This window comes from Acomys minous (genome assembly GCF_964271855.1).
Source record: "Acomys minous genome assembly, chromosome: 7".
Lineage (NCBI taxonomy): Eukaryota > Metazoa > Chordata > Mammalia > Rodentia > Muridae > Acomys > Acomys minous.
The window spans coordinates 74,564,577-74,705,359 of NC_140488.1; the positions used below are offsets into that span (position 1 = coordinate 74,564,577).

Genomic DNA, 140,783 nt, shown 5'->3' on the forward strand with positions numbered 1-140,783 from the left:
CAGGATACTTGACTTCACACTGCCTGGCAGCAGCCACTTCACTATTGCTGCCTCTGGAAGTCCCTGTCCGCTGTCCTCCCTCCTCTTCCTGCTCCCCAGGTCACTGCTAGAGGGAGAACCAGGCAGATAAATATAAATTCATGCTGTCCCGTTTCAAGTTGGCCCTTGCAGCTGCTCAGCAACCCTTTATTTGTCCCGTACATTCCCTGGCACTCTCCCGCAGGGCTGGTCAGACCATTCGTCTTCTTCTAAAACTACAAATTCCTTTCCTACTCCTACTTCAAAAGGCTCCATGCTGGATACTCTGATCAGATTAACTGTTCTGTCTATAACAAATTAGTATTATCTGTCTCCTTCCAGCCCTTTCTCTTGCCTATCTGGTTCCCTTCTTGGAAAACCAATCAACATTATTCCTCTCATATATTCTTCCTTAGCTATTTTATGACCCTATCAGTAAAACTATGGAAACAAGGGAATGTACACCGGTTGTTATACATGAGGAGAGAGAAAGGTATTCCAACAGAGGACTTACCCTGGACAAAGGCCCAGAGGGAGATACGATATTTTTAGAAAATGGGAGTAGTGAGTAGAGCAACCATCCCAGCTGCTGCCTCAACTGCTGCTTCTCCTTTTCCAGCTCTGACATTCAGCTTGAGTGTCCCTTGGCCTGGTTCACATACCAGCTCTGTGGAAATTGGACACTACGAGGCCCCTTGTGTATCCTACCTTCCCTGGACCTCTGTTACTATTTATTGAGCTTTGACCCCTAACCATCTGTTTCAGTCCTGGTAAAGTGGTCCGAGTTCCATTCTGAGTCACTCTCCAAGGCAGTGCACACTTTCCTATTTCCTTTGTCTCCACACTACTAAAAACAGGTCAACGAATACAAAAGATGCTTTTATAAAAATGTTAATTAAAATAGGTCAAAGCTAGGTGTAGTGGAGCACGCCTTAACTCCCAGCACTTGGGTGGCAGAGGCAGGTGGATCTCTATGAATTTGAGGCCAGCCTGGTCTACAGATAGGGTTCCAGGAAAGCCAGAGCTACTCAGAGAAACCCTGTCTCAAAAAAACAAGCAAACAAAACAAAAACAAAAAACAAAAAACAAAAAAACCAAACCCAAAGAGGTCAAAAGAACAAGTTAAACTTTACAACAGACAGGCAGTCAGTAAAACCCAGGCTTTAAAGCTACTGAGAAACTGTCCAACTTCTTCAGTAAAACCCTCATAAGGAAGATATATAATGATGCACACTTCTAACCCTAGCACTCATGAGAACGAGGCAGAAAGAGAACAAGCTCAAAGCCACCCTAGGCTAACAGTGAGTTCAAGTTTAGCCTGGGTTACACAGTAAGATTCTTAAAATGATTGCAAGAAAGGAAAGAAGGGAAGAATCTGCACTTTTAATTTAAGAATAGCATATATGGTGCTGTAAACCTAGTCAGAAGCTTATGGCTAGGGAGATCTTGGGCCCTGGCCCGAATATGGAACCTACTTACTACTGCTGCTGACTGGGGAATATATCTGTTGGAATGCCTTCTAAATATGTTTCCATGTTCATAGAGTAAGAATGCTGTCAGTTTGATTTGAGAACTTCTTTTTGCAGTGGTCAGCAGTGAATGACTGCGGAGACTCATAACTAGTCAAAGTGCTGAGGGAAAGTGACTGCTAGGTGACTCAGGGAACATTGGAGGAGACAGCAGCAGAAAGGACGAAAAGATGGAGAGAAGATGAAGGAATGCTCACCTCCAGACATGGTGTGGCTGTTGCCTCTTGTAACTCATAGCTGCTGTGATGACCTACATAAGTCTACCATCATCCTGTCATGGGAGGGAGGGCTTATGCATCTACCCATGCCCAAGGGTTTTTTTTTTTTAAACTCAGGTTTCTCTGTGTAGTCTTGGCTGTCCTGGAACTCTCTCTGTAGACCAGGCTGGCTTCGAACTCACAGAGATCCACCTGCCTCTGCCTCCCGAGTGCTGGGACTACAGGTGTGCGCCACTGCGCCAGGCTCCTGAAGATTTATATACATGTAACAGATGAAGGGAGAAGGAGAGACATGTCTTCAGTGAATTTGCCATTGATAAGGGGCTCATGCTCCAGTAATCAGTCTTAATGTAACTTACTGGATAACAAAAGTCGAATATATGAAAATAGAAAGGGGGCCAACTGAGGAGAGAAAGGGGATAAACAGGAGTGGAAGGGGATAGAAGTAATGGGTATGTGTGTAAATATGGCCAAACATAATATACAAATATGAAAATATAATGAAACTCATTATTGTATACAACTAATATATGCTAATAAAAACATTTAAAAAGAAAAAAAGAGAAGAAATGTCATATAATGCCTGCTCATCAATCACAAAGTTGGACTTTATTTGGATAGTGATTCAAACAAGCTATATTCTTACATTTATGAAACTTGCAAATATAGATACCAATTTGGTGTTGGTTGCCATTTATTTTATGTGCTAATGACATTACAATTAGGATTTTTATGTTTAGAGAAATATCCTGAAATCTTTAAGTATGGAATGATACACTGTCTCGGATTCTCTCCAAAATAATAAAGGAGGAAGGGATGAAAAGATACTTGAAACAAGATTGCCCAGAAATTGGTATTCCTTCCGAGTGCTTGGTAAATGATTCTTTATGCAATTCTGTCTGCTTTTGTCCATGCTATAAATTCTCTGCAAAAAAAAAAAAAGTTTTACAACAACGTTGTGGAATTCAAAGCATCTGATGAAAGTCTATATAGTAATCAGAAAGAGTAGAACAGAAAGAGGGGAATTAATATGGGGGTTGTCTGACCAGCCCTGCGGGAGAGTGCCAGGGAATGTACGAGACAAATAAAGGGTTGCTGAGCAGCTGCAAGGGCCAACTTGAAACGGGACAGCATGAATTTATATTTATCTGCCTGGTTCTCCCTCTAGCAGTGACCTGGGGAGCAGGAAGAGGAGGGAGGACAGCGGACAGGGACTTCCAGAGGCAGCAATAGTGAAGTGGCTGCTGCCAGGCAGTGTGAAGTCAAGTATCCTGGGAGTGTGTGTTGAGTTAGAGGAAGCAGGGGGTGCGGTGGCTGCGGTCCCGCTGAGGTCGTGGATCAGGCCCCCAGAGTGGTCAGAGTGCCTTAGAAAAGGCTCACATTGGTGTGCAATCTCACTGATGGAGAGGCTCCCTGGTCCCCAGTTAGGCTGGACAAAGGGACAGAGTGGGATGCTGGGGGTGTGGCCTTTTCTAACATCCCTGTCAGGGTCTCAGACTTTGCATGTTCTCAGATGGCACTAAGACAAGCTCTCAGGAGTGACTGAGGGTTTAATTAGTAGCCATGTGACCTGAAACAACCCATGCAATCCATTTCTTTCTTTCTTTTCCTTTTCCTTTCTTTTTGTCCAGACAACATTCCTCCATGTAACATCCCTGTCTGTCCTGGACTCACTCTGTACACCAGACTGGCCTCAAACTCACAAAGATCCACCTGTCTCTGCCTCCCTGAGTGCTGGGATTAAAAGTGTGTGCCACCACGCCCAGCTCATTTATTTCTTGTATCTTTTTGTTTGTATTCTTGTGATTGAACACGGGACCTTTGGCACACTTCTTTCTCTCTCTCTTTTTTTGAGTTTCATGCAGCCCAGGCTGGCTTAGTACTCTGTATATAGCCAAAGACCATTTTGTGTTCCTCATCTTCCTGCATCCAACCCCTGAGTGCTGGTATTATAGGTGTGTGCCACCATGCCAGGTTTATGTAGTGCTTGGGATAGATCTTAGGACCTCCCATGCTAGGCAAGTATTTTACCAATTGAGCCACATCTCCCATCCCATTTTCTTCTTTAAGCCTTGGTTTCTTCATCCTTAAGAAGTTGGGAAATGGGGTGATAATAAGCAAATGTAATTCTAATGCTCAGGATGAGGTAGAAGGCTCACAAGATAAAGATGGCCTATGCTACATAGTGAGATCTTGTGTCAAAAAAGAAAGAAAGAAACAGTTAAATTAAACAACAAAAAATGAGCTACTAACATGTAGGTCAGAACAGTTCTAAGGATTAGGTAAAATAATGTGAATAGACATGTACAGCACAGTGGATAAGCAAATGACAGCTGCCTTAATTGTGAGGCTCACACAAAGCTGCAGTAAAACTGTCATCACCTCACAGAAGAGTAAAAACCTTGGCTGCCCCCCTTTAGTGTTTTGAGATAAGGTATCACTGTGTAGCTTTTGCTGGCCTCAAACCTAAAGAGGTCCACAGGCCTCTGCCTCCCTAGTGCTGGTAATTAATGGGACGCACCATCATACCTGGTTCTCTCAGTTTTTTTTTTTTTTTGCTTTTGTTTTTGGGAATGTTTGTTTGAGAAATGGTCTGTTTTTATTTATTTATATTTATTTATTTGGCTTTTTGAGGCAGAGTTTCTCTGTGTAACAGCCGAGGCTGTCCTGGACTCACTTTGTAGACCAGGCTGGCCTTGAACTCACAGAGATCCACCTGCCTCTGTCTCCACCACACCCGGCTTAAGACAGGGTTTCTTTATGTAACAGATCTGGCTATGCTGGAATTCCCTTTGTAGACTAGGCTGGCCTCAAATTGACAGAGATCCCATCTCTGCCTCCTGAGTGCTGGGATTAAAGGCATACAGTACCATGCCCAGGATGAGTTTTTAAAACAGGATCTCATCTCACAGAGCCCAGCCTAGTCTCAAACTTACTCTGTCAGTGAGGATGACCTTGAATTTGTAATCTTCCTGCTTCCTTTTTATTCTTGGTTTTTCCAGACAGGGTTTCTCTGTGTAGCCTTGGCTGTCCTGGACTCACTTTCTAGACCAGGCTGGCCTCAAAGTCTCAGAGATCCACCTGCCTGGGCCTCCCCAGTAGAGTAATGGAATTACAGGCGTGTGCTACCACGCCCAGCTCTGCTTCCACTTCTAAGTACTGGGGTTACATTATTATGCTTCTATGTCCTGAGAAAAATCTTATTTCTCACTGAAACATAAAATTGGACTTTGGAAGGCTGGGCAAGGTGGTGCACACCTTTAATCCTAGCACTTGGGAGGCAGAGGCAGGTGGTGAGTTCGAGACCAACCTGGTCTACAAAGCGAGCCCAGGATAGTCTTGGCTCTTTTATACAAAGAAACCATGTCTTGAAAAAGGTTTAAAAAATAAAAAAAGACTTTGGGGTTACATCTCCCCTTCTCAGAAGAAAAATTCCTTCAATTTAACAGGCGGAAATAAAAGGGTATGATAAAATGCTGGGATGGTGGTCAATATCAGTAATTCCAGCACTTGGGAGGAGGGTTTCAAATCCGAGCCTAGCCTCAATCAAAATCAGGAAAAAAAATATTACTGAATAGAAAGGATAGATTGTTAAAGAGTAATAGTAAATAATTACATGACGCTTATTAGGTATCAACCACAAAGGAAGATGTAGTCAGAGATAAAAACGCAAGTGAATGCTCTGTATGTTCCAGGGCATAGGCAAACCGCATGCCCGGAGGAAGAGACACGTAAGAGAAACGCTAGGATTGAACAGCCATAGACAAAGAGAAGCTCAGGCTGGAGAGATGGCTCAGGTTAAGAACACTAACTGCAGCCGGGCGTGGTGGCGCACGCCCATAATCCCAGCACTCGGGAGGCAGAGGTAGGTGGATTGCTGTGAGTTCGAGGCCAGCCTGGTCTACAAAGTGGGTCCAGGACAGCCAAGGCTACACAGAAAGACCCTGTCTTGAAAAAACAAACAAACAAAAAAACCACTGACTGCTCTTCCAGGGGTCCTGAGTTCAATTCCCAGCAACTACATGGTGGCAAGTTCCAGGATATCCTCGGTGACATAGTTAGACTTTGTCTAAGAAGAATAAGTAATAAAATAAAGCCATCCCAGCACTGGGAAGGCAGGGTGGAGTGGATCCCTGAAGCCAGTCACACTAGCCAAATAATAGCAAACTATAGGTTCTGTGAGAGACTGTCTTTAAAAAAATTAAGATGAAGGCTGAGGCTGGGTGTGGGGGCGTACACCTTTAATCCCAGCACTTGGGAGGCAGAAGCAGGCGGATCTCTGTGAGTTCGAGGCTAGCCTGGTCTACAAAGTGAGTCCAGGACACAGAGAAAGCCTGCCTCGAAAACAAAAAACAAAAAACAAAACAAAACAAACAAACAAACAAAAAAGATGAGGGCTGGAGAGATGGCTCAGAGGTTAAGAGCACTGACTGCTCTTCCAGAGGACCTGAGTTCAATTCCCAGCAACCACATGGTGGCTCACAACCATCTATAATGAGATCTGGTGCCTTCTTCTGGTGTGCAGGTGCGCAGACAGAATACTGTATATGTAGCAAACAAATAAATAAATATTTTTTAAAAAATTAAGGTGAAGGATAATTGAGGAAGATACTTGATGTTGATCTCTGGCCTACACATACACACACACACACACACACACACCATTTATATTCATGTCCACATGTACACACACACACACTAGCATGTGGTCACTTTGGCTTTGGCTTTATGAAACAAACTACTACCATACTTTGTTACCATTAATTATTTGACATTTTATATATAAACTTTATATACAAGAATTACCTGGTTTTTTTTGAATCCTCACCTCCTTTCTCTTCAGGATATCAGGACAGTTGTTATCTTGTTTTCAGAAGATAGAAAAATATTTCAAAGTTAATATTAATGGATACTATACATCTTTCTATAGTCATTTTACCTCAAACTTTCTGTTTGTTTGAAAGTCTCCCTATGAAGGCAGACAGTGGTGGCTCACACCTTTAATCCTAGCACTCAGGAGGCAGAGGCAAGTGGATCTCTGTGAGTTCGAGGCCAGCCTGGTCTACAGAGTGAGTTCCAGGACAGCCAGGGCTACACAGAGAAACCCTGTCTCAAAAAGTCTGTGAAACCAACACTAGCCTTGAACTTATTATATAGACCATGGTGGCTTCAAAGTTGTCATGTAGCTCATCTTGGCCAGGAAGCTCATGATCTTTCTGCCACAGCATCCCAAGTACTGAGATTATAGGTATGTACTACCACATCCGGCTTGCAGGGGGTGGAGGGTGCTATTTGTCTTGATTTTTTATTATATAGCCTCTCAATGGCATAGAACTCACTGTGCAAACAGGTTAGCCTCAAACTCAAAGCAATCCGCCTGCCTCTTCCTCCCAAGTGCTGTGATTACAGGTGTGCACCACCACATCTAGCCCGTACTTGACTATTTAACTTCTAACTTTCCTTTTTGAGATGGGCTCTTGCTATGTAGCCTATACTAATATTGAACTCATATCGACATTGCTACCTCAGCCTCACGTGCTGGAATCAGAAAGAGACACGTGCCACCATGCCTGGCTGACACTTCTAACTTTTAAAAATATTAACTATGTCAACTCATCCCTAGAAAGATAGCATTAAGAGTAAATTGTGGGCAGGTAAAGGTAAGATGGCTCAGAGGGTAAAGGCAGTAGGTCCCAAACCTGAGTTCAATGCTAGAATCTACATGGTAAAAATAAAGAACTGACTGTCATAAAGTGTCCTCTGACCTCCACATCATTACATACATACCACACCATACATATATACACAAAATATTAAAATGTAATACAATTTTTAGCTTTGGTTTGTTTGTTTTTGTTTTTTAAGACAGGGTCTGACTATGTAGCTCTGGTTGGCTTAGAACTTGCTATGTAGACCAGTCTGGTCTTAAACTCAGAGATCCACCTGCCTCTGCCTCCTAAATGCTAACATTAAAGTCATGTGTCACCACATCCATCTTAAAAAATAAAAAGAATGCCGGGGCTGGGTTAAGAGAACTGTCTACTCTCCAGAGGTCCTGACTTCAATTCCCAGCAACCACATGGTGGCTCACAACCATCTATAAAGGAATCTGGTGCCCTCTTCTGGCGTGGAGGTGTACATACAGATAGAACACTCATATACATAAAAGAAATAAATCTTTGAAAAAAAAAAAGAAAGAAATCTTTAAAAAAAGAGTGTAATAAAAAAATTTAAGCCAGACATGGTGGTGCAAGCCTGTAATCCCAAGTTAGCACTCTGGGAGGCAGAGGCAGGTGGATCTCTGTGAATTCAAGGCCAGCCTGGTCTACATAGTGAATTCCATGTCATTGAGAGGCTATATATTAAAAAAATAAAGACCAGCCTGGACTACAAAGTGAGACCAGGACAACCAAGGCTACACAGAGAATCCCTATCTCAAAAAAACAAAAAAAAATTATTTTTTGAGTAGCCAGGTGGTGCTGGCGGCGACACCCACCTCTAATCACAGCCCTTGGGAAGCAGAGGCAGGTGGATCTCTATGAGTTTGAGGCCAACCTGATCTACAGAATGAGTTCCAGGACAGCCAAGGCCCTGTCTCGAAAAGCCAAGGAGGAGGAGGAGGAGGAAGGAGGAGGAGATGAAGGAGGAGAAGAAGGGGAGGAGGAGGAGGAGGAGGAGGAGGAGGAGGAGGAAGGAGGAGATGAAGGAGGAGAAGAAGGGGAGGAGGAGGAGGAGGAGGAGGAGGAGGAGGAGGAGGAAACTGTTTGGACTGACTATAGCAGCACACACCTTTGTGAACCCAGCACTCAGGGGCCAGTGAATCTCAGCCTAGTCTATCTTTTCCATTTCAGTTTTAGTTTAAGTGAAGTCACATAGTGAAACCCTGTTCCAGAAAAAGAAGGAAAGAAGGAAGGAAGGATGAGGGTGGGAGGAAGGAAGACAATACTCTTGAGGCTTTAGTTCAAAGGAGAAAGTTTATTTGCCCTACGAATCCACAGAATGGGAGCAGTGGGAATTGATACATAGCCTATAAACCCAGAAAGTCCTGTTACCTCTGATGAAAGTTCTCTCTGAGTGAAACTCACACCCTTTGAGACATTCCCTATTTCCCCTCAGCCTCCAAATCCTTATGTGTGCTACTGTCTGCACTTGTTCCATCGCTTCATCTCACTCCTGGATCCCAATCACATTCTAACATCCCTCAATCTGAACTGAAGAACTTGATGAAGTGTGGTGGCAGGAGCAGTAACACAAGTTCAAGGCTCACCTGGTCCACATAGTGAGTTCCAGGCCACTCAGGGCTATATAATGATAACCTGGAGAGAGAGAGAGAGAGAGAGAGGAGAGGAAGAGAGGGAGGAGAGAGAATGGAGGTGGGGAGCAATGGACCTGGGAGAAATAACAAACTTAAGATTGCCTGAGGTCTGAAGAGCGTCCTTGCTGGGTGTTTCTTGGAAATGTACTGTTATTGTATATATGCGCATTACACTGTGTGTGTGTGTGAGTGCAGGCACCTATGTGCAACAGCACATGTGTGAAGATCAGAGGACAACTTGGAGGATTTGGTTCTCTATCATAGGTTCCAGGTATGGAATGCAATCAGTTTTGTGTAGCAACTGCCTTTCCCTACCCTGAGCCATCTTTCTAGCCCTGTTTCTTCGAATTTGGTTTTCTCAGATTGTTGATCATTCTGCTAAGGGAGAATTAAAATAAATTGCAAGTCTACATTTTTTTAGCTAGGTATGGTGGCTCAATCCTATCACCCCAATATTCAGGAACCTAAGTAGGAGGATTATCCCAAGTTTGAGGTCAACCTGAGCTCTATCTAGTGAGTTCCAGGTCAACCTGGGCAATAGTGTGTGAGAGCCTCAATCACAAACCCCAAAAGATAAGAACAATAAAATAAAAATAAAAGCAAACAGAAAGGTCTCTACAGTCATTCCCTGTCCTTTAGTATCAGTAGGAGAGGAGATCCATCCAGGTACCTCCTGCCTGCACCAAGCTTGAAGATGCTCAAATCCTTTATATAAAAAGGCAGACTATTTGCACAAGACCTATACATATTCTCCTCAAACTATTCATCTCTAGACTATAGTACTAAGTAAATACTTTGTAAATGAGTGCTGCTCTATTATATAAGGAACACAAGAAAAACCTATAACCCTTCAGTACAAATTTTTCAAGTCACAATCGTTGAATCCATGAATGCAGAATGTGCAGAAACAGCAAGCTAAATATTTTTGAGGGTTTTTTGGTAACCTTTTTCATCACTCAATTGTGTAGTTTTTAAAAAGTTTTCCTTTTTTTGTTTTTGTTTTTTTGAGACAAGGTTTCTCTGTGTAACAGCCCTGGCTGTCGTGGACTCACTTTGTAGACCAGGCTGGCCTCGAACTCACAGAGATCTGCCTGCCTCTGCCTCCTGAGTGCTGGGATTAAAAGTGTGTGCCACCACGCCCAGCTTAAAAAGATTTTTGAAAAAATTTATGTCTGTGTGTGGATGTGCACGTAACTGCAAGTACCCACAGGGGTCACAAGGAGTCAAACTCAGCTCCTTTGCAAAAGCAGCACACATTCTTAGCTCCATATTGTCTCTTAAGTTCCCTTTTAGCAGGGGCTGTGGCTTAGTGGTAGAATGCCTGCTCATCACTGGGAGGTCCTGGGTTTAAGTATCCCCAGCACTACAAAACAACACAAACAAAAGCATCCCTACTATTTGGGTGTGAGCATGAGGACTCGCACCTGTAACTGCAGCAGAGAGGAGGCTGAGGCAAGAAGATGTTAAGATTGAGGCAAGCCTGGGTCATAATTTTAGGTTTTTTTTTTTTAGTTTAGCCACACCCCCCACTAACTTTTTTGTCTTCTCCTTTATATATACACTCTGATATGCAATAGGAATAAACAATATAAAAGCACTGTGGCCATCAAGAATCTCATTACGTCATCCAGGTTGGCCTGGACTTTCTATGGAGCTCAGGCTGATCTTGAACTTGCAATCCTCCTGCTTCGGCCTCCTGATTGCTAGAATTATAGGAATAAGCTACTCTACTTGGCTAGAAAGAATGACCTTGTTTATTTTGAGATCAATTTAGTCCAGGGTGGCATGGGATTCACTCTGTAGTCCAGGTTGGCCTTTTTTTCTACCTCGGTGCTGGGCTTACAGATGTGTTAGCCATTTGAGCCAGCTTAGAGTGTTGTTTCTTTGTTTTCTTTTTGTTCCTTTTCTTCAGACAAGTTTGGAAGCCAAGGTTTCACATAGCCTGGGCTGCCCTGCAATCCACTATGTAGGGCAAGATGAGCTAGAACTCCTGGCATCTGGCTTCACCTCCTTAGTGGTGGGGCTACAGGCATGCGCCATGCCCAGCTCATCTTTGTCTTGAGAGAAATGAACAAGCTTGTTTCTCAGCTATCTGGAAACCACCTAACATGGAACCGGACACATGGGAAGTACTCAGTAAGTGCCTGGTGAGGAACAGAGGGCACACATGAATGTGCTTGTTTCCAATTGTGTGTCAAACACACAGCCAAGTGGGGATGGGGCAGAGTGGGGCGGGGCGGGGCTGAATCCACTCTTCCATGAAGAGAGAGATGACACTTATGTGAAACTGCAGAATATAAGATTTATTTAGGGGAACAGCAGCACAGTTGGGACAGTTTTGTTTGTTTTCTCTTCCTTTAGCCTCCTGATACTCAATGATACCACACGGTCTCTGAGATTCTAAGGAGGTCACCCAGGGTCTACCTAGAAACGCAACTATCTACTGTTCCTATTCCCCCATAGCTTCTTCCTCCTCTTCCTCCTCCTCCTCTGTCCAGCTCAGGTCATCATCTGAATCCTCAGGCTCTTCCTCATCCATCTCTAGCAAAACCCCCGCCCTAGCCTTCTCAGCTAGTGAATCGGGGTGCTCCAGCTGGGCCCAGGATCCTGGGTCAGCCTTGACCAGGGAGATTTCAACCCGTGATGGCATCAAAGAGACAGAGCTCTGTTCCACGTTTATGACCTGAGGAGGAGGGAAAGACAGAAAGAATGAAGACATCACAGATTTGGGACTGGAGTGGTGATGAATAAGAACAGAAAAAGAAAGAGGCAGGCAGGAATGTGATGGGGAAGGGCTGAGGGAAGGGAGAGGAGAGGAAAGAGGGAAAACCAAAGCATTCCAGGAGAAATCCCTCTATGTTCCCATGGCAACTCTTTCAGCATACCTTCTATCAACTCAGTCTGGCCCTCCTTTTAGGCTATCCCCCTCCCTTGCCTCTGCCCGGTTCTCTCCACTTACCCCCCAGAGCTTCATTTGTGCTTGGAACACACGGTTACCGTCAAAGACAATGTGGGCATGAAGCTGGGAGGAAAGAATTAAGGGTTAGTATCAACCCCAGAAGGTCAGAAAACGTCATTACTGCAGAAGCAGGCGAGAGGCGAGCCCCAGAGGCCAGCCAGGCAACCCTGGTGTAATAACTCTCACTTCTCCCTGGGGACTGCGGAACCTAAAGAATGACACCTTTCAGCACCTCCCCCCATAAGACTGCACCTCCACCAGAGTTCACTAGGCCCCCGGCCTGCCTCCCATGGTCCCTCACCTCAGTTTGACTGGCTTTCACCCAGTTGAATGCAGGAAGTGGAATCTGGCCGTATACAGTCAGCACTACCAAGGAATCTGTCTGGTGCCAATCATGGCGGCAAGATGCTGGTAGCTGAAGAGAAATAAGATAAGGACAGTGAAAAGCAACAACTAACACAAGAGGAGTTTAGTTTCACGGGGGTATAAAGATACACGAAACCTCAGAAAAATTAACTACTTCACATTGCCAAGAGTCTGGGCTATAGAGGGATAAAGAGCAGAATCTTACTTGATTTGTATTAAAGGAAGAAGCTAGAGAGGCCAGCCATAAGGTACTAGGAGGAGAGTGTATCTCTGTAACTGGTCCTAGCCAAGTGTTTATTAGGAAAGGTGGAGCTGGGAGGCAGAGGCAGGCAGATCGCTGTGAGTTCGAGGCCAGCCTGGTCTACAAAGCGAGTCCAGGATAGCCACGGCTAACATAGAGAGACCCTGTCTCAGAAAACAACAACAACAACAACAACAACAACAACAAAAGGAAAGATGGAGCTTACCTGCTTTGCCCAATCATGTCTTCCAACTCTGCATCCAGGCTGTGCCAGGAATGCCCCAAAATCCAGAGTCTGGATACCACAACAGCTCCAAGACTTCATCCTGAGGGAGAAGCAGAATTTATTTGAATTCTACCCGCCCCCCAAACTCTTACTCTTATCCATATTGGGAGAAACCTGCCCAGTCCCTCCTTACCCCTCATGAAAGCGAGGTGCCCCTGGGTGGTAGGTACATGGCGTAGCATCACTCTCGGGGCCTTGGTAAACCTAACAAGGCCAAAGGAGAATCCGCTCATTCATTCAGATTCCTGCCTATACCCAGGCATCCCTCAGGTACCTCTCACCGCATGTTGGAGGCTCCCCCAAACCTCTCACTCACAGCATCACATCCTGGGTTCTGGCAGCTGGAACCAGTCCAGATCACACTACTGTCAAGTCCTGGGCAAAGGAAATAGTCAGGAACCTGTCTATTTCTCCCAGCCTGCCGCCACTTACAGCAAAGTCCAGTCTTTGAGATCTGTCCTATTAAAGACCTACCTACCTGCTCCAGGTCCCTGGTCTAGTTCCTTCTGCTCCAACGCCACTCCCAGGGCTTGAGATATAATAAGGGGTAGCAGTTTGGGAGGCATCTCTGACCTAGAGGTTTAAGCAGACATTTTGCTCTTATCCACTCATCACAATTAACAGCTCTAGCACCCCTACCCATAGTGGTAAAATCAAGTAAGTCTGGGGCAAGTGAGTCAGGGTCAGAAAAGTCAGGTAGCAACTCCTTTGGTCATTTTCATCTCTGTGGTCATGCATATTTGAGAAGCCTGGCAAAGCACCCAGGGCTTCCAGGTTGGTTGCTTCCACTCTTCCCACATTTCTCTGCAGAACTGTATCACTTCCTCTTCCTCTGACTGTGGACTTTCTTGTATTATTCCCTGTAGCTTCCTGCCTTGCTACTACTACTTCTCTCTGTGATATAAGATATAGCTATAAAAACCTAAAACATTGTTTTTGTTTTGAGACAGGGTTTCTCTGTGTAACATCCCTGGCTGTAGTGGACTCACTTTGTAGACCAGGCTGGCCTTGAACTCACAGAGATCCGCCTGCCTCTGCCTTCCTGAGTGCTGGGATTAAAGGTGTGTGCCACCATATTCCGCCAGACATAGCTTTTTAAAGGACTGGAGAGATGGCTGGAGGGGAGGCTAGTCAGGGGAAGCTTGTTGCTCTTGTAGAAGACCTGGGTTCAGTTCCCAGCACCTACAGCAGGTGGCTTACAACCACCTATAATCACACACACACACACATTTAAGAAAAAAATATATATGTATGATTTAGCTTTTTAAGTAAAGCATCTCAGCACTCACTCTCAAGGCCAAGCCAAGTAGATCTCTGTGAATTCCTAACCAGTTGGGGCTACCCCGCCTCAAAGAGAAATTGAAATAAATGCTGAGCATTTGATTTTATTATTCTAATAATAAATTTTAGTTTATTAATTTATTAATAAGTAATAAGCGTAGGGACATGCATACTATAGCACATGTGCGGTGCTCAGAGGACAACTTTGTAAATTCAGTTATCTCTTTCAGTCTTTATGTAGGGTTCAGGGATCAAACTCAGCTCATCAGGATTATGTAGGAATCACCTTAACTGTTGAGCTATACTACTGGCTCTTTTATTGTGTTTTGAGGCAGGGTTATCACTTGGTAACCATGACTGGCCTGAAGCTCATTGTAGAGAACAGAGCAGCCTCAGACCTGTGGTGACCTTGCTATTTCTGCCTCCTAAGTGTTGAGATGTATAAGCACAAACCAACATATCCAGCATTGTTTTTTCTGTAGCCCAGGCCAGCCCAATAGCCACAACAATCTTGCTGACTCAGCATTCTGAGTACTGGGATTACAGGAATGAGGCAACAAAACAAAAGGCTGTAAAATTTCTCTTCAAAGATGGGTGCAGTGGTTCATGCCTATAATATCAGCACTTGGGGAGGCGGGAACAGGCGGATCTCTGAATTCGAGGCCAGCCCGGTCTACAAAGCAAGTCCAGGGCAGCTAAGGCTACACCAAGGAGCCCTCTCTCAAAAAGCCAAAACCCAAACAATAGAGGTGTGTTGGTGGGGGCAATACATATTAAAATGTGAGAATGAGCCAGGCGTGGTGGCGCACACCTTTAATCCCAGCAGAGGCAGGCAGATCGCTGTGAGTAAGAGGCCAGCCTGGTCTACATAGTGGCTACACAGAGAAACCTTGTCTCAAACACCCCCCAAAAAGTGAGAATGAAACCCATTATTTTCTATCCTAATTAATAATCATTAAAAACAGAAAATGCACAACAAAAAATCTCACTCCATTCTCAAGTGTGGTAGTGCACACTTGTAATCTCAACATTCAGGAAGTTAGGGCAAGAGGATTGAGTTCAAGCCTGGCCTGACAGCCTAGCTCAACAAAATCAAAACACTATTCTGCCATATACTAAGTATGGACTTGAGGGGCTATCTAATCCCTAGAAGAAAGGTATCTATTCCGTCATCCTTACATTTATAGCAAAGGACTTTTCTTGACACGAATTTTCCCTACGCAAAAAATGCATTCCACAAACCAACACATGACCCTCCTCACATCGCTAACCCCCATTTTCCAAACCCCAGCGAGCCACTAATTCCTAGGAAGCTGCATGGATGTAGGCAAAAGCCCCCGGGGGACTCTTTACTTAGGCCTTTCACGGAGCAAGGTCTCTGCTGACTTAGGAATTGTATTCAGAGGTTTTTGCTCCTGAAGTGAACTTGTGGCAGGGCCATCAGGCTGAGGAGGGACCTCAGGAAGCTTCTCAGCACAGTGTGGTCCCACAGTACAGCCCTAGTACAGATAAGGAGATAAGGATTAGAGGTAGAATTCTTCTATAGGGAGCCAAATCCAAGGAAATAAAGGGTTTACCTTGATGTTTAAGAACTCAGAGAAATCTACAGTTCGCTTTTGGCAGCAGGACCAACCCTGATAACAAGAAACCCAGATCAGCTTAGATCTCCTGGCTATTTCATTGGGGAAATGTTCTTGCTATGCTCCCATCACCTATTCCTCACCTTAAGTGCATCATGAAAGATAGGGACCCCAGAATGATAGAGACAGGAATCTGTAGATACCAGCAGAAAAGTCAAGGCAGGGAAGAGAACTGTCAGATAGCATCCCTCACATTTTCTCCAGGCTCATGTTAATGGCACTTCATAGAATGTGGAAAGTAAACCACCAAATTGAAGATCACCCAGACCAATTATGCCCAGTTTTTGTTCTCCCTGTTCCCAATGGCCAGTCCCACAGCTGAACAACCCCTAACACCCATTCAACCCCTGAGGTCCATTATTTACTCACCAGGAAGATTGGTACCGGGGTCAAAGTGTTGGCCACAGCCTTTGTTATGGCAAAGCAGAGACATGGAGGTGTTGGTAGAGCTTACTCAAAGGGTATTTCAAGGAGTCTGGCTGCAGAGTGGGGAACACCTCTTAGTCTGGAGGCTTTTAGCTGCCTAGAAGGGCCAGCTGTTTCTATCTTTAGTTCAGGAGGCGTCCACCTCCAAACATGGGCAAGGGAACTTCAGTTGGTCTTTCCAGCCAATAGCATAGTGCTCCAGAGCATTTTAGCTCTGAGGCTCAGGAAAAAAAGGATCAGGAAGAAGAGCCCTTGGAACTTGGGTGAGGTCAGTTACTACAGCAGTTTTAAATGTTGCCAATTCCAAGCCTCTGACATGCCAGCAGCTGCTCAGAAACAAATACTAATTAAGATCCTCCGTCCCTACGTGGGTATGGGTACAGCCCCTCCACCTTCTGCCATTTGGAATAGCTTGCCTGCCGTTGCCATTACCTTGAAGTAGTGCCAATAGCATCCCAGCCACTCCACCCTGATCTCCCCACCCCATCCATGTTTGTTGTTTTAGTATTTCAATCAAAAGGTTGCAAAGATTACACCACTGTGTATACACCTCCCAAGGCAGAATTTCCTCCCCTCCCTTCTCCATCAAAAAACAGCACAGGAAATTAAAAGGCTTCAAATGTATTTTAATAAGGTGATGCTGCATTACTGCTCCATTTCTCAGAAAAATTTCAAATTGAATGTATCAGGAACAAATCATAGTACACCAATAAAAAAAAATGCACAGCATAACTACCTAAGATAGGCAAGGCTAAGAGCTACTGTCAGACCTTCAACACAGCAACCCTGTGGCCAAGACTGCACCAGGCCTATCGAGAAAAGCTGTGAACAGCAACATCATAGACACAAAAGGTCACTGATTCTTGGGTAGTCCTCATCCAAGAAAAAGATGGAGGCAAGTAACACAAGATTTTTTAAAGATACACTAAAATGAAAACCTCTAAAGAGAAAATGTCTTCCTTAGGACATGAAGGGGTCACATATGAGATATAACAACCGTGTGTATGCTGTAACCTCTGTGGACATTTGTCTGAATTCTCACCTGGAATTGGGCTAGGTCACTGGAAGATGTTTAGGTTTTGTGGCATATATATATGCCTCTGGGGTTGAAGGGAATACAAATGCAAAGTTATTTAAAATGTGATGGAGAAAGAAAGGAAGGAAGGTAATAGGAATGATCAAGATTAATGGAGTTCTGAGTCCATTTTCCTATGGTTCTCCAGGCCCTCCAACAATCAGTATACTTCAGGAATGCTACAGACAGACTTGATAAAGCAATATACCAGACTTTGATTTGTTAAAAATACCACCCCTCCCTTGCCCTCTGCCTCCAAGCATACTCCCTAGAGTGGTACAGGCAGGGAAAACCTATCTATTGGGAAGAATCCCTAACACTTTTCCAGGGTAGAATTCTGGCTAGTCCAAAAAGGGCTCTTCTTTTAAGGGTTGCGGGAAACTAGACACTGCAACTTTATTTAATAACGGCGGCGCTTATTTGGAGCAAATTCAGCTCCCGGAGCTGGACGGTTGAATGCAGGAGGAGTTCCACCAATTGCTCCAATTCCTTCCATTGTAGCAGCTTGGCCGAAACGTTCAGTTGTTGGAGGGGTCTTAAAAGAGAAAGAGAGTATTACAATAGAATCTGCTTCTGGCTCGTCTAAGGTCTTCCCACTAGGGCCCATGTCTACTTAATTATTCAAGACCCCTTCCTGACTGCTAGGGGCAGGCAACCAAGTCTGTTTAGACCTCTAGTAGAAAACCCTGGGAGGAAAGGGAAGGATGTGTCATGGCTCCTCCATTCAGTCATCTTTAGCTTTTTTCCATGTTTCCTAGTTTGAGCCAGGCGGTGGTGGCTCATGCATTTAATCCCAGCACTCAGGAGGCAGAGGCTGAGTTCAAGGCCAGCCTGGTCTACAGATTGAGTCTAGGACAGTCAAGGATACATAAAGAAACCATCTGGAAAAAACCAAAGAAGAAAAAAAAAATCCTAGTTTGGATAAGTTCTAACCAGCTCCTTTTTTTCTGAGCCAGGAAGAACATGTTACCATCCTCTAGCAACCTTAAGTCTGTTCAGTTTTGGCCTATTCAATCTGGGCTTTATTAACCATGAGGACACTGGTTTTACATGTTATACATAGTATTATCTAACTTTTTCTTGACTTCCCCCTCTAAAGAGCAACCTGCTAGCCAGACATGGTGGCACATGTATTTGGGAGGTAGAAGCAGGAGCACCTCTATGATCTGAGTTCAAGGCCAGCCTGGTCTACATAGTGAACTCCAGGACAACCAGTACTGCAGAAACTATCTCAAAAACCAAACAAAAAAGTAACTTGTTTACTAAGGATAGCAACTGTAACAGTTAATCAGTCTGGTAGTCAGACAGAGGATATTGTGAATAACATATGATAATGAATTTTCTCAAGATTAAAAACTAAAGGACCAGGAATATGAGATAGCAGAATACTTGCCTAGCATACATCAAATCCTGGGTTGGGTTATGCATACCACCCCTTCAAGATCTTACGTTACATTTTATGAATGCCAATAGCCCTGAAGATCGGCATCTACCAAAATCAAAGTAAACTCAGAGGTAGGAGATGCTGGGCAAATAGCTTAGTCAGGTAAAGTGCTTCTTCTGCAAGCTTGAGGATGTAAGTTTAATGCCTCAGCAGCCAATGTAAAAAGGCGGGAAGCAGGGTATGCGGGCTTGTATTTACAATCCTAGCACTGAGAAAGCAGAGATCAGAGGACTTTGGGGGGCACAAAGACCAGTCAGCCTAGCCTAATTGGCAAGTCCCAGGTCATGGATGGCCCCTGAGGAATGACACAAGCACTACACTTATATGTATATATATCTGCCCTCGCGCGCGCACGCACGCACGCACACACACACACACGACCCCAGAAATTGAGAAACTCTCCCTACCACTATTTACAATTACTATGAAGCCCTGTAATTTATTACCAATCCCAGGGTTCCATCTGGCATCATAGTGGCAGGTCCTGGAGGAGCTGGAGTACCAGTTGGCACAGGAGCAGGGGGCATGGCGCCTCTATTGTTCATACCCATAGCACCTAAAGCAGACAGTGTGATCACTATAGGGGAAAGAGTTATTAGCCTCTTCCCCTACCAAAAAGAACAAGTCAGAATGATCTATATATAGACTAAAATGTCAACAATCCCCCACTCCCAGCCTAAAAGTCCTATTGTTGCAAGAAATGTCAAGTCCTTTAAATGTGGATGAGGAGGAAGCCCCATAACTCATGAGAAATCAGATCTGAAAGAAAAGAAAAGAAAAAGAAGGTTCTGCAAATACAAGGAGCTGAGTTTAATCCTGGGTTCACACATTAAAAGCCAGGCGTGGTGGCACACACCTTTAATCCCAGTACTACATGGGAGGCAGAGGCTGGAGGATCTCAGTGAGTTTGACGACAGCCTGAGTGAGTTCAGGACAGCCAGGGCTGTTACACAGTTAAGAGCCTGTGTCAAAAGAACAAAAGAGAGCTGGGCAGGGCTAAACATGCTTGCTACCCCTTGTTTTATGGGGCAGAGACAAGCAGATCACAGTAAGTAGGCAGCCAACCTAAAAAACAAAAAACCAGGCAGGTGGTCCTTTGATTCCTGGATACCTGCTGCTCTTCTTCTGTAACTATTCTTTATCCTCCCCAAAGGACAACCAGAACTAATTAATTCTTAAGTCCTTACCTCCCATGGCCATTTGGCCCATCCTTATCTCTTGTTCTCTCTGAAAAACAATATATACTCAATACAGTTCAAGACAACAGGTACTCCATTACAACCCCCACTGATGACAACACAAAGGGAAGTAAACAGTGATGACATACTAATGCCCGCTTGCCATTTGTAGTGACTTTGGGTAACAAATTAGGATCTTCTATTAGGAACAAAAAGGTGACAGAGCAAGAAATAGCCAATTTCTTCTTAGGGCTGCAAACCATCTAAGTACATGGGTAGCAGTGGATTAGCCAAAGTCTGCTATAGGACTCAATTTCTCTCTCATCATTGGGTATGAATAAAAAACAATGTGCTTTTAAGGAAGAGCTTCCTTTCAATTCCTACCAACATTTTTTTTTCCTAAAAGAAATTTTTGTAGCATAGAAAAACTGGCCATAACCTGGTATCCCAACAGACATTTCATGGTAGGTCTGTCTTATCAAGACTGGCCTGGCATATCATAGGCATGGGAGATATACCGCATCAGGGAAGGTTCCCTTGAATCCTTCCTGCTGTCGTCGCATCATTTCTTCTTGTTGTCGCCGCATTTCTTCCTCACGGCGCCTGCGCTCCTCTTCCTGCCTAGAGAGTTATCAAGATATTTAAAAATAAAACGCATTCCAGAAAATGAGTAGAGCACTTGAATAGGAAGATTAAGACAAAGAGACAAGCCTACTAGAAGCCAGCATAGCTTGCCAAGAACAAGGGGATCAGCCAAAGAGACTAAGAGATCAGTGTTCCGCTCTTTTTAGTGAAGACCTAAGGCATTTCAACAAAAACCCAAAAACAAAAACCCCACGTACCCAACGGGAGAACCTGAAAAGCAACAAACACTTGGTGAGAAGTAAAGAAGCATGACTCTTTGGAGTTGTCAGAAAAAAAGACAAGGGGGGTACAAGGCTAGTGATGTGGTTCAGTGTGTAAAGGTGCATTCTCTCTAGGCCGATGACCAAGTTTAAGTCCTAGGACCATATAGAGAACATACATTGTGGCAATATGCCCAGGCCCCAAAGAAATATATATATAAATAAATAAATGTTTAATTAAAACTTACCTGAGCTCTAGCTGCTTTCGTTTCTGAACCTCTTGGTTATGCAGCTCCTCCATTCTCCGGAGCTCTTCTTGACGCCTCATCAAATCTAGCAACACATTGACACTTTTTGGTTCTTGTTACATATACACAATATTTTCCCATAAATACCCACAAAGCAAAGATGTCAACCAGACACAAGCTAAATAATCATTTTGGAAGAGGGAACCTCAGTTGAGAGTGGTCAGTGGACAAGCCTGTAGTACACTTTCTTGATTGGTGTGCAAGGGCTGAGCTCACGGTGGGTGAGCAGGCATGGTAGCACCTGCCTTTAAAACCAGCACTCAATGTTAGAGGCAGAGGCAGGCGGAGCTTGAGTTCAAGGCCAGTCTAGTGTATAGAACTAGTTCCAGGATAGCCAGGGCTACACAGAGAAACCATGCCACAAATAGACAAAACTTCCCCCCTCAAAAATCCCAAAACAAAACAAAAACGAAAGCATGCTAGATAAGGCATGGGAGCAACCTAATAAACAGCACCTCTACACAGTTCCTGCCTCCAGGTCTTTGCCCTACTTGAGTTCCTACCCTAGCCTCTCTCAATGATGTAGTTACTTGTGATTTTAAGACAAAATAAACCCTTTCCTCCTCAAGTTGCTTTTGGTCATGGTGTTTTATCACAGCAACAGAACCCTTAACTAAGACAGTACATAATGCCAGAATGACTATCCAAGTAAACTCAAACTTGATCAGCTCCTTCTTTATAGAATCCATCCAGTATTCTATACCAAATCTCTAAATCCATTTCCCAACCAGGATCAACAAAGTAGTTCAGGGAATAAAAGCAGAAATTTATGTCTTTTTCTACTGGGGAACAAAAAAATGATTGAAGAAAAAATGGCATTTGATATGTACTCTAGTTTTACAACTAAACTCACCCTGCCTCATTAGCATAACCTGGTGCTCGTGGCGTGCCGCCTCCATCTCCATTTCCAGCTTCTCACGAGCCTCCTTGATGTTACGGTCCACTTGATCCTGCTGTTGCTTCTCCATCTCAATGAGTGCCTTCCAGCGCATGGCATACTCATATTCAAATGACCCAGGCTGTGCAAATCTGGGTGGCTGTTCTCGCTCCCTGTAGACAATAAACAAGATTCCTTAGAATCACATTCTTTTTTAAGGGCCAAGTGAACATAAATATACAACAAAGACATGCTGCTTTTTTAGACACCCTTGTAAAGTGTCAAGATCAGGAAAATAACCAGGGGATGGAGATGTAGTCAAATATGTTAAGGCCCTGGGCTCAAGCTACCAGCACCATACATATAAACACACATCCCACCCCACCCCAGAAATGCATAAGAATCAATATATCTGGACCACACACTTGTGAAATTGCTGGTTTTTTATAACCAGCTTCTCTGGAAGTCCCTCTTCATCATCTAACTGGTCCATAGGCTCCACAGTCACAGGCCGAGGAAATCTGGGTAAAAGAAAGTTAGTATTAATGAAGTCACTCCCAATAAACATGCTCCCTATACCTTCAGAACTGGACAACTACAACACTTTTAAAAGAAATGAGAATTTGGCAAGGATTCATACTGTAAGCTAGGCTGGTCTCAGGTTAATGGCACCCCTTCTACTTCAGCCTTCCAAGAGCTGGGATTATAGATGTGAACCACCGCATCCAAACAGATTTCTGAAGAGGTTTTTATACCTAACTCCAAGTAACTAAGTCCTTCTTACTGGCATTATGGATAATAATTTGGGGTTAACAGCCCAGAAGGAGCCAAGTTTCAGATCTTTGAAATAGTCTCAAACTGTTAAAAGTCGAGTAGGTAGAGTTATCTAATATATTTGGTTAACTCCAGAAAACGAAGGAGGGAAAATGCCTAGATAAAATACATTCAACAAAACAATTACCAGAATTCTAAAACTTCACCTATCCCAGGCTAACTTCCAGTTTGGTTTTTGTTTGTTTGTTTGTTTTTGTTTTCTGAGACAGGGTTTCTCTGTGTAGCCTTGGCTGTCCTGGACTCACTTTGTAGACCAGGCTGGCCTCAAACTCAAAGCGATCTGCCTGCCTCTGCCTCCCGAGTGCTGGGATTAAAGGTATGTGCCACCATGCCCGGCTACTTCCAGCTTGTTGTAGAGATGGGGATGATGTTTACTCCAGAGCCTCATATCTCTCTGCCTTCCAAGTGATCACAGACAAGTTAGCTCCAGGTAACCTTGAGTTCATAGTTCTTTTGCCTCTGAAGCTGAAATGCTGTAACTACAGGCATGGGCTACTATGCCCAGAGAAAAGCTATTATTATTCCATGTGTACTAAGCAGGAATCGGATCCCTTAGAACTGAAGTTACAGATGGCTTTGAGCCAACATGTGGATGCTGAGAATCAATTACAGGTCCTCTGCAAGAGCAGCCAGCACTCTTAACCTCTGAGGCACTACTCCAGCCTGAAAAGTTATCTTTATACCACTTCCATTAATTTAAAATCCAGGGTCATTGATGGATAAAGGCATTTGCTCATGCAAGCTAGGCAACCTGAGCTTGGTCCTGGAACACATATAAAGGTGGAAGGAGAATACTGGCTCCTCAAAGTTATCCTGACTCCTCACATGCACACAGATACATTAACCATTTAGGATCCCATTGAAAACGATTAGAAATGCTGAGTTAGTATTAAGTCTTTAAATGAAAATAAAAACATGTTACTAGATGTTAACTCTGCATATAAAAGAAAGAGTAAGGACCTCAAAACCATTGTCTCAAAACTACTTACGTGGTTAGCAAGAAGGACCCTTCACTGCATCTGTCCAGAGCTTTCCGAGCAGCTGGCTTCCCTGAGAACTCAACAATGCCTTTCCCAGAGGGCCTTCCTCGGTCATCTACAATGACCACAGCCCTCTCCACCTGGCCAAACACGGAAAAGGCTTCTTCCAGCAGTTCGTTGGACACGTACTGAGGAAGGTTGCGGACTGTAAGGGATGCACTATGACAAGCAAAGCGCACGCGCAGCTGCTTTCCACGGAGTGGCATATTGTCCAGCTCCACTTTGGCAATTTCTGCTAGGGTTCGTGTTTCCTGGGGAAAACAAAAAAAATTAGAATTTATCAAATCAACTGAGCAGCCATCAACAAAATGTCCCTCAGAAAACCCTGGGTTATAGTGGCACATGCCTTTAATTCCAGCATTCAGGAGGTAGAAGCAGGCAGATCTCTAGGCTAGCCTAGTCTACAGAGTGAGCCCCACGGCAGTCACAGATGTATGCCTAACAATACAGCAGTCAGAATATTTTAATTTCCACAAACATACCAGAATTGCTTCTCTTCAAATAAAATTTTTCCCCAAAACAGGGCTTCTCTGTGTAGCCTTGGCTGTCCTGAACTCACTCTCTAGACCAGGCTGGCCTCAAACTCAGTGATCCATAAGCCTCTGCCTCCCAAGTGCTAGGATTAAAGGTGTGTGCCACCACGCCTGGCCAAATGGGAATATTTATGTGTATTCATGTTTTGACTTCATATATATTTATTTACAAGTGTGCCTGGTGCCCATAGAGGTCCAAAAAGGGCATCAAATCCCTGACCAAGCTTTAGAACCAGAAAACTTTGACAGGATGTCTCTTTGCTACTTCACAGAACTAAAGAAGTATTTAAGAAAATGACTTGCTTATGGGATTGCGTTAGTGGTAGGTAGGAATGAAAACTAAGTTCAACCATCATCTGGAGCTCTTGTCACACTTTGCTCCTCATTTATAGAGGTAAAATGCTTCTTTCTCAAATACTATTCCTAAATCAAACCAGATTTAAAAAATAAGATCAGCAGTTAGATTTGGTACAATTAGAAGTACTGCTGAGTGGTAGTACATTTACCTAATAAGTACAGAGTCTGCATTTGATCCCCAAGTGCCTTCCCCAGAAAGAAAATAGGAATCCATTTAATTTAGTTTTTTGAGACTTTTTTTTTGGTAGACCAGGCTGGCCTACAACTCAGTGATCAACCTGCCTCTGCTTCCCAAGTGCTGGGATTATACGAGTGGCACCATGCCCAGCCACTTAACTAATATTAAAAGATTTTGAAAAGATAAAAGTAGCTTGTCCCCTCAGGTCTTTGAAGAGCAAGACAACACTCATACAAGAACTTTGGAAGTAAATTATATAAGCCTCTATAATCACTAAAATAAACTTCACTTTCTCTTAAACCAAGCACGGTGGTGCATGTGTGTCATCCAGCACTTAGAAAGTAGAGGTAGAAGTCTGCAAGTTCAAGCACAGCCAGGGGTTACATAATGAGATCTCAAACCAAACATAATTCCAACCTACTTTAGCCCTTGTATTCTCGACAATCTATATTCGCCTTCAAGCCTGAAGGAAAAGCAATCTTTTTGTTTCGTTATCATTAACTATTAGCATAAAGGCCAGGCATTGGTGGTGCACACCTGTAAACCTAGCACTGCATAGACAGAGGCAGGCAGATCTTTTTGAGTTCAAGGCTAGCCTGGCCTACAGTGCTAGTTCCAGGACAGCTAGAACTCAGACAACCAAAAACAAACCAACAAAAAAACCACCAACTATTACCATATAGACAATAATTATTTTCACTGCTACTTTTTCCATATTCACTCCCCAGTCTTCCCTATTTTTCAAAGTATATGCCCCAAAGCTTATAGTTACTCACCAAGCGAATGAAGCCAAAGCCTTTATCCTTATGAATGAAAACTTCTCCTGCTTTCCCATACTTCTCAAAAAGTTTCCTCATTTCCTCCTCAGTAATGTCAGGGGGAAGATTGCCCACAAAGAGACGGCTACGTTGGGTGAAGGTCTTCTCTCCTGGTTTCCTAAAATTCTTTAGGTCAATAGTCAAGCCTTCATCTGAAAGAAGACAATCAAAAGACTGGGTAAAGAACTAATTATATCCTCAACATTGCTCCTATGACGGAAGACAAATACTACTTCCCAATACGACCTAGCCAACTCATCAGAAAATTGCATTTTAGAAGATGAAAGCAGGGCTAGAGATGGCTCAGGTTAGGAGCACTGACTGCTCTTCTAGAGGTCCTGAGATCAAGCCCCAGCAACCACCATCTATGATGTGACCTAATGCCCTCTTCTGGCCTGCAGGTATACATGCACATAGAACACTGTATACATAATAAATAAATCTTAAAACAAACAGGAAAGCAACTTGAAGGGACCAAAGAACTTAACATCCCTACTATGATCCAGAACATAAGCTAGCTAATCAGAGGCAAATGATCAAATGGTATAGCAACATGGCAGTAAATAAATAAATATACCAAGCCGACTTATGTCTGCTTAAAAAAAAAATCACTGTATTTTCTTAGCCAATTTTCAATCTTCACAATTGACAGGTTATATATAAAAAATGAGCAATAAATATTTTTGTAGTAAGCTTTGGTATTTAAAAAAAATTATCAGGTATGTATGATATATATATGGGCATGAACATGTGTGGAATACATGTGAAGGCCAGAGGACAACTTTTAGGAGTTGGGATTTTCTTTCCACAGTAGGTTCCAGAACTCAGGTCCTCAGGTTTATGCTTTTAAGAGTTGAGTCCCCCGCTGAGCCCCACTGTTTGTATGTGTGCCTGCCTGGATGAGTTTATATGCAGAAGGTCCCTCTGGAACTGTAGTTACAGGTAGTTGTGAGGCACCTGATATGAGTGTCCAGAATGGAACCTGGATCTTCTAACAGCAGCACAGGTTTTAACTACTAAGCCACCTCACCAGTCTCTACTTCTATTATCTCTAGCTTAAAAATGACTTAAGTGTATGTGTGTGAATGTGACTATGTGCCATGTGTACCATAGAGTCAGAAAAGGCTGCTGGATTCCCTAGAATAGGAGTTACAATTGGTAATAAGATGCCTTATGTAGGTGCTGGGAACCTAACTCAAGGCCTCTGGAAGAACAAGAAGTGCTCTTAAACACCAAACCATTTCTCTAGCTGCCCTCACCCCACCAGGTTTCTACTCTTATAGGTAAGCACTCAGCTTCCTAAAAGAAAGACAACATACAGCCGGGCGTGGTGGCATGCACCTTTAATCCCAGCACTTAGGAGGCAGAGGCAGGAGGATCGCTGTGAGTTCGAGGCCAGCCTGGTCTACAAAGTGAGTCCAGGACAGTCAAGGCTACACAGAGAAACCCTGTCTCAAAAAAACAAAAACAAAGAATGACAACATAAAAAACTTTCTACAGATTCAAGGTGGGCTGAGCACGGGCCACAAAGTCTTATATAGTTAACTCTCCATTAAGCCTTTAATTTTTCTCTTATATCCTTTGATTACTATTTCTAAAGACCCAAAGTACATACAGACTTTTGTTTGGGAACAAAATAAACCAATATGACAGAGTAATCTATACTCCATTGATCTCTGCTCCTTTGTCAGATATGAGCCCTCTTTTATAATAAAACACTGGCTCAGCAGTTAAAAGCACTTATTCATCTTTCAGAGGATGCAGGTTTGATTCCCAGCACCAACATGGCAGCTGACAACCATCTTAAAAAAAAAAAAAAGTTCCAGACCCAGAAGATCCAATGACCTCCATGAGCATGAGGAACACACATATAGCAGGCAAAACATTCATACACATAAAGTAAAATGTTTTATTAAACAAAACAAAACCAGTATAATGAAATATGACAGCACACAGATGCCCTTAAACCCTAACACTTAGGAGGGAATCATAGGGAAGTTCTAAACCAGCAGCCAGGGCTACAAGACAAGATCCTACCTGAAAAAAGCGGGGTGGTGGTACACGCCTTTAGTCTCAGCACTCAGGAGGCAGGGGCAGGTGGTTATCTGTGAGTTTGAGGCCAGCCTAGTCTACAAAGTGAGTTCAGGACAGTGCCAGGGCTACATGGAGAAACCCTATCTTGAACCTCCACCCTCCCAAAAAGTAAAAATATCAGAAGTATGCTATCAAAGGCCTGTTCACTTATAATCCCAAGAGATCAATCTAAAACCCACGAAACCATTCCCAAGAGAACCCATTTCTATCCCTCACTCAGCGTCTCCTTACTCTGGCTGCTGGCCTGCTGGCCGTTGGCAGGCATTGGAGGGGGCGGCTGCTGTTGTTGTTGCTGCGGCTGCGGCTGGTGCTGCTGATGGTGATGCTGATGGTGCTTCCTGGGAGTATGGTTCTGCTTCTCCAGGTTAAATGCCTTATTGCTCTGCATTTCTGCACCCTAAAGCAAAGTGTGCAATGTCATATTCCTGGATTACAGAGACCCTGTCTCCAATAAACAAACAAAATCAGTCTGGGAAAGAATGTCTAGGGCTGAAAACTTAGGTTTGAGCCAGGTATGGTAGCCCATACCTTTAATCCCAGCACTCAGGAAGGCAGAGGCAGGTGGATCTCTGTGAGTTCAAGGCCAGCCTGCTCTACAGAGTCCAGGATAGCTAGGGCTATAGAGAAACCCTGTCGCAAAAAAAATAAAAACCAAAAAGCCGGGCGTGGTGGCGCACGCCTTTAATCCCAGCACTTAGGAGGCAGAGGCAGGTGGATCACTGTGAGTTTGAGGCCAGCCTGGTCTACAAAGTGAGTCTAGGACAGCCAAGGCTACACAGAGAAACCCTGTCTCGGAAAAAAAAAACAACAACAACAAACAAAAAAAAAAAAAAAAAAGGAAAACTTAGGTTTGAATTACAGCCCTAATACTATACACTACATAGGAACACTATAGTTTCTTCTGCTGTTATAAGCAGACATCCAAGTTTCTGCTCCTTGATATGGCTATGAGGATTAACAAATAACTCATTACAGGCATATGCATGTCTATTGTAACAGGTGTATTGTGTGTCTTTCATTTGCATACATGTTTATGTAACAGGTGTATTGTGTGTCTTACATCCTTTGAGGCCTAGTAGAGGGCTCTGGAACTGGAGTTACAGTTGTAAGCTGCCATATAGTTGCTGGAAATCAAACTCAGGTATTCTGAAAAAGCAACAAGTACTCCTAATGACTCAGCCATCTTTCTAGTAAATTTTTTTTCGAGACAGGGTTTCTCAGTGTAGCTCTGGCTGTCCTGGAACTCAACTCTGTAGACCAGGCTGTTCTGCTTCTCAAGTACTGGGATTAAAGGCATGTGCCACTACTGCTGAGCCAGTAATTCTTAATCATGGTAGTAAAATGTATGATTACTTAAATAAAAGAACCAATATATCATAGGCACTTCCTTAAACTAGGGCTTGAGAAAACAGATTATGAACCAACCCAAGATGAGTGAACTGAAGTTAAATTTCTAGCAAAGTAAAAGAGAAACAAATATTAAAAAAAAAAAAAACTGTCCACTTCTGCCATTTGGAAATAGGCAGAATTCAGTTCCTAATAGCAACGTCAGATGGCTTCACAGCCTGATTTCCCTTTTTGTAGGGTGTGTGAAAGGGTGGAGGGGGTTTGGAGTTCGATGGGTAGAAAGGATCTAGGAGCTAGGGGAAGTGATCCAAATATACTGGCCAAAATTTTTTTCTATTTTAAAAGATACATACACACTCAGGCAAAACACCCACATATTTTCAAGTTATAAAATAATAATTAAATGTTAAAAAACAAAAACAGTAAAAAAAAAAAGTTTAAGGTGTGGCCATGAAAATATTCACTATAATGGCTTTTATGGAGATAGGCAATAAAAATGACTGATTACCAAAGATTAAAGTAGGTCATACTAAATTTTTCGGAACATTTACATGATAGGGATCATATGACACTTAAAATTGAGGGCTACATAGTCTGTGTACGTGAAACGGGAGAGAAAACTTTGATTGTTCAAAAGATAAAGGAATAGTATACAGACAAAAAATAATAATAGAAATACCTGTCTTGCTCATAGACTACTGATAATTTTTCATGTCACCGATCCGTTTAACATTCAGTGAGCCGGGCAGTGGTGGTGCACACCTTTAGTCCCAGCAATCGAAAGGCAGAGGCAGGCGGATCTCTGTGAGTTCAAGGCCAGCCTGGTCTACAAAGTGAGTCCAGGACAGCCAGGGCTACACAGAGAAACCCTGTCTCCAAAAAACAACCAACCAACAACAACAACAAAGCCCCAATCATTCTGACCCCTGAGCATGAGGGATGCAGGGGAAAGAATGTTCAGGAATGATCTACCCAGAGTGGGTTGTGGAAATTGTCCATCTCAAGTGAGTCCCAGGACAGCCAAAGCTACACAGAGAAACTCTGTCTTGAAAAACAACAACAACAAAACAAAAAAGCAAATATTAAATGAATGCCCATTTTTGCTGGGTGCTATTCTAGATGCACATATTTTGGCCTTTAAAGCCTCCTTTTTTTTGAATAACAAAATATATATAAGCGCTGGACGGTGGTGGCGCACGCCTTTAATCCCAGTACTTGGGAGGCAGAGGCAGGCGGATCGCTGTGAGTTCGAGGCCAGCCTGGTCTACAAAGTGAGTTTAGGACAGCCAAGGCTAACATAGAGAGACCCTGTCTTGAAAAAACCCCAACCCCCCCCCCAAAAAATATAGGCAAATCACAGAGGACTTAAGAGATTAAGTGCCAAGAAAATACAAAAACTGAGATAAGGAATACACTAGGTGCCAGGGGCTAAATATGATTGAGTTATCGCACTGAAAAGCTGACATTTAGGCTTAGACTTGATTCTCATAACATTTCTGGTTCATCTTTTTAGTTTATTGTTTTTGAGACGACAAGGTTTCTCCGTAGCCCTAGCTGCCCACAAACTCAGCCTGCCTCTGCCTCCTAAGCACAGGAATTAAAGACGTGTGCTATCATGCCACACGAATTCTCAGATTTCAATCACATTTCTCAACTATGTCACAAAGCACCAGAAACTGTAATAAGGTACTTATTAACAACCTGAGTTCAGGCTGGGCTTGGTGGTGCACACCTTTTAATCCCAGCGCTCTAGAGGGATAGGCAGGCAGATTGCTGTGAGTTCGAGGCCAGCCTGGTCTACAGAGTGAGGCTAGGACAGCCAAGGATACACAGAGAAACCCTGTCTTGAAAAACACAAAACAAACAAGAAAAACTTGAGTTCAACCCTGGGACCTTCATAGTTGTGAACTGACTCTCACAAGTTGTCCTCTTACCCAACATACATAGACATATTAATTTTTGTTGTTGAGACAGGGTTTCTCTATGTAGTTCTGGCTATAGTGGAGTTTATTGCATAGACCAGGCTAGCCTTGAACTTACCTATCTACCAGAGTGCTGGGATTAAAGGCACACATGCCTAGCTGTTTTAAGTTTGAGACAGGGTCCACGTAGACCCAGCTGGCCTGGAACCCATGCCTGGCCTTTGAATTAAAAAAAAAAAAATGAGGGCTGGAGAGATGGCTCAGTGGTTAAGGACACTGGCTGCTCTTCCAGACTAACTGAGTTAATTCTCAACAACCACATGGTGGCTCATAAACATCTGTAATGAGATCTGGTGCCTTCTTCTAGTGTGCAGGCGTACATGCAGGCAAAACATTATATGCAATAAATTTTTTAAAAATTGGTTATCTATAAAATTGAGGGGGGCTCAGTGGCATATGCTTTCAATCCCAGCACTTGGGAGACAGAGGCAGGCAAATCAATGTGAATTCGAGGCCAGCCTGGTCTACAAAGTGAGCCCAGGACAGCCAAGGCTACACAGGGAAATCCTGTCGGGGGGGGGGGGGGGGGGGGGGGGACACACGACAAATTAAGCCACAAACCCAGGCAGCCATTGTGTGGCACATGCCTATACTCCCAGCACTCTTAATAAGATGCTGAGACAGGAACTCATGAGTTCAGGGGCAACCTGGGCTACAGAGACCAGGAGGGAGAAGAGGAAAAAAAAAGCAATCCACTCCCAACACCCACATTGGACAATTTACAAATGCCTTTTTAACCCCAGCACTGGGGAATCTGCTACCTCTGGCTGTCTTGGGTACCTTCATGTGCAAATACCCACATACAGATATAAATTTTAAAAACCCACACTAGAGGCTGGAGAAATGGCTCAGAGGTTAAGGAAACTGATTACTCTTCCAGAGGTCCTGAGTTCAATTTCTAGCAACCACATGGTGGCTCACAGCCATCTATAATGTGATCTGGTGCCCTCTTCTGGCCTGCAGGGGTATATGCAATGCAAGAACACTGTATACACAAAAAATAAATCTTTTTGTTGTTGTTGTTGTTGTTGTTTTTTTTTTTTTGCTTTTCAACAGGGTTTCTCTGTGTAGCCTTGGCTGTCCTGGACTCGCTTTGTAGACCAGGCTGGCCTCAAATTCACAGCAATCCACTTGCCTCTGCCTCCTGAGTGGTGGGATTAAAGGCCGTAAAAAGCTTAAAAAAAAAAACACACAAAACCTCATGCCAAGTAAGAGCTACTGTTAACAGCCTTTGTGATGGCTATTCTTGGTTGTCAACTTGACTACATCTGGAATTAACTAAAACCCAAGAGGCTGGGTACACCTGTGAGGGATTTTCTTTTAATTAAATCATCTGAAGTGGGAAGACGTACTTTTAATTTTGGCCATACCTTCTGGTGACAACCTATATATAAAGGACATGGAAGAAGGAAGCTTGCTTTTTTTTTTCCCCCGAGACAGGATTTCTCTGTGTTAGCCTTGGCCATCCTAGACTCACTTTGTAGACCATGCTGGCCTCGAACTCACAGCGATCCGCCCGCCTCTGCCTCCCGAGTGCTGGGATTAAAGGCATGCGCCACCACGCCCGGCCTGAAGCTTGCTTTCTTTGCCGGCTTGCCCTCAATCTCAATGGCAAGTCCCTTCCTTGACTGGCATTAAGGTTTCCTTCAGCATTCCAGTGTATACTGAAGACCAACTGAGACATCCAGCCTAATGGACAGACAGAACTACTTTTCCATTGGTAGACAGCCATTGTCGAACTAGGACCACAGCCTATAAATCACTCTAATAGATACCCTTTATATTTATATGTAGATTCATTCTATTCATTCTGTTCCCCTAGTGAACCCTAATACAATCTTCTAGTCATTAATATAGATTTTTTTTTAAATTTCTCTTTTCCATTATGTGTTCGTGTGTCTGTGAGGTTCTGTGTATGCAAGTACAGTGCCTGAAGAGGGCATGGCAGCCCCTGGAGCTGGAGTTACAGGGCCTTGTAAAGCCATCTGACATAGTGGCTGAGAACTGAACTCAGGTCCTCTGTAAGAACAGTAGGTGCTCTTAACAGCTAAGCCATCTCTTCAGCTTCCACTGTTTTCTATTTGAAGTTGCACATTAAAGAAGCCAGTTGGTGGGAAGCTGAAGAGGTAGTTTAGAGAGGTTAACAACACTAGCTGCGCTCGCAGAGGACCCCAGTTAAATTCCCAGCATCCACATGCTGCATCACAACTACCTGTAACTCCAGTTCTTCTGACCTCCATGAACACATGTGGTACAGACATACAGCTGAGACACCCACACATTAAAAAAACGAACACATCTAATTTAAAATAGCTATTAAACAATATGCCAGGTAGTGGTGGCACATACCTTTTATCCCAGTACTGGGGAGGCAGAGACAGGTGGCTCTAAGTTTGAGGCCAGCCTGGTCTACAGAGCTAGTTTCCAGGTCAGCCATGGCTACACATAGAAACCGTCTCAAAACCAAACCAAATTAACCAACCAACCCAACCCAAAAAATTACAAAAAGAAACCAGTTTTGGGGTCTAGAGAAATGGCTCAGAGGTTAAGGAAACTGACTACCCTTCCAGGGTCTTGAGTTCAATTCCCATCAACCACATGGTGGCTCACAACCATCTATAAGGTGAACTAATACCCTCTTGTGGGATGCAGGTGAACATGCAGGGAGCGACTGTATACATAACAAATCTTAAAAAAGAAGTTTCTAGCCGGGCCCAGCACTCAGGAGGCAGAGGCAAGCAGATCTCTGTGAGTTCAAGGCCAGCCTGCTTTACAAATGGAGTCCAGGACAGCCAAGGCTACACAAAGAAACCTTGCTTCAAAAAAACAAAAAGAAGTTTCTAAACCTTCTTTATGATACATAGCAAGTTAGAGGACTGCCAGGGCTAATAGGGAGATCCTGTCTCTCCCTACCACCCATTAAAAACAATAAAGACTAACATGAATTGATAATATTCAGCTGTCAATCAAGCTCCAATTGTTTTGGACATTTTGGGTTCTTTCTAGCTTTCATTATTAAAATCAACACACATAGATATTATCTCTGGGCACATAGGCATTTATTTAAATAACCCTTTCACCACTTCCATCTCTACTTATTTCCTGAGGTGTTACTGTTTTAGTTGAAACAGCAACACACCTTTTGATGTTCAGCTTTTCCTCATTTCTGCAATGTCAATTTAATTGTAATTGCCTATATAAAGTACATCAGGATATACACTAATTAAACTACCATTGTAATTTAGATTGTTTTCAGTTTTTTTCCTATAATTTTAAATGTTATCAACAGATGTAGTGGTTTAATGGCAAATAAAACATCTTGACTTTTCTTTCATAAAAGGATTTTTTTTCTTTTCAAGACCAGGTTTCTCTGTGTAGCCCTGGGTTTCCTGGAACTCTAGACCAGGTTGGCCTCAAATTCAGAGATCTGCCTGCCTCTGCCTCCTCAGTGCTGTGGTGGCGCATGCCTTTAATCACAGCACTCAGGAGGCAGAGGCAGTGGAATCGCTGTGAGGCTATACAGAGACCCTGTCTGTCTTGAAAAACCAAAAAGGTATGTATCACCAAGCATGAATCAGGAAATGTTTGAAAAATTAAAAAAAAAAAACTTTAAGACTGAGTATTAATTCTAACCTGTTTGAAGTCAGTATGGGTTAGCTACAGTGTGAACCTGTCTTAAAAATGGAAAAAGACACAATGTGCTGATGTACACTTATAATTCAAGGTTGGATAAGACAGTTTCAGGAAAGCCCTGGCTATGCATCAAGACTCCCTCTCCCTCCTACAAAAAGATAAAAAAAAGAAAAGCCCAAACCACAAACAGTTGGAGATGGGGGAAGATATTAGAATAAAATCTTTTCATATTCAAAGTCTTCTATCCGGAAAGTAGTCAGTGGCTGATTTGCCATTTTCACAACTATTTGTCTCACTAAATCTTACCCTTCCTCAGGTTAGGATCCAAGAAACATTTTTCAGCCGGGCGAGGTGGCTCATGCCTTTAATCCTAATACTTGGGAGGCAGAGGCAGGTGGATGGCTCTGAGTTCGAGGCCAGCCTGGTCTACAAAGGGAGTCTAGGACAGCCAAGGCTACAGAGATCCCATCCCGAAAAACCAAAAGAAAAAAGAAACATTTTTCCTCCAACCTTTAATTATAACAAAAAGAAACATTTTTCCTCCAACCTTTAATTATAAATTGATGGCCCCAACCTCATAGTTTCTATCAAAGGACTCCACAACATGTATTTCCCCATTAATAGAAATCCTTATAGACGCAGAGCTTAGTAGTTCACAGGCCTAACCAGTTGACAGGTCTAAGACCTGAGGTAGGTCAACCCCAGATTTCATGCCAGCTTGGGCTACAGAGTCCCTGTCCCCCTAAAACAAACAAAAACTGGGCATCCTAGCTCACTTCTTTAATCACAGCACAGAGGTAGCAGGGGTAGGTGGATCTCTTGAGTTCCAGATCTAAGTTTTTCAGGTCAGCCACACTCACAATTTGATTCTTTTTGGTTTTTTTGTTGTTGTTGCTGTTATTTTTTGAGACAGGGTTTCCTCTATGTAGTCCTGGCTGTCCTGGACTCACTTTGTTGACTAGGCTGGCCTTGAACACAGAGATCCACCTGCCTCAGCCTCCCTGGGTGCTAGGAAGGTGTACACCTGGCAATGCCTTTCTTTTTCTTTTTTCTTTGGCAATGCCTTTTTTAAAAAAAGTTTTTTGAACTCAAGAGATTCGCCTGCCCTTGACAATGTCTTTTTATTTATTTATTTGAGACAGCGTTTTTCTGTGTAGCCTTGGCTGTCCTGAACTAACTTGTTGTCCAGGCTGACGTCGAACTCAAAAGAGATCCGCCTGCCTCTGCCCCCCCAAGTGCTGGGATTAAAGGTGTGCGCCACAACAGCCCAGCAAGGCAATGTCTTTTTACAAAAGAAAAAGAGAAAGAAAGAAAGAAAAAAAGAATATTCTAAACCATTTACTTCAAGGAAGGTTCTATTTTGGCTTTAGAAAGTCTATTCTAGCCAGGTGCTAGAGTTCGAGGCCAGCCTGGTCTACAAAGTGAGTGCAGGACAGCCAAGGCTACACAGAGAGACCATGTCTCAAAAAACAAAACAAAACAAAAACTAAAATAAAATCTAGGCAATGTGCTACATCTGCATTACTTCATTTAGTGCCCTCGGCTGTTAATTCTTTTAAATAAGGAAAACAAGCCTTAAAAAATACCCAACCAAAGCCACACCACTGTAAGGAATGGAACCCATATCTGTTGACCCCTAAAACAACCATCATGCTCCAAATGAGCCTTCTGTTCAATTTAAACTTACTGGCTGTGTCACCCAACTTCTGCAACCTGATAGGATGGAGATGGTGCAGGTGAATAACAGTTATTGAACTTACAAGTGAAGCAAGTAGGAATTTATCGGCATGGTGGCACACGCCTGTGATCGCAGCCCTGGGGAGGCAGAGGCAGGTGGATCGCTGTGAGTTCGAGGCCAGCCTGGTCTCCAAAATCGACTCCAGGACAGCCAAGGCTACACAGAGAAACCCTATCTCGAGAGAGAAAAAAAGTGCCAGGCATGGTGGCGCACGCCTTTAATCCCAGCACTCAGGGAGGCAGAGGCAGGCGGATCTCTGTGAGTTCCAGGCCAGCCTGGGGAGTCCAGCAAAGCCAAGGCTACACACAGAAAGCCTGTCTCGAAAAAGAAATAGGAATTTAAACTAATGTCATCCTTAAATTCTTCCTAAATTGTCGATTTCTGGACCCTCATAATAATAAAGGTGTGGACCAAGACACCCAACTAATGAATATCGTTTTTTTAGTCAGGGTCTTTCTACATAGCCCCGTCCTGGAGCTCAGGATGTAGACCAGGCTGGCCTCGAACTCACACCACTCAGTCACATTGTAGTTTTAGATTTTTTTAATCTGTTGGCTTAAATAACATGAAAAGTGTTGCCTATGTGAATTCTGTATTCAACTAAGCATCCTTAGTTTACCTGGTAACCCTACCTCCTGCACCTACCTTGACTTTGATTTGAACACAGAAAAGTGTCTGTCTCCCAGTCCTCTCTAACCTCGACTTCTGTTAAAAACACAAAGAAAGGTGTCAGCTTACAGTAAGACATCCACAAAGTGAAAAATACTCGAAAGTAAAGGCACAAATTTCAGTTTAATTTAGGAAAAGCAATGCCCACAAATGGCTGGGCAAAAAGCGCGCGCACAAGGGTGGGGTGGAGGGTGTTTCATCAACTTAGCACCAAGGGGTTTTGAATTAGCAAACTTCCAAATTTAAGGCGTTTTCACGGAAAAAAAAAAACCACCAAAACAAACAAACAAAAAAAACCCCATCGCTCCAGGGGCCCCACTGGCCCTCTCGGAATTAACAGCCTCGAGGGGATAGAGAGGAGGAGCCTCTGACAAAGCAACGCGCCTCCTTCCCTAACCCCGGCTTCAGGGCTTTAGCATAATAGACCCCGCGCCCTCTGGCCCAGGGCGGCTCGGAAGCCGCCAACTTAGGGTCGCTGAGATTCAAAACGGGTAGCACAAAGGACCGGGGCAGGGGAGCTGGAGAGGCCGCGGCCAAAGCCCCGGGCGTGGAGCGGGGAGCGCGCCGGATCCCACGGCTCGCCGGCGAAGGCCCTGCACTGAGGGGGGGGGGGGGCTCACGAGGCCTTCAAGCCCACATCCTCCGTCCAAACTCGGCCTCGCCCGAACCCCCCCTCCTTCACCGGGCGTCGCAGGACGCTCCCACCGCCCCCCGAAACAACCACAGACGCATCCCCAAAACTCACCCTCGGCCCACAGTTCTTCGCTCAGAGTAACGGCGACGCCGCACGGCCTCCACCGTCCCGAGAAAAGAGCGCGCGACCGCCGGAAGCGAGCCGACGGAGTTCGGTGCCTCCCGAGGGGGTCAATGTTGCGTTCCTGATTGGCTACAGGAACTGCCAATCAAAGTTTATCTCCTGAGACGGACTCGTTTGTCCGCCATTTCTTAATTTCTATTGGCTACCGACAGTCAAAGCCTTGGGTTCCTGTGAACGACAGACGGGGGACAAAGAGCGAGGCTTTGTACCTTATGCGCATGCGCTAGAGGCGCTGTGCGAAAGACGGAAAAGGAAGGGGGAGGGGGAGCTTGCCGTGGGAGGTAGGGGGTCGGAAGGAGAGACGAACCGGTCCTACGGATGAACGGAAAGACCTAGTGGTGGGAGGAGGGAAAGGAGAGAGCCCATGAGAGGAAAACTGAAGAGAAAAAGCGAGAAAATGGGCGAGTGGGCGTGCGCTGAGTGTTTATGCACTGCGCCTGTGCAAAATTAAGAGTAACAATGTCATTGTTTTCTATGTGGCAGAGCTAGCCGTTCGCTACTGGGAAAAAAAAAGTACCCCGCCATGTTTCTTTTTTCACACTTCCTCAAAGCTTGCACCTTGACACCCTGTACCGTTTTAGTTTCCTTCCCCAGTGCCGAGTATATTTGAAAAGTGTAACTGAAATGGTCATGATTATAGAAAGGGGCAGGAGGGCAAGCGATTTTGACACGGTAATCTCTGTGTGATTACCCAGAACTGTAACGGGCATTATTTCCATGGTAAACCAGAGAACCCAGTAGGCCAAACATCACTAAGGTTGCCATGGCAGAGAGATTCAACAGGTTGGTCAGCTAGCTGTGTTGGAGCCAGTATGTTGGAGGTCTTCGCATCAGACCTGCTTTATATCCCATAGGTGGCCTATCAGGTAATAATAACCTTTGTTGTTCCGTAATGCCTAACTCTCCCAGGCAGCTATCCAAGGATTATAAGGTTCAATTGATAGGCACCAATAGTTAATTCCCACTAATTAATTCATACTCTGGATGGCAGATTATCCCAACAGGCACTACCTACCTTATATGGGGACACAATGGTAGAGACCCGTGCTGTCTAATAAGACTTCTTACAACGTTAGGAAGCTTCTGTGGCGCCGTTCAATACAGTAATAGAGACTAGCCATATTATACCCCACCTCAGCCCGTGTGTGTGTGTGTGTGTGTGTGTGTGTGTGTGTGTGTGAATCAACATTACGGCTACTAGCTACTATACTAGGTATATTTAGCCCAGTGGTTCCTAAACTCAGGGGAAAAAAATCACATTATCATGAAAAAAAGAAATTCTTACTCATGGGGGAAAATCAAACAATGTTCAACAGTATGAAAAGTCTATTCAGCTGGGCGGTGGTGGCGCACGCCTTTAATCCCAGCACTTGGGAGACAGAGGCCGGCGGATCGCTGTGAGTTCGAGGCCAGCCTGGTCTACAAAGTAAGTCCAGGACAGCCAGGGCTACACCGAGAGACCCTGTCTTGAAAACTAAAAAAAAAAAAAAAAAAAAGTCTATTCATCTCCTATACCCATTACCCAACTACCCAATTATAAAAGCTGTTTTCTATGTATAACTGTCCCAGTCAAACAAATGATTAATCCTTTAATCCCTACACTCAGGAGGCTGAGAAAGGAGGATTGCCCAGGAGGCCACCCTAGACTGCATAGGGAGTAGCAGGGCAGCCAGTACAAACGACTGTCTCAACAGAAAAAAAAAAGCACTTATACATACATATATATATATATATATATATATATATATATATATATATATATATACACACACACACACATGATTTTAAAAATGGATATACTTTCTAAGCCATGGCCTTTTCTGGTTTTTTTGTTTGTTCATTTGTTTTTGCTTTGTTTGTATTTTGGGTTTTTCGTTGGTTGGTTGGTTTTGGGTTTGGATTTTCTAGACAGAGTTTCTTTGTGTAACAGCCCTGACTGTCCTGGATTCTCTTTGTAGACCAGGCTGGCCTCAAACTCATAGGGATCCACCTGCCTCTGCCTCCCAAGTTCTGGGATTAAAGGCGTGCGCCACTATGACCAGCTGGCTTTAACCAGCTGGCTTTTTCTGTTTTTCAAAAAGACTTACTGGAGCTTGGAGAAATAGCTCAGCAGTTAAGAGTACTGGCTGCTCTTCCCGAGGACGAGGGTACCTATCCCAGCTCCCATTGGTGGCTAACATTGTGACACCAGTTTCCAGGGGATCTGAGGCCCTCTTCTGGATTCTGAGGGCACTGCATGTGTGTAGTGCACAGACAGGCAACCAAAAAGGCCATGAACATAAAATTAAAAAAAAAAAAACTGCAGGGACTGGAGAGATGGCTCAGTGGTTAAGAGCACCACCTGCTCTTCCAAAGGTCCTGAGTTCAAGTCCCATCTGTATTGTGATGTGATTCTCTCTTCTGGGCAGAACACTGTACACCTATGTGCCTGTAATCCCAGCACTTGGGAGGCAGAGGCAGGAGGATGGCTGTGACTTTGAGGCCAGCCTGGTCTAAAAAGCGAGTCTGGGACAGCCAAGGCTACACGAAGAAATCCTGTCTTGAAAAACAAAAACAAAAAACAAAACAAAACAAAAAACCAACAACAACAAAGATTTATTTGTGTGTGGGGTGTGTGTGTGTGTGTGTGTGTGTGTGTGTGTGCGCGCATGTGCTGTCTGCATGGATGGAAGTGCACCACCTGCATGCACCTCCTGCCTAAGGAGGAAGAAAGACAATGGTAGATCCCCTACAAGTGGAGTTACAGATAGTTGTAAACTACCATGTAGGTCCAGGGAACCCAACCCAGGTGCAGCGCTCTTAAGCTCTGAGCCATCCCTGAAGCCCCAGCTGTGACTTTTTGTTTGTTTTTGTTTTTCCAGACAAGGTTTCTCTGTGTAACAGCCCTGGCTCTCCTGGAACTCATTTTGTAGACCAGGCTGGCCTCGAACTCAGAGATCCACCTGGCTCTGCCTCCCTGAGTGCTGGTATTAATGGTGTGAGCCACCACATCCAGCTAGCTGTGACTTTTTTTAAGCCATGATTTTCCTGGGGAAAAAATAATAACGCAGGGTCTGGAAAGATGGCTTAGGAGTTAAGAGCACTCAGTGCTCTTGTAGAGGACCTGGTTCCATTCCCAGCAGACACTTGGCAGCTCACAACTATTTATAATTAGTTCCGGGGGATCGAACACCTCTCCTGGCCTCCTTAGGCTGCTGCAGGCTGTGATACACAACATACACACACTCAAGCATAATCCAGTGGTGGTGCACACCTTCAATCCCAGCTCTCAGGAGGCAGAGGCAGGTGGATCTCTGTGAGTTCGAGACCAGCCTGGTCTACAGAGTGAGTTCCAGGACAATCAAAGCTACGCAGAGAAACCCTGTCTCAAGAAAAAGAACAAGAAAAAAGTCTAGGCCAGTAAGGTAATTTAGCAGGTAAAGACACTTGCCACAATCCTGAAACGTTGAGTCCAATCCCTGTAACCTACATGTTGAAATGGGAGAACTACATATCTACATACACATATACACATAAATGTTTTAGAAAAATCATTTATTTATTGTGTGTGGTATATGCCACATAGAGTTATAGGTACTTGTACACTACCCAATTTGGGTGTCAGGAACCAAGCCTGGCTCCTTGAGAACAGGAAGTTCTCTTCACCACTGAGCCATCCTCCAGCCACAGATTTTTTTTTTTTTTTTTAAGAAATGATAGGTTGGGCCGGGTGTGGTGGCACACACCTTTAATCCCAGCACTTGGGGAGGCAGAGGCAGGTGGATCTCTGTGAATTTGAGGCCAGTCTGGTCTACAAAGTGAGTCCAGGACAGCCAGGGATACACAGAGAAATTGTCTCAGGGGGAAAAAAGGAAATGATGGGTTGGGCTGGAGAGATAGCTCAAAGATTAAGAGCACTAACTGCTCTTCCAGAAGTCCTGAGTTCTAAATCCCAGCAACCACATGGTGGCTCATAACTATCTATAATGTGACCTGGTGCCCTCTTCTGGTAGGCAGGTGTACACGCAGGAGAAACACCTTATACATAATAAATGAATAAATCTTGAAAGAAAGAAAGTCAAAGAAAGAAAGAAAAAAGGATGGATTATGCCAGATGTGGTAGCACGCACCTTTAATCCCAGCACTTAGGAAGGCAGAGGTAGGCAGCTCTCTGGGTTCAAGACCAGCCTGGTCTACACAGTGAGTACAGGACAGCTAAGGCTACATGGGCTACACGGAGAAGCCCTGCCTTGAATAACAAAGAAAAAAGAAATGAAAAGAAAGGAAGGAAGGAAGGAGGGAGGGAGGGAAGGAAGGATATGTTATGCTGCACATGCTGGCCTCCAGCCCTTCTTGCCTCAGCCTCCTGAGTACTCGAGCCTACAGGCAGTGTTATCTGGGTCATTTAGCTCTCTCTCCATCCAGACATAGATTTACTAGAGCTCCTTTTCTTTTTGGAGGGTGGGGGTGGGGTGAGACACAACCTCACTATGTCTAGCCTCATCCTCTTCACGCTCCCAGCTTGGCCTGCACCAGCACATCCAGTTTCTAGTTCGTTTTAGTTAGGTTAATTTTAGCCACACATTGCTAGCTGTGTCATTGCATAGACCTATACTCCCAGCACTGGAGAGGCTACGGCAGTAGATCAGGAGTTGGAGATCATGGCTGTCAAGGCAGCTCAGTGAGAAAGGTGTCTGTCGTCAAGCCTTTTAATCTGAGTTCGACTCCTAGAACCAACAGAAACGAGAAGAGAACAGACTCCCACAGTTGTCCTTCGGCTACAGTGGCACATTAATGCCCATACACTGACACTAGACAATAAAAATATTAAGATTGGGGCCAGGCATGGTGGCGCACGCCTGTCATCCCAGCACTTGGAAGGCAGAGGCAGACGGATCTCTGTGAGTTCGAGACCAGCCTGGTCTACAAAGTGAGGTAGGACAGTCGAGCCTACACAGAGAAACCCTGTCTAAAAAAAAAAAAAGGTTTCTTCTTTAAAAACATTAGTATTGGTGTTGGAGACATAGCTCAGGAGTTAGCACTGGTTGCTCTTGAAGAAGACCTGGATTTGAATCCCAGCATCCTTGTTATGGTCATGACCATGTGTAGCTCCAGATCCAAGAGTATCTGGTGTCTCCTTCTGGTTTCTTCAGGCATTGCATGAAAGTAGCACACATCTATACTATGAGGCCAGCCTAAGCTATATCACAAGACCCTACCTCAACACACACACACACACACACACACACACACACACACACACACACACATTAATAAATATAATTGAAAATATACTAGCCATGGAGGTACAAAACTTTAATCTCAGCACTTGAGAGGCAGGAGAGGCTCTGTATGTTTGAGACCAATCTGGTCTGCATAGCAAGTTCCAGGCCAACTGGAGGTACATAGTGAGAAATGTCTCAAAAAAATAACAAAAAAAGAACCTAGAGTAGCTCATTGCAGAGCAAGTGCTTTGCGTGCGCAAGGCCCCTAGGTTGACATCCAGCGCCAAAAATGTAATAAAAGAGAAGTGTTTATCTCTAAGTGGTAGATCACTATGACTTTCTTTTTAATTTTTTACATTTTGTGTATGGGGGGGAGTTGGGGTGCATGTATATGTGCAATGGGGTGGGTGTGGCAGTCAGAGGACAACATGCAGAAGTCAGTTTCACCCTCCCACCACGTGGGTTCCAGAAACTGAACTCAGATCATCAAGCTTGGCAGCAAGTACCTTTACCTGCTGAGCCGTCTTTCTGGCGTTCTCTCCCTCTCTCCCTCTCTCTCCCTCTCTCTCTCTCTCCCTCTCTCTCTCTCTCTCTCTCTCTCTCTCTCTCTCTCTCTGTCTTTTGTTTTGTTTTGTTTTTTTGAGACAGGGTTTCTTTGTGTAGCCCTGGCTTCCCTGTAACTCACTATGTGGACCAGGCCTCAGACCTGGAAAACCACCTGCCTCTGCCTCCCAAGTGCTGGGATTAAAGGCGTGTGCCACCACACCTAGGTATCTTGCTTTCTTAAGGCTTTCCCAAGTCTTCATGTGAAGGAGTGAATATTGATAGATAGATAGATAGATAGATAGATAGATAGACAGACAGATAGACAGATGAGACAGCATTGGGGATATCTATCTATCTATCTATCTACATAGATATACACACACACATATATACATATATATACACATACATACATATGTGCTTTAGTGACTTTTGAGACAACGTCTCTATGTAGCTTTGGCTGTCATGATATTTACTCTAGACGAAGCTAGCCTCAAACTCAGGGATTTGCCTGCCTCTTCCTCCCAAGTGTCTTTTTTCTTTCTTTCTTTCTTCCTTTTTTTTTTTTTTCAAGACAGGATTTCTCGGTGTAGCCCTGGCTGTCCTAGACTCACTTTGTAGACCAGGCTGGCCTCAAACTCACAGTGACCCACCTGCCTCTCCCGAGGGCAGGAATTAAAGGCACGCGCCACCACTGCCTGGCCTGTTCCCCACTTTGAGATAGGATCTCACTATGTAGCCCAGAGTGAACTAGTTCAGAATTCAATATGTAGACCAGACTGGCCTCTCGAATTTAGAGAGATCTATCTCTACCCCCCCCAACACCTAGGTGCTGGGATTAAAGGCATGTATCACCAGCCTTGAACTTAACTCTGTAACCGAGACAGGCCTTGAGTTTTCCATCCTTCTGTCTCAATCTCCTGAGCAGCCTACTTTATCATCTATACTCAGAGGCCTGGCTGAGAAATGCCTGTAAAATGTAGCCTTGGCTGGCCTTGAATTTGCTAGTCTCCTGTCAGCCTCCTGAATGCTGAGATTACAGACCTGTATTTTCAAGACTGATCTGTTTATACTTTGTTTTTTGTTTTCCAGACAGGGCTGTCCTGGAACTCTCTTTGTAGACCAGGCTGGCTTTGGCTCACAGAGATCTGCCTGCCTTTGTCTCCCAACTGCTGGGATTAAAGGCCTGTGCCACCATCACCCAGTTCTAGAGAGATGTTTTAAGTTGATAAAGATGAGATATGATAGATATTGATCTACATTCAGAATTTTAGAGGCACCAAGATAGGAAAGATGTTTTCTTCAAGGTTGTCTAATACAAATAGCCAAAACATTAAGAATTTATATAATTCCTGATTGTTTTGTGGTTCTTCTTGCTGTAGATAGTTTACTGTATATATGTGGAGTAATATAAATGTTTATGTAAAAAGAAAATAAATAAAAATCAAAAATCAAAAAACAAACAAAGCAATCCCAGCACTCAGGAGGCAGAGGCAGGTAGATCTCTGTGAGTTTGAGGCCCAGCCTGGTCTATAGAGTGGGGTTCCAGGACAGCCAGGGCTGTTACACAGAGAAACCCTGTCTCGAAAACAAAAACAAAAACAAACAAACAAATAAAAATAAAATCTCACCCAAAATCAAACAAAGATTTTGGGGGGTAGGGTGGGGTGGAGTTTTAGTTTCATAGTAACATGATGCAGAACACAGCTTTCCTGTATAGCCAGTGTCTCCACACACTCACAGCCTTTCCCACTATCAACATCCAGTGTCCCCCACACACTCACAGCCTTTCCCACTATCAACATCCAGGACAAGGCAGGTACACTTGTGTAATCCATAAATGGACACAGACAAATCAATACTAACCAAAGCCTATGGTTTACATTGGTGCTTACATTTAGTATTTTACATTATATTTGAATAATGTATCCTGACCCTTATCTACCATTATAATATCATGCAGAGTGAATGGTACTACTGTAAAATCTTGTGTTGCTTTTCATTAGTTTTGTTTTTAAAGATTTATTTATTTATCATATATACAGTGTTCTGCTGCAGGCCAGAAGAGGGCGCCAGAGCTCACTACAGATGGCTGTGAGCCACCATGTAGTTGCTGGGAATTGAACTCAGGACCTTTGGGAGAGCAGCCAGTGCTCTTAACCGTTGAGCCATCTCTCTAGCCCTGCTTGTCATTAGTTTTAAACATATACTTATTATTATTTCATATGCCTGTGTGTGCATGCATGCTCCTTCACAGGTATGAAGGCCAGAGGACAATTTACAGGCCTAGGATATCTGGGTCCTTAGACTTGGTGGCAAGCTGACCATTTTACTGCCCTCTGTTGCTGTTCGGTGTGACTGAAGTTTTGGTTTATTATGTTTTTGCTCTCTGGAAGCAGAGTCTTACTATATATCCGGGGCTATCTTCCAACTGCAGGGAATCCTCTTGCCTCAGGTTCCCTGTGTGCCACCACAAACAGTTTTGGGTTTTGTTTTGAGACAGGGTTTCATCATGTAACCCAGGCTGTTCCCCTGGTCATAACTCTCCTGACCCAGCCTTCTAAGTGCCGGAACCACAGAACACTATGCCAGAACAGACCTCACTCCTCTGTCTTAGACGGTCTTTCTCCATTTGAAAATTAGTGGTCAGACATTCGACCAGCAGAGAAGCCTAGGATCCAGGTACGTGTTGAGGGGGACAGGCGAATAAAGGAACTAGGTGGCCCATCTGAGAAGGAGCAAACGAAAATACAAAGAAGCAGTATAAACAGAAAGAAGCAGAAAGTGGGAGATGGGTACAGAGCATACTGATTAAGATACAGAAAGCTGGGTTTAGGCAACCTACATTGAAAAAAATTACATTTATCTCTGATGTAGGAGAGAGCAAAAACAACCTCAAGGCTGAGGGGTGGGAGGTGTGGGGCGGGGTGGCTAGGAAAAACAAGGTTTCTGTGAAGTATGGGTAAAACTCTCAAGGACTAGGCTTGGGGAGGCTTTGCGTGGGAAGAAGGCAAGTCCAGAAGCCAGCTAGAGGGGCCAGTGGACAACACTGGACTCCCTTCTTGCTTGACTTTCCAGCATCTAAGCTGGGACACGCTGGGCAGCCCTTAGGAACTATCATGAGTATGCTGGGAGAAGGTTTGTAAAGCGCTCTGTCTGGAGGCCTGAGAATGAACCGTGGAACTACTGACTTTTTAGGTAAGTAGACCTAACGTTAGTGACCCCTGCTTTTCAAGCCTTAACTGTAGCCACGCCCACCACCAAGTAGGATCCCCGTAGTCTGTGTTAGTCTGAGTGCTGTAAAGGGGCAGAGACGCAGTGACGGTGAGGGAGATAGACAAGAACAGAAAAAGACGGTAGAGGGAAGGACAGAGAATTTGTGTGTGTGTGTGTGTGTGTGTGTGTGTGTGTGTGTGTGTGTGTGTGTGTGTGTGTGTGTGTGTGTGTGCGCACTTACGTGCGCGCGCGCGCCTGTGGATGGGTAGGTGGGGGCTTCTGGTGAGGAAAACTATGCAAGAGATAATTCAAGCTCCTACAGGAAGATTCAGTGACATGATCCCAGAACTTACCCAAAGGTCATGGAGGGAGATGGGGGTATAGCCATGCAGACCCTGCTTCGGGGGTCACCAGGCAGTAACCCTTACTGCATAGGCGTTGTCACTAAGCCAGAGCCATTTGACTGGCAAGGGTGGCGGAAGAGCAAGCTTAAAGACGCCCCATAACTACGACTCTTAGACAGGTTGGAGGGGGGCTGAGGCTGCAGACAAGGGGAGGAGGGGCACTTGAGGGTTGGGTCTTCGCCTCCCCCTTTCTCCGCTGTCACTCACTACCCCAACTGTCGCCCGGGGGGGGGGGCGGGCCCCGGAGAGGTGGGGATGGGGGAGGGTAATCTTGGCAGGCGTCTGCTGCATGGCGTAGGTAGGGACTGCTGAGGGGGGGACGCGGGGGGGGGAGCGCTGAACACGAGTGGGAAGCGAAGAGAGACACGGAGAGGGGGAGGGGACCGGGAACCATTTGAATGAGAGGAGGGGATCACGGGTACAGTGGGCTCTGGAGGTAGGGCGGGCACGGGTGTGACGGGGCCAGGCTCTTGAGCCAGGTAAGGAAAGCAGGTGCGTAGATCTGGTTTTTTTCCTCATATTTTATGTCTTTAGTGTACTAGGCCCTTCGGTAGAAAGGGGGCGCCGCCTTCCCTGGGGGCGGGCTTCAAAGCTCCAGAGGCTATCTTTCCCTCAACTAACGGGGCCCCGGGCGGGGGCTCAAGCTCCATCCCCAGTGACGGCAATCCACTCCGCAATTTCCAGGCGGCCACTGGGCTGGGAGTCTCGCGCCGGGGGCCGGCACTGTCTCGCGAGCCCCCTCCTCCAGCCAGCCAATGGGATTGGTTGCTGGCACCGCCCGCCTGCCTGGTGCAGAGCGCTCAGCGCTGCAAGCGGCGCTGCCATTTAAAGGGGCCGCGACCCCTGTCCCGGCTGCTAGGGAGGGAGGTGGAGAAGGAGCGCGGGGCCGTCGCTGTCTGCAGTTCTAGGCTTGTGGCCGTTACTCTAACCCTGCCTCAGGTAGGGGTCGGGCCTGATCAAGCCGAACCGAACCTGCAGGCGGGATCTCGCAGTAGCTGGGAGGGGGGTCTGAGAAGAAATCGTAGCTCCAAAATGTCTTCCTGTAAATGCCTGAGGTGGGGGGTGGGCAACAGGAGAAGGGAACGACTAGGGGAGCAGTAGGGAAGGGGGACGGGGCTGAGGAAGTGGTCCACCCTGAAAGGCAACGGAGCGGGGGGACTGGTTAGGAAGGGCAGTTTGTGGGGGCGGGGAAGGGCTGAGGGAGGACGGGGCTCCGAGGGGAGGGGCGGCGGGGCTGGACAGGATGGGTAGAGACTAGAGACCCGACGCTTTCGGAGAGTGAGGAGGGACCAGAGGCTGAAGTCGCTAGAGCGGGAAAGGCTTCTAGCTGCGGCAGCAGAGGAGACTCTGAGGGGGCGTTCAGTCTGAGGTGGGGGTGTGTGTGAAAGGTAGGGAGGAACGAGCTACGAGTCTTGATGGGGGGTGTCGCAGGTTAGAGACCAACTGCCTGGCCAGAGTGTGGGCACCGGGCCAGGGCGGGGAACGCCACTCCCCACAGAGGGCGCTGTATGGGGTGGGGGAGTGGACATTGGGGCTGAAGCCTGTGAAAATGCCTATCGGTTGTTGGGGGGGGGACGGCTGCTAATGAGAAATCGAAGAGGATGACGGGGTGTGTCCCATAGCCTACATAAGAAATTAAGGCTAAGACCACCTCTACTGCCCCCTCTTCCGATCTGCAGCCCATACCCAGCCATGGACCCCAATGATTTCCCCAGCCCATTTGACCCATTGACCCTGCCAGAGAAGCCCCTGGCTGGAGACCTTCCAGTAGACATGGAATTTGGAGAGGATCTGCTGGAATCGCAGACTGCCCCAACTCGAGGATGGGCCCCCCCAGGCCCGTCGCCATCCTCTGGAGCTCTGGACCTGCTTGATACCCCTTCTGGCCTGGAGAAAGACCCTGGAGTAGTCCTAGATGGAGCCACTGAGCTCCTGGGGCTGGGGGGGCTACTCTATAAAGCCCCCTCTCCCCCAGAGGTGGACCATGGTCCTGAGGGGACCCTTGCATGGGATTCTGGGGAGCAGACCCTAGAGCCTGGACCAGGGTGCCAGACCCCTGAGGTGATACCACCTGATCCAGGGGCTGGGGCCAGTCCCCCTTCACCCGAGGGGCTACTAGAACCCTTGGCTCCGGATTCTCCAATAATCCTGGAGTCTCCTCGTATTGAAGAGGAGGAGATGCCCCCTATAGCTACAAGGAGAAGGGGCTCCCCTGGACAGGAGGAGGCGCATACCCAAGGGCAGCCACAGAGCCCCAATGCACCCCCTAGCCCTTCCGTGGGAGAGACTCTGGGGGATGGAATCAACAGTTCTCAGACCAAACCTGGGCTCTCTAACCCTGCTGCACATACTTCTTTGCCAGGTAGGTTGCCCAGTCATTTGGAGGGGGCTGGGGGAAAGAAAGGGTGGTGGAAAGGAGGGACGGCTGTGTGCTTGGAGAAGTGGAGGAGGAGGAGGAAGAAGAGGAAGAGGAGGAGGAGGAGGAGGAGGGCCAGGAGGGTGGAAAGATTAGAGTAAAGATACATGTGGCTGTGGTGAAGGTTTTGGAAAGGAGGAGTGGGGTGTGGTGAAGATCATGGAAAGCGGGCGGGAGGGTTGGAGGGCCCCGTGCAGAATGAACGGGGTGGTATGAGAGGATGGATTTGATGGCAGAGGGTAGATCCCAGTGGGCTTTTAGTACCAGGGTCTTTAGTACTTCAGGATTTGAAGGGGAAAAAAAAAGCAGGCTTCTAGACTCTACGATTTTTCCAGCTTTCAGTTCTAAATGGGAGTGGAGTTTCTGGGCTTAAGGGATGGTGACTCCTTTCTGAAATCTCTTAACAGCATACTGATTTCAGGGAAATGGTAGACAGGCAGGGTCTAGGATTGCATCTCAGATGGGGGGCGGGGGAGACAATCTAGACCTGAGACTCTCGTTTCTCCCTTAATGTACCTAGTGGTATCCTTCCTCTAGGCTGTGACAAGGGTCTTCAGACAGATAAACTTATGTAATCTACCTGACATATCACCAAAGTCCAGAGGAACCTACCCATACATTGATAGGGGTTTTTTTTTGCCCCCTTCTTGCCCCCTTTAAGTGGTTACATTTGTTTTTGTTGGTGAAATAGAAATTCTTCATGAACAGTGGAGCCAAAAATGATTGGAAAGGGAAGATAATGTGTTTAGTTAATGGAGAATAGCTGCACCCATACCCTCCTCACGTCTACTCTAGTACCAAGTCTGAGGGAGCCCTGAAAGGGCTACAAGCCACAGGCACAGTTTTCCCTTTTGGTTTTTGAGTAAATTCTTCCCCAAGAATGGAGGTGGGGGTTGGGCCTGGGGCAGGCTCAATATTTAGGCTGCCTTCTTCTTGCTTCCTTTGCAGGAGATGGTCTGGCTGGGAAGGAGAGTGAGAAGCCGCCTGAGAGGGTGAGGGGGGAAGAGGACTGGAAAGAATTTAGTTACCCCTATAGCTCTGAGAAGGACGGGCCCTTCATTTCCCTTCCCAGATGTGGTGCTGGTGGTGCTGGTGCTGTCAGGAGAGTCAGAGAAGGGAGGAGCTTATGTGTCTACTGACTTAAGAATGAAGTCCAGCTCCCATTCCCTCTGCCCCCACCCCCCACCCCCCGCTTCCAGGGATAAGCCAAGGGTCTCAACTCTTCACCCCCCTTCCATCTCCTATTCCTCCCCAAACCTTGTACCCCAGGTAGCCTGCCACTAGTGTCAGCTTTCCTCCCTGCCCCTCTTTCCAAGGTACAGAAGAGAAGCGAGCGCGTTAGAAGAGCAGAGCCTCCAAAGCCTGAGGTGGTGGACTCCACTGAGAGCAGTAAGTAGGATGTGAGGCAATGGGACCTGGGAATTCTGGGCATGGAGAAGAGCAGAAGGTGGGATTGTGACAGGCCATGGATCTTCTGGCTCCTGTAGTTCCGCTCTGCAGAAAGAGAAGTGCCTGTCTCTGCTGTGGGTTGGCATGGGAACCAAGAGGTAGTGGGGGGAAATTGAAAACAAGAACAGTAAGAATAGAAGGTTTCAGGTTTCGACTATACTGTCCCTGTCCCCAGTCTTCTCTCTTGGAACCCACCCCCCCTTCTCAATATTGTAGGATAACCATGGGTAGCTTAAGATACCAGTGTAGGGGGAGAGGAAATGTAGCAGCCAGAACAAGAGGAGGACCAGAGATCCCAGATCAGTACTGTACTTAATCTGGTTATCAAATGGCTGGGGATCCATTCTGGTGGTCTTTTCTCACTGCACCGCCTACTCCCACAGTTCCAGTGTCAGATGAGGATTCTGATGCCATGGTAGATGATCCCAATGATGAGGACTTTGTGCCATTCCGGCCCCGGCGCTCTCCTCGCATGTCCCTGCGCTCAAGTATGGCACAAAGGGCTGGGCGCTCTTCAATGGGCACCAAGATGTCTTGTGCACATTGCCGGACACCACTGCAGAAGGGGCAGACGGCCTATCAGCGCAAGGGGCTGCCTCAGCTCTTCTGTTCTTCATCTTGTCTCACTACTTTCTCCAAGAAGCCCTTGGGCAGAAAGACCTGTACCTTCTGCAAGAAGTGCGTTGAGATCCTAGGGTGGGCGGGGGCAGGGGCCAGGGGAGGGAGTTATGGGTAAGACAGGGTATGTTGGCAAAAGCAAGCAGGATGGAGAGGATAGGGTTAATTTTAGAGAAGTGCTTTGAGCGGCTGACTCTGTGGTCATCTGTCAGAATCCTAGGGAGTGCAGGAGTTACTGCTGGAATGAGAGGGTGGTCCTGGGGTACTCAAACCTGTTCCCACCTCCAGGGAGATCTGGAACACCAAGGACTCAGTTGTGGTACAGACTGGTTCGGGAGGCTCCTTCCATGAGTTCTGCACATCTGTCTGTCTCTCCCTGTATGAGGCCCAGCAGCAGCGTCCAATTCCCCAGTCTGGGGACCCTGCCGATGCCACCCGCTGCAGCATATGCCAGAAGACCGGAGAGGTGAGGCCACTCACCACAGGCCAGCTTACAGAGCCTGTGGCTGCCTCTGACTTTGCCCCTCTTGTTTCTGGAGCTGCAGGGGCCGGGCCCTTGGTGGGGTGGGGGAAGGGATTTGGGTGGAACAGGTAGCCATTATGAGGGAGCAAATTCAAGCATAGAGCTTCTCCAGGATGTATGCAGCTGACCTTCCTTACCTCCCAGGATCTCGCCATCAAGTCTACAGCCTGAAGCACAGGTTGGGGGGTCCTAGGCCCACTGTCTGCTGTGAAGGTCTAGGGTGAGGGGGGAGTTCTGTCCTTGCGTTGACTGGGGTGGGCGGAGGTGGCCTGTCCTCAGCTCAGGGTGTGTATATATGTGTGTGGCAGGTCCTGCACGAGGTCAGCAATGGCAGCGTGGTGCACCGACTCTGCAGCGATTCTTGCTTCTCCAAATTCCGAGCCAACAAGGGACTGAAAACCAACTGTTGTGACCAGTGTGGGGCTTACATCTATGCCAGGCCAGGGAACCTTGGCCCAGAGCTCCTGTTCCATGATGGTCAACAAAAGCGGTTTTGCAACACAACGTGCTTGGGGGCGTACAAGAAGGTGGGGCCGAGGGAGTAGTGCACTAGAGGGCTATGGAAGGGGGTGTGGTTCTTGGGTGTTAAATAAAGGTGCCTGAAGGGTCGAGGGCTGGGAAAAAATAAAACAAATAAAGGGGGTTTCATTGTATCTGTTATGTTTTTATTTTTGAAGCTGGCTGGTGGACACACAGGTCTTTGTTATATCATCATCTATACTTTTTTGTATGCCTGAAATATTTCATGTTTAAAAAAAAATTTTAAAAATAAAAGCGAAGGGACAAATCCAGCCTCAGCCTCTCCTTCCCCATCCTCACAGAAAAACACACGTGTGTACCCATGTGTCTGGTGCAAGACCCTGTGTAAGAACTTTGAGATGCTATCACATGTGGATCGTAATGGCAAGACCAGCTTGTTCTGTTCCCTGTGCTGTACCACTTCTTTCAAAGTGAAGCAGGCAGGGCTCACCGGTAGGTGCAAAGCCCTCTTCCTCTGAGATCCCTGCTGGCCTTTCTTTTACTTCCCATATTCTCCTCTTGTAGAGTAATTTCTGCTGCCCAACTTCTGCCCCAACCACATAGTCCAGTGGATGTCTCTATTCCATCTCTGCCCTACCTTACACCTTCTATGTGCTCTCTCTTCCTCTTTTTCTTTCTTTCTCTCTTTCTTCCTATGCCCCAGGCCCTCCCCGACCCTGCAGCTTCTGCCGCCGCAGCCTCTCTGACCCTTGTTACTACAACAAAGTTGATCGCACAGTCTACCAGTTCTGCAGCCCCAGCTGCTGGACCAAGTTCCAGGTATTCCAGACCCTGGAGCAGGGATAAAGGGAGTGGCCACAAGGAAAGGGTAGAACTGGGATAGGTAGGCCTGGGTAGAGCAAAGAACAAGCCCGGCCCCTCCCCCCTCTCTCCAGCACTGCACACATCTTGCCCCCCTTATCTGTCTTCCTTCCCTCCAGCGGACTAGCCCAGAGGGGGGCATTCACCTGAGCTGTCATTACTGCCATAGCCTCTTCAGTGGCAAGCCTGAGGTCTTGGAGTGGCAGGTAAGATTTCCCCTCCCCCCCCCCACCTACATCGTGCCACATGTTTGAAGAAGTCTTCTCCAGCTGTGCCTCTCAGGTGCAGATGTCCTAGTTGTGCCCTCCCTGCCCTGTATTTCCACCTCAGGACCAGGTCTTCCAGTTCTGCTGCCGTGATTGCTGCGAGGACTTCAAGCGGCTTCGGGGTGTGGTATCCCAGTGCGAGCACTGCCGGCAGGAGAAACTCCTGCATGAGAAACTTCGATTCAGTGGGGTGGAGAAAAGCTTCTGCAGTGAAGGTAAGGAAGTGAGCTAGGGACCAAGGGCCCCCCTCCCCGCCCCCACCCCCTGCCAGTCTCTTACAACCAGGGGAGAGTGGCAGAGAAAGGAACTAGGCTTCCAAAGCAGTGTATAAGGTAGAGCTTGTCAGAATGCTCCCCCCCCCCCCCCCCGTTTATGCCAAGGCTTTAGGTGAGGGACTATTTAGAGGAGGTGTCAGATGTAGCACTTTGAAAAGACTGGCTCTAATGCCTGAGAGTGACTGTGTGCCCAGGCTCTCTTTCCTGTTCTCCCTCCCCCTCTCCAGGCTGTGTGCTGCTGTACAAACAAGATTTCACCAAGAAGCTGGGCTTATGCTGTATCACTTGTACTTACTGCTCCCAAACCTGCCAGCGTGGAGTCACTGAGCAACTGGATGGCAGCACCTGGGACTTTTGCAGTGAGGACTGTAAGACCAAGTACCTGTTATGGTACTGCAAGGTAAGGAGGGTCAACAAGTCAGAAAGAAAACAGCGTGGGTGTGAACTGTTGTCCTGACATCAGTCAGCAGCATCAGGTCTCCAGGGAGGGAAGCCAACCTTTCCAGTCTCTAAGCTGATCCTGTCTCCAAAGAAAGGAACATGGCTGATCATAGAGGAGGGGATCAGCGCATTTTCAAGAGGCAGGTAGGTCTAACCATTCTGTCAATGCCCTCAGGCTGCCCGGTGCCATGCCTGTAAGCGCCAGGGAAAGCTGCTGGAGACCATCCACTGGCGTGGGCAAATCCGTCACTTCTGCAACCAACAGTGTCTGCTGCGTTTCTATAGCCAGCAGAACCAACCCAACTTGGATACCCAGAGTGGGCCAGAAAGCCTCCTGAACAGTGAGTCTGGGACAGTGTGCCATTATTAGAACTGGCCTGGGCTCTTCCAATTTTGGGCGAAGCCCCTTCTTTCTCAGTTTGCAATTACCCTGGCCAGAGGGTCTGGTATTGTGTTTCTGTTTATCTCTTGGACTCTTCTGGATATTCTTGTTAAAATCGTCCTGGAGTGAGCATCTCCTGGTTTTCCGTAAGCGCATAGAGTTTAAGGTGCACTCAGGTAGGATGGGACTTGTCGTGGTTGTGGTTAGTTTTCAGAGAAAGAGAGGTCTGAGCATAAGCTCTACCTTTAGTGACACTGAAAACTGGTTCCATTTCTAGAATATTAGCCTGGCCCTTCGGTCACTCTAGGGATATTGAACCCTTGAAGGCTGTCTAAATGGAAGACATAAAGAGCGGGGCAGGAGGTGGTGGTGTTGCTCTCTAAATGTAGTCTGTCTGTCTTTCTTTCTTTCTTTCTTTCTTTCTTTCTTTCTTTCTTTCTTTCTTTCTTTCTTTCTTTCTTTCTGACAGGGTTTCTTTGTGTGGCCCTGGTTGTCCTGGACTCGCTTTGTAGACCAGGCTGGCCTCGAACTCACAGCGATCCACCTGCCTCTGCCTCCCGAGTGCTGGGATTAAAGGCGTGCGCCACCACACCTGGCAGAGTTTCATTCTTGTTGGAAGCCAGAAGGAAAGAATCTTGTGTTTTGGGGGCCCAGAGACTAGACCTGGAGTAGGAAGGAAAAGAAATCTTACTAACATGTTTCTCTTTAGTGTGCTCTTTCATAATGCTCTCCTTAGAAAAATGATGAGGAAAACTTTTAGTTCCTCCAGCCAGAGCATTTATTTGTTTGTTTGATTCTACAGGTCAGTCTTCTGAGTCAAAGCCCCAGACACCCTCTCAAACCAAAGTGGAAAACACCACCACAGTGAGGACCCCAGAGGACAATGGGAATTTGGGCAAGGTCAGGACAAAAACCAAGAGGGAGGATTACTTCAGAGGAGGGCACTTTAAGTGGCAGAACTAACATTCCTTTGATGCTACAGATCCCCGTGAAGACTCGGTCAGCTCCAAGTGTGCCCACTCCTCCACCCCCACCCCCGCCAGCAACACCCCGGAAAAACAAAGCTGCCATGTGTAAACCACTGATGCAGAACCGGGGAGTCTCCTGCAAGGTGGAAATGAAGTCCAAAGGAAGTCAGACAGGTAAATGTCATGACCACTCCATGCCATGGACTGCATTCGTAAGCCCTAAGCCTCCAGCCTTCTGTCCAGGAACTTGACCAAGACATTCCCTAGGTAGCTCCTCTCGATCTATTTAAGGGCAGTTTTGTGACACTGAACACATGTTTAGAGCTTTTGAGGGTGACAGAGGAGCATCATAGACCAGATGTCACTCATGTGGAAGGGGTGCTAAAAAGACTTCTCTTGTCTACAGAAGAGTGGAAGCCACAGGTGATTGTGCTGCCCATCCCAGTGCCCATATTTGTGCCAGTGCCTATGCATCTATACTGCCAGAAAGTCCCGGTGCCTTTCTCAATGCCTATCCCGGTAAGTGGCCTTGTTCTTCTGGAGCAGTCCTCCTTTACCCTTCTAGGATCGAGGCCCACCCTCTCTGGTCTTCTCGTAAGCTGGCACCCCTATCCACCGGTGTGATTCTTGACATGTCATTGGATTTGTGCCTCCAGGTGCCTGTGCCCATGTTCTTGCCCACGACCTTGGAGAGCACAGACAAGATTGTGGAGACCATTGAGGAGCTGAAGGTGAAGATCCCTTCGAACCCCTTGGAGGCTGACATCCTGGCCATGGCAGAAATGATTGCAGAGGCTGAGGAGTTAGACAAGGCTTCTTCTGATCTTTGTGGTATGCAGTAGATAGTGGCGGTGGTGGAGATAGTGCCCCCAGTCTGTCTGCCTATGACGGTGGGAGGGGTGGTCTTGGTGCTAAGTGGGGGTGTCTGCAATCAGCCCCTAAAAGCCTCTGTGGGTATTGGACAAGAGCTGCAGCGACAGAGCTGACTTCTCTGCCTCCTAGATCTTGTGAGCAACCAGAGTGCAGAGGGACTTCTGGAAGACTGTGACCTGTTTGGGACAGCTCGGGATGATGTCCTGGCCATGGCTGTTAAGATGGCTAATGTTTTAGATGAGCCTGGGCAAGACTTGGAGGCAGATTTCCCCAAGAGTAAGTAGGATTTTAGGCATGCCCACCAAATACTGTAGCTTTTGTGTTACTGAGAAAGGAGTATTTCTTGAGACCTTGAGTATGACTCTAAACCATTCTTATTAGGACACTACAGGGTCCTGGGTTTTTTGTTGTTGTTTGTTTGTTTTTTGAGGCAGGGTCTCATGTAGCCCAGGCCATCCTCAAAATTCCTCTGTAGTTAAGGATGACCTTGAGTTTCTGATACTCCTGCCTGGATTCTAGGTGGGCACCACCACTCCTACTTTATATGGTACTGGGGATTGAACCCAGGGCTTCATCTATACTAGGTATACGTCTACTAAACTGCATCCTCTAGCCTTTATTTTTTATTTTTAGTCATGTGTGGATGTGTGTGCATATGGGCATGTGTGGATATTTATGTGTGTACAGGTCCACATTGAGGTCAGAGGAAAACCTTGGGTGTCATTTTTTTCCAGCACCGTTCACCACCCTGAGGAGTAGGCCAGGCTTGGCTGGTCAGCAAACCCCAGAGATCCACTTGTCCTTGCCTCTCCAGTGGTGGGACTACAAGTATATGCTACCATGCCTGGCTTCTCATGTGTGCTAGGGAATCAAACTCAGGTCTTCATGCTATATGACAAGCAGTTTCTTTAAAGACTTATTTCTTTATTATTATGTATACAGTGCTCTGCCTGCATATAGCTATAGCTACATGCCAGAAGAGGGCATCAGATTACATTATAGATGGTTGTGAGCCACCATGTGGTTGCTGGGAATTGAACTCAGGACCTTTGGAAGAGCAGACAGTGCTCTTAACCTCTGAGCCCCCTTTCCAGCCCTGACAAGCAGTTTCTTAACTGAGCCATCTCCCCTGTCCCCATTGCCACCATTTCTATGTGTACAGCCCTGTCACGTTAAGCATATTCATATTGCTTGAATTTGTGAATAGTTGTGCTCAGTGTGGTTGGTTGTGTGAATTACATCTAGGGCCCTGTGTACGTGAGGCAGCCTCTACAGCTGAGCTACATCCCAGCCCGATGTTTTTGCTTTTTATTTTGAGAGAGGGTCTGAGTTGCCCAGGTTGGCTTTGAACTCATTCTGTAGCCTAGAAAGTCCTTTGCCACCATATGTAGCTTCTGTCTGGTGTGCCTGTGACTACCTTTCATATAGCTTTAGTAGTTCCTGTTGAGTTCCATGAAACTGACCAAATGGTTCCTCTTGAGTTGAACCAGCAAGTAGCAAGGATGGGATAAGAGGATTTCAGAGTGGAGACCGAAAGAAAAATGATTTCTTCTTTCTTTCCTTTCTATTAGATCCTTTGGACATTAACCCAAGTGTAGACTTCCTCTTTGATTGTGGCCTTGTGGGGCCTGAGGATGTATCTACTGAACAAGACCTTCCTCGAGCCATGAGGAAGGTGAGGACCGTGGTTTCTATAGCTACACACCCAAAAACTGGACATCTGAAGGGATGGGCTGCCCTCATAGCCCTGCGTGAAAGCTTAATTTGACCTTCCCTGGCCTCCTTTCTCCAATACTAGAAGTACTGAGATCTAGCCAAATTTTGCTTTTCTCCCAGTCCACATCATCAAAGCTGTTCTGGGGCTCTCTGCCATGGAAGCTTTCTGTGTTCTTATGTCCCCAGTGGTAAGCACTGTCCTTGCCTTCGCCACCATCCTCTTTTTGTCTTCCTTTCCAGGGTCAAAAGAGGCTGGTGCTTTCTGAAAGCTGTTCCCGGGACTCTTTAAGCAGCCAGCCTAGTTGTACTGGTCTCAACTATTCATATGGTGTCAATGCTTGGAAGTGCTGGGTGCAGTCAAAATATGCCAATGGAGAAACCAGCAAAGGTGATGAGCTACGCTTTGGACGTAAGTACTGGGGAGGAAGAAGGCACAGACAGGGAAAGGGGCTAAACCTACGATCAGCTGAAGATGTCTAAGCGGCAAGGGCATGATCACTTATGGCTTCTCCATCCAGTAAAGACAGTGAACAGTTGTAAACTAAAAGCAGATCCTGTCTCAGTTCAAGGCTGAGGGCTCCTTTTGTAATTAATGGATTTTTTTCAGGACCTAGTTATGACTAAAGGGTTGTTGGTAGAGCTAAGTGAAATTCTCCTCATGGAGTTTTCTCAATCCTCTCCACTTCTGCTACATATCACTACAGCGAAACCCATGCGCATCAAAGAGGATATTCTTGCCTGTTCAGCTGCTGAGCTCAACTATGGTCTGGCCCAGTTTGTGAGAGAAATTACTCGACCCAATGGTGAACGATATGAGCCTGACAGTATCTACTATCTGTGTCTTGGCATCCAGCAGGTACCTCTTGGACACCACCTGGTTTTCTATTACTCTCAACACAGTATACTGAATTCTACTGGAACTGTTTCTAGCCCACCCCTTCTTTTTTTGTTTTGTTTGTTTTTGGTTTTTCGAGACAGGGTTTCTCTTGTGTAGCCTTGGCTGTCCTGGACTTGCTTTGTAGACCAGGCTGGACTCGAACTCACAGCAATCCATCTGCCTCTGCCTTCCAAGTGCTGGGATTAAAGACATGTGCCACCACACCCGGCAAGCCCACTCCTCCTTGTCACATGCCTCTGACCTTGACTAGGCAGCTTGTCTAAATTTCCTATGACAAATAGATGTCAATGATCTCCTAAGGAAGATGCTTCGCTCCAGGACTATTGTTCAAGTGTTCATTGCTGTGTGGATCCTCTGGGTCACCCTTGAGTTGGGTCTTGAGGAAGGATGTTGGGGCTGAGTTCCTTGAGTTCTCCCTAGGATAGATTAGTAATTCTGACCAGATAGATTAGTATCTGGGCTTGTGAGGGACATCTCCAAGCCTCCCCCCCTTTCAGCCAAGCCTCAGTACATCAGCGGCGTAGAAACACACCTGAGGGAAAGCACTCTGGGTTAGCTCCTCAAGCAGTTGTTTCCCATCGTCTTTTAATTATAAAGGACCATGACTGCAGGTTTCATCATCTTTTTGTCCTCTAGGTCCTAGAGTCCAGCACCTCCAGTCTGACTTTATGTATGTCTGTTTTTCTTTTTCTAGTATTTGCTGGAAAATAACCGAATGGTGAACATTTTCACAGACCTTTACTACTTGACTTTCGTGCAAGAACTCAACAAGTCTCTGAGTACCTGGCAGCCTACACTCCTCCCCAACAGTAAGGGACAGGAACTTAGCAACCCTTTCTCCCTCTTTTCCCTTCTTCGAACACACCACTATAAGAGTCCTGTACTGTCTGGCCTGTTACTCTTCACTAAGTGGTCAAGGGTAGGAGTATGTACCTGAATGCCAAAGGGTTTCAAGCTAGTGGAGCCAGAATCCTTGCGTTTGAACCCACATGTAGTGATACATGCCTGTAATCCCAGCACCAGGGAGGCCAAGGCAGAATTGTGAGTTCTGGCCTAGCCTGGACTATATACTGAGACACAGTCATTTTAAAAAGGAACATGAACACCTGGGCAGGCATGGTGGCGCACACTTTTAATCCCAGCAATCACAAGGCAGAGACAGGTGGATCTCTGAATTTGGGGCCAGCCTGGTCTACAAGCAAGATCCAGGACAGGGCTACACAAAGAACCCCTGTTTCAAAAAAAAAGAGCATGAGTTGGACATGGTAGTATATGCATTTAATCCTAGCAATTTGGAGGCAGAGGCAGGTCGATCTCTGTCATTTCAAGGCTAGCCTGGTCTATGGAGTGGGTTCTAGGCCAGCCAGGGCAAAAAAGGATCACTAGGAGAGAGACAAGACTTCAGTCTTAAACTGGGCGGTGGTGGCGCACGCCTTTAATCCCAGCACTCGGGAGGCAGAGGCAGGCGGATCACTGTGAATTCGAGGCCAGCCTGGTCTACAAAGTGAGTCCAGGACAGCCAAGGCTACACAGAGAAACCCTGTCTCGAAAAGCCAAAAAAACAAAAAACAAGCCGGGCGTGGTGGCGCATGCCTTTAATCCCAGCACTCGGGAGGCAGAGGCAGGTGGATCGCTGTGAGTTCGAGGCCAGCCTAGTCTACAAAGTGAGTCCAGGATGGCCAAGGCTACACAGAGAAACCCTGTCTCGAAAAACCAAAAAAAAAACAAAAAGAGCTCACTCTTATCTAGGAGCAATGATATGTGCCTATAATTCAGGCTACTTAGGAGACTAAGACAAGATCCAAAGTTTAAGGCTAGCCTGAACTACATAGAGAGAACTCTTCCTTCCTTCCTCCTTCCTTCCTTCATTTCTTTTGTTTTTGTTTTCAAGACAGGGTTTCTCTGTGTAGTTCTGGCTGCCCTGGACTCCCTTTATAGACCAGGCTGGCCTTGAATTCACAGAGATCTTCCTGCCTCCCCAAGTGCTGGGATTATAGGCATGCACCACCATGCCTGGTGGGGAAACCTTTTCTTAAAAAGGAAAACAAGAAAAAAAAAAGACTCAGATCTTTAGACTTATCTCTAGGTCCAGCAGAAGACAGTCCAAGTTTGGGTGGTAAGTAAAAGAAAGCAAGATGTGGGAACTCTCAGCTTTCTGTCTACCTGCATATAATGTAGACGTGGTCAGAAATGTTCTGTGTTGTATGCAGGTGAAAAGAATATAAAAAATGTCCTCTTACAGGACAGGCAAGGTTCCATAGAGAAACTCTGTCTCAATACCTCTACCCCACCAATGCCCAGCCCCACTGTGTAGGTCAGGTGTCAGGGTTTATATGCAGTAAGAAACCTACAGTTCAATGGATGTATGTTAGGAGTTCAGGTGGGTTTGGGCAGCCGATCCCCTTTGTTTTTCTCTTTGTCCATCACAGATACTGTATTCTCCCGTGTGGAGGAAGAGCACCTCTGGGAGTGCAAGCAGCTGGGGGTCTATTCTCCCTTTGTCCTTCTCAACACCCTCATGTTCTTCAACACTAAGTTTTTTGGACTGCAGACAGCTGAGGAGCACATGCAGCTCTCTTTCACTAATGTGGTACGGCAGTCTCGCAAGTGTACCACTCCTCGGGGCACCACAAAGGTGGTGAGCATCCGCTACTATGCCCCAGTCCGACAGAGGAAAGGGCGAGGTATGAGGCCATCCCCATCCTTTGCTTTTGCCCTTTATGTTCTTTTTCCTGGCATTCCCACAAAACCTGCCAGGTTGATCCTCTGCTTTGCCACTAGCTTCCCTCTGTGTTTGCAGAAAAGATGAAAACAGGTTTTCTGATAGACCCGTGGCTGGCTATTTCCTAATAGGAAGGCAGTTAACTGCCTGCTTCGCGCTTTCATCATTTCTAGGCAGTTTATTTGCTTGCCTTATTTTGAGAGAACAAGGGTGGGCAGGTGACACGCTGTTAGTTGTATCTGACTATCAGGGAGACTTGAGAGTGAGTAATGAACCTTCTATGATTCAAAACCTACCTACAGAGGACTGGAGAAATGGCTTAGTCAGTGGCCTGTTTGTAAGCTGGAGCAGGCAGCTTCCCCACAGCTCCTTGTCCAGCTAGCCCAGCTCCAGGCTCTATCTCAACATAACATGGTTACACGTATGCACCTGCGCTCACATGTTCAACATGAACTCACATATATACACAAAAATAACAATACAACGAAAGCTGTACAGAGGGAGAAAAGACACTACATATCGTTTCCATTCTCTTTGGCCCTGGAATTCGGTCCTGTCTCTGTGATACCAGGCCCCTTCTGTGTGCCTCTACCTAAATGGATGTACAAAGGTTGTGGCCATCATTTTTTTTTCTGACCCTAGAAGGCAAAACCAACATTCCAACTATCTGTTTTTACCAGTTTCTACCTTGTGAGATCACCTCTTTAAGATAACAACTCAGAGCCGGGCGTGGTGGCGCACGCCTTTACTCCCAGCACTGGGGCCGGGGGGTGGGGGGGCAGAGGCAGGTGGATCCCTGTGAGTTTGGGGCCAGCCTGGTCTACAAAGGGAGTCCAGGACAGCCAGGGCTATTACACAGAAACCCTGTCTCAGAAAAAAAAAAAAAAGATACAAGCTCAGGAGCGATTTTAAATACTTTGGCAGGAAAAACTGGAGAGGGCTGTAGAATAGTACACGCAGAGGATTTTTAGTGTGGAAAGACTAACGAACTCTTCTGCTTTCCTTTCCTCCCTCCCCCTTGCTTTTGTTTGTTTTGTTTTTTGTTTGTTTGATTTTTCCTTTTGTGGTAATGGAGACAGAACCCAGTGCCTTGTGGATGCTAGGCAAGCGCTCTTCCACGCAGCTCCGCTCCTAGGCCTCCTTTATTCTCCCTTTATTTCTTTATGAAGCCGTATTTTGTGACCCTGTGGCCTTATCTCTGTGTCCTTGATTGTGCTCTGGGCAGTGGCTCATTGGGCCTGTGTTCTAACAAGTCTGGGTCATTTCTCTCCACTATAGACCCAGGTCCTGGGAAACGAAAGAGAGAAGATGACACTATCCTAGAGCAGCGCGAGAATCGCATGAATCCCCTCCGCTGCCCTGTCAAGTTCTATGAGTTCTATCTCTCAAAATGGTGAGTTGCTGAGTGTATGGGCATGACTTAACATGTGGACCTCCGACGCCTGCTTTGCCTTGGGACTACTAATGTCTGTCTTCCCATTCCCATCCCACTCATATAGTCCTGAAAGCCTCCGGACTCGAAACGATGTGTTCTACCTGCAACCTGAACGCTCGTGCATTGCTGAGTCCCCTCTCTGGTATTCTGTGATTCCCATGGACCGAAGCATGTTGGAGAGCATGCTCAATCGCATTCTGGCTGTGCGTGAGATTTATGAGGAACTTAGTCGTCCTGGGGAAGAAGACCTAGACTGAACCCATGTGGTACCTTGTCTCCATCTTTCACATCAGTGTCTGTCCTGTGGGGTAACTGGCCCAGGAACCAATGCTACCCATTCTGAAGGGCCCTGACTGCCTCTTTCTATTCTCTCATTCCCTGCCTTTCCCAGGAACCCTTGCCTCTAACCTTCTTCCATACCACCTGATAATCAGGGGTCCCCAATCTGTACACAGAGGCTAGCCCCCCAGTGATGGGCGTGAACCAGGTAGCCCATTTTTTTTATGTTTCACAGTAAACCCTTTCTGCTGGGGCCTGACTTTGATGGAGTGATGATAGCTCTGGTGATCCTGTTGGCTTTGGGTTTCCTGACCTGTATCTATATAGGTGAAGCCCTGTGCTCCTAGGTCTGACCTAGGGAAGAACCCAGCTGCCTTCTCTGCCCTGCGTCCTCTCTCTTTCCTCTTCCCCAGTACCATGTGAAAGGATCTTGTCTGAGAGGTGTGAAAGAAGTGAAGGGATCACTTAGCTAAAGCACAGAGCTCTGACGCTCTTATCCCTCCTAAAATAAGTGATTGTTGGCACCCTTCACCACCATGTCCCTTACCCTACCCTTCGAGCACCACTCCTTGGTGCTACAGTTTCTCAAAGGTTCCAAATGCTTTCTTTTCCTCAAAGGCAGAGAATGATTCAGGATGGGGAGCAGACTCCTCTTGTGCAGATTCCTGTCCCCTTGGTTTATGTGTTTGTCTCTCTCTGCCATTTTAGGGTGGCATGAGCCATGGTGTCAACATGCTTATCCCCTCCGTAACTGCCTCCCTTTAGTTCCATGACAGAGCTCCCAGAGCAAAAATGCCTCACTTGGATGGGGGCTGGGTTCCCAGTGTTGTTCTCCTGTATCATCAGAGCCAGGCCCACCCTATGGGGGCCTAGGCCACCCAGGATGGGGTTTGTGGTCAAAAGATAGCTATGGACAAAGGTCCGGCTCCCACTACCTACATCTTCTCTTTCCCTCCATCTTACCTTTGTGGTCCCAGAAAATTTAGCGTCTGGCAGAGGGAGCACCCAGTTCTTTCCCTGTTGGCTTTGCTGTTCCCCAGCCTTCTTTTTGTGTTTTTATAACTGTCACCAGTTTAGCCACTGTTAAAATGTATATATTGTACTGAGGTGCCTGGCCTATTCATCCAGTGAGCCATGCCCACCATTGTGTTGTAGTGAGAAACTGTTGTCACAACTAACCTGTCTCTGAAATTGTTTGTTTCAAATAAAGAATTAAAATTGTCCTTTGCTTTCTCTGGGGGAGGGAGAGCTGGCTTTGGAGGAGTGGAAGATAAGAGGAAGAACACTAACTGTGGGTCCTTGAAAATTATTCTTACCTCATCTAATGAATATCAGAAATTTGGTCCTTTTGTCATTCATTTTAAGACACATCAGAAAAAAAATATTTTTCAATAGCCATTTATTGACCTGGAGTGGCTCACGTCTATAATCCCAGAAGTTGAGAGTAAGAGACAGGAAGACTAGGAATTCACAGTCATCCTTGGCTACAAGTCAAGTTCAAGGCCAGCCTAGGCTATGTGAAACCCTGTCTTAAAATGGGGACAGGGGCTGGAGATTTAGTTCAGTAGAGTGTTTGCGGAGCGTATACAAAGCCTTGGATCCCATCCGTAGCAGCACAAAGAACTGAGCACACATCTGAAATTCCAGCATTCTTTCAAGGTCATCCTCAGCTACATAACAAGCCTAGACCACCCTGGTCTACATGAAACTCTGTCTCCACAACAAAAAAACAACATAGCCACCTGTCAAAGATCTCTTAGGTTTAAGGACTTAGATTACATACGTGTTTCAAGAAAGACAATGGCTGGGATGGTGCTGGTGGTGCATACCTTTAATTCCAGCACTTGGAAGGCAGAGGCATGCAGACCTTTGAGTTCAAGGCCACCCTGGTCTATGAAGAGCAACCCTGTCTCAGAAAAAAAAGGCAGGTAGGTGAAATGCCATGAACTATAAAATAAAATATGAAATATGTCCCACACAACAAATACGATATTGAGAGGTTTATTATGTGAACATGGGGAGAGAAGGATGGAGGGAGCCCAGGGGGGGCAGAGAGAGAGATACAGAGTAAGAGAACAAAAGAGGGAGAGAGTGGAGGGGAGAAAGTAAGACAGACAAATAGGCTTGTCCTTTTTATATACCCCTGGGCAAGGGCACACCCAGTAGCAGGTAGGCAATGACATCACAGGTTGCTAGGCAGGCTGGGGCAGAATCCTAACAGCGGAGAAGACATTGATTGAACCTGTTACCTGTATCCAGTAGGCTCCCAGTCTAGGGAATGAGCAAACATAATCATAGTACAGGCAGAGTGAAATAAATAGGACTATGGGAGAGCACAGTACAGGCAGAATGAAATAAATAGCACTATAGACCTTTCAAGGTGATAATGAGGATTAGAGTTCACCAGGGATGCATCATTTGGCCTGGCCCTCAAAGACAAAATGGAAGAAATTGGGAAACTCCAGGTTTAGAGGTGGGAGAGCCAGGCTTGGATTTGTTCAATTAGGGAATGGTGGGCTCAGATCTGTTCAAGGAGAGACCTGGAACAATGAAGGAAAGAATGGAGGGGAAGGCCTGAAAGCCGCAGCTCAGTGCAGACAGTATGTCTAAGATACTGTGCACTAGCACAAGGGCTATAGTGATGGGGAGGATAAAACATGGATTAAAAATATTTTGGGGGGGCCGGGCGTGGTGGCGCACGCCTTTAATCCCAGCACTTGGGAGGCAGAGGCAGGCGGATTGCTGTGAGTTCGAGGCCAGCCTGGTCTACAAAGTGAGTCTAGGACAGCCAAGGCTAACACAGAGAAACCTTGTCTCAAAAAACCAATATATATATTTGGCAAGAGGAAGAGAAAACATTAAATACAATTTTAGGCCCTTTAGGTAAAAATAATTGTCACAAAAGCCTGGAGACCTCATCTGGATCCCTAGAGCCTGTGGTCAACGGAGGGAACCACCCACCACTCTCGCTTCGCTGCATACTTTTTTTGAGACAGGGTCTCTCTGTGTAGCCCTGGCTATCCTAGACTCACTTTATAGACCAGGCTGCCCTCAAACTCACAGTGATCCACCTGCCTCTGCCTCCCATGTGCTGGGATTACAGATGTGCACCACCACACCTGGCACCACTAATAAAATGTTTTAAGTAAAATACTGAAGCTATAAAAATAAACTAGTGGGGGCTAGAGAGATGGCTCAGTGGTTAAGAGCACTGCCTGCTCTTCCAAAGGACCGGGGTTTAATTCCCAGCACCCACATGGCGGCTCACAACTGTCTGTAACTCCAAGATCTGACACCCCCACACTAACGCACATAAACTAAAAATTAAATAAAAAATATTTTAAAAAAAGAAAAATAAACTAGTGGTAAAGACACTTGCTGTTCTTGCAGAGGACCTGGGGTTTGGTTACCAGCACCCACATGGGGACTCACAACCGTCTGTTAATTCCAGTTCCAGGAGATCTGGCATCCTCTTTTGACATGCCTTTTGGCAACAGGCATGCACATGGTGCACAGAAATGCAGGCACATACATACATACATACATACATACATACATACATACATACATACATACATACAAAATAAATCCAAAATAAAATAACTGAAACACAGGGTCTTACTATGTAACTCTGGCTAGCTTGGCTCACTGAGAGCCACCTGCCTCTGGAATCCCTAGTGTTGGGATTCCAAGTGTGTAACTCCATGCCTGGCTTCAAAATAAAATTGAGACATCAAAATTAATTCCGATATCTTGAACTTTAAGTCTGCAGGGCCTAGTGACTGAGTGGAAGTGAGAGTCGGCAGAGTTGAGCTTGGGGCTTGGGGTTCTAGCCTTGATCATTGGGAGAATGAGCTACCCTTAACCAAAGCCAGTGTGGCCAGGCTGAGAATCACCCCAAATTCCAGGCCAGCCTGGATTACAGAAAAAGATCTTGTCTCATTAAAAATAAAAATAAAAGAACCAAAACAGTAGAGCTAAAGAGATGGCTCAACCGTTAAGAGCACTGGCTGCTCTGCCAGAAGACCCACATTTGATTCCTAGCACCCACATGGCAGTTCACAACATCTGTAACTGTAGTCCCAGGGGATCTGAGGCCCTTCTTGTGTCTGAGGGCACCAGGTATATACTGGTACACAGACATACATGTGGGCAAAACACACACGTAGAATAAAATAATAATAATAGTACACATTTAAAGGATGCATACTAGTCTATCAGAGGACTCAAGTTCAGACCCTCGCACATGCACAAGTGGTTCAAAAATACCTGTAACTCCAGCTCTAAGGGATCATAAACACTGTCTCTGGCCTCTGTGGGAGGGCGGGTGCTCACGCGCGCGCGCGCGCGCACACACACACACACACACACACACACACACCTTTTTTCTAAAAGATGATTCTTATTTTATACATCTGAGTTTTTCTTGCATGCCTGGTGCCCACAGAGGCCAGAAAAGGGCCTGGGTTCTCCTGGAACTCGTGTTACCAAATGCTTGTGAGCCAATATTTGGGTTTGGGGAACCAAACCCTGATGGTCCTCTGCAAGAGCAGCAAGCAGTGTTCTTAACTGCTGAGCCATCTTCCCACCCTATAAAATGATTCTCTAAATAAATCAATAAAGTGAGGGATAGCCTGGTGGCTTGAATGAGAATGACCCCCATACACTCATATATTTGAATATCTGGTTCCCAACTGATGGCACTGTTAGTGGCACATGCCTTTAATCCCAGCATTTAGAAGATCTAGGCAGATAGGTCAGCCTGGTTTACATAGTGAGGTACAGGCCCAGCCAGGGCTACAGGAAGAGACCCTGTCTCAAACTAAAACAAAACGAACGATACCATTGACAATGTCTCTCATAACAAAGAAAGAAAGAGAGGAAAGACGAGACGAGTAGGAGGAGCTCCAAGTCTGAGACGTCAAAGGCATAAGCACATGATGGGTGTCTCCACAGCTCAGGCTGAGGTGGAGTCGCCTCAATTTGCTCTCTGTCTCCCACTCACAACAGACCCAAAGCCACTGTCTCCCTCTAACTCTTTGCTCTACGGGAACAGGGAAGTACAAATGTAGTGTCATTCATTCAGCTGGCTTTCTACTTGGTGCCCAGCCTCGTCTAGTCACTATAGATAGATACAAAGCTAACTAAGAATGTGGGCTCCTCACTTCTAAGTGCTCTAGCCTGATAGAAAAGACCAGGCTGGGGCGCTGGAGAGATGGCTCAGAGGTTAAGAGCACTGACTGCTCTTCCAGAGGCCCTGAGTTCAAGTCCTAGTAACCACATGGTGGCTCACAGCCATCTGTCCTGGGATTCCCATACCCTCTTCTGGTGTACATGCAGACACAGCACTGTATACATAATAAATACATCTTTTAAAAAAAAAGAAAGAAAGAGAGAGAGAGAGAGAAAGAAAAGACCAGGCTGGAACTAGGGTGAAGCAATGGAGGCTCTTGCTCTTGGGGTCACAGAAGTCCAGGGTTGGCATCTGTGTGACCCTTGAGAATGAGTACTTCCTTTAAATGTGCCCACCCCCATTCTAACTCTGAGAAAGACTCAAATCAACAAAATAACCATGGTCCAACGGAGTTATTTCTCAGTCTCTCTCCAGAAGTGACATGGGAGCTGGGTTTTGTGTCTCAAAAGAGAGTGAGCATTGGTGGAGGTACAGCAATCAGTGTGGACAGAGCCACACTTTGTGTGTGTGTGTGGGGGGGCATCGCGCATGCGTGCACGTGTGTGCGCTGGAGGCTGGGTCAGAGGGAGGTAGACAGGAAGGCTTCCTGGAAATAATGAGGGTGGTGGGAGGTTCTGCTGGGAAAATGCAGATCGGACTGGAAAAGGTATTCACTGCTGTGTCCTGGCCTGCCCTGCTAGGACAGAACTCACCCAAGACTTTCCTGGTTTTTGCAATGAAAATTTGCAAGCCAAGAAAATCCTCACTTTTGATAAGTCGGGGTGATCAGACCTGATCCTAAATAGCATTCCTTCTATGTTTTACTCTAGAAGCAGAGGAAAGCCATTACAGTACTATTGCAGTGTTGGCATGGTAGCACAGGCGTCTATCCATCCCCAGCACCCAGAAGACAGAGGTAGGAGGCTCAAAGGCCAACCTGGGCTATACGGCAAGACCCTATCTTATGGGAAAAAGGGGGAACTGAGAATGTGGCTCAATAGTAGAGCATTCGTCTAACGTGTACGAGGCTCTGGGTTCACTCCTTTGCAACACACACCCACACCCATGCATGCACATGCGCAAGAAATGAAATTAGGACTTTTACAAAGAAATGGAGCGCAACACGACTCCATGGCACTCTCTCTCTCTCTCTCTCTCTCTCTCTCTCTCTCTCTCTCTCTCTCTCTCTCTCTGTGTGTGTGTGTGTGTGTGTGTGTGTATGCAACATATACACCCACACGTGTGAGTGTGCATTTGGAGGCCCGAGGTCCTCAATCACTCTCCACCTTAACAAGGTCTCTGGTTGAACCTGGAACACCTCAGTTCCCTAGGCTGGCTGGCCAGCGAGCTCCAGGGATCCTTCTGGCCCTGACTCTGCAGTGCTGGGATTACAGGCACACCCCAGTATACCTTACTCTTGTTTAAAAAAAAATTTTTTTTGAGACAAGTTCTCATTACATAGCCCTAGCTAGCCTGGAATTCACTATGTAGGCCTGCCTCTGCCTTCTCATGTACTACTGTGCCCGATGTTTGTACTCTATTTTTAAGTAGATATTGGGATTTAAACCCAGGTCCTTGAGTGTGTGTGCATATAACATTTTGCTCACTGAGACATATTCTCCAGTGCCATGGCTTCATGCTTTTAAAAACAGATTTTATTTTTATTTCCAATTATGCCTGGGCGGGTGTGAATTTGTATGTGCACACCCAGTACGGTGCTCGTGGAAGGCAGAAGAGGATGTCAGAGCCTCTGAAGCTGGAGTTAAAGGCTGTTGTGACCTGCGCAATGTACGTGAGTGCTGAGAACTGAACTTGGGTCCTCTGCAAGGGCAGCAAGTGATGCACTCTTAACCACTGTACCCCACCATGACTTCATATTTTCTTTGTTTGAAACAGGGTCTCACTAGGTAACCCTGGCTAGCCTACAAGTCACTCTGTAGACCAGGCTGGCCTCAAACTCACAGAGATCCACCTGCCTCTGCCTCCCGAGTGCTGGGATTTGAGGCCCTGTGGCTTCAAGTTTTAAGGTGATTCTACCGTAAGTACATGAGATGCCCAAGGGCAGGGCACTAAAGAAGCCTTGATGGCCAATCCAAGGAGACTTTATGGCCCAGAAATGGTCAGTGTTCTTTGTCTAGTCAGAGTTCCAGTTCCACAGCTTGGCCCCTTCTTTCCTAGCTGAGTGATATGGACCAGTGATTCAGTCTGTGCTGGCCTGTTTTCTCATCTGTAAAATGGGGACAACACGGTGCTCACCCAAAGGAGGGGTGAAGACTAAAGGAGAGAATGTTTAACACAACGCCTGCATGGAACAAACACTTTGGTATTAAGTTCCCTGCTCCCCCCTTACCAGTTAGGACATTAGCTACAGAGGAAAGAGAGGAGGAAGGAAGGGATTTGAGAAAGATTTGAAGAGAATTAACCTGCTGCGTGTATCGTGTTGTCTGTCAGACAAAGTGCCTATATTTTTGTGGGAGAGAGTTCAGGTTGGAGCTAATTCTCCCAGGCATTTTTGTCAGAAATGGCAAGATTGCTGAGAATGACGTCTAGGACCTTGCACAAGCCAGCACAGGCCAGGGGGTACTGTTACTCAGCGACATTACCCTCCACCCCCACCCCTTTTAACCTTAATGCTGACAGAGTCCAGGCCAGGTTTTCTTTCTTTCTTTTCTTTTCTTTCTTTCTTTTCTTTCTTTTCTTTCTTTCTTTCTTTCTTTCTTTCTTTCTTTCTTTCTTTCTTTCTTTCTTTCTTTCTTTTTCCAGACAGGGTCTCTCTGTATAACAGCTCTCAATGTCCTGGATTCACTTTGTGGACCAGGCTGGCCTCGAACTCACAGCGATCTGCCTGCCTCTGCCTCTGCCTCCTGAGAGCTGGGATTAAAGACGGGCACTACCATGCTTTGGCCAGGCTAGGCTTTCTTGAAGTTACTAGCCTAGTTATCTGGGGAAGGCAAAGCTCTGTGCCTTCAGGGGAGGTTGATGTGGAAGCAGAAAAAAAAAAAGACACAACAGGAGGGGGCCTTGAGGTACTTCTCAGTAGCACAGCACTTGATTAGCATGAGTAAGGCCTGCTTTCTTTCCTCAGCATGGGGTGGAGGGAGGGGAGAAAAGCGAAAAGGGACTATAAAAGGTTCTTCCTGGGGTGAGGAAAGAAAGGATGAATTTCAAAAGATTATCTTGAGTGAAAGTTTGGGGCTTGAGGCCACTGGCTTCTCTTTTAGAGGAGTTGGGGGTTCAATTCCCAGTTTACAACCACCTGTTAGCTCCAGTTCTAGGGGATCTGAGGTTCTTCTGGACTCTGTGGATTCTAGGCACAAAAGTTGTGCACCTCTGTGCAGCAAAACACCCATACACATAAAATAAAGTGTGAAAAGTTTAGCCTGGCGCCATAGTGCATGCCTTTAATCCCAGCACTCGAGAGGCAGAGGCAAGAGGATCGCTGTCGAGGCCAGCCTGGTCTACAAAGTGAGTCCAGGACAACCAAGGCTAACACACAAAACCCCTGTCTCCAAAAACAAAAAACAAACAAACTAAAAGAATTAGAGTCAAAGGCTAAGGATGCGATTGCGATGCTAATGTGCTTGTCTTGCGTACCTGTGTTGCGCAGCAGCCTCCTCTGAGGTATGGCCTTGGAAGTTTCTTAAGGCAGAAGGTAAACAAATCAACATAGTTTTAGGATGTTGTGAAACTGACCAGATTCCCTGGGTCCTTCCCTCACAATAAACAATTAAAGCTGCTGAAAGTCACTCCCAGACAAGGCAAGTTGCAAAGAAGACTCTGAGAACAGCTGCCTGGAAGAGGCTTAGAGCAACTTAGTCACATGGCGAGGATACTCGCTGATCTGTTGAGCTGTCTGCAGCACAAAAGCAGTGCTCTGGATTCCCAGCTTTTGTGAGCTGTCGCCAGTGCTGGTGGAATGAGCTTTGGTGATGCAGTTTAATTTCTGCATCCGTAAGACACCAGCCCCTCACCCATATAAAATTCATTGGTTCACTAAGTTGGACTTTGGTGGTGTCTGTACTTCGGTCTGTTGTGAGTTCCCTCTCTGGAGAGAGTAGATACGTGTTTTGCATCTCCCTATGTCTCTTAGTCACTGTTTATTTGTGTGAAGAGACACCACGACCAAGGCAACTCTTTTAAGAGAATGAATACATTTAATTTGGAGCTTGCTTATAATTTCAGTGGTTTAGGCCTTTTGTTTGTTTGTTTGTTTGTTTTGTTTTGTTTTTTGAGACAGAGGTCCTCTATGTAACAGCCCTAGAACTCACAGAGATCCCCCTGCCTCTGCCTTCCAGTGTGCTGGGATTACAGGTGTGTGTTACTGCGCTTGGCATGGCCTTCGTTTCTTTCTTTCTTTCTTTCTTTCTTTCTAGACAGGGTCTCTCTGTGTAGCCTTGGCTGTCCTGGACTCACTCTGTAGACCAGGCTGGCCTCGAACTCACAGCGATCCTCCTGCCTCTGCCTCCCAAGTGCTGGGATTACAGGCGTGCGCCACCTGTTCTTGCCTGGCTCTCTTAAAGATACTTATAATTCCTTAAAGACACATATAAAGCTTATCTCAATCTGGCCATAGTCTATCTTTCCCACGTCCCCTGTAGCCATTCCATTCCTTGAATCCTCCACAACAGATTATTATTATTATTATTATTTTTTTTTTTTTGGTTTTTCGAGACAGGGTCTCTCTGTGTAGCCTTGGCTGTCCTGGACTCCCTTTGTAGACCAGGCTGGCCTTGAACTCACAGTGATCCGCCTGCCTCTGCCTCCCGAGTGCTGGGATTAAAGGCGTGCGCCACCACCGCCCGGCTCTCACAACAGATTATTTATTCGATTCTGAAGACACCATGCATTTCAGATGTCTGCCTCCCACTTTATTCCCCCTCACTTCAATGCCTCAATCCTTTCTTCGCTTGCCCCTGTAGGTTCAGCCTGGCCTAAACTGGGAATCAAAGGTAGCCCAGGCCAGCAAAATTATGTAGCCCCTTGTATACTACATGTCAGACCTAGCATTTTAAATATTGTGGAATTGGTAAATGAAGTAAGTGAGCAATCCCCTCCACCACCACCCCCCCCCACTGTGTGTGCCCAGGCTATCTGATTGAGCATCTGAGCCAGTCTGTGGTTGCCATGCCAATTCACTATGGATACTGTTGCTTGCTCTGTAATCTCAACTCAGTTAGCTGGTGCTTTGAATACTCTCCATAGTTCAGCTAGCCTCCATCCACAAACGGACTCTATCTTTTCCCTGCAGCTGCTGGCATCTCTGCTCACAGACACCTCTGAAAGATAAATTTCCCCCACCCCTGACCCCTAAACAGCAGATGAATATGCCAGAACCTGTCCCCAAGTTAGATCTCTTGAATATTGACCCTTCAATGGGTCATGCTCAAGTTTGCAACATCTCTTGGACTTTGTCGTTTGGACTGCTGCCTGCCCCCTGGAAAAGCCTTTCTTTTGCCAAGATTCTGTTGTTGTTTTCAGACAGGATCCTTGATAACTAGCCTGGCTTTGAAGTCCCATTCCTTCTTCCTCAGCCTTCAGAGTGCTGGGCTTGCTGGGCGTGGTGGCTCATACCTTTCCCAGCACTCAGGAGGCAGAGGCAGGCGGATCTCTGTGAGTTTGAGGCCAGCCTTGTCTACAGAGTGAGTCCAGGACAGCCAAGGCTGCACAGAGAAACCCTGTCTTGAAAAAAACAAAAAAGAGTGCTGGGCTTATAGACAGGTGCCAAACCTGACCTCAGACTGTCAAGTGCTTCTCCTTCTCCTTCTTCTTCAGGACAGCATCTCTTTGTAACCCCAGCTGTCCTGGAACTCACTATATAGACCAAGCCCACCTCAAACTCACAGAAATCCACTTGCTTCTGTGTACTGAGATCAAAGGTGTACGCCATCATGCCTGGCTCATAAGAGTCAAATTCTTTACAGAAGCTTCAGCCCTGTGGAACTGGATTTACTCCCTCCTGGATCTTGGAGAGTTCTAGAACACTTTAAAGCCTCCAGTCAGTGCCTATGAAACTATCTTACATTTATAACTTATTTCTTTTAACTTTCTTTTTTCTTAAAGATTTATTCATCTTTATTTTATATGCATTGGTATTTTGCCTGCATATACATCTGTGTGGGGTGTCCGATCCCCTGGAATTGAAACAGGTATGAGCTGCTGCATGGATGCTGAGACTTGAACCTGTGTCCTCTGGAAGAGCAACAAGTGCTCTTTAAAAAAGATGTATTAGCCGGGCGTGGTGGCGCACACCTTTAATCCCAGCACTCGGGAGGCAGAGGCAGGCGGATCGCTGTGAGTTCAAGGCCAGCCTGGTCTACAAAGTCAGTCCAGGATGGCCAAGGCTACACAGAGAAACCCTGTCTAGAAAAACCAAAACAACAACAACAAAAACAACAACAGATGTATTTATTAATATGTACACAGTGCTCTGCTTGCTTGTACATCTGCAGGCCAGAAGAGGACATCAGACTACATTATAGATGGTTGTAAGCCACTATGTAGTTGCTGGGAATTGAACTCAGGACCTCTGGAAGAGTAGCTAGTGCCCTTAACCTTTGAGCCTAGCAACAAGTGCTCTTAACTGCTGAGCCATCACTCCAGCCACTGTTTTTTGTTTTTGTTTTTGTTTTGTTTTGTTTTGTTTTCTGACAGGGTCTCATACAGCCTACATGGGCCTCAAACTCCTTGTTTAGCCAAGGCTGGCCTTGTACTTCTGTCTCCACCTTCTACGTGCAGAGATGATAGGTGTGTGCCACCACACCTCATTCATTACCTTTAGAATTAATTTTATCTTACCATTTTTATTTCTAGTTCATGTGCACTGAGGTTTTGCCTCTATGCATATCTGTGTGAGGGTGTCAGATCCCCTGGAACTGGAGTTACAGACAGCTGTGAGCTGCCATGTGGGTGCTGGGAATGGAAGCTGAGTCCTCAGGAAAAGCAACCAGTGCTCTTAACCACTGAGCCATCTCTCTAGCCCCATCATAACTGTTATAATTCATAATCAGTTCTTGAACACCACCTGTTTGATTCTCAGAAAAGCCCTGTAAAAGACAGAGCAGTTATTATGTACCCTATCCTGCGGGTGCAATTACTGAGACATACAAGGGCTAGAGTTAAAGTGTCGAAGGGGTCAAGCCCAACATGAGAAAGCCAGGTCTCCAACACTCCAACACTCTCTTCACTACCCAGCTTTCTCAGCACACCACGCCCTATAATGTATACTAAGCCCTCAGTGTGTTCCCTTCAAGTAAAATGTCGGTCCTGGAGCAGCCTTTCTCACTACCTCTTTGAGATTTTGCCTCCGTGGAGCTAGCTCCTCTCAAGGTTCCTTCAGCCACTTTCCGCCTGGTTAGCAGGACAGAGTTAAAAATGTCCTGTCCTTTTCTCTGGCTTCTGATAGCTTTGTTGTCCCTCCCTTTGCCCTGGCAGAGGTAAGCCTTGATCTGGAATTGGTGTCTTCTTTTCCTTCTTTTTTTGGGGGGTGGGGGGTGGGGGTAGGGAAACAGGCTCTCTCTATGTAGCCCCGGCTATCCTGAAGCTCTCTACATAGTCTGGGCTGGCCTCAAACTAATACATAGTCTTCTTACCTCTGCCTCCCAAGTGCTGGAATTAAAGGTGTGAGCCACTACGTAGGTGCTGGAATTGATGTCTTCTGAAGACAGGTAGATTTCTGAGGCAATGAGCACAAGGGCTAGGATTAATTCACTGTGGTGCTGAGGACGGAACCCAGAGCGTATTAGGAACCCACTGTGCTTACTCACTGAGCTACACCCCCAGGCCCCAGGATGGAATTTTGAAAAAGATCTTTCTCTGTGTGTTGTGTTGTGTTGTGGGAAAGGAGGGTGGATTTCCACAGGAAAAGAAATTCTGCTGCCCACGTGTCTGTCACATAAGGACCTCTCCTCTGACAGGGGGCAGTGTCAGTGTCGAAGGAGAAAGAACATTTCTCAAAAGAAAGGAGTGGTTTTGCTGTTGTTACTGTGGCAGGGGCCTACGCTGTAGCCCAAGCTGCTTTGGAACTATCTCAGGCTGGCCTCTAACTCATGTACCACCACACCCAATTTGTTTCCTCTATTTGTATTTTATGCTTTCTCTTGGTAAGGAAAATGATTCTGATGAGATCACACTTAATTTTCCTCATTTTTGGTGTATTTCTTCCATGTATTCCGAGAGGGAGGGGGCCAGTGCTCAGAGATGGGATGGCTGAGGAGGAAAACTTGCTGAGGGGGGGAATCTGGACCCCAAGGTACCTTTTGTGTACGCAGTGACAATCCTTTAGAAGCAGACAAGTGTGGGAGGGAGCTAGGAGAGCTGCTAAGCCAGCCCCCTTTTTACACATACAGCAAAAAGGCTTGAGAAGAGGCCCACCTTGTAAACAAGTGACACAGCTAGGACTTGAACTCGGCTTTGTCAAGTCCCAAGCCTGGAACTTTTTCTTCAGCAGCTGACATGGGGAAGGGGGTTCTGGCAAGGAAACTTCTGTTGACATGCCTGACCTGTGATGGAGCCCTGGGGGGGGGGTAGGGTCATGTGTTCAGAGACTAACAACGGAGGAGTACTGGGGAGGCAGATGGAATTTGGGGCCATATCCAGAGGGGGGAGAGAGAGGGGGGGGTCAGGGGCTTGCAGGGCATCAGATGTTGAATGTCTAGGGAGGAAAGGGACAGCAGTCTCAGAAGTACAGAGGAAGGACTTAACTGAGGTAGCCAGGGAAGGTGTGCCTCCCCCACCCTCCTGAGAAATTTCGCTAGTATATTTCCGGTCTCTCTAGAAGAGGCTATCATTTCTCTTTAAAACCGAAGAAAGGAGGTATGTGAATTAGATAGCAATAGACTGAATAAACAATGGCGAAGAAGTAAGTAAACAAACAAACAGGCCAGAACAAGAAAAAACATTAGAGGATGGCCCGGAGGGTGGTTTCCCCAGGCCCGGGTTGGCAGCTTCAAGTCCCTCTTCCTTCTGCCCTTTTCTTTTCCTGATCAGCAAAATGCCAGGCAAGGCCAGCTTATCCTGGGGGAGGTCAGAGAGGAGGGTGCAGGAGAGAAAGAACTTCAACAAACCACCTCTTCGTTTACTGTAAAATCCTGTTTAATGTGTAACATTTGCAGAGAGGCCCGCCTTGGGAACTGGGGACTGGGGGCAGCCCTGACCAACCCCCACTCCAATTTCTCTGCTTGCTTCTTTCTCCCTCCACAACTCCCTCACCCTAGACATGGCCTCCTTTTCCTTGTGACAGGCAGCAAGACAAGCGCTGTTCTTCCTTTTCCTGTGTTTGCTCCCCTCCTTTCTCCACCCATAACGCAGAGCCCCTCCTCCACTCGGCTTGCCCACATCCCTCCCCACTGACATGACTCCCAAAGTGGGATACCTGACAGCATTGGGAGGGGGGGTTAAGATTAGTTTCATAATTGGAAACACCAGCAAAGCATCTCATTTCTCATCTCAGGGAGACGGAGGGGGAAGAGGAAGGGGTATAGGCAGAAGGAACTGCCCACACCCCCCAATAACCTTGAGCCCTGATGCAGAGGTGGCTCCCCACTCCTCAGCCAGCCAGTTCTTAGAAGGCTCTCTGAGGAAGGGGAGTAGGGAGGAAGGGAAGGTTTTGATCGAGTAATCCTTAGCAGACAGGGGCCTGCTCACCGGCATAGGAGGAGGGGCAGGCCTGGGCTGGATGAGGGAGGGGTGGGACGGGAGGTTGCCTGGTACAAGGGCATCAGCAGGCTGAGCATCGGTCGCTCTTCTCAGCCAGGCCGGCCCCTGTGCCGGGGCTGCGGCGCAGTATGTCTTTCAGAGAGCCATCCTGCTCGCTCAGCAGCTTGTTGATCTCATTCTGCTTGTATTCAGGTGAGAGGCGGTGGCCGAAGCCGCCGGAGCCCTTGCGGGAGGGCGGATTGGAGCGGCGCTGAGCACGGCGGGCGCAGGCCCGGATGATGAGGTACACCACCTCCGCCACGTTGAGGATAATGCAAATGCCGGAGGCGGCGAGCATAAAGACAGTGAAAACGGTTTTCTCAGTGGGACGGGACACGAAGCAGTCCACTGTGTTGGGGCAGGGGTAGGCCTCACACTTGACCAGCCGCACCATGGCATAGCCGGGGTAGAGGAGATAGAAGACGTACATGAAGACAGCCTCGAACAGCAGCCGGAACACCACGCTGATGACATAGGTCCACCACAGTGTCCCTGAGATGTGCACCTTGTGCCTCTTCACCTCTTCCAGGTGAAGAGGGTCCCCGTGCCCCTCAAGCCGTAGCATTTTCTTTTCTATGTGCTGTTGGTGAGCCACGTGCATTGCCACGAGGAGAGCTGGGGTGGAAACCAGGATAAGCTGCAGAGACCATAGGCGCACGTGAGAGATGGGGAAAAACTGGTCATAGCAGACGCTGTTGCAGCCAGGCTGGAGGGTGTTGCAGATGAAAGAAGACTTCTCATCGCCCCACACGCTCTCTGCAGCCACCACCAGCACCATGATTCTGAAGATGAAGATGACGGACAGCCATACTCGGCCAATGGCGGTAGAATGCCGATTCACGCCACTGAGCAAGGTGTACAAACCTGTCCAGTTCATCCTGCCTCATTCACACCTGTGAAACAAGAGGCAGGAAGCAAGCTGTCAGAAGGTTAGGGCAGGAAGCCGGGCATAGCAATGCTGCCTTCCCTGCCCCCATCTCGTCCAAGAGCCGGTGACGGGAAAGCAAGGATGGTCATAGCTTTCTCATCAATCTCTCTTGGCGCCAGCCTTTCCTCCTCATTCGCTTGACGTGACCTCTCTGAGTCCCATCCCCTTTCTTCACATACATCCAGCAGTCTTTTCCTCGAGAGTCCCTTTCTTGTTCTGCTATCTTGCCCTGCTATTAGCCAGCTCTTCTGGCTCCCCTCCCCCAGCTCCTTTGCACCTGACTTAGGGCAAACCCAGAAAGCCCGGTTACCTCGGGGAGCGCCTATTCTTGAGGCCGCCCAGACAGCTCCCCTATGGTCTCATGTCTGTGTAGGGGGAGTGGTCCCTGTGGTCGCGCCTGCGTCCCAATTCATCGCCTCCCGGTGCTGGAGAGTCATATGCTGCTTTATACCCAGTGTCTGTACAATGGGACCTTTGTGGGGCACTGAACAACACCCTTTAGAATTCAGATCAAACGCCCTGACTTCCGCCCACCCTACACACAGAGCACTTGTGTCCCAGCGCCGGACACCCAGCCTGCACCCACCTGTTCTGTGCCCGCCCGGTCCATCGCCGCACCCGCCCCATGGTCCCACCAGAATAATGGCTCTGGGTGGGGGGAGGGAAATGGAACACAGACAGGTGCGTGTAAGCCAGGACCCCTGGGAGCTAGGAGCCTCTAGACTAAGGCCCTCCCCCATATTTCTACCAGAAACAGAGTCAGCGGGAGTTTGCCTAGGTTTAGGTCCCCTTCCGGGTATGGATGAACCAGAAGGGAGAAAACTGGGGGCACCGAGTTTATGAAGCCAGGAACTGTACTAATCATTCCCCCCCCACCAGGCATTCTTTCTTTTGAGCCATTTAACAATCCTGTTGCCCACTCAAAGTCACACAGCGAAAAAGATGAAGCGCAAAACCAATCAGCGGACTCCTTGCACTTTTGCAGATGGTGTTAGCCAAAGAAAAAGCTGGCCATTAGAAAGAGAAAAGAAAAGAAGGCTAATTGGATGTCACCTTGAAAAACACACAAATCAAGGAAACTGTCCAGCTGTGAGCAGTTCGGGAGGCAGCAAGCTATGAATATCTCCCCTTAAGCTGCAGCAAAGGGACCCTCTCCACGGGCTGGGCAGGTGGGCACGTGAGGAGGAGGAGGAGGACAGGCAGAGAAGAGAAAGTTGATGAACCCTCCAGGCAAGTAGCAGGGTGGGCGATGGATGTTGCAAGGTTCAGGTAGCTTCTGTTTGTATCCCGATTTTTTTTTTACTTAAAGTGACCTTGGGCTAATTACTGAGTTTTGATGAGCCTGCTTGCCCATCCGTTAACGGGGCCTGTAGCCAGGGTTCCAGTAGGAAGGAGGCAACGAAGATGCCTGCTCCAGTTTCTCAAGTGGTCATAAAGGGGTTAAGAGAGCTGTCTCTGGAAGAGGAAACAATGATGCCTTGGTCATCCAAATAATCTGGCAAGCCCCAAGATCTCTCCTTTTCCTCCCCAGTACTATGTGGTTGATCTAGAGTGTCTGACATGGAACAGGCAGCTACATTACTGCCCTAGTCCCAATGTCAAGTATGTGTATCGTAACCTCCTGCTTAGTAGCATGCCAATGACTCTAGGGAGGAAATTTTCCTCTCTCCCTTAGGCAGACAAAGAAGGCCTCTCCTCACCTCCCACCACTTCTGCCATTGAAGTTGAAAAGAGACTGTGCTAGTAGTAGGGAGCTGCATGAGAGAAGAGCGCCTCAGGCCTGGACCTACAGAAATGCAGCAACGTGCAATGCATTTTCTTCCTTACCCAAGGCACCTCCACAACAGGGGTGGTGGGTGAAGGAAGCTTTGTAATCGCTTCTGGGTGGCTTTCTTGGTTATAGAGGAAAGGGACAGTAAAACAGGCACTGGAAATGTTGAAAAGTGAGAGGAAAGAAACAGGTAATCAGGGCAGGAAATAAACAGGTAATCAGGGCAGGCAGCACACAGCTGTCTGTCTGGGGAGTGATGCTTAAAGCAGGAGGCTCACTTGAGGGTTTTTTGTTTTGTTTTGTTTTCTAGACAGGATTTCTCTGTGTATCCTTGAGTTGGCTGTCCTGGACTCTCTTTGTAGACTAGGCTGGCCTGGAACTCACAGAGATCCACCTGCGTCTGCTTCCCAAGTGCTGGGATTAAAAACATGCGCTCACTTGAGCTCAGACGGTTTAGACCAAGGGCAGGCATGACGTTGCACATCTATGATCTCAGCGCTTGGAAAGTGGAGGGTCACAGGCAGTTCTCCGTGAGTTTAAGGCCAGCCTGGTCTACAGAGCAAGTTCCAGGGCAGCCAGGGTTACACAGAGAAGCCATCTCAAGAAACAAAAACAAAACAAAACAAACAAAAAAGTAAAGGATCAAGAAGTCAGGGGCAGCCTCAGCTACATGATTTCAAGGGCAACCTGGATTACATTTGACCCTATGGCAACACACACACACACACGCACACACTTTATAAAAAATACAAACAAAAAAAGATATGAGTTCTAGACCAGTTTGTGTGACTTAGTCCAGTCACAGAAATACAGTGAGACTAGAGGAAGAAGGGACAGTCTACAGGACACAAGTCACTTCTCCAAATGATGTTTCTTCTTTAGTTTGTTTTGTTTTGTTTTTGGGTTTTGTTGTTGTTGTTGCTGCTGCTGTTTTTTTGGGGGGGGTTGGTTTTTCGAGACAGGGTCTCTCTGTGTTAGCCTTGGCCGTCCTGGACTCACTTTGTAGACCAGGCTGGCCTCGAACTCACAGTGATCCGCCCACCTCTGCCTCCCGAGTGCTGGGATTAAAGGCGTGCACCACCATGCCCGGCTTGCTGTTTTGTTTTTCAAGACAGGATTTCTCTGTGTGGCCTTGGCTGTCCTGGACTCACTTTATAGACCAGGCTGGCCTTGAGCTCACAGAGATCCCACCTGCCTCTGCCTCCCAAGTGCTGGGATCAAAGGCGTGCGCCACCACGCCCAGCCTCCTGTTGTTTTGTTTTAAGGCATGCCAATACACATCTTTAATCCCATCACTTGGAAAGCCAAGGTTAGGCAAATTGCTTTGGGTTCAAGGTCAGCCTGGTCTACATAGTGAATTCTAGGCCATTAAGGGCTACAAAGCGAGACCTCCCTCATCTTTAAAAAAAAAAAAAAGTTGGTTGCGGTAGTGCATACCTTTATTCCTAGCACTCATGAAGCAGAGGCAGGAGAGATGTCTAATGAGTTCAGGGTGTGCCTGGTCTACATAGTGAGTTTCAGGACAGCCATGGAGAGACCCCAAAAAGAAATGAGAAAAGGAGGGAGGAACATTTTTTTGCTGATAAGATATATTCGGCTTCACAAACTGGACTGGGGCTTTGGGTCAGCAGTAGAGGGCTTGTTTTGCAGCCCTGGGGGTGGAGAGTAGCCTGGACTAGCAAGATGGCTTAACGGGTAAGAGCGCTTGCTGCCAAGCCCGGTGACCTGAGTCTGATACCAGAATCCACATGATGAAAGGAGAGAACTGACTCCTTTTTGTTTTGTTTTGTTTTGTTTTGTTTTGTTTGGAAGACAGGGTTTCTCTGTGTAGCCTTGGCTGTCCTGGACTCGCTTTGTAGACCAGGCTAGCCTTGAACTCATAGCGACCCACCTGCCTCTGCCTCCCAGGGTGCTGGGATTGAAGGCTTGCACCAGCATGCCTGACTCAGGAACTGACTCCTGTAACTTGTCTTGTAACTTGCACACACACACACACACACACACACACACACACACACACACATACACACACACACACACCAATTTAGTTAAAAAAACAACTCCTGAAAGAATAGGCATTTGCCAAGTCTATACTAAACTGTGCCAAGCCCTTGAACATGTACTGTCTCCTGTGTTTCTCAGAACAATCCTGGTGGTGGTGGCGTTGCAGGAAAAAAGCACTTGTCCTGCAAGCCTGATGACCTGAGGGAAGAACCAACTCCTGAAAGCTGTCCTCTGACTTCCACATGTGCACCATGACACTAACTCCCAACAACACTGAAACATACACATTATAAGTGCACATGTCAATGGGCTAACAATAAGTAAAAGGAAAAAAGTTTAAGGAACAACCTTGGGAGTCTGCTGTGGTGGCACACGCTGGTAATCACAGCACTCAGGGAGGCAGAGACAGGTGTGTCTCTGTGAGTTCGAGGCCAGCCTGGTCTACAAAGCGAGTCCAGGACAGCCAAGGCTACACAGAGAAACCCTGTCTCAAAAAACCCAAACCAACCAACACCAAAACAACAACAACAAAGAACAACCTTGGGAGATAGGGTGTTTTTTTAGCCTCCGGTAATGGAAGAGGAAACCAAGGCAAAAAGAAAGGCAGGGTGGTGGTGGCACAGGGAAGAGGCCTGTAGACCCCCCCCCCAACCGAGTTCGAGGCCAGCCTGGTCTACAGAACTAGTTGCAGGGCTGCCAGGGCTACAGAGAGGAACCCTGTCTCAGTAGGAGAGAGAGGAGGAGAGAGAGTCATTCCTGAGGCTCATGACGGAGATGGGCTTTGAGAGAGAGAAGGCTGACATGACAGCCCATATTCTCTCCATAAATTTTATGGCATCTTACAAAATTATGACTTTTCTTTCCAGGACCAAGGAGATTTGAAACTTCCTTCCTTTCTTTTCTTCCCAGGGCTTCTCTGGCCTCCTGATCTCATCCTTTTTCCTTTACTTAGGGTGTTTTCGTGAACTCCAAAGCAAACTTAGATGCTCTCTCCTTTCCCCTCACAGGTGCGCCATGCACCTCCTGACCAACTTCAAGTTTCTATGTCCTTCTAAGTTCTCTGCCTCTTACTTTCTTGAGTTTTCTGGGACACAGCCCGTAGCTCCCTTTAGGGCCTCTAAGAGCCCTTGTATGGGCACTGGGATTCAACTTTTGCTTTGTCTATGTCAACATCAATAGCTCAAGGGCACATTTTAAAAACATCCAGGGGAGTGACCTGATTTTGAAATCCAAACTGTTTCCCTGACTTTAGGTTAAAGTCCAGATATTGATATGGTTTGAGGTGCACCAGGCGTGTTTTGCTCTATGTTTAATTAGCCTCTGAGGCTCATTCTGAGGCCTCGTCAGGCTTTGAATTCACGTGTGCCCAGCACTTGAGCATAGTACAAGAGAGTATAAGATCACAAGCAGTTCTGTAAGCTTATCCCCATTTTTCAGACCAGGAACCTGAGGCTCAGAGAGGTTCTGTAACTTACTTCATTGGCAGTTGCTCTGCTGCCAATTAAGAGAATCAAAGTCCAAACTGATTTTCCTCTGACTTCAAAGCCTTTGAACAAAAGCACTAATTCTGATATTTCTTTAAGGAGTGTTTGGTCTGAGACAGAGCACACAACCCACAGAGCTGTCCTCCTGTGCGTGTTGGCCTGTGTGTGTGCATATGGTACCTGCATCACCTCAGTCTGCCTTCCTACCCTGCCATTCCTTCCAACCGCATTAGAATCCTTTTTTTGTGGGTTTGTGGGTTTGGGCAACAGAACTCTCTGATGGGGGGGTGGGGGGGTGGGGAGCTTGGATGAGATTACACTCAGGCCCAGACACCAGGGTTGAAGATGCGGCCCGGTTGGTAGAGTGCTTGCCTAGTTGGCATGCAGCCCTGGGTTCTGTGCCCAGAAGTGGTCGTGCACGTAGTGCTCTCTGGAGGTGGGAGCACGAGGATGAGGAGTTCAGCTACATAGTAAGTTTGAGACCAGCCTGGGTTACATATGATCCCATTCTAAAGCCAAACAAACAATAAAAAGAAAAAAATAAATAACTCAAACTCTGTGCTCCATTCCTATCTCACAGGTCACCCATCGTCAGGAAGGGATACGGGGCTTTCTTGGAGGCTTCCTTCTGAATTTTGGGGTGCCATGGTTGAAACCAATCTTCCCTGGTTCCTTTTCTTCCCCTGCTATATCTCCAGGCCTGTATCCTGTGGGTCTATGGTATCTCAGGCACGGGCTTAGTCTCTCCACTGTCATTCACCCACTGTAGCCAGGCTTGCTCACCATGACCAGTGTGATGCATCCACTTTTCTCTCTCACTCTCCTTGTGGTAAACTCTTCATAAAGCTTCTGTTGATATTCTTTTTTTTTTGAAACTGGGTTTCTCTGTGTAGCCCTGTCTTTCCTGGACTCACTTTGTAGACCAGGCTGGCCTCGAACTCACAGGGATCTGCCTGCCTCTGCCTCCCGAGTGCTGGGATTAAAGGCGTGCGCCACCATGCCCAGCTAGTTTTTATTTATTTATTTATTGGCTGATATTCATTCCTTTAACACTACTTGGATTATTGCTACTTGCACCTCCATCATCCATTTCACGTGCTAGTGTTTCTTGGGCTCATTGTGACAGCCACCAGTTATAGAATGCCTCCTGTGTATCAGGAACTGCATGTTTATGAACTCTCATCTTCCAAACCACATTAATTCACACATGTAGCCAGCTTAGTCTGAAACCCACAGCCCTCATGCCTCCAACCTTCTGAGTACTGGGATTATAGACATACGCCACCCTGGCTGGAAAGTGCTATCGCTTATTACATATCTGGTAAACAAGTGGCAAAAGGCAGAATGCAAAGTAAATTGGCCTCTCTTTCCAGTCTGGGTCCCTTACCAATGGCTTCTGCCTATTAAAACTTCTTTTGTGACTGGGCTAGTTGGCGAATGCTTTTAATCCTCCATCTTACTCAGGAGATAGAGGCAAGAGGATCTCTGAGTTGAGGCCAGCCCGGTTTATATAGCAAGTTCCAGGTCAGCTAAGGCTGAAATCCTGTCTCAAAAACAAAACAAAACAAAACAACCCCCCCAAATCAGTCCCTTTTGTGTATATTCTCCTTTTCTCATCTCAGTTTTTAAGACCGTGGGCTCCGCTATGCCATTCCTGACAGCTGGAATAACTTTTTAACAGCTGGGAGCCACCCTTTCAGTACCTCCTCCAACCATCAGTTACCCTAAGTTCATCTTGAGTCTGCTGCTCCCCTCAAGGAAATGGAAAGGCATGCTCCCACATCCTTGCCTCTATTGGCAGACCCATGCCAGGTACATGCCTGCTTTACCTTGTCATCAAGAAAAGAAAGCAACACCTGGCATAGTCTGACAGTCTCATGGAACCCTAAAAAACCCCTCCCCCCGCCCAGTGCCAAAAAATGTCTCAGAAAGGCAAACTTGGCTACCTTATGCTGAGAGGTCTTCACGTCTGTCTTCGTGGGCACCTGCCCTGTGGGCACGAGAAGACTCTTTGGCTGAGGAGAAAGAGTGAGAAGAGAAGGAACTTGGAGCCTAGAAAGAAGGTAAGAGTTGGTGGCTGAGAAGAGAATCTAAACAGTCTGGGCACCTGGCAGGTGGACGTCGTCACCCCAGCTCAGAAGGAAGTATAGAAAGGCCCTAAGTGCTTGAATGCTAAAGTCAAGAGAAGGCAAGACCCGGGCTTCTTCTCAGTCAGCATTTCTACCCCAGAACCATATCTGCCCACCACAGCCCCCCTCCCTCAGCCCTCAAACTCCTCACCTCTCTGGCACTACCACACCTGGTTGCAGCTGCCTTTTCCCAGGGAATGTTGCAGGCGTGTCTGTTCAATGCCACTAGGTACTGTCAAAGCCCAGCCCAGGGGAGGGACAACAAGCCCAGGACCGGAGCTTGACATGGCCCGTAGCCCAAGAGGAAGCAGAGAAACATTAACCAGCCCCACCCCCGTCCCACACACAATCATTAAACAAGATTGATCCTTGAGTTCCCAATGGATTTGGACCTAGAGTTCTTGCTTTGTTCCAGAGAAAGAGAAGCATCATTGTCACCAACATGCCATGTTGGGCCAATTGGAGTACTAAATGGGACTTGGCTACTTAACACACTTCAGCTATGCCCAACTCTTGGCCGTCAGTAGACCCACTGTGTGAGCAAGCACCATAGAGGACTCTTATTCTTGATGCTATCTCTTCTCAATCCCAGCCTCTAAAACTATGGACAATTGGGAAGACAAAAGTACCTGAGGTCAAAATGGGAGATGGTCTTGCTCCCTACTGATATAGCAGTACCAGGGTATCACTTGCTTGTTGTCTATATACTTAATAGCTGGAGACAGTATTTCCAGTTACATACCGGAATCATAAAACCTACTAGGAAGTTATCTTCTACTCTTAGGGCTAAGGCAGTTGATGTGCAAAGTGTGTCATATGCAAGCAGGGACTCTTGGCAATCATTTAGGTAAACAGACAATGTCAACCATTAACTGAAGGGTCCATGTAGTTTCAAGGTCTCACCACTGAAGGATCATCTGAGGACCTTGCTTGTTCTGCAACCTGGACCATCGAGGAAACAAGTGAAGCCAGCAGAATCAGTTTCCTGCCATCTGTTTGAGCTCACTGTCACAGACCAAGCCAGGGCCTCAGCTTCCCTCGGCCGAATCTGAGTTATGCTATCTATGTCAGCAGATACATCTTTACTGGATACATACTGGGAAACCAGCATAAGGCTCCGTGCTGGGGTCAGGGGGACAGAGGAAGGGAGAACATGCTGAATCTTAAAGAGTTTGTTGGTCTGGAGGTGTGGCTCAGTGTATAGTACTTATCCTTGGGTTGAATGTCCAACATTGGGTACATCAACAAACTAATGGAATTTAACAATCTTTTGAGGATACACAGCCAAGACCAAAGTGATTGCTTTGTGTATTCAGGCACATGGTTCTGATTCTGCCTTTGAGGTGAGTTCAAAGGGGAAGAGAAGAAGAAACTGACAGAGGGTGTGGTGACCCACACCTTTGGTTCCAGCATTCGGGAGGCAGAGGCAAGCAGCCTGGTATACAAATTGAGTTCCATCCAGGAGAGTCAGCACAGAGAAACCCTGTCTCAAAAGACAGCAATGAGGAGGAAGAGGAGGAAGAGGAGGAGGAGGAGGGGGAGGAGGGGGAGGAGGAAGAGGAGAAGGAGGAGGAGGAGGCAGAAGCAGCTGCAGCAACAGCTGACATAGTCAGGGAACGTTTCTTAGAAGAGGCAAGGTTTGAGCAGAGAAGGGAAAAGATGGGTCGGGGAAGGAAACGAGAGGACGGTAGAGCTGGAATTCCAAAGAGGAGGAACTGTGTGAGCAAAGGTGCAGAACAGAAATGAATAAAGCATGCCTGCGGAACAGCAAGGAGCTATCAACCAGTCAGCCAAAGGGTTCAGAGCATTGGCAGCATTTAAAGTCACAAAGGCTGGGCGTGGTGGCACAGGCCTTTAATCCCAGCACTTGGGAGGCAGAGGCAGGTGGATCGATATGAGTTAGATGCCAGTCTGGTCTACAGAGTGAGTCCAGGACAGCCAAGGCTACACAGAGAAACCCTGTCTCAAAAAAAAAAAAAAAAAAAGAAAGAAAGAATGAAGTAGGCACTATTAGTATTCAATGTTATTGAGGGATCAAGGCACAGAGAGTGAAGTTACATATCCAAAGGCTCTTGGCTAGTAAGTAACAAAGCTGGATTTGAGCTCAGGCACCCCAGCTCCAGCATTAGCACTATACCAGAGTTGATGAGCTCTGCAGTTCCCATTAAGAACTGGCAGAAGGGGCTGAAAAGATTAAGAGGTTAGCCGGGAGTGGTGGCGCATATCTGTAATCCCAACACTTGGGAGGCAGATACAGGCAAATTTTTGTGAGTTCGAGGCCAACCTGGTCTACAAAGAGAGTCCAGGACAACCAAGGTTGTCACAGAAAAACCCTGTCTCAAATCCCCCCTCCAAAAAAAAAAAAAAAGAAAGAAAAGAAAAGAAAAAAAGAGGTTAAGACCATTGGATGCTCTTCCAGAGAACCTGGGTTTGATTCTAGCACCCACATTGCAACTAACAATCATCTGTAATTCTTGTTCCAGAGGACCCAATGGCCCCTTCTGACTTATGTGCACCAGGAACACACATGCTGCACAGAGACATGCAGACAAAATGCCCATGAACATATGATGATGAAGATGATAATTGCATAAGAAGCTAGAGAGATGACTCCATTGCTGCTCTTTTATTTGTTTTTTGTTTTGTTTTTTTTTCTTCTTCTTTTTTTGGGGGGGTGGGGTGGGGTCTCGAGACAGGGTTTCTCTGTGTAGCCCTGGCTGCCCTAGACTCGCTTTGTAGACCAGGCTGGCCTAGAACTCACAGCGATCCACCTGCCTCTGCCTCCCGAGGGCTGGGATTAAAGGCGTGCGCCACCACTGCCTAGCAATTGCTGCTCTTTTAGAGGACCTAAGTAAGTTTGGTTCCCACCACCCAAACTGGGTGGCTCACAAGTGTCTGACACTTAGGTATACATGACATACACCCCATAGACACACACACACACACACACACACACACACGCGCGCGCGCGCGTAAAGAAGTAATAATAAATTGAGGCTGGAGATTTCACAAAAGAGGCAGAGCTACACTTGTCTTATTACAGGACATGGAGGGGCTCGACATTTCAGATGACAGAAAGCTGTGAGATGTGTTTAAGGAATGGTAGGCCGACCTGTTAGACGAGAACTAACTCCAGGAAAGGAAACTCCAGGACAATTATGTAGGTCAAGGCTGTGGAAAGTCTATTTGAGTAGTTTGTAGCTGTAGAAAAGATATTACTAAAAGAAAAAAAGAAAGAAAGAAATTCAAAGGTAAATAAATATTTTAGAAGATGCTGCTATTGGAATCAGCTTCTCCGAGGCCTGTGGACCACTTTGTTCATTTCCTCGCTGAGATTCGTGGGAGCAGAAGGGAAGGAAGTCAGGGAACTGAGAGGATGAAAAAGGCTACAGTGTCAGCTCCCAATAAGCAGCCGCTACCCCGACTCCTCAGCAGGCTTTCTTCTCACAGTGAATGTTTTGGGGACAATGTTTAAGCATTTTATGTCAGCCTGTTGGTTTCCAGGAAGCCACTCAAGATGCTCCTCATTAGACCCTGACAGGTCCAAAGTAAGAGGCCCTGAAGACAAGAAACCTGCTGACTCTAGTATGGCGCCACTGTCATCCCCAACAGGGCCTCATCCTTCCTGCTCCACCCAAGACTGGGACAAAGGATGCAGAAAACCGAGTGTATTATGATGCTTGACCAGCAACACCGGCCTAGTTCAGAGCTCCGGTCTTCACACACAGTATCAGCAGCCTGGTGAGAGGGAGCTGCCGATGACGTCACAGGAGCGCAGCTGGCTGCCTCAGCAGCAGTGGTCTCAGACAGCAGGCAGCCTTGCTGCCTCACCCATGCACTCCATCATCTCTGGATGTCCCAGGGCTTCCTTACCAAACAAAATGAGCCTTTTGGGTGGCTTTGATCAATGAGCCAGCATTGTTGTATGGCTCGGGAGTCAAGGGGACCATTTTCCATACAAATGACAGTTTTCAATACGCATAAGGTAAAAACTTCCTAAGTGGGTTTTATGTGGTAAGGGAGATGGTTGACCCAGAAAATCTGCAGACCATTTCAATAGTTCTCACCCCAGGCCAGGCTAAGGCTATGCAGAATATTCCCAATGAGGGCTACCTGGAAAAATGGAAGTGGTTGTGTAGTCCTAATTGCTATTGCTATTTATTATTTATTTGTTTGCTTATTGATTTATAAGTCCTTCCGAAAGGCTGCATAATTACATGGATAAATCTGTGCACCAGAAATTCATATTCTTAGGAGAGAGGCCAGCTGGAGGCAATTATCAATGTTTTTCTAAAGGTTTTTCTAGAGAACTGAGTCAGTTTTCCATCACTGTGATACATGGCCTGATAAGAAGGAAAGGTTTATTTTGGCTCCGAGTTTAAGTCTAGGGTCAGTAGACCTGTGGGGAGGTGGAAGGTCATGGTGAATGAACACGACAGAGCAAGGCTGCTCACCTGGTGGCAGCTGGGAACTAAAATGAACTGGAAAAGGCAAAGGGTCTAGTATGGCCTTTAAGGACCTTTTCTCAGTAGCCTAACTTCCTTCCACTAAGCCCCACCAACCTCCCAACATTGCCCCCCAGGGAGAAGACAAACTGTACCAACAAAATGTCCCCATTGACTTGACCTTGACCACTAAGCACCTTTTGCTATAAGGACTGCTTGGAGTTGTGTAATGGCGACAGAAAGGTGATCAATGCAAACCAGGAAAGAAATATAAAGTTACTTCAGTCCTCCTCATCCAAGCCTAGTTGTAAGACATCTCCTAAACCCATCTCTACATGTCAGGATGGTACACTCTTCCAGCCAGCAATAAAGCCTAGTGTGGTCCTTCTTTGAGATGACTTGTTGCCTGCCTGTCCTGGATCTCGATTTGTAGACCAGGATCTGCCTCGTTTTTTTGTTTTTTTGTTTTTGTTTTTTTCTGAGACAGGGTTTCTCTGTGTAGCCCTGGCTGTCCTGGACTCACTTTGTAAAGCAGGCTGGCCTCGAACTCACAGCGATCCGCCTGCCTCTGCCTCCCGAGTGCTGGGATTAAAGGCGTGCGCCACCATACCTGGCTCATTTTTTTCTCGTTTTTTCCCCTTTATTTATTTATCACTCTACAGCCTGATCCCAGCCCCCTCACTTCTCTCCTCCCTATTCCACCCTCAGGCCCCTCCCCTCTCCCCTTTCCTTCTTCTCAGAGAAGAAAGGCCCTGAAGTGGGTACCAAGCCACTCTGGCATCTCAAGACACAGCAGGACTAAAGGTATCTTCTCTCATTGAGCCAGACAAGGCAGCCCAGCTAGGGGTAAGGGATTCAACGGCAGGCAACAGAGTCAGAAACAGCCCCATTCCCATTGTTAGGGGACACACATGATGACCGTACTTCACATCTGCTACATATGTGCAGGGGGTCTAGGTCCGGCCCACACATGTTCTTTGGTTGGTAGTTCAGTCTCTGCCTCTGCGAGCCTCCATGGGTGATGAAGATCTTAATTCCTGAGATTTGAGACAATGCTCACAGAAGATTCCAGAGAGTTTTGCATCTTTTGGCCAGATCAGGTAGCAGAGTGAAAAATAGAGAAATGGGGGGCAGGGGGAGAAGCTTGAGAGATGCTTGAGAGACGGCTCGGCAGCGGGTAGAGATGCTTGCTGCCAAGGCTGATTTACTTGAGTTGGATACTTGAGACTCACGTGGTGGAAGGAAAGAACCAACGGCTGTTGCTCGTCTTCTGACCTCCACACATACATGCTGTGACACACTTGCGCACACACCAAATAATCAAATAAAACGGAAGAAGAAGCAGAGGAAAAATAGGAAATTTGGAACTTTTGGGCTCTTGTCATAATCTTGCTTGAACATGGGTCCTACAGATTAATATCCATATTCTAGTTTTTGTGCCCCTGGGGTGTAGAACGTGGCATGACACAGGGGTGGGAACCACCACCCAGATTAAATTCCATGCTAGATTTTCACCCAAGAGAACTGAAAAGTTGGGTTAAGGAATCAGAGAGGAGTCCAAGTCTCAGACCTGGAAAAAAAAGGAGGCCAAGCGTCACTTGAAGGGTGAGGCACACATGACACAGAAGAATCAAGCTTGGTCTGCTAATCGTCTGTTTGGTCACCCAACTGATAAGCTCATGTCCTGCCCATGGCATTGTTAATACTTAAAGCACCTTCCCTTCCAGTTTTCTGTCTTTGTGTGCACTTTCGCCCTTTAAATCTCTCCACCTAGCTATAGGAGGAGCCACCCCTGTAGGTTTTCCCCCAGGGTGTTCCAAGTAGAAATCTACTCATCTACCACCCGGACCTCAGACTGATGATTCAATAAAGCATGTGGGGCTGGAGAGATGACTCAGCAGATCAGAGCGCGCATTGTTCTTGTAGAAGACCTGGGTTCGATTCCCAGCACCCACATGGTGGCTCACAACCTACCTGTAACTCCAGCTCCATGGGTTTCCAGAGAAGCCAAAGCTGCCTCCTGGTTTCTGTGGGTACCAGACACATACGTAGTAAAGAGACTTTACATGCAGACAAAATACTCATACACAGAAAAAGTTAATAATAAGGCATGTAAACTGTACCCTAAATAGAGCGCTGGTAGTCACCCTTCCTGTTGAAAGAACCTTTGGACTACCCTACTCCCTCTTGATTAGCCAAGCTTGCTAGCAACAGTCCATATATGCCTCCTCCAGACTCCCCCCCACCCCCACCCCCAGCCTTGGGAACAATAGCCACCACCCCTGCTACTTCCGTGAATCACTCAACATTTCCAGATCAATAGACAGGGCAGTACCAAGAGCACCCTTTAGGCCCAGGGCCTATGCTGGCAAACACTGTTCATGGGAGGCATGGTGGAATGTCCAGGTAGAAAACGAGGGCAACTTTCTTCCTGTTCTACGTGCTACAAGCGAGACTTGTCCAACTCTAAGCAGAAACTAGCAACTCCATTCTCCTCTGCCTGAAGCTCCCCACTTCTTTTTTCATACACGTCTTTCAGTTTTATCAGGGACAGAGAGCTGGAGCGCATCGTTGCTGAGGCTCCTGGTCAGCTCCACTATGGAGGATTCCTGCCCATGGGTCCGAGAAGCACCCCTAATAGACTTCGTGCAGCCTTGCCGCTCCATCCCTCCGTAATGCTTTGGTGCCCTCCATAAAGCCCGTTCAGCTTTGCCTGGTCTATACAGTGCATGATCAACTCAAAGGGAGATGGAATATAGCTTTGTGTGCCTTCTTTTTCATTAATATATGTTGAGTTTTTGAGACATGGTCTCACACAGCCCTGAGTGACACTGAAGTCACTGTTTAGTGGAGAATGGTCCTCCTGCCTCCACCTCCCAAATGCTGGACTTACAGGAGAAGGCCACACATCCAGCATCTATAAGTCTGTAAGATGGCCTTGAATTTTTCTTTTCTTTCTCTCCCCACCTCCTTTTTTTTTTAGACAGCGTTTCTCTGTGTAGCCTTGGCTGTCCTGGACTTGCTTTGTAGACCAGGCTGGCCTCGAACTCACAGAGATCCGCCTGCCTCTGCACCCCCATCCCCGGAGTGCTGGGATTAAAGGCGTGCACCACCATGCCTGGCTGGCCTTGAATTTTTCTATCTCAGCTTCCCAGGTGCTGGGTTACAGGCTTATTCTGTCATACCATATTTACACTTTTTTTTTTTTACATATCTTTTAAACCTATTGTCCTTAATCTGCTCCTTGCCCTTAAATGGGACAGTCCTGCTTTCAGGCCTTCAGACCAAAGACTGTCTCATCCTTCTACCCCAATCCATGCCGATTGATTGCTTACCCACCCCTACCCCCGCCGCTGCCCAATTCTTCTCTGGTGAAAAACTCTTCTAGTTGGATGACTTAGGATCCTGCTTCCTCTGCTTGCCCCAGAAGCAGGCACAGCCAGAAGTCTATGGAGGGCCCCATTTCAGGTATAAAGGGCTTAGATGCTTCCATTTGTGTAGCTTTTCTTCCACAAAAGACAAAGATGACTGAGCTGTTTTATTATCTTCTAAGAAATGGGTGTTCGGTGGCACTTAGTTTGCCAGCGTTGGGGTGTTCTATAGAATGGCAAGCCATTATTGATTTCTGAATCAGAGTGAGTACTTTACAATAAACATTAACTGCTCTTTGCTGACATTTCACCTCACAGTGTCAGGGCTGGGCTAAGCCACAGAATGCACTGAGCTCTGGTTGAGTCTTAGAGAAACGATATCACCTGTGGGACTGGCTGTCACGTATTGACACGGAATCATTCACTGCTACCATATGAGTCACAAGCATTTCCGTAGCTGCTTCACACCCATCACAAGCTTTTGGGCTTCTTTCTCTTAAGATTAGCTGGCACTCTAAAAAAGATGTGGCTGTATATGCAGCACTGTAGTGGGTTTTATGTTTGCTTTGCTTTGCTTTGCTTTGCTTTGTGTTTTGTTGCAAGGAAAATTCATTCAGAAGCCATTGCTGATGCTGGTGCCCTGGGTGGACCACTCTTCCAATTCCGTGCTACACGGAACCCAAGGTTGGAACATCTTCATCCCTTGTCTCTCATTAGTGTCTCAAGGGCACCAAATATGATTCCCAGTCTGGGAAGTCACTGAAACTGAGCAGCTACCCCTTTTCTTTTCCTTCCTGTGGCTCCCCAGCCCAAATTTGGCATTAGGTATGGAACTTGGGGTTTGTTGTTGCTGTTGTTGTTGGTTTTGGTGTTTTGAGACAGGGCTTCTCTGTGTGTACAGCCTTTGCTGTCCTGGACTCACTCTGTAGACCAGGCTGGCCTCGAACTCACAGCAATACCCCTGCCTCTGCCTCCCCGGTGCTGGGATTAAAGGTGTACACCACCACCGCCCGGCCTCTTTAGCTTCTTAAGTGCATTGTTGAAAGATACTTTTTCTATGCTTGATTCCTCTATTTCATTTCTGGTTATTAAAATATTTTATTACACTTTAGTGTGTGTGTGTGTGTGTGTGTGTGTGTGTGTGTGTACACATGTATGTCAGTGTACATGTGGATATCACTAGCAATTTGTGGAAACTCTCTCCTTCCATCAAGTGGGTCCTGGGAATTAGGCCACCAGGTTCTTTGGAAAGTGCCTTCCATGGTGCCCTTATATGTCTCTATCATTTTATCTCCCAATAATTCTTTTTTTTTTTCAAGATAGGGTTTCTCTGTAGCCCTGGCTCTCCTGGAACTCGCTCTGCAGACCAGGCTGGCCTCGAACTCACAGAGATCCATCCATCTGCATCTGCTGGGATGAAAGGCATTTGCCACCACCATCCAACTTTTTTGTTTTGTTTTGCTTTTGTTTTTTGTTTTTCGGGACAGGGTTTCTCTGTATAGCCCTGGGCCATCTTTTTTTTTTTTGTTTTTGTTTTTGTTTTGTTTTTGTTTTTGTTTTTTGAGACAGGGTTTCTCTGTGTAGCCTTGGCTGTCCTGGACTCACTTTGTAGACCAGGCTGGCCTCGAACTCACAGAGATCCACCTGCCTCTGCCTCCTGAGTGCTGGGATTACAGGCGTGCGCCACCACCGCCCGGCCTGCCCTGGGCCATCTTGAACTCGCTTTGTAGACCAGGCTTCACAGAGACCCACCTGCCTCTGCTGGAATTCAAGGCATGTGACACCACCACCTGGCCTCTTAGTCATTCTTCACGTGCCTTCTGCTCCCTCTTCCACGTGCCTTCTGCTCCCTCTCCACATTCCACTGAAATCATTTTCAGCAGTCACCTGGTTACTAGGTCCGATAGACCTACTCCCTAGCCCTATACAGTGTTTAATCACTCTTATTTCTACAAACTTGTTTCCTAACTTTTCAAATGTTTAAATCTTATTTTGTGTATAGGTGTGTTTTGCCTTTACTATCTGGGTCTGTGCAACATGTGCATGCCCGGTGTCTGCAGTCCAGCAGAGGGTGCCAGATCCCCTGGAACTGCAGTTAAAAGCCAGTTGTGAGCGGCCCACGTTGGTGCTGGAAATTCAACCTGGGTTGGCTGGAAGATTAGTCAGTGCTCTTAAGTGCTGAGATATTGCTCCAGTCGCAATTTAATATTCTCTTTAGGACAGAGCGTAGGCTGTTCTCAAACTCTTTGTTGTTGATGCTGTTTTTCGAGACAGGGTTTCTCTGTGTAACAGCTCTAGTTGTCCTGGAACTCTCTTTGTAGACCAAGCTGGCCTGGAACTCACAACGATCCTCCTGCCTCTGCCTCCCCCAGTGCTGGGATTACAGGTGTGCACCACTATGCCTGCCTAGTTTCTCAAACTCTTTAAGTGGTCCAGGATGGCCTCAACCTAGTTATTTGGTTTTCCTTAAAAAGCTTTTGTTTGTTTGTTTGTTTTTGATGCAGGATCTCATGTAGCCCAATCTGGCTTGGAATCATTTATGTAGCTGAGGATTGTCTTAAGTTCTTTAACTTCTGATCCCCCTGCCTTTACCTCCCAGGTGCTGGGATCACAAGCATGTGCCCTACACCAGTTTGTGGGGTGCTGGGGATAGAACACAAGGCCTTAGGTATGTGCCAAGCAGAAACTTTACCAACTGGTCCATATCCCAAACCCTTTCCCTTTTGGTTTTATTTATTTTAAAGATTTTCTTTCTTTCTTTCTTTACTTCTTTATTTTATGGTTTTTCGAGACAGGATCTCTCTGGATGTCCTGGACTCACTTTGTAGACCAGGCTGGCCTCGAACTCACAGAGATCTGCCTGCCTCTGCCTCCCGAGTGCTAGGACTAAAGGTGTGCGCCACCACGCCTGGCTTATTTTAAGTTTTAATTACATGCATATGTGTGTGTGTGGAAATGTGCAAGTGAATGTGAGCCAGGGTTTGAATCTCCTGGAGTTAGCGTTACAAGTGACTGTGAGCCACCCAACATGAGTGCTGGGAACTAAACTTGGGCCCTCTGGAGGAAAATATGAGGTCTTCAGCACAGAGTTCTCTTTCTAGCCCGCTCGTTTTTTAAATATTTATTTTAGACGTGGTGATGCACATCTTGAATCCCAGCACTCACACAGAAGACAGAGTTAAGTGGATCTCCATGAGTTCAAAGCCAGCCTGGTCTACAAAGTGAGTTCCAGGCCAGCCAAGAAATACACATATACACCTACCCTTAGGGCTGGGAATACTGCCCAGTGATGGGGTACTTGCCAAGGCTCCATATCTAGCACCACCACAAAAAAAGGAAGTTGCCATCACATACCATGTTAGTCTGCACTCTGCTTTTCTCACTTGCTATTATATCTTAAGTGTATTAGAATGTTGCACAGAGGCAGGCAGATCGCTGTGAGTTCGAGGCCAGGCTGGTCTACAAAGCGAGTCCAGGACAGCCAAGGCTACACAGAGAAACCCTGTCTTGAACAAAACAAAACAAAACAAAACAAAACAAAACAAAACAGGCCTTTAATCTCAGCACTGGGGAGGCAGAGGCAGGTGGATCGCTGTGAGTTCAAGGCCAGCCTGGTCTACAAAGCGAGTCCAGGATAGCCAAGATAGCATAGAGAAACCCTGTCTCGAAAAACAACAAACAAACAAAAACACCTGGCAGCGGCCTCGTTCTAAGCCGGCACTCCGTAAGGACGAAGCCATGTTCAGCTCAGGGGCCAAGACTGTGAAGCCCATTGGCGAGAAGCCAGATGAATTCAAGTCTGGCATCTCAGGTGCTGCTTGAGCTGGAGATGAGCTCAGATCCCATGGTGCAGCTGCGGGAACTCAACATCACTGCGGCCACGGAAATTGAAGTCGGTGGTGGTCGGAAAGCTATCCTACTTTTTGTACCAGTTTCTCAGCTGAAACCTTTCCAGAAAATCCAGGTCCGGCTAGTTGGTGAATTGGAGAAGTTCAGTGGGAAGCACGTGGTCTTCATTGCTCAGAGGAGGATTCTGCCCAAGCCGACCCGGAAAAGCCGCACACACAAAAAAAAAAATAAGCAGAAGCGCCCCAGAAGCCGCGCCCTGACAGCAGAGCACCACGCTGTCCTTGAGGACTTGTCTTCCCAATTGAAATTGTGGGTAGGAGGTTCCGTGTGAAACTGGATGGCAGCCGGCTCACAGAGGGTCATTTAGACAAAGCACTGCAGAGCAATGCGGAGCACAAGGTGGAAACCTTTTCTGGTGTGTACAAGAAGCTTCCAGGCAAGGATTCCCAGAGTTTCAGTTGTGAAGAAAATGACTGAATAAAGTGTCCCAGGTTTTTGTTTGTTTGCTTTTTAAAGACCTGACAGTAGGCAAGCCTGTAGGGCATTTCATTAATCAGTGTTCAATGGGGGAGGGCCCAGCCCATTGTGGATGGTTCCATCTTTGGGCTGATGGTCCTGGGTTCTATAAGAAAAGAGGCAGGGGGCTAGAGAGATGGCTCAGTGGTTAAGATGGCTCAGTGGTTAAGAGCGCCACCTGCTCTTCAAAAGGTCCTGAGTTCAATTCCCAGTAACCACATGGTGGCTCATAACCATTTGTAATGTGATATGGCGCCCTCTTCTGGCTTGCAGGAGTACATGCAAGCAGAGCACTGTATACATAGTAATAAATAAATCTTTAAAAAAAAAAAAGCAGGCTGAGCAAGCACCTCTCCGTTGCCTCCGCATCAGCTCCTGCCTCCAGGTTCCTGCCCTGCTTGAGTTCTTGTACTGATTCCTTCAGTGATGAACAGTGAGGTGGAAAAATAAACCAAACAAACCCTTTCCTTCCCAACTTACTGTCAGTCACGCTGTTTCATTGCAGCAATAGAACCCTGACTAATGTCATTAACTATTTCTCTTAAATATGGATTTTAGTGGTTGTATAGTTGGTTATGCTTTTTTTTTTTTTTTTAGAGAGAGAGAGAGAGTCTTGGCCTGGAGCACTCCTGCACTCCTGTCTGAGATTGCAGACTTGCAGGCATGGTTGGATAGTTCCCTATGCTTTTCATCTGGCTTTGTCTTTCTGATGCCTTTGACTGCTCCAGGCTTTCCTTCCACTCTGATACTTAAATGTTCATGGTCCTCAGAGTCTCAGTCTTTGTCCTCTCATCTTTGTTCTTACTATTTTGTATAGGCTTTGGCTGGTAGAGAGGCTGAGTGAAGGGATCATTACTGTAGTGCAGGCTGGCCTGGAATGCTCATCCTCCTGGCTCAGTGTCCTGAGTGGTAGGACTGCAAGTAGATGCCACCATATCTAGGTCCTTTTCAACTCTTCCTGAGAAGTCCCATCAACTCTCATGACTTCAGCTTTTTAAAAATTTACTTCCTAGCCGGGCGTGGGTGCACACCTTTAATCCCAGCACTCGGGAGGCAGAAGCAGGCGGATCGCTGTGAGTTCGAGGGTAGCCTGGTCTACAAAGTGAGTCCAGGACAGTCAAGGCTACATAGAGAAACCCTGTCTCGGAAAACCAAAAAAAAAAAAAAATTACTTCCTTTTTTTTTTTTCATTTTTGAAATGAGGCTATGCTGTGTAACGTAGGTTAGCCCCAGCCTCTTGAAGAGTTGTTATTAGAGGCACACACCCATGTTCTAGGTTCAATTCACTTGTGCATGGGGACTGAACCCAGGACTATCCATATGCTGCACCAACACTCTGCTTTGTCAACAACTCTCTCGACTTACTATTTTGAGGCCAGGGCTCAATAATTAGCCCACAGTGGCCTTGAACTCACTCTGTAGCCCAGGCAGGCCCCGCACATGCAGTCTTCCTGCCTCTGCCCCCTCAACCCCCACCAAGCAGCTAGAATTACAGGTCTGTACCACTAGGCCCAGTTCTCAAATTTTTGTTTGAGACAGAGTCTCATTTATCCCAGACTGACCTGCAATTTGCTATGTAGGGGAGGATGGCCTTGAACCACTGATTCTTCGAGTCCCGACTCCCAGGTGTTGGGAATATAGGCCTGTGTACCACCACACCTGGTTTATACACTGCTGGGGGCCAAACTCAGGGCTGCCTGTATGCTGCTCATTTATATTTTACTCTTTAAAAAAATATTTATTTGTATTATTTTTATTGATGCGTGTGAATGACTATCTTATTTGTGTGGGAGCCTTTGGAGGCCAGAAAGTGTTGGGCCCCTTGGAGGTGGAGTTACAGGTAGCTATGTTTGGAAAGTAGTACACAGTCTCTCCCCACCCCCACCCCCAAGACAGGGTTTCTCTATGTAGCCCTGGCTGTCCTGGACTCACTTTGTAGACCTTGCTGGCCTCGAACTCACAGCGATCCACCTGCTTCTGCCTCCCGAGTAGTACACAGTCTTAACTGCTGTGCCATTTCTCCAGCTCTTAAACATGACTTGTTTGTTGGTTGGTTGGTTGGTTTTGCGAGACAGGGTTTCTCTGTGTAGCCTGGCTATCCTGGACTCATTCTGTAGACCAGGCTGGCCTTGAACTCACAGCGATCTGCCTGGCTCTGCCTCCCAAGTGCTGGGATTATAGGCATGGGCCACCATGGCTGGCTACTGTTTTTTGGTTTTGAGACAGGATCTCATGTAGCGGAGGCTGGCCTCAGGCTCAGTATGCAGCTGATGAGGACTTTAGATCCTTGATCCTTCTACCTCTATGTCTCAGTGGTGGCATTATAAGTGTGTACCACTGAGCCCTGCTTAAAATCCACTCTGTTTATACCTGACTCTGTGCTACTCAGTTTTTCAACTATTACTGTAACAACCTAAGGTAAAGCAACTCTTTTTTTCTTCTTTTTTTTGGGAGGGAGGGTTTGTTTGTTTTGTTGTTGTTGTTGTTGTTGTTTTTTGAGAAAGTCTCATACACTTCAGGCTATCCTCAGATTTGCCATGTTGTCAAGGCCTAGCCTTAAACCTCTGATCTTGAGGTAAATTAGCTCTGATTAAGGAATGGTCGATTTTGGTTTGCACTTTCGAAGCTTTAGTCTGAGACCAATGTCACTTTTAGCCTGCGGCAGCACATCATAAACAAGAGTGTGGAGCAGAGCAAAGCTGTTCAGCATCATAGCTGGAAATAAGATGGAGAAAGAAGAGGGGGAGAGATGGGGGGCAGGGGAGCTAGGACCCCATTTCCCCCTTCCAGGACACACTCTCAACAACCAGAAGCCAGACCTTCCAGTGGATAAAGTTTACACTACCTTTCAACAGCAGCAAGCTGGGGACCAAGCCTTTAACAAATGGCCCTTTGTGGGTATTGAAGACCCAAACTAAAACAAATACACACACACACACACACACACACACACACACACACACACACTATAGGCAATGAAGAACAATTGTTTGTGTTGATGGGCTGCAGTGTGATGTTTTACTACATTACACATTACATGATGTGCCGGGTGTGGTAGCACACCCCCCTTTAATCCCAGCACTCGGGAGGCAGAGGCAGATGGATTGCTGTGAGTTCGAGGCCAGCCTGATCTATAAAGCAAGTCCAGGACAGACAGAGCTGCACAGAGAAACCCTGTGCCGAGAAACCAAAAAAAAGGCTGGGTGTGGTGGCCTAGGCCTGTAATTCCAGCAGTTGGAAAGACAGGAGAATCACTGTGATTTCCAGGCCAGGAGGGTCTACAAAGTGAGTCCTGGACAGCCAAGGCTACACAGAGAAACCCTATCTTGAAAACAAAACAAAATACACAAGCAAACATAAAACCAGGCAAACCGAATCAATCCCCGCCCCCCCCCCAAAAAAACCATTAAAAACATCATCCACCATGATCCAGTAGGCTTCATCTCACAGATGCAGGGATGATTCAACATGCGAAAATTCATTAATGTAATCTACCATATAAACAAATTGAAAGAAAAAACCCCACATGATCATCTCACGGATACAGAAAAAGCCTTTGACAAAATCCAGCACCCCTTCATGATAAGTGTCTTAGAGAGATCAGGGATACCTAAACACAATAAAGGCAATATACAGCAAGCCAATAGCCAACAAATTAAATGGAGAGAAAGTGAAAGCAATTCCATTGAAATCAGGGACAAGACAAGGCTGTCCTCTCTCTGTATCTCTTTAATATAGCACTTGAAGTTTTAGCTAGAACAATAAGACAACTAAAGGAGATCAAGGGCATACAAAAAGGAAAGGAAAAAAATCAAAGTAACACTATTTGCAGATTGTATGTAATATATAGGTGATTCCCAAACTTCTACCAGGGAATCCTAAAGCTGATAAACACATTCAGCAAAGTGGCTGGATATAAAATTAATTTTTAAAATTCAGGAGCTTTCTTACATGAAAGCAATATATGGGCTGAGAAAGAAAATAGGGAAACAATAACATTCACAAAGGCCACAAATATAAATGTCTTGGTATAACTCTAACCAAGCAAGTGAAAGGCCTGTATGACAAGAACCTCAAGTCTCTGAAGAAAGAAAATGAAGAAGATAAAAAGATCTCCCCCTGCTCATAGATTGGTAGAATTAACATAGTGAAAATGGCCATTTTACCAAAAGCAATCTACAGCTTCAGTGCTATTCCCATCAGAATTCTAACACAATTCTTTGTAGAGCACTCAACTTAATAAAAACAGACAGGTGGGTCAATGGGATAGAATCGAAGGTCCAGAAGCAAACCCACACACCTATGGACACTTGAATTTTGACAAAGAAGACAAAACCATACAATGGAAAAAAAAGATAACATCTTCAACAAATGGCCCTGGTCTAACTGGACATCTGCATGTAGAAGAATGCAAATAGATCCCTAGTTATCACCCTGCACAGAACTCAAGTCCAAGTGGGTCAATGACCTCAACATAAAGCAGACACATTAAATCTGTTAGAAGAAAAAGAGGGGAAGAGCACTCTCCCTTTATTCCTCCATCTATGGAGTGGGTTTGTGATAGTAGAAGATTCACAATCCTGCTGAATTCTTTGGAGACAGACTCTCACGTAGCCCAGGCCGCCCTTGAGCTTGCTATGTAGATGAGGATGACCTTGAATTTAAGTGTGAGGATTGTGGGGATGAGATTTCAGGTATGAGATGCTTGGTTTAGTCACATTGTTGTCAATTAAAAAACAGTACTGGGAGGGGTGGGGTGGGGTGGCGCACGCCTTTCATCCCAGCACTTAGGAGGCAGAGGCAGGTGGCTCACTGTGAGTTCGAGGCCAGCCTGGTCTACAAAGTGAGTCCAGGACAGCCAGGGCTACACAGAGAAACCCTGTCTCAAAAAACCAAACCAACCAAACAAACAAAAACAGTACTAACGAGTGAGTACAGGCTCCTGTGTGCTGTGGCCCATGTGTAGAGGTCAGAAGACAATTTGTGGAGCTAGTTCTCTTCTTCCTTTCACGGGGGTTGAACTCAAGTCCTCAGCCTTATACTGGTGGGTAAGCTTTATTTGCTAAGTCTGTTGTGAAGTTTTGTTTTGTTTTGTTTTGTTTTGTTTTTCAAGACAGGGACAGCTTTGGCTGTCCTGGACTTACCTACTTTGTAGACCAGGCTGGCCTTGAACTCACAGAGATCCTCCTGCCTCTGCCTCCCGAGTGCTGAGGTTAAAGGTGTGCACCACCATTCCCAGCCTGTTGTGATTTTTTTTAGTTTTTATTTTTTTTCCTGTTGTGAATTTTAATGACAGCTGTAATGGTTAATCTCAGTTGTCGAGTTAACGAGCTCTAGATCCACTTGGGAGACAAGCCTCAGGGTACGGCTACAGGGAATCTCCTCAATTAAGGTCACTGAAATAGGGAGATTGAGTAGCTCCATCCCCTGTGCCAGGGCCTTACACTACATCAAAAGGAGAAAGTGAGAAGTCCGGCATGGTGTGTAGCCCTGGCTGTCCTGGACTCACTTTGTAGACCAGGCTGACCTCGAACTCACAGAGATCCACCTGCCTCTGCCTCCCAAGAGCTGGGATTAAAGGCGTGTACCACCAAGCCCTGACTTTTTGTGCTTTTTTGAGGCAGGGTTTCTCTGTGTAGCCCCTTGGCTGTCCAGAACTCAGTTTGTAGACCAGGCTGGGCTCAAATTTACAGAAATCTGCCTCTCTCTGCCTCCTGAGTGCTGGGATTAAAGGAGTGTGCTACCATACCCAGCTGCTCTTTGATTTTTTTTTGTTTGTTTGTTTTTGGTTTTTCGAGACAGGGTTTCTCTGTGTAGCCTTGGCTGTCCTGGACTTGCTTTGTAGACCAGGATGGCCTCGAACTCACAGCGATCCTCCTGCCTCTGCCTCCCAAGTGCTGGGATTAAAGGCGTGTGCCACCACGCCCAGCCCTCTCTTTAATATTTTTTTTGTTTTTTTTTTTTTGGTTTTTCGAGACAGGGTTTCTCTGTGTAGCCTTGGCCATCCTGGACTCACTTTGTAGACCAGGCTGGCCTCGAACTCACAGCGATCTGCCTGCCTCTGCCTCCCGAGTGCTGGGATTAAAGGCGTGCGCCACCACCGCCCGGCTAATATTTTTATGCATATATAAAATACTTTCTGATTACCCCTTCCTACTCTTTACAAATCTTGTTCCCACATTTATGGCTTGTTTTGTTTTGAGACAAGGTCTCACTATGTAGACCAGGTTGGTGTCAAACTCACAGAGACCTACCTACCTACCTCTGCCTTGCAAATGCTGGGATTAAAGGTATGTGCCACCCTGCCTGGCTTTAACTATGCCCCAACTAAGTTGCATCTTCAAGTCTATTTCCACAGTATTACTTCTGCCAATCCATAGGCATAGGGACTCCTTCCATCTCTTTTAATTTATTCTTCCAAACTCTTAAATTTTTTCATTGTAGAGATGTTTACCTTGTTGGGTAGGTTTATTCCTAGGTAAATTTTAGCATGCTATTGTGTCTTTGACCATTTTCTACATGCCTATAATGCACTCTGCTTACTGTCACCCCCACCCTCTTTAAGCTCCCTCCATTCTTGTCGATCTCCCACCTCCCCCTACAAGTTCCTTTCCAACATTCATGGTTTTTGTTTGCTTGTTTGTTTGTGACCAGGGCCATCTGCGTGACTGTGGCATTGGAACCAGCCACTGGGGCTTGGTGAAATAACCAGTGGGTACACAACAGAAGATAATGACTGCCCCCTCCCACAATCATTCAGTATCCGGCAGGTCAGCAGGGAGGGTGGGGCCTTGTGACTACCTCTCCTACCCATGCCTGACTGTTGATGGGGTCAGTCTTATGCAGGCCCAGTGCAGTAACCTACTGTTGCTGTGGTTCAGCTCTTGGCTGCCTGACTGTGGACACAGGTGATGAGGTGCCTCAAGCTCCTGCTGCTGTAACTTCTCCACCATCACGGGCCATAACTTTACAATGTGGGCCCACAGAAACCCTCTCTACCATAAGTTGCTGATATGTTATGATCAGTCTTCCAAGGTAGTATATGTAAACCCCCTCGATGGCTTTATTTTTATTGATTAATTAATATATTTTAACTGATTTATAATATTTGAACTCTAGGGTACAGTAGAATGGTGTCAATTCCTTTTCTTCTTTTGTTACTGTTAATGTTTGTATACAAAATAATGGGTTTCAGCCAGGCGCAGTGGCACACGCCTGTAATCCCAGCCCTTGGGGAGGCAGAGGCAGGTAGGTCTCTGTGAGTTTGAAGCCAGCCTGGTCTACAAAGAGAGTCCAGGGCAGCCAAGGTGACACAGAGAAACCTTGTCTTAAAACACCTCTAAAATTTTTTAAAAGAAAAAAACCCCAATAAAATAATGGGTTTCTTTGTGGCACCTTCATACATATGTCTTAGGGTTACTATTGCTGTGATGAAACACCATGATCAAAAGGCAAGTTGGATAGGAAAGGGTTTATTTGGCTTACAAATCCACATCACTGTTCATCATTGGAGGAAATCAGGACAGGAACTCAAAACAGGGCAGGAACCTGGAGGCAGGAGCTGATGCAGAAGCCACAGAGGGGTGCTGCTTACTGGCTTGCTCCTCATGGCTTGCTCAGCCTGCTTTCTTATAGAACCCAGGACCACCAGCTCAGGGGTGGGATCACCCACAATGGCCAGGGCCTTCACCCATCAATCACTATTTTTAAAAAATACACTACACGCCTGCCAAAGCCCAATCTTAATGGAAGCATATTCTTTTTTTTTTCTTCTTCTTTTGTTTTTTAAGACAGTGTTTCTCTGTGTAGCCTTGGCTGTCCTAGACTCTGTAGAGCAGGCTGGCCTTGAACTCACAGAGACCCACCTGCTTCTGTCTCCTGGAGTGCTGGGATTACAGGTGTGAGCCACCTCACCCAGCTTGGAGGCATATTCTTAATTGAGGTTCCCGCCTCTCAAATGATGACAGTTTGTGTCAAGCAGATGTAAAACTAGCCAGCACACATATGCATCTTCATATAAATGTCTCATTCATTTCCCCTTTGTAGATGCCTTTCTCATTTGACTCATCCCCTTCAACTGGTTTACTTTATTTTCTCTCTTTTTTTTTTTGAGACAGGGTTTCTCTGTGTAGCCTTGGGCTGTCCTAGACTCACTTTGTAGACCAGAGTGGCCTCGAACTCACAGCAATCTGCCTGCCTCTGCCTCCCGAGTGCTGGGATTAAAGGTGTGCGCCACCACACCCAGCACACTTGATTTCCTCTTCTGCTTGTTTGCTAATTTTCTTTCCTCCCTCCCTTCCTCCCTTCCTTCCTCTGTCCTTCCTTCCCTCATCCCCTTCTCTCTTTCACTAGAATCCCATTATGTAGTCTTCGATGGTCTAGAACTAGCTATATAAAGTAGACTGGCCTCAGACTCACAGCGCTCTGTCTGCCTTTGTCTCTGCAATTAAAGGTGGGACACCACACGTGCCCTGCTTCTGTCTTCACAGTACAAGCGCCTGCAACTCCAGCTCTAAGGAATCTGATGTCCTCTTCTAGCCTCTTCCCGCACTGTACTCACATGCACATACCCCACACAGCCATAAAAAAAAAAATCAAGGCCAGCCCGGGCCATATGGCAAGATCTTGTAGCAGCCCCCTTCCTTGCAAAAAATAAACAAGTAAATAAACAAATTCTGGCGTTTAGGTTTTTGTTTGTAGGAGTTTTTAGACAGCGTTCCGGGTAGCCTGGGCTGTGATAGAATTTGTGGTGGTCATCCTGTCTCAGCCTCCTGAGTGCTGTAACTGCAGGCATGAGCCGCCATGCACAGCTAGGAGTTGGTTCCCCCTCATTCTCTCCGTCTCACTTTCTGTCTCTGTGTATCTACCTGATAGCACTTAGCATAGGCCACTGTATTGTGTTCCCTCCATTCGACCAAATTATTTTTAGACAAAAGGGTCGTTGCTCTCTGGATCAGTACTTCTATATTTGGCGCATATTGGTGTTTAGAATAAGTTCGACGAGAGGCAGTGAATGGAAGGGACCAATAAAGAAAGTACTCAAAGCCTTCGAGCTGGCCTTAAACTGTTAGACTAGAGACAGCTCAAAATTTTTGTTTAACACTTATTTAATGTATTTTTATGTATATGAATATTTTGCTTACATGTATGTGCATCACATGTGTGCCTGGTGCCCGAGAGAGTCAGAAGAAGGTGCTAGATCCCCTGGAGCTAGTGTTGTGAATGGTTGTGAGCCATTAGGAACTGATGTAGAGGCCATGGAGGAATGTACCGGCTTGCTCCTCGGCACTTGCTAAGCGACAAGTGCTCTTAGCCACCCAGTCATCTCTCTAGCTCCTTGTACTCATCCTTTTCATCTTGGCCTCTAGAAACCAACTATTGTTTTTAGAAGTAGAAAGGTCGGCACAGCAGCTTGAGGGCAAAGCTGTGTCCAGAATGGCCTGTAACAGACCCCGCTACCCAGGGACCAGGAAGGTGTCCCACACATGCCAACAACTTGCCCCGCATCACCTACCACCATAAATCTTCCAAGGGAAATGATCCAGGATCTCAGTCAGTAACAGGGAAAGATTCCTTTCTGGGATTTGATAGTCTTCTCGAAGGCTTCAGGGAGCTCTGCTTCTGCCTCTTTACATGCTCAGCGCCAGCCCCCTCTCTTTCTTGCTACCTACGATCCCCCGGGTGATCACAGTGGGCATGACCGCAGCATATGTGAACAAACAGGTGGACCGGGAATCTTATCTGCATGAAGTATCACAATGAAATGAAGCCCATAGTTTTGCTCTATTAATACACACTAATGAAAGTTCCGACAACAAATACTAGATTTGATTATAATTGGAACAGCAGATCAAATTGGATCTAACATCATTCCAGATTTGAGCTTTTCCATGCATGCAAAAAAAAAAAAAAAGCCTTATCTGAGCTGTCAGCCTCCCTACCTCATCACACTCAAGCAAACTGTCAGGTTGAAAGTGATTGTGTCGCTCAGAGGCACACTGTTGGAGAATTGCCAACAAGACTTCTCTCAACACGTCGCTCAGTGATCAGTAACAGGAGTCAGTCTTGCTGCATTACTAATGAGGTGATATTTCAAGACTTTGCTATGGAGTGCTCATTTCAATAAATACTTGTTAAGTACCCTTTGTGTGCGGGGGTGTGGGGGGTGGGGGTGGAGGGTGGGGGTGGGGAACTCAGGCAGGGGCAGTGGAGGGTGCGAACATGAATGACACAAAGCTCACTGGCTGCCTAACTATCTCTAATATGAGGTTAAGAAAAAAGCAAATGGTAAGTAGTTATTCATATATGCTTGGGAGTCTGCGTGCAAAGGGGAGGGGAGAGGAGAGGAAACTCACACTTGCATTGATTGAACCCCTAATTATGGTGGCAGGTCCTGTTACATGAATTACAACAGGGGCTAGTTTCCTTTTCTTTCCACTTTTTGTGTGTGCGGGTATGTATGTTTGTGTGGAGGACAGTGGTCACTCTTGGGTGCCATTCTTCAGGAGCTACCCCACTTATGTATTTATGTACATGGTTTTTAAAAAGCTTTTTTTTTTTTTTGGTTTTTCGAGACAGGGTCTCCCTGTGTAGCCTTGGCTGTCCTAGACTCACTTTGTAGACCAGGCTGGCCTCGAACTCACAGTGATCCGCCTGCCTCTGCCTCCCAGGTGCTGGGATTAAAGGCATGTGCCACCACCACCCGGCCTTTAAAAAGCTTTTTAAAGATACGCTATCACTATGTAGCACTGGGTGGCCTGGAAGTCAAAGAGAGCCTCCTGCCTCTGTCTTGTAAATGACTGCTGGGATTAAGGGCATGCACTGCTGGACTCAGCTTGCTCTTTCTCTTTCTTTCTTTCTTTCTTTCTCTCTCTCTCTCTCTCTCTCTCTCTCTCTCTCTCTCTCTCTCTCTCTCTCTCTCTTTCTTTCTGTTGGTCACCTTTTGGGGTGGGGGGGATTTGAGACAGGGTTCCTTGAATTTACAGAGATCCGCCTGCCTCTGCCACCCAAGTGCTGGGATTAAAGGCGTGCGCTGCCACCACCTGGCTCTTTTTTTTAAAGCTTATCTTTAAAAATTATTTATTTATTTTTGAGAGAGAGAGAGAGAGAGAGAGAGAGAGAGAGAGAGAGAGAGAGAGAGAGAGAATGAGTAGAGATGCGCATGGAGGCCAGAGGTGTCAGAGCTGGAGTTATAGGCAATCATAAGCCACCCTACCAGTGTGCTGGGAACGGAACTGGAGTCCAGTGGAAGAGTAGCAAGTGTTCTTAATCACCGAGCTATCTCTCTAGCCCCTTGCTTTATTTTTGAGACAAAAATCTTTCATCAGAATCTGGGTCTCAAAGGTTACACTAGGCTGATTGGCCAGTGAATCCCAGAACTCTCTGTCTCCACCAGACCAGGCACTTACAAGTGAGCCATCACAGTCAGCTTGTTGTTGTTCTTTTGGTTTTTTTGAGGCAGGGTTTCTCTGTGTAGCCTTGGCCATCCCAGATTCACTTTGTAGACCAGGTTGGCCTCGAACTCACTGCGGTCCTCCTGGCTCTGCTTCCCGAGTGCTGGGATTACAGGCATGCGCCACCACCACCCGGCAGCTTGTTGTTGTTGTTGTTGTTTTAGAACATGTTTACATTTATTCTTTGACAATTTCATTCATGTATGCAATATACCTTGATTATATCCAACCCAAATTTCCCCCCAGCCACCTCCTACCTCTCAACATACCCCTCCCATATTTATATCTCTTTTTTAAAAAAGGACTCACTGAGTCTAATTCGTGAGGCTCCATATTCACGGGTGTAGGACCATCCACCAGAGTGTGGGCAACCTGTTAGTAGTCATGTACCCATTGAAAAAGGGCCACTAGTTCCCCAGCTAGGAGTGGATCCATGTTGCTGGAAGGTTGACTCATGCTTGGCTTTTTCAGTTAGGTCCTGGGGAGTGAATATAGGTCCTCATTCTTGCACAACAAACACTTTACCATAATCATTTGTTGTTGTTGTTGTTGTTGTTGTTGTTGTTGTTGTTGTTGCTGGTTTGGTTTGGTTTTGGTTTTTCAAAACAGGGCTGTCTTGGAACTTGCTTTGTAGACCAGGCTGGCTTCAAACTCACAAAGATCCACCTGCCTCTGCCTCCTCAGTGCTGACACTAAAGGGATGTGCCACTATGCCTGGCCTTTTTGTTTGTTTGTTTGTTTTTGTTTTGTTTTAGTTTTTGAGACAGGGTTTCTCTGTGTTATCTTGGCAGTGTTAGGCTCACTTTGTAGACCAGGCTGGCCTCGAATTCACAGCAATCAGCCTGCTGGGATTACAGGCGTGAACCACCACCTGATCTTAATTTTTATTTTTTATTTTTTGGTTTTTTGAGACAGGGTCTCTCTATGAAGCCTTGGCTGTCCCGGACTCACTTTGTAGACCAGGCTGGCCTCAAACTCACAGCGATCCACCTGCCTCTGCCACCCAAGAGCTGGGATTAAAAGCGTGCGCCACCACACCCAGCTATGATCTTAAATTTTAATCCCCTGCCTCTATCTCCCAAGTGCTTGGATTACAGTCACGCACCACACCCATGCCTGGCTCATGCTGAGCTGATGACTGAACCCAGGGTTTCCGGTACATTAGGCAAGCATTCTATCAACTGAGCTACATCCCAGACTCACACAGAAACGAATCCTGAGAAGCAGAGTTAACTGAAGTCTATAACCTAGGAGCTTTCAGCCGGGCCTTGGGAGATAAGAACTTTGTAAAAAGGGAAAAAATAAAAATAAAAGGGACATCACTGTGAGTTGAGAGAACAGTATGTAAAAAGGCAGTAGAGCATGAAAGTGCATGAGCCGTTCAAGGAACACGGAGTATTGGACATGGCTGCTCACGTCCATAGGGCTTGGGAACATAAAAGGGCTATGGCGCTAATGAGGCATGAAAAGGTGGGTGGGCACCAGATTTTGGAGGAGTTTTAAAGTTTGGCTTGAAAATTTAAAAAGTGTATTTAGTAGGCAAGAAGGTAGGGCTAAAAGCACTTTGATGAGGTAAGTGATAAGGGGGAAATGATGCTTGGCAGGACAAGCTGGGGCTAGAGGAGACGAAGGTAAAAGAAGCACAGGTGGGTGGGAGGTGGTGTCAACAATCCAAGCATGAGGGACGCGGCAACCAGATGGAGAAGAAGTGACAGAGCCAGGAGGATTGCGAGGGCAATGTGGGGCAGCGTGAGGTACAAAGTACACTAGACTTGCCAGCACTTGGGCAGAGTGGATGCAGGAGGGTCAGGAGTTTGAGCTCAACCTAGACTACGAGAGACCCAGTCTCAAAATAAAAATTAAAACAAAACAACCACCACCATTACCAGAAACCCCAAATATACCAGTACCAGCGGTCCTAGATTCTAGGGTAAACTTCCATTTGACAGGCTGTGTGGCTTTATCATCTGAAAAGGGAGGTGCTTGGGAGAATCCTTATCTTTTGTTTTTGTTTGGTTTTTTTTTTTTTGAGACAGGGTTTCTCTGTGTAGCCCTGGCTCTCCTAGACTCACTTTGTAGACCAGGCTGGCCTCGAACTCACAGCCATCCACCTGCCTCTGCCTCCCAAGTGCTGGGATTAAAGGGGTGCAAGAATCCTTATCATGGGAGTCTCTTAAAGCTTTGTCATGCACAGCTCTCTCTGGGTCGGTGTCTTTGTCTTTCTGCCTCTGTCTCTCTAGCCCACACAGGTCTTAAACTCATGATCCTCAGCTTTACTAGTATGAAATTACAGGCAAATTCCATGGCGTGTGCTTTGTGGTGGGCATTTTTTTTTTGTGGTGCTGGTATTGGGGATGCTAAGCAAGCACTCTATTACTGAGCTACATGCCCAGTCCTCATGTGTGGACATTTTTATAGGATTAACTGACAAGATTTGATAGCGAATTAGCCCACCATGAGGATGGGGTGGCAATAATAAGACAGTGGAGTCAGTGAGGGAAAGCTTCCCGCTAGGCCCTATGGGAAAAGATGCTTTCCAGCCATCCTGGGGTGAGGTGTTTGAGGACCACTTAGCTGGCTGCAGGAGGGGTGAGATAGCAGCTCTGAAGAGAGGCGAGGGTGGGAAATTTCCATTCTGCAATCAAAAGCTTAAAAGCATGCGAACAGATAAGTGTCTAAGAGGCCAGGAGTGTAGAAAAACAAAGAGCAAAGGGGCCATAGGCAACAAGAAGCGGGGTGGGAGGGACAAAGGAGGACTGGCTGGCTGTGAACGCCTGTACAGCTACTTCCATTTTCTGGCTTTTCAGTCTCCACGTTTGTAAAATGAGGGGGTTGAAGGAAGGAAGTGTTATGAAGCTTTCAGCTGTGACATCTATGCATAATCAGTTAAGATCGAAGAGTGCAGAATACCATGGAAACTGAAGAAGAGTTTCTAAAAGCAGGCATGAAGAGGTCGCTTGCATCCACTGCTGCAGAGGTGTCAGGGACTGAGCAATTAGAGGAAGCCGCTGCACTGAACTAGCCAAAGACGCCACTAATTTTCCATTCCCCCTCTCTCGCCCCTGTAATTGCGAACCTTCTACAAAGTCCAGCTCTCTCTCCTACACAGTCGCTCAGCCACAATCTTCCCTATCAACTGTGATTTCTATAAGGTGATTCACAAATTCCTGACAACACCTTCCTTTTGTATGTTAATATATGTGTCCAACCATGCAGTGGATAGGTCTACCAGCCACTGAAATTTCGCACACCTTTAATCCCAGCACTCGGGAGGCAGAGGAGCAAGGGGGTAGAAGGTGGGGTGTCTCTGTGAGTTCGAGACCAGCCTGGTCAAAGAAAATTAGCTTCCGGCAAATGAGTGATTTTTGTTTTGAGGCAGAGTCTCACTGTACAACCTTGGCAGGCCTGGAGCTCACTATGTGGAGCAGGATGGCAGAGTCATGCCTGCCTTCTCCTGGATGCTGAGAATAAAGACACGTGCCAGATTTCTTGGCAGGCTCCCCCCTAATTGTGTGTGTGTGTGTGTGTGTGTATGTGTGTGTGTGTGTGTGTGTGTGTGTGTGTTGCACATAAGTACAGGTGCCTATGAGGATGTCAGATCTCCTGGAGCTGGAGTTATAGGTGGCTCGGAGCTGCCTGGGGTGGGTTCTGGGAACAAAACTCAGGTCCTTTTCAAGAGCAGCCATTCTTAACTGCTGTGTCATCTCTCCAGCCCAGAGTTGTTTTTGTTTTCATTTTTGTAATTTTTCCCCATGATTTTACATATGTATGCCTTGCTTGCTGGCCACTCTCGCCTCCTACCTCCTTACTGCTGTGTCCACCCTCCTCCTCCTCTTCCTTCATTTTGATTTTTTTTTTTTTTTTTTTTGGTTTTTCGAGACAGGGTTTCTCTGTGTAGCCTTGGCTGTCCTGGACTCACTTTGTAGACCAGGCTGGCCTCGAACTCACAGCGATCTGCCTGCCTCTGCCTCCCGAGTGCTGGGATTAAAGGCATGCGCCACCACTGCCCGGCTTTGATTTTTTTTTTTAAAAAGACAGAGTTTTACTATGTGGCCCTTGATGACCTAAACCTTACAGAAGTCCTCCTTCCTTCGCCTCTCAAGTGCTAGGGTTACAAATGTGTATCATCACTGTGTTCATCATCTTTGATTTATTTATTTTCTGAAACAGTCTGGCTTTGCAGCCCATGCTGCCCTGGAACTTGCCATTCTCCCATGTCACCATGCCCAGCTGCTTTTTGGTCACTAATGAGCAGCTGAGCCTTGTGTTACGACTGGCAGTAGAGTATATTTGCTGCATGGTGCAAGCCACCAGGCTTTCAAAAGGGAGATTTCCTTTTAAAAAAATATTTTATTTATTTTTATGTGTATGTGGACTTTGCCCGCATGTATGCCTGTGCATCATGTTCATGCCTGGTGCCAAGGGAGGCCAAAAGAAGACATTGGATTCCCTGGAACTTTCTTCCTCCTCCTCCAATGATGATGATGATGATGGTGCACACCTTTCATCCCTGTTATGGAGTTGATATTAGACTCTAGAGGGCTTCTCTACCCCAGCTAGTTCCCAAATAACCAAGATAGAGACCTCTTGGATTTATAAAAGTTTTCAGGCACAGGAACTGGGCAGGTATCAGCCCTCTAAGCTATTTTGCTATTTCCCAGCTTCCCACCCTAAGTTACTTGCTATAATAGTTCCTGCCGGGGTTGCTTCTATTCCACCAATCTGTCTTCAGGGCAAACTTCTCCCAGCCACGTGCTCCTGGTCTTTACTGCTCCAAGGGGACTTCCTCCTCTCTGCCTTCCTCTCCTCTTGCTACATCTTCTGCCTCCTCCCTCTTCTCTTCTCAGCCTCATGGTCCCTCTGAGACTCCAAGCCTGGGAACCTCTGCTCTGCTTGCTTCTCTTCTGCCCAGTGGTACAGACTAAATTGCAATGACTGATCTTGAACTTCATAGTCCATCTTCCTGCTTTGGCTTCCTCAGCAACTAGGATTAAAGGTCTGCATCACTAGGTACACCAACACTATTGACATTTATTCTTCTTTCTGGGACTGGTAATCAAACCCAGAGCAAGCCCGACCTCCACTGAGCTATGCTGTAGCCTGAGCTTTCTTTTTTTTTCTTTTTCTTTTCCTTTTTTTTTTCTTTTTTTTTTTTTTTTTGAGACAAGGCTTCTCACGGGGGGACCTGAGGCTCACCAATTAAGCCTAGGAGGCCTGGCTAGCCTAAACACTGCAGGGGTCCTTACGGCTCCCTCTCTCCAGTGCTGGGATGACAAGCTTGGAGCAATGCACCTGGCTACGGTGCTGGATATCAAACTTAGGTTCTCAAGCTTTCAAAGCAAGCACATTACCAACTTAGCTAGCTCCCCGGCAGCTTGAAGCCTCTTTTGCTGTAGGGGTGAGGGCAGGTGTGACCATTCTAATCACCTTCTGCTTTGCAGTTTGCATGGCTGATTCCCACAGCCCAGCTTGGGAGAGCCGGGTGGGGGGTGGGGGTGGGTAGGGGAGTCGGGGGTGGGTGGGTGGAGGGGAGGTCCTGGTGAAGGTCTGTGGCTGAGGCTTCCTCTGCTCCCCATACTTGACTTGCTGTGCTGACTTAGCCCTTTGAGATGTAGGGCATGTCATTCTGCTTCCGTGTCCAGGGCCTTCTTTGGGTCCTTTGTGGGCGGGGGGGGGGGGGGCGGGGGGGGCGGGGTGTACCTATTTGCTCAGGCAGGATCTGGGCAGTCAGGTTTTAGCTCTCTGTGGCACCAAGTCAGGAGCGTGGGAGCAAACCTGGGAACATCAATTTGGAGAGCTGTAGCTCGATACTGAAGCAAAGTAGAAAAATATAAATTGGTCAAGACTGACAACACATTCAAGACAGCAGGCCCTGGTCTAACATAGGATGACAACCTTGAAACGATTATGCAGTTTGCCAAGAGGTGAGAAATCACTCAAAGACCCGATTAGAATCCAACACTCACGAGAGCGTGCTATAGTTTCCCAGTGAAACACAAACTTTCTTCCTACAGAGTCAGGTTTGGTGGCTCATACCTATAACCCCAGAACTTAAGAAGCTAAAACAGGACCCCGAGTTTACACCCAGCCTCCCATACATACATATGACCCCATTTCAAAAACACTAATAGACCAGGGAGGAGCGTCAACGGCTCTCGTTGTTCTCGTTGTTTGTTTTTGTTTTGTTTGAAACAGGGTCTTGCTTACATAGGGTCTTTCTAGAGGCTGTCCTGGAACTCACTATGTAGACCAGGCTGTCCTGCAACTCACAGAGATCCACCAGCCCTCTGCATCCTCAATGCAGGATAAAAAGTGTGTGCCATCACACTTGGTTTCATTGGTTTTCTACATTGTTTCTTTTCTTTTTGGGGGGAAGGGGTTTCGAGACAGGGTTTCTCTGTGTATCCTTGGCTGTCCTGGACTCACTTTGTAGATCAGGCTGGCCTCGAACTCACAGCGATCCGCCTGCCTCTGCCTCCCTGAGTGATTACAGGCATGCAGCACTATGTCCAGCTGTTTCTTTTCTTTTCTTTTTTGATATTATAATTACATTATTTATGGGCTGGAGAGATGGCTCAGTGATTAAGAGTGCCACCTGCTCTTCCAGAGGTCCTGAGTTCAATTCCCAGCAACCACATGGTGGCTCACAACCATCTATAATGTGATCTGATGCCCTCTTCTGCAGATAAAGCACTCATATACAATAAATAAATAAATTTCAAAAAATAAATAAATCATGTTTTTAAAAAATTTAAAAAATAATAATTACATTATTTACCCCTTTCCTCCCTCCAAATCTTCCCATATACCCCACTTTTCTTTTTAAATTCATGGCCTCTTTTTCTTTTATTGTTGTTACACGCATAGATGTATATCCTAAATATAACGTGCTCAGTCTGTATAATGTTATTTGTATGTACGTTTTTAGGGCTGACCCTTTGGCACTGGATAACCAGTTGGTGTGCTCTTCCCTGCGGAAGACTATTCCCTCCACCTCCCCAGCTAGCAGCTTTCCTTAGCTGCCTGTAGTTCTTCCTGTAGGGTTGAGCCCTGTCTATTGTGTCTCTGTCAAGCCACAGTTGAACAGTTATGTTGCTGAGACTTCATGGGTATAGCTTCTGACATTACTATGAGACACAATCTCACAGCAAATTCTCTGATCTTCTGGCTCTTACAATCTTTCCACCCCCCCCCACCCCCCCCCCCACCCCCCGTCTCCCACAACAACCCCTGAGCCTTAGGTGTGAGAAGTGCCTTGTAGATGTGTCTGCTGGTACTGGGACACAGTGGTTAAGAGCACTTGCTGTTCTCCCACAGAACTTGAGTTCAGTTTCCAGCACTCATGTTGTGCAGCTCATGTCATGACCACCTGTAACTTCAGTTCCAGGAGATCTGATGGCGCCCTCTTCTGGACGTTTTAGGCACCTGTCCCCCCATGTACACATATCCAAACAATTCAAAATAAAATAAATATTTTCCTCCCTTTTTTGTTTTCAAGCCACGGTTTCTCTGTGTAGCCTTAGCTGTCCTGGACTTGCTTTGTAGATCAGGCTGGCCTCGAACTCACAGAGATCCACTTGTCTCTGCTTCCCGAGCGCTGGGATTAAAGGCATGTGCCATCACTCCCGGCTTTCCTCCCATTTTAAGACAGGACCTTTCTGTGTAGCTCTGATTGTCCTGGAACTCAGTATGTAGACCAAACTGCCCTTGAACTTGTAGAGGTCCATCTGCCTCCAAGTGCTGGGATTAAAGGCATTGACTATACCTGATACAAAATAAACAACAACAACAACAATAATAAAACAGTCAGTCACGATTGTACACACCCTTAATCTCTCTAATCCCAGCACTTGGGAAACAGAGGCAGGAGGATCTCTCAAGGGCAGTGAGTTCCAGGACAGCCAAGACTATGTAAAGAACCCTTGTTACTAGGAGGACAAACCCTTTTTTGTTTTGTTTCCTTTTGTTTCAGACAGGATTTCTCTGTGTACTCCTGGCTGTCCTGGAACTCAATATGTTAACGAGGCTCACCTCGAACTCACAGAGATCTGCCTGACTCTGCCTCCTGAGTGCTGGGATTAAAGGCGTGAACCACCAACACCTTGTTGCAGGGAGGACAGATCTATTTTGAATTTATTCAATTAATTATATTGTCATGGAAGTAAGACTACTCACTAAGAGTTTGTAAATTGTGGAGGGATTGGACAAAGAGAAAAAAATGTTCAATTTGTGTTCATTAAAATGTACTAGCTATGCCAGGAGGTGGTGGCGCATGCTTTTAATCCCAGCACTTGGGAGGCAGAGGCAGGTGGATCGCTGTGAGCTCGAGGCCAGCCTGGATTACAAAGCAAGTCCAGGACAGCCAAGGCTACACAGAGAAACCCTGCCTCAAAAATAAAACAAAAACAAAACAACAAAAAACAAACTGGCTATGAGTACATATAAGTAACTGAGAAAAGACAGGAGTTCCTTAAATTCAGCAGGAGTTGTCCAAACAAAACCCCAATAATCATCCATTGTTCATTCAGTCCCACATCATTTTTTTGATTCCGTGGTACTGGCTACTAAATCCAAGGTCATGTGTGTGCTACACAAGCCCTTTGCCACCAAGCTATGTCCTCAACTTCTTATGGAATTCTCCTGCTTGATCTTGCCTTAGTAATCTTATGAACTTATTGGCTTCTCCATTGGAGTCCAGTAGGGTAGTTCAAAAGTTATTTAAAAGTTTGAGCCAGGTGTGGTGGTGCACGCATTTAATCCTAGCACTCGGGAGCGAGAGGCAGGAGGATTCCTGTGAGTTTGAGGCCAGCCTGGTCTACAAAGTGAGTCCAGGACAGCCAAGACTACACAGAGAAACCCTGTGTTGAAAACAAAACAAAACAAAACAAAAATCAAACCAAACCAACCAAATAAACAAACACTCAAAACAGGGGCTGGAGAGATAGCTCAGTGTTTAAGTATGTCACCTGCTCTTCCAAAGCTCCTGAGTTCAATTTTCAACAACCGCAAAGTGGCTCACAAACATTTATAATGTGATCTGCTGCCCTCTTCTGGCCTACAGGTGTACATGCAGGTAAAGCACTCATATACATTAAATAAATAAATAAATCTTAAAGAAAAACAAAACAAAGTACCTAATACAATTCTTTCTATAGGTTTCTGAGATTGTTAACATTTCAAGAATTTTGTTTTGGATTGATGCCATATCGTGGCATGAAAATGGTAATAGTGGGACTCTTTAAACCATAGAAATCAGTAAGTGAAGGTTCCCCTCAGCACGGATAGTAGTGGCCCACCTTCTAGCACACTCTGGACATTGCCCACTCCACACAACATGAACTGCTTCTTCATCTCCTCGTAGAAAACCTGCTTGGCATGGTGGTGCATGCCTTTAATCCCAGCACTTGGGAGGCAGAGGCAGGCGGATCACTGTGAGTTCGAGGCCAGCCTGGTCTACAAAGCGAATCCAGGACAGCCAAGACTAAACAGAAACCCTCTCTCAAAAAACAAAAACAAAAAAGAAAGAAAGAAAAAGAAAACCTGCCTGCTCCACATTCCAGTGTCCATAATCTCATTGTGAAAGATGCCACTATATTTGCATTTTTTGAGGAAAAAAATCTTTCAAATGATTAATAACCCATATATATATATATATATATATATATAATTAATTTATTTGTATTTTATGTGCATTGGTGTTTTGCCTGCATGCACGTCTGTGGGTGTCAGATCTTGGAATTATAGACAGTTGTGAGCTGCCATGTGGATGCTGGGGATTGAACCAGGGTCCTCTGGAAGAGCAGTTGGTGCTCTTAACCTCTGAGCCACCTCTCCAGCTCCAATAATCCCTTTCTTGATCACTGACCACACCAATCATCAAATTATACCCATTCTCACTTAGAAACATTTTCTTAAATGAATCTTATCAGAATCTTAGTCCAAGCTCCCTTTAAAAATGTTTATTATCTTTATGTATTAGGTATGTGCATGTATGTGCACGGGTGCATGCCACAGTCCCTGAGCGGAGGTCATAGGACAACTCTCAAGAGTCAGTTTTCTCCTTCCACCATGTGGGTTCTGGGGTTGAACTTAGGTTGTCAGCTTGAAAAGTGTTTGGTGACTCAGGCTTGTTGGTGAGTGCCTTTTCTGCTGAGTAACCTTGCTAGACCTTTAAACATATATTTAGTTATTTATCGTATTTGTATAGGTGTCATATCTGTATATCCTTCTGTGCACCATGCGCATTCAGTGCCTATGGATGTCAGAGAAGGCACTCACATTCCCTGGAAGTGGAGTTACGGACAGTTGTGAATCACCACGCGGGTGCTGGGAACTGAACTAAGGTCCTAAGGAAGAGCAGCAAGTGCTTTTAACCACCTAGCCATCCCATTGCCCCACAAATGGAGTAACACCCTGACAGTCTCGCTTCCAATAATGCTGGATGCTATTTCCTATGTGGTCTCCCTAAACTACCTACTGCTTGCTAATATAAAGACTACACCTGGTTCTACTGTGTGTTTGGAGAAAACTGAAGATCTTCAGCGGCACCCACAAAAGCCTTTCATCGCCTGGCCTCTGGTCTGCTCCAAACTCATGTGCCCCACTGCTCCCTCTCAAATACCAGTTTCCCTGTATGCACTATTCACTGGTCACCAAATGAGTAATGGGTACTACTCTTTCAAATTTTTCTACCTTGGCCCTTGGTTTTGCACACATTGTGCCTAGAAAAATCTCTCTTTTTTAAAAAAGCCCTAGAGCAGAACACACACATGTTTGTGTTCTTTTTCAGTTGATTTTTATTTATGTGTGTGTATTTGCATATGTTGTATATGTGCCCAAGGAAGCCAGAAGAGAGTGTCAGGTCCTCTGCAGCTGGAGTTACAGAAAGTGGTGAATGGAAAAAGGGGTTCTGGGAAACAAACTTGAGTCTTCTTAAACAACCCATCTCTCCTGCCCATTTTTCTTCTTACATTCTTATTTATTTATTTGTGTGTGTGTGAGAGAGAGAGAGAGAGAGAGAGAGAGAGAGACAGAGAGAGAGAGAGAGAGAGAGAGAGAGAGAGAGAGAGAGAGAGAGAGAGCACAAGCATGAGTGGAAGAGTCAGGGCACAACTTGCAGAATCGGTTTGCAGAATCGGTTTTCTCCTTCTACCATGTGGGTCCTGGGGATAGAACTCAGGTCCTTAGGGTTGGTGGCAAGTGCCTGTATGTGCTAAGCCATGTCACCACCCATGTATTTTTCTGAGACAGGCTCTCACCACGTAACACAAGCTGGTCTCCGATTTGTGATCAATATAGTAGTCTTTTAAAACTCTCAGTAAATGAACCAACCTACCTCACCCCGCAGCCTGTGCCTCTAATGCACAACTTATCACACCGCAGTGCACATGCCTGTTTTACAGGTTCTGCTCCTTTCCTGCAGTGTGCCTTGGCCCAGTACCTGGCACAGCATTTGGCACATAAGTGCCAAAAAATTGTTGGAGAGGAGAATCAATGGAGCTGGTCCTCAGCGATAATAACTTTCTTTCTTTTCTTTTCTTTTTTTTTTTTTTTGGTCTATTGGATAAAAGCTATTCTGATGTTCCCAATTCCAGAGTCCTACCTTGGTGTTTTGTGGAGCACTTCTGTCTTTATAGGAATAATGTTCCATCTAGTTCTTGCCAGCCCTTTGGACATCTGGCACCCTGTTCTGGAAGCCCAGACCCCGTGGCAGAGCCTCTGTCTCTGGCTGTCAGATACTATTGCTGCCAACCACCTGCCTGTCTGGGCTCCCTCTGGGCATTTCTGCACAGCCACATGCTTGTTCTCCCTGAGTGTCAAAACAGCCAACTAGAGGCTCTGCTGCTGCTTCTGGGACCTCCTGCTTTACCCTGGGCCAGCCCATCTATGTAATCTTAAATCTCTAACTCCCCCTGACCTGTTTTCTCTTGTCACAAGATGAATCCTATTTCTGTAACTGTCCAGCTAGAAGACTGAGAAGAACATGCTGCTTACGTTCATAGGTTCTACACTGTGACTGCCAGGGTTCGAATCCCAACTCTTCTGGTACAACCCCTTTTATGATCTTGGAGCAGGTCACTTCATCTCTTCGAATCCCAGCTTGATTATCTGCAAAATGGACAGGATAGGGCTGGAGAGATGGCTCAGCGCCCACTTCAGGTGGCTCACAACCGCTCTAGTCTCAGGGGATCTGATGGCATATTCTGGCCTCTGTAGGCACACATGCACAGGCAGCATACATACACAAACAGACACACACACAAAAAAAACAAAATAACTATTTTTAAAATAGGAAAGATAAATAAGTTGACTGTGCTGGTGCACACCTTTAATCCCAACACTTAGGAGGCAGAGGCAATTGGATCTGTGAGTTCGAGGCCAGCCTGGTCTACAGAGCAAATTCCAGGACTGCCAAGACTACACAGAGAAACCCTGTGTTTAAAAAACCCCAATAACAACAACAACATCTAACCATAAGATCACTATGATTTATTTGTGGTGCTGAGGATTGAACCCAGGGCGTCACACATGCTAGTCAACTGCTATCCACTCAACTCCATCCTAAGCTCTACCATGGGAAAGAAATGACAGCTAAGAATGGTGACAGCGCTCTGTAAACCCAACACTCAGGGCAGAAGCAAAAAGATCAAGAGTCCCAGGCCATTGGGTGTGGTGGCGCACACACCTTTAGTCCTAGCATTTGGGAGGCAGATGCAGGCGGATCGCTGTGAGTTTGAGGCCAGCCTGGTCTACAGAGTGAGTCCAGGACAGCCAAGGCTACACAGAGAAACCCTGTCTCAAAAAAAAAAAATAGAGGGGGGTGGGGCAGTTCCAGGCCAACCTCATAAATTGGTTGAACCTACTGAATATATTGTGGAATCCTGGTGTTCTCCCTCGTGATCATGATCGTTCAGCTGACTGGGAGATGGGCTCACTTCCACTGGGAGCAGCTCTTAGGAAAAAGCCACATATCTGGAAGCCTCAACGAGCTAGACTTAGTTGCTTGTCTCCAATATACCGACTGAAGACAATACGGAAATATTGAGAAGGGAGATTTATTCAATGTGGACGCATTGAGAAGTGAACACATAAAGTGTTCAGTGCCCCCCTAGCCTGAGCACCGCGTACGTGCCAGGTGTCTTCGTAATTCAGAAGGAGGCGTTGAATCCCCTGGAACTGGAGTAGCATGTGGGTGCTGGGAACTGAACCTGGGTCTTCTGCAAAAACCAAGTGCTCTTAATTGATGATCTTTTCATCACCACCGCCTTTAAATTGGTGTGTGAATTGGTGTTTTGCTTCCATGTGTGTCTGTGCACCATATGGATAACAGTGCCTGCAGAGACCAGAAGAGGACACTAGACTCCCTGGAATTGGAGTTATAGGGGGCTGTGAGCTGTAATAAGCGGGTGCTGGGGATTGAACCAGAACCCTGGTCCTCTGGAAAATTGTGCTTTAAATCAAAGAGCCATTTCTCCAAATAGCCCAACAGATGCTGGAGGTTGGTTGGACTAATTTGATGCTAATTACTGCTTGCTATCTCTGCCCCACCAGTGCTTTGCCTAGAGCCTAACCTGTTTGACCTATAAAAAAAAAAGCCATCACACCTGGGCAAGACAAATGGGATAGGCATGGCTAAGGTTCCAGGGCTGGGGGAGACAGAGAGAACCTTGGGAGGAAGAGGGACCCGAGAAGAGAGACTAGAGGAGAAGAGAGGAGAAGAAGGCTGCCATGGGTTAGGTGGAGGAGAAGCACATGGCCGGTGTGGATGAAGACTTGGCCCAGATAAAGAACATTAGCAAGTTTCTGGGATTATGAATGGGAGGTAGCTTGATTAGAAATTAATGGCATGGGATTGGGGCAGGTTTACCACCATATCTGCCCCACTTTGGGAAGTAGTTTAGGGGATTAATACCTGCCTTGCCCCAGGTGTGATGGCCTTTTATTGGTAAAACAGGTTAGGCTCTTAGGCAAGGTGGGTCACAGAGACAGCAAGCAGTAATTAGCATCAAAATACATCAGACCAACCTCCAACACCTGTTGGGCTATTTCAAGACAGTGTTTCTCTCTCTGTCCTGGAACTCACTCTGTAGACCAGGTTGGGATTACAGGTGTGTGTCAGCACCGCCGGGCCTCTTGGGCTATTACTTAAAAACCACATCTTGGAAAACAAGATGGCTGGTTATCTAAAGGCACCTTCCACCAAGCCTGACAACCTGAGTTCTATCCCTGAGCCTCATATGATAAAAGGAAGGAACATCCTCAAGTTGCACTCTGACCTCCACATCTGTACAATGGCATGCATGTGCGCACACACATACACATATACATACACACACAGTTAGTAAATATGTAAAATGATCCCACCTTTCTCTTGGAGTTGAAAGCCAATGGCTCTGCAGTTCCCAATCTGCCTAGAAGCATCCAAGACTGACAACTGCTACATTCATTGTACTTACTGTGATTACCGCCCCCCACCACACACTAGCATCACTCCCAGATATGTGGCTAGTGTAAAACACTGTGCTTACTTATTTTTCACACTTGCCTGCTCCCCATCCTCCCAACCAAACGTGTATACTTTCTACATTTTTCAGTGTCACTCAGTCCTGTTGTCTTTGACCACCAGAGCGCTAACTGTGGGTAAATTAACAAAAGGCAGGGCAGTGTGGGTGGAGAAATGCTTTATAATAAAGGTGAGAAACTGGCCAGGCGTGGTGGCCCACACCTTTAATCCAAGCACCTGGGAAGCAGAGGCAGGTGGATCTCTGTGAGATCGAGGCCAGCCTGGTCTACAAAGTGAGTCCAGGACAGTCAAGGCTAACACGGAGAGACCCTGTCTCGAAAACCAAACAAACAAACAAACAAAAAGATGAGAATCTGGAAGCAGTTGAGTAGTCTGATAGCAGAAGACAGGGGCCCAAGTCTCTTAGTACAGTGTTCCAGCTGCCAGGGTGATTACACCATAGCCAGCATCCTGGCAGAGGATCACACAGAGTGGGAAAAGTCAAAATATCTACCCCTTGTGCGTTGATTTCTGGACCGGTAGAAACTAGAAGCAAAAGCCAAGCGAGGAGGAGTAAGATTTGTATCTCCATTTATTTTTCACCCCAGCAGGGGCAAAAAGCATGCTGCCTCTTTCCTGTTCATTGGCTACATTCCATTCAGAGGTCAGAGGGGCAATGCAATGCAAATGAACTGCGGATGGGATTTAGATGGGGTGGGAGGGGAGGAAGGTGCTAGCATCCCCTGCCACCTTTGTGTCCTCAAGCTGCAAAATATTCTCCATCATGGGAGATGCCAAAGTACAAACTCACCTCCCTGGACACACACAGCTCAATGTATGCTCAAATTCAGGGCACTTAGCTCACCATGTGGTTCCGAAGTCTCTGTCCTTTGATGTGATAATCAGGCTTACGGCTGGTTATTGTATACCTACTGTGCACAGAGCCTATTCAAACCCAGGTTAGACTGGTACTTTCAGTAAGCTTTACCTGCGGGATAAGAAACTTGTCGAAGTGTTGACTGAACATGAAAGAGCAAAGGAGACTACAGGAAGCAGCCTGAGCTGCGGTTTCATTTTAACCCAGTCCAGGAAAACATGCCGTGAGGACCCGCAGGAACACAGCATGGCTAGGGACCCTGGCTCAGGTGGCCATCCAGTCCTGAGACCAGGACATCTTCCTCGTTATCAATTGAAGGCTGGGTTCCTCTTTAGGATTACAATCTCTGTTAAGGTTGTCCTATGTGCTTGACACATTTGTCCCCAGAGACCTACAAAATGATCAGTAAGCCTCCACCTAACTGCACCTTTCCAGGCTCCTCTGTCAGAGTGGCTGGCTATTGGAGCAAAAAGCTGACCTGTCAACTTAAACCCCACTACAATCTGGGGCTGAACTGGAAGCCGAGGCAACCCGCCCCCCATCTTTTTTCTCTCCCCAGCCTTCACCATGTGCAAGAAAAATCTCAAAGGACAGTGAGGGGTTAAGTTCCTTATATGGCAATGATCCGCCTTCCTGTGCGGAAATAGTGTTTTAGCATTTAAGCTTCTATGTGCTTCAAGTACACACACACACACACACACACACACACACACACACACACACACACACACACAGAGCGGCGGGTGATACACAGCTTCGAGTACATACGTATGTACACAGACACACAGTGACGAGGGGCACACAGCTTCAAGTACACACGTACACACACACACACACACACACACATATACACGGCGGGGGGAGGGGCGCTTAAGCGCACGACACCCCATAAGATTCCCGCAGTGCCTTTTCGGCGGGGGCGGAGAGCGGCGGGCGGCGGGCGGCGGGCGGCGGGCAGCAGGGGCGGGGCCGGGAAAGGCCACCTAGCAAAAGAGGAGGGATGAGTCATCAAAAAGACTCAGGGAAAGGGAACGGAACTAGTCACCAGACCTGGAAAAAGCCGGTCAGTCATTAGCTGCAGACCGTGTCAATCACGTTTTCTCCACCAATGATCTGGAAGTCTCTAGGTCCTTGCAGACCGGAAAAGGGGTATTGGGAGGCGGTCTAAACTTGGGATCCGAAAAGCTCGGGCGCTGCCTGTGGCCGATGCTCCAGACACGCGCAGGCCCCCTAGCAGGAAAATGGCGTTTGCCGTCAAGGTCACATGGCTACTTTAGGGCACTAAGATGAAAGACTAGCCAAGAACAGAAGGGACGGCCATCATGGGGCCACGTTTTCAGAAAGCTGTCTGGATTCCAAGTTGTTTTGTTTTGTTTTTTCCAGTTCGCATGCACATTTGTCTTAGTTTTCACCCATATTCTAAAAACATCATACAGCTATGTGAAAGGGCGGGGTTTTCTCTGGGCGTTTTTCCCTCTGCAAGGCAAAAAAGGGGTGGGGCGAAGCCTAGGCTAGGGAGGTTGTAGAAACTGCAGAGGGCAGCACGTGCAAGATCAAAAACGTACCTACTTCGATCTTGACAGGCTTCAGAAAACTGGAAGGGAGGCCGATTCTGCCCAGTACTCTGAATCCCCAAAGGTCCGTATCAGGCTTAGTTGCTGATCGTGAAGTCTAATGTCTGAGCCCTCTCCAGTTTGGAAAATTGCTATGATTTAGCGTCCATTTCCTTGTTTTAGATAACTTCCTTGAATGGCTTCAAGGTAGTTAATTCAGAATCAGCAATCTTAAAACCTTACAACTTAAAAAAGATAAAATATGCCAATCTATGTAATTTTTTCTTCCGTTGTCATTGTTTTATGAAAATTGTTTGCTCGCAAACGTTACTTTGGAAAAGTATGGGTTTTTTTTTTTTTTTTTTTTTTTTTTTTTTGCCAAGCATAATAGCACACACCTTTATCCTCAGAGTTCTGGGACAGCCAGGGCTATGTGGAGGGACCCTATCTCAAAAGAGAAAAAAGGATCTTTTTGAGCTGGGCATGAGAGCATGCCTTAAATTCTAGTACTGGGGAGGGGTAGGGAGGGGGTTAGGGGCACAGAGGCAGGTGAGTCTCTAAGTTCGATCGAGTCAGCATGGTCTACAGAAGTTCCAGGACAACCAGGAAACCCTGGCTTGGAAAACCAAAAAAAAAAAAAAAGTTGAGACAGGGTCTCTATTGCACAGCTCTGGCTGTCCTGGAACTCTCTTTGTAAACCAGGCTGGCCACTCACATAGATCTGCCTGTCTCAGCCTCCTAAAGGATGAGATTTAAGGTGTGTGCCACCATACCAGGCTTGAAAAGATTCTTAACTAAATGGTAAAAAGGGATTTGTCCACCTCTTGGCCAGCATGGTTAAGGGGCCTTTACTCATGGCCCCTGTATTGTGGGGACCAGGAAAGAACTGGAGCCTATACAAAAAATAAAAATAAAAATAAAATAAAATAAAATAAAAAACAAATAGAGCAGTTGCCTAGGAATGGAGACAGTCTAAAGGAAAGATGATTCTTTTTTTTCTTTCTGCTATTTTTCAATGCTTACTCTATCAATACTCATATTAATATCACCAGTCCTCAACCTGTGGGTTGTGACCCCTTTGGGGGATCAAATGCCCCTTTCACGGGGGTTGCCGAAGACCATTGGAAAAGACAGATATTTACATTGCAGTTCATAACAGTAGCAAAATTACAGTTGTGAAGTAGCAACGAAAATCATTTTATGGCCAGGGCCAGCACAACGTGAGGAACTGTACTAAAAGGATGCAGCCTTAGGAAGGCTGAGAACCACCTCCCTTAGTTTAGAGTCTTAAACTAAGAGCTGTTCCAGAATTCATAAGCAAACAGAAGAGCCTGCAAAGCCTAAGGCTTGGATGGGTTATGACAGACGCTAACCTCAAGAGTACTTGGGAACGGAGACTATGACAGCGAGAGCACCGTCGTCTTCTCTAACTTAGTCTTGTGCTCAGCTCTAGCCAACCCAGTTCAAGCTGTCACTCCTGTGTGCACTCTAATAGCACGCTATGAGGCATTACCAGAACAATCTTAGTTTTGTTTTGTTTTTTGCCGAGACAGAGTTTCTCTGTGTAGCCTTGGCTGTCCTGGAACTCACTCTGTAGACCAGGCTGGCCTCGAACTCACAGGGATCCGCCTGCCTCTGCCTCCCCAGTGCTGGGATTCAAGGCGTGCGCCACCACGCTCCGTTAATCTTAGTTTTTTGTTTGTTTGTTTTTAATGTGAGGCAGGATCTTTATTATCCAAGCTGGTCTTGAACTTGTGAGCTTCCTGCCTTAGCCTCTTGGGTATCTGGGGTTGCAGTTGGGCCCTAACTTCTCCAGGTTCAGTTTCATGACTCATTTTGGAGAGCAGGGCTGCCATCTCTCTGCTCCGTTTTCTGAGGTACCTGCTTCTCTCTTAACTTTTCAGTGGGGCTATACGGATCCTAAGTATAAGACTGATCTAATTAGGAGAAGCCATCACTTAAGCCTGAGTTCATGGAGAATCAGACCCCGTTTGATCACTGTAAAGGCTAAGGGCAATTTCCTTGGTCTGGCTGAGAGACTTCCAGATACTCAAGTCATCTTATGAGAGTGTATAAGTGGAGAGCTTGGAGGGAGAGGGTGTGGCAAACCCAATCCTCTAAGTGCTCCAGAAAAATACATATTCCCAGAGGCACTCTGGAGCAATGGAAACCCTGACAACACAGAAAAGAGCATCCTCGAGGCACGAAGCAGAACTTGCCCTGTCTCCTCCTTCTTTTTCCATTCCAAAGACCCCAAACAGTCTGTGTTTTAGCGACCCATTAGGGAAAGGAAGCTAGTGAGGGCTGGAAAAGCAGGAAAAGGAGGGGTGTGTGTGTCTGTCTGCTTTACCCTATCTTGGACACCAGGTGGCACTAAATCACAACAGTAGTTCTGAAAAACAAAACAAAAGAAAAATAACCCCATCTGGAAAATGGACCTTGAGAGCCCTTGAACTATTTTCCTACTCCTTGTTCCCCACATGGACCTGGAGAATCAGAAGCCTTTCGGGTGTGATGGATAACCGTCCTTCAGGGAGCCACTTTCAGCTAAAGCGGCTTGGACTCCTTCACCCGAAGCGCTGTCTTCTCTCAGCCACCCTAGTCTCTTTGATCCATCCAAATATTGGAATGCTGATCATGATTCCTAAAAATGGTAATAGCCCCTGCTCTTTGCAGAGACCTGTTTCTCAGCTGCAGATAAAGAAGGGCTGGAGAGATGGCTCAGAGGTTAAGAGCACTGACTGCTCTTCCAGAGGTCCTGAGTTCAATTCCCAGCACCCACGTAGTCTGTAACTCCAGTTCCACCACACATGAAAGTGACGCAAATACACCACCTATACAAACCAAATAATAATTTAAAATGGGTTTAAAAGAAGAAAGGTGATCTTCTAGGGGTGTTTCTAGATGCCTTTACCCCCTAGGAGAGTGGCTTTTCTTCAAGGAAGTCAGTTGGAGAAATTCAAACACGACAACTAGGTGGTTCTGCCCCAATTTTGCCTCCCTGCCTTTTGTGAAAGGCAGAATGCTTATATTATGGGTATGTTGAGAGCGACACGGTCTAAAAACACTGTGATGTAACCGACCCACTCCACTGCCTCTTCCTGTCAGACATGGCTGCTCCCAGTGCCTCAGTCACATTTCAGAAACGTTGACTCCTGGATTCCTCTGCCTGGAAGGCTTTGCCCCAGCCATTTCCTTCTGTTAGATCTATCTGTTCCATTTGTTAGAGTACCTATCAGAAGGCCCGGAAGCCTTATTTTTCTTTTGGCTGTCCCTGAAGCTGATGGACTGTCCACACAGGTTTCCCTGTTGTTGTTGTTGTTGTTGGAGACATGTAGCCCAGGCTGGGCTTGAACTCACAATCCTCTTGCCTTCACCTCCTGAGCTCTGGCATTACAGGTATGAGTCACAACACCCGTTTCTTAGTGACTCTAACCACGTGCACCACGAATCCCGTTCTTTTGTTTTGGTTTTGGTTTTTCGAGACAGGGTTTCTCTGTGTAGCCTTGGCTGTCCTGAACTCACTATGTAGACCAGGCTGGCCTCGAACTCACAGCGATCCGCCTTCCTCTGCCTCCCGAGGTCCGGGATTAAAGGCGTGCGCCACCACACCCAGCTGAGTCACGTTCTTGTACATTAGCTTATGATTTGTGAGCAAATCTGCTCTACAAAATTCTGAGCTCCCTAGGGAGAGGGCAAAGAGCAGGTCTTATTTATCCTTTTGTACCCTAGTCTAATGAAAACAGTTGGGGCCCAATAGCATGAGAACAGTGTGTTATATTTGCACAGTTGCTTACACTTTACTGAGCACATCCACATACATTCCAGCTGAAGTCTCATGACAGCCCTGTGAGGCAGGTGTTATCGTCTATTTTGCAGAAGAGTAAACAGACAAGTTAAGCAATTTGCCCAGGGTTAGACAGCTGGGAGGAGGCAGAGGTGAATCTGCACGCAGGTTTTCTAAGCCCCTGTCTAGTTCTTGCAGCTGTCGGTGCCTGAGTTCTTATCTGGAAATTTCTTCTTAGAGTCTGAAACCATGAGGGCCCATACGGGGGCCTGGGGAGAAAGGAAGACATTAAAGGCCATATACTGCTTTTCCTTCTTGCTCTCCTCTTCTCCATCCTTCTATTTCCAAAATGTACTTCAGTGAAATCCTATTTTTTTTAAATTAATTGTTTTATTTTATTTTTTGTTTTGTTTTTCAGGACAGGGTCTCTCTGTGTAGCCTTGGCTGTCCTGGACTCCCTTTGTAGACCAGGCTGGCCTCGAACTCACAGCGATCCGCCTGCCTCTGCCTCCTGAGTGCTGGGATTAAAGGCATGCGCCACCACGCCCGGCTATAACTTATTTATTTTCATTTTATGTGCGTTGTTGTTTTGCCTGCATGTATGTCTATGTGAGGGTGTCAGATCTAGGAGTTACAAACAGTTGTGAGCTGCCACGTGGGTGCTGGGAATTGAACCCAGGTCTTTCAGAAGAGCAGTCAGCGCTCTTAACCACTGAGCCATCTCTCCAGTCCCCTTACCCACTTCTAAGATTTATTTTTGTTTATGTGTGAGTGTCTGTGCATGTGGTTGTGAGCCACCTGATGTGGGAACTGGACTTGAGGGCTCTACAAGAGCAGCAGTCACTCTAAGCCACTTCCTCCACCTCTGCCTAGTAATTTCATTAATGACTTGGACAGGGTATTGATGGTACGCTGTTCAAAGTGTACATGCTAAGGGATATACCTCAGAGGTAGGGCCCTTGCCCAGCATTCAAAAAGCCCATGGTTCAAGGTTCAATTCCTAGTAAAACACACACACACACACACACACACACACACACACACACACACACACACGCCAGGAAATGCCATGAATCTACTTTCAGAAAGCTCTCAAAAGGCCATCATGAAATGAAAGGTAAATCTTCAGGACCCAGTTCCTCAAATGCAGATGCTTCTGACACTTGGTAGGAGAGAAATGGCTTTCCATCCATCTGCGTGGGTGCTTTCAAATGTTGGAGGTGACTGTGTGCTCATCAGTTTTGGACATTAGCTCCCCCAGATGCTTCTGTTCAGCTCTACAAGGGGGAGGGGAGAGCTCTGCTACCACGGAGGATCGTCATTCTGAGCTTGGACCTGGACATTACCAAGAGACATTAGCAACCTGGAGCAAAGTAGAGAAACGAGGCCTCAGGAGCGGAGAGGCCTGAGAAAGCAATGTGTACCCGCTGTGTATCCTGGAGAAGAGGTGGACAGAGTGGCCTTGTGCCGGCTCAGGGGTCAGTTTTCAGAAGCCTTCACCTTGTTTTGCTTTAGAAGAGGGCGTTGGTAAGAACAGAGGGTGGGTAACATGGGAAACTAACTTGGACTCTTTCTACTAAGGGACCTCGGAAGAGTTTGAGAAGATCCAACGTGCAATGGCTTTGGGAGAAGGAGGCTTCCCCTTCCCTGGACGTACACAAGCAGAGGGCAAGATCAGGAGTTGGTGAAGACTAAAACTAGTGAGGCCGTATCTGACAGCATGACTTTGAAATTCAAATAAAAAGGCTGGAGTTGAAAACAAGCTGAAGCCCTCAGACCTCTTAGGCAGATGTTTCTTATCTCTGCCTCCAATCTCTCTGCCTCTGGCCCATACCGCCCCTATGCTTCAGAACTTTATTTTTTTTAAATACTTTATCATGAGACCTTCCAGATGAAGCATCACAAGACCTCGCTGAGCCTGGAGGTTACCTGGTCAGCCCTTTAGTCAGGCATTTCGCCACCCTTGCATCAGCCCCATGGACTGCTTGTCCGGTCAAGGCCTGGCTATCTCTGTTGATAGAGACCTTCTAAAGAAGAGGCCACCAGAGCCCCTGGATCTAGAGTCACAGGTAATTGTGAGTCAGCTACCCCTAGGGCTGGAGACCCAGCTTCTCTGCTGCCATTTGGGCAGTCTGCTATAATCACAGGGTGCTACATCAAAGTCCTCATGTTGCCATTTTAGGGCATTTGGGTTTTTTTTTCCTCCCTTTTTGAAACTATTGGTGATAAATTTCAAAAGACTCTAAGAGACTGTAATCACGAGATGAAACTTTTATTACAATTGAAAAAAAAAGAAGAAGAAAAGAAAAAGAAAGAACAGAGCTGCCGATGGAGCTCACCTAGCATGCATAAGGCCTTCAGCACCATTCCCAGCACTGAAGAATCTGGCCATGGTGGTACACACCTGTGGTCCCAGGACTCAGGAGTTGGAAGCAGGGGGATCAGAAGTTGGAGGTCATATTCTGCTACACAGTGAATTTGACACTACCCTGGGCTACAAAAAAATAAAGAACTAACGAGAACAATAAACAAGTAAAAAAAATGAATATTTTTTTTTAAAAGGCAAAAGGAGTGGCATTTTAATGCACAATCCAAATCTGTTTTCTTAGAAAACAGTCACATATAACTCAGGAAGCAGAGGCAAGTGGATCCCTATGAGTTTGAGGCCAGCTTCGTCAATATAGCAACTTCTAGGTTAGCTGAGGCTACACAGTAAGATCCTGTCTAAAAACAAACAAAAAAGCCAACCCCCCCCCAAACCCAAATATCCCAAACCTACAGTCCCGTTCCTCCACCTCCCCTCCCTGCCATCCCATAATGATGTGCCCACATCAAGCACATTTCTCCAGTCCTCTCACTGTCCCCACCACTCTTTTCTGGGCACACTTTGTTGTCCTCTGCTTCAGTCTAGTGCCTCTAACTGAACACAGGATACCAGGTGTGGTCTGATGAGGGCAGAACAGCACACGCAGGCTGTTCATGTCCTCTGCTTTCTCTTGAAGGATAGACTCTTATTACTACCTCTCCCGTGGTACACTTGGCTGGTAACATTTTGGACTTCAGAAAAGGGACATTTTCAGCTTTGGGTTAGTTGGTAAATCTGACCTCGTGACCAAAGCTGACTCTTTTTGCCATTGGTCACTGGAGCAGTTAAGAGTCTCCTACCACCTTTACTCAGTCTGACACTTTCTGGCTTGTCTCAAGAATGCCTTATCTAACTGCAGGCAACCGTGGCCACGCCTTTCTCTTCATAGACTTTTTCCAGTCTCCCCATCAAAGGGAGGGAGTTGAATGGGGTGAGGGAGGATGATCAGTTTTTTCCTGACTCTGTACAAGGATGAACAGTCTATTTTGTTTTATGGCTCCCTAAGGAGCCTTGTGTTTGTTTGCCCCTCATCGGGTCCACATTAATTGATCTGTAACTGTGGGATTCACCTTTTTCCTATCCAAATAGGTAGTCCTGAGGCTGAAGAACATACTCATCCTGTTTTCTGTGGGGTTTTAAAAACTACCACCAGGTGCTCTGCAAATATGCTATGCGGGCTGTTATTGAGCAGACCGTGAGGGCCCCTGGGGCTAGATGGCTTTCTTTTGAGGGAGGTTCCTGAGAGAATGTGCTGGCATGGGTGTCTTCAGCCCGGATAGATAAGCTATCACAGGGTCAGCCCAACAGTCATGGGTACCATTCTCGCACAGGGATTTTCAACCTCTGACCTACAGATCCTAAGATGGTTGTGTCTAGCCCCCTATACTTAAACACAAATGATTTGTGTGATGTCAACTCAGGCTTGCTGCTCAGCAATGAGGCCCAGACCAGGAAACCACATGGCTTGAGGATGGCTGTCATTCATCTTGAAATCCTGTCTGCTTTGGCCATCCAGGCCTTTGAAAGGTGTGAGGACCAACTCAAGTTGCCTACTGGTGAGTCCCTGCTTCGCTATGGCATCCTGAGTGTGTAAGAAGAAATGCCATGTCTAAGTCGCTCCCCCCCCCAACCCACGCCACGAATCAGTCTCCTGATTTAGAGGCTCTCTACTATGAGAGGCCCCACTGGGAATATCTGAAATGGAGCACGTAAAGGTTAAACATGAAACTACAGACAAAATGGACCCAAAATGTGGCATCATCCAGGTTCTCAGAGGGTGAAAGACAGCACAGCCATTCCATTTGGCAGCAGCTGTTGAGGGTTTTCAGGGTACCCAGAGCACCTCCTGACCACACTTACATCACACCTTGGCTTTCTCCTAGTCTTGTTTCCACTCTGTCACCCTCAGAAGGAGTGCAGCACACAGGCCATGAAAGAACACAGCTCAGTCTTTATTCAGGAGTCACATTTTGAAGATGGTCAAAGCACACTTGTTACAGAGTAGGTATTTGGCAACCATTGGTTGTTCCTCATCAGCTTCTTTCTTTCTATATTTAAAAAAAAAAAAAAAAGCAACCTAGGGCCGGGCATGATGGTACACGCCTTTAATCCTAGCACTCAGAGAGGCAGATCTCTGTATGTTCAAGACCAGCCTGGTCTATGTAGCAAGTTCCAGGACAGCCAGGACTACATAGAGCGAGCCTGTCTCAAACAAAACAAAGCAAACATAAAAAGCAACCTGGGGGCTGGAGAGATAGCTTAGTGGTTAAGAGCATGGATTACTCTTGCAGAGGACTTGAGTTCAGTTCCTAGCACACATGACCCATGGTTGATAGCTGCCTGTAACTACTGCTCCAGGGGATCTGATGTGCACACACATATACATACAAATAAAACCTGGGGCTGGAGAGCTGACTTAATGGCTAAGAGCACTTGTTACTCTGGCAGGGGACCTGGGTTCCATTTTCAGCACCCACATGGTGGCTCACAACCATCTATAAACTCCAGTTTCAGGGGCTCCAACTCCTTTTTCTGACCTCCATGGGCATCAGACACACACGGGGTGCACAGACATATATACAGGCAAAGCACTCATACAACATAAAAATAAAATAAATAAATCAAAAAAATAAAAACAAAATCTTTAAAAAGAAAATGTTTTGCTGGACGTGGTGGTGCACACCTTTAATTCCAGCACTCTGGAAACAGAGGCGGGTGGATGTCTGTGAGTTCCAGGCCAGCCTGGTCTACACAACAAGTTTCAGGCTAGCCACGGCTACCTAGTGAGACCCTGTCTCATAAACGAAAAAAGGCAACCAACAAACAAATCAAACTCAAACCAACCAAAGCAACCTAACTGCAGAGCCTTGGGCCTAGAGCTGTTACTCTTCTCCAGACCCCACCCACTTGAAACGTACCCACCAAAGCTAGAGCTGCTGCTGTCTAACCACGTAGGCCTAGAGCAAGTCCAAGAGGATGACGACAGGGTCATAAGCTATTGGGTCAAATTCTAGGTCTCCTTTTGGTTTATTTCTGGTGTCTTCAGCACAGCGTCTCGGGGGGCTGGAATGATGGCTTAGGGGTTAGCACCTCCTGTTCCTTCTAGAGAACCTGATCAGTTAGGTTTCTAGCACCCATGTGTGGCAGCTTGCAATCGCCTTTCAGCTCCAGCTCCAGGGTACTGAATACCCTCTTCTGGCCTCCAAGGCACCTGCATACCTCTCTCTCTCTCTCTCCTCTGGTAGCCCAAGCTTGCCTCAAGGTCACTATGTAACTGAGGAAAACCTCGAACTCCTGGTCCTCCCTTTTCTGTTCCTCCTTCCAGGTGTCAGGGGGTTGGACTATACGCCGCTGGGGTGACTTGTCTTTTAACAGTCACTCTGTGATTAATTCTCAGGTCGTACCCTGACATTTTTGTTACGATATGCTAGTAGTATCTTTGTTTCAGAAAAAATAAAGGAAAAAAAAAAAACGAAGAAGAAAGGAGGGCCCAAAGCTAGTCTCCAATCGTGAAATCACTCAACATGCGCTTCTTCCAGCCCTTCTGTTAACTGTTCCTGTGTTGAGCCAACCATTGTCCCTGGCAACACATTAGTGTATTAGTCCTGGGTTTTGATCTTTGTAGACACTACCTTGTACTTGTCCCCTTTGCACACCATCCTGCCTTGTGATAGCTTATTTCCCTCATTTTTGTCAGGATCACTTCGAAGAACTCTATTCCTGGTTTCTGAAGTATCAGTCACCCTGCCCAGCTGTCATGCTTGATGAGCAGACGTCAAGTTTAGCCCTTCAAGTCACAGAGGGCAGTAGGAAATCCCACAACGCTAACCCTATGGGTCCTGCCTTGAATCCATTCCCCTAAAGTTGTCAGGGAGCCACTAGTGTCAGTCCCCCAGAGGAACTCCTTTCCAGTGACTTCTGCTATTCCATTTCACAGACAAGGAAACCCGCATCCTTTGGAGGAAGGAGAGTGGCCCTTCTGTAAGTCAGTGGAGACAGAGGAGGCCACAGGCTGATGCCACATCTACTGCGTTTCCATGGGAGAAAGAATTTCAGCAGGTCAGAGGTCAAGCCTCCTCCTAGCCACCAGTCCAAGATGAGGGCAAGGTGATGATCATGGCAGTGGTGGCATTGGAGAAGGTGGTGGCAGCTGTGGTGGTGGCCTGGTGGCAGAGGAGGAAGGAAATGTTATTTTGGCCGTTTCATTAGGTGCCCCAAGATGACGAGAGGTTCAGCTGCAGAAAATTCCAAGTGCTGGGGGCAGGAGGACAGTTACAGCAACATGATTAGGATCAGAGAGGCTTTGCGCAGGGGGCCCAGGGCAGAGCACAGCTCAGACTTGTCGACGCTATGAGGCAGCAGGCGGCAGGCCGCTGGAGCACTGAGCTTCCAGCTTGAGCAGGCGCCTAGCTCCAGGAGCTGTTGTGGCAGGCCTGTGCAAGGGAGGCAGGTTGGGAGTGCTAACTGGATTTTTTATTTTTATATCAAGACATTGTGTTTAAAATTTTTTTACAAAGGACAAACTCCGTGGGTTTCCGTTAGTGTTTTAAGAACTTTTCTTTAAAAAAAAAAAAAGAAAGAAAGAAAGAAAAAGAAAAAGAAAAAAAGAAAAAAGAAAAGCCAACAACAATCAAAACCAAAAACCAACCAAACAAACAAACAAAAAAATCCACCACTGTTTTGAAAGAGAAATGACAGACACAAGGAGACTGTAAAGAAATGGGGCAGATTTCTGATATCATTACCCCAAGGGCAGAGGCAGAACCCAGATTATATACCCAGAGGCCCAATAAGGTCAGGGCCTCCACAGTACTTAGTTTATCAAACGTAGGCTCCTCTCCGCAGGCTGCTGCTGCTGGCCTTTGCAGGAGCAGGCTACCCTGTAGGCATTGCAGTCCTCTATGGAGACACAGAGCCAGTTGGTGCTGTCCTTGATGGCCCTGTAGCCCCATCCATTGCTAGCCTCTTCCTCCTTTCACCCCATAGTCTTGTACCCCATAGTCTTACTGTCTTGGAGGGTCCTTTTCCTTGGTCTGGTTGTATGAACACTGGGAGTCCCAGAAACAGAATCCTGATCTTGGAGCACTCCCTTCCAGAGCTGCTTAGCACTCAATGGGCTGGAAAAGCATTGGTTTCAAATTTGTTTTTTAAAAATCAACAAAAACAAGACCTAGAGAAAAGACCAAGTCTGGGGGAGGAAGAGCTCTTTAAAGCTCCCGAGTCTGCAGTTGGTAGACGGTGCAGTTCCGAGAAGGCGAGCACCAAGGGGGTGTCCGGCTGTGGCTTCCAGGGCCCCAGGAGTTGTCTATGGTTGGGCTCAGGGAGCTGGCTCCAGCTGTTATTCCCATGGGCCCTTGGTACCAAGGACTCATATGTGTCCCCATTTGAAGGGCCTGTTCAGATTCACTTCTGCTTTGTGTTTTTGTACATGCGGGTGCATGTCCACATCTGTCTGTGTTTGTGCAGATGGGTCTGCTGTAGGGTGTGGGTGCGTGCGTGTACATATATGTGTATGTGTGTGCATGTGTGTTTGTGGGTCTGGGAGGGAGGGAGCTGGGAGCTGGGTTGTGCTCTGCGCTAGAGCTATACACGGGTAGTGGAGTGTGAGTGGGGCAGCCCGGTACTATTGAACCCTGCGGCAAAGGTGTTATAGGGGTGCAAGGTCTGCAACCCAACCAGGGAGTTGGGAATCATAGTTATGGTGTTGGGAGTCATGAGTGGGATGTCATCAGGGGAGCGCCGCAGGGTCAGGGTATAGTCGGGCAATGCTGTGAGGCGCAGTGTGTCGTGTGGGGGGCCAGCCTCACACTCATGGTGAGTGGGACCCAACTGTAATGCGGCCAGCTCCTCCTCTGGAGCAGTTCCCAATTCAGGGGCACCAGTTCCCCTCTGGGGGCTGGGCTGCCTCAGGGGCTCCTGTCGTCGTTTGTCCTTCCGGTAATAGAGGGCAGCAAAGGCCAACACATTGAGAAACAAGAGGGAGGCCCCCACAGCGATGGTGACACTTAGTTCAGTGGAGTAGTCTCGGGGATTCTCGACCAGGAGTGGCCCTGCATCCTGGTCTCCGTTCCAGGACCCAGGGGCATTCTCATTGCTGTAGGCAGGTGAGATGGCTGGCCGCTTGGTGCTCCAGGTCTTGCCGTTGGGCCTACGGGTGATGTGGGAGCTGTGGGTGGTGTCCGGGGGCGGCACTTTGGTGGTCGTGGATGTGTAGTGGAACATGTCATGCAGGTTGTACAGGTGGGGCACCAGGTGTTTCCAGAAGGCTACCTTGGTGGCTCGGTAATGATCCCGAACCCTTGGTTTCAGCCCGATGTGGAGATAGAGCTGGTCTCGGGGATTGTATTTGGACCAGGCCACTTCCTCAAAGCGGTTGGCCTTGGTGTGAATGAACTTGGTATCCTGGGGTACCGGCTTGTTGGGATCCCTGAAATACCACATTGAAATCTGGGGTCACCATGCTACCTGGAGAAAGAAAAGGCCCAGCCTCCTTCTTCTCACTCCCACCAGTCTGAAATTTCCCATGACTTCCATGCTTTTCAGGGCCTTGTCTGTCCCCTCCCCCTTTCCTTCCCCAGGCCTTGAACTCCTAGTTCCCATGGCAGGCAGCATGAAAACATCTCACTCTTCCCCGCGTTCATCCACTGCCATCAGGCCATGTAAACCCTCTGTCTTCTCACATGCGACTGAATACCTATTTTCATTTGCCCAGTTTTATCAAGAGCCCCATGAAAGGCTCTTTCCCAGTGCACGCTCCCTCCCCTCCATAGTGCTTTTGACCAGCTAACTTTGAATCCCACAATTCTGCCAGTAACACTTCCCCGCTCAGACCTGATGTTAACAGAGTTCTGAGCTTCAACACAA

At 46.6% G+C, this 140,783-nt stretch overlaps 5 protein-coding genes and 1 pseudogene across 28 annotated transcripts in view; 2 read left to right on the forward strand and 4 right to left on the reverse strand.

Moving 5' to 3' along the window:
• Positions 1–2,210: 2,210 nt before the first annotated feature.
• Positions 2,211–16,776, reverse strand: ITGB1BP2 (integrin subunit beta 1 binding protein 2). 3 transcript variants are annotated; one of them, XM_084791039.1, is made up of 12 exons: positions 16,223–16,776; positions 15,937–15,986; positions 15,791–15,847; positions 15,567–15,712; positions 13,411–13,505; positions 13,249–13,307; positions 13,066–13,136; positions 12,873–12,972; positions 12,341–12,454; positions 12,040–12,102; positions 6,594–6,628; positions 2,211–2,690 (listed from the first exon to the last, which is right to left on the reverse strand). In XM_084791039.1, exons 1-11 carry the CDS (start codon positions 16,284–16,286, stop codon positions 6,605–6,607), a joined length of 843 nt encoding a protein of 280 aa, XP_084647165.1. In that variant the 5' UTR covers positions 16,287–16,776; the 3' UTR covers positions 2,211–2,690; positions 6,594–6,604. The 3 variants fall into 3 exon arrangements, with proteins under 3 accessions (XP_084647165.1, XP_084647164.1, XP_084647163.1); XM_084791038.1 differs by having other exon boundaries at positions 6,572–6,628; XM_084791037.1 differs by lacking the exons at positions 2,211–2,690; positions 6,594–6,628 and adding an exon at positions 8,529–11,763.
• A 108-nt stretch (positions 16,777–16,884) lies between these two features.
• NONO (non-POU domain containing octamer binding) lies at positions 16,885–38,127 on the reverse strand. Of its 3 annotated transcripts, XM_084791024.1 has the most exons (12): positions 37,975–38,127; positions 37,206–37,265; positions 28,092–28,257; positions 25,725–25,918; positions 23,830–24,131; positions 22,432–22,527; positions 21,983–22,179; positions 21,070–21,154; positions 20,495–20,597; positions 19,986–20,025; positions 19,245–19,354; positions 16,885–17,889 (listed from the first exon to the last, which is right to left on the reverse strand). In XM_084791024.1, exons 3-12 carry the CDS (start codon positions 28,246–28,248, stop codon positions 17,755–17,757), a joined length of 1,419 nt encoding a protein of 472 aa, XP_084647150.1. In that variant the 5' UTR covers positions 28,249–28,257; positions 37,206–37,265; positions 37,975–38,127; the 3' UTR covers positions 16,885–17,754. The 3 variants fall into 3 exon arrangements, 2 of the variants coding, with proteins under 2 accessions (XP_084647150.1, XP_084647151.1); XM_084791025.1 differs by lacking the exon at positions 37,206–37,265 and having other exon boundaries at positions 37,975–38,093; XR_014780813.1 differs by lacking the exon at positions 19,986–20,025 and having other exon boundaries at positions 17,685–17,889.
• An 8,708-nt stretch (positions 38,128–46,835) lies between these two features.
• On the forward strand, positions 46,836–65,239 carry ZMYM3 (zinc finger MYM-type containing 3). 14 transcript variants are annotated; one of them, XM_084791007.1, is made up of 25 exons: positions 46,863–46,994; positions 49,096–49,778; positions 50,781–50,824; positions 51,149–51,221; positions 51,665–51,959; positions 52,188–52,365; positions 52,731–52,949; positions 53,244–53,394; positions 53,606–53,721; positions 53,883–53,969; positions 54,094–54,244; positions 54,532–54,704; positions 54,921–55,086; positions 55,930–56,027; positions 56,110–56,269; positions 56,502–56,614; positions 56,752–56,926; positions 57,098–57,244; positions 58,540–58,643; positions 58,925–59,093; positions 59,389–59,540; positions 60,277–60,391; positions 62,012–62,266; positions 63,583–63,697; positions 63,804–65,239. In XM_084791007.1, exons 2-25 carry the CDS (start codon positions 49,109–49,111, stop codon positions 63,994–63,996), a joined length of 4,119 nt encoding a protein of 1,372 aa, XP_084647133.1. In that variant the 5' UTR covers positions 46,863–46,994; positions 49,096–49,108; the 3' UTR covers positions 63,997–65,239. The 14 variants fall into 14 exon arrangements, with proteins under 14 accessions (XP_084647139.1, XP_084647127.1, XP_084647133.1 ...); XM_084791008.1 differs by lacking the exon at positions 46,863–46,994 and adding an exon at positions 47,481–47,535; XM_084791009.1 differs by lacking the exon at positions 46,863–46,994 and adding an exon at positions 47,693–47,714.
• Positions 65,240–78,263: 13,024 nt separating this feature from the next.
• Positions 78,264–87,455, reverse strand: GJB1 (gap junction protein beta 1). 4 transcript variants are annotated; one of them, XM_084791041.1, is made up of 3 exons: positions 87,352–87,455; positions 87,018–87,086; positions 78,264–79,777 (listed from the first exon to the last, which is right to left on the reverse strand). In XM_084791041.1, the coding sequence occupies exon 3, from the start codon at positions 79,759–79,761 to the stop codon at positions 78,907–78,909; it is 855 nt and encodes a 284-aa protein (XP_084647167.1). In that variant the 5' UTR covers positions 79,762–79,777; positions 87,018–87,086; positions 87,352–87,455; the 3' UTR covers positions 78,264–78,906. The 4 variants fall into 4 exon arrangements, with proteins under 4 accessions (XP_084647167.1, XP_084647169.1, XP_084647166.1 ...); XM_084791043.1 differs by having other exon boundaries at positions 87,018–87,123; positions 87,352–87,437; XM_084791040.1 differs by lacking the exon at positions 87,018–87,086 and having other exon boundaries at positions 87,352–87,449.
• Positions 87,456–98,754: 11,299 nt separating this feature from the next.
• LOC311601220 (small ribosomal subunit protein eS7-like) lies at positions 98,755–99,342 on the forward strand (annotated as a pseudogene). The gene has a single exon. The product of its transcript is annotated as a small ribosomal subunit protein eS7-like (transcript).
• Positions 99,343–135,850: 36,508 nt separating this feature from the next.
• NLGN3 (neuroligin 3) overlaps positions 135,851–140,783 on the reverse strand; it is a 25,167-nt gene continuing 20,234 nt past the window's right edge. For all 3 annotated transcript variants that reach the window (XM_084791022.1, XM_084791021.1, XM_084791020.1), the window contains one exon: positions 135,851–140,346. In XM_084791022.1, coding sequence (XP_084647148.1) covers positions 139,503–140,346 — 844 coding nt within the window. In that variant the 3' untranslated portion in view covers positions 135,851–139,502. The remainder of the gene's footprint in view (positions 140,347–140,783) is intronic.

Excerpts from the sequence above, each read along its gene's own strand:
- ITGB1BP2 (XM_084791037.1), bottom strand. The coding sequence starts at position 16,286 with ATGTCTCTGCTTTGCCATAACAAAGGCTGTGGCCAACACTTTGACCCC. Across the intron at positions 15,848-15,936 it reads TCTTTCATGATGCACTTAAG|GGTTGGTCCTGCTGCCAAAA; the intron begins GTGAGGAATAGG and ends TCTTGTTATCAG. Across the intron at positions 11,764-12,039 it reads CACAAATGAAGCTCTGGGGG|GTCATAAACGTGGAACAGAG; the intron begins GTAAGTGGAGAG and ends CCTCCTCCTCAG.
- NONO (XM_084791024.1), bottom strand. The coding sequence starts at position 28,248 with ATGCAGAGCAATAAGGCATTTAACCTGGAGAAGCAGAACCATACTCCC. Across the intron at positions 25,919-28,091 it reads CCAGCAGGCCAGCAGCCAGA|ATGAAGGCTTGACTATTGAC; the intron begins GTAAGGAGACGC and ends GTCTTCTTTCAG. Across the intron at positions 20,598-21,069 it reads CGAAAGCAGCTAGAGCTCAG|GCAGGAAGAGGAGCGCAGGC; the intron begins GTAAGTTTTAAT and ends ATAACTCTCTAG.
- GJB1 (XM_084791041.1), bottom strand. The coding sequence starts at position 79,761 with ATGAACTGGACAGGTTTGTACACCTTGCTCAGTGGCGTGAATCGGCAT.
- ZMYM3 (XM_084791007.1), top strand. The coding sequence starts at position 49,109 with ATGGACCCCAATGATTTCCCCAGCCCATTTGACCCATTGACCCTGCCA. Across the intron at positions 55,087-55,929 it reads GCCAGAAAGCCTCCTGAACA|GTCAGTCTTCTGAGTCAAAG; the intron begins GTGAGTCTGGGA and ends TTGATTCTACAG. Across the intron at positions 58,644-58,924 it reads TTCCTCGAGCCATGAGGAAG|GGTCAAAAGAGGCTGGTGCT; the intron begins GTGAGGACCGTG and ends CTTCCTTTCCAG.